Raw genomic sequence first — 143,550 nt, 5'->3', positions numbered from 1 at the left:
GAGAGCTAATTTTGTTTGGGGCGTAAGTGGTCATGCCATTGACAAGTAATATCCACTAGTTCCCCAACACTCACACACATGCACATACACACAGATTCCTTCACAGATGTTCCTCCCCCTTGAAGTTCCAAGGCTGTACAGTAGGACTGGTAGAAGAGACACCAACAATATCCGTAAGGATTCCTGTGGCAGGGAATCAACCTAATGAAGAAGCAATCATCAAAGGTGTGAAAGGCACAAGAAAAGGTGAGATGCTCTGCGCAGGGAGGGAAGATGCACAGGTATTCTTGCAGAAGTTTGTTGCGTATGTGGGATCCTCCACATATTTGCTCACTTTGGCATCACATGGATTCATAACTTATCATCCAGAAGCAGATCTTTTACAATGGACAAAATGTGTGTCTCAGTGTGGAGTATAATCAAAATTCCAATCAAAGGAAGCCAGAAGGGATAAGAAGAAACACCAGTGGGAAATCGCCACACAAACATGCCAGTGACCTAAATTTCTACCTCATCCATCCCTTCCCTCTTTTCAGACTTTATAATTCACTGCTTGCTTGACCAGTTTGCTGAGATGCATTGGCAGTAAGAAATTCTCAAATTATTTACTTCCCCCACCTCTTTACTTCCCCCAGGCCAAATCTTCTCAGCTGAGAGAACCACCATTAGCCATGGTTCGGGACAAATATGGGATATGGGAACACCCGGAATGTTCCTCTTTACTAATACCCATGGTAGCAAGCAATTAGGGATGATTCTGCCTTCACGTAGAAGCAGAAGTCAGCAATCCCTACACTAACCTGCTCCCACCTTTGTCTCACCACCTGTCTCTAAGGACAGTTATTGCCCACCAGTGTCATTCTCCCTCGAGCATCAGTGGCTATGGTACCAGCACAAGGGAAAATGTTCACTAACATGATTCAGATTGTCACTGTCCTGAGTCACCTCCGCCACACTCCCCCATTATATAGAGGATAAAACTCCTTGACAGAAGCTAGAAGACCCCAGGCAGCTACACGTTCCGTCCCTGCACACTTGCCTTTCTGAACTTCCTTCTCTGGGACACAGGTTCAGAGACCTCTGCCTGTGCCCTGCGCACACCTGGCTGATCCCAGCCTCATGGGTCTAACAAAGCTGCCTGACTTTACCTTCCCCAGCCCTTCCCACGCTGCATCCTTCAGGCTTGTCCCTCCTAGAGCAGCATCCTTGTCCCCCAGCCAAATAGCCAGCCCTTCCAACACCCACGACCCTGCCCCACTGGCCTGACTGCATCTCCCATGCTTGCTATTATTCCATTCACGGTTGTGCATGCTTACTCATTCCCCACCTCACAGATTAGGATGATTGATCATACCCTGTCAATTCTTACTCCTTCCAGCACAGACCCTGCACATAATGGACTTTCCATAAATGTTTCCTGATGTCCCCAAAGAAGGTCTTCTCATCCATGACATGAATGTCACTCCAGGCTCACCATTGTGTGTCCAGCTCATCGGGGCAGAAGGTTAGCCCCCCTGAGGATGTGCCTGCCACCTGCCGGTCCCCTGAGCCCATGCTCTATCGGTTAGTACTTTCTTTTCAGCGTCTGACGTAGCTCTTCCATTGTTCCCACCCTCGAATATCTCACTGTCCACTCTCTGCTCCTCCTCATGTTGTTTCCCAAGTTGCTGTATGCTTCTCTTTCTCTCCTATCCGGTTGGTCAAAGGCTCTACTTTTAAAGGAAATAGACCATAAGCATGAAGCATCTCTGTTGATACCTTATGATTTTTAAATATTTACAGCATTCAAAAAATCAATGCCACTTTTCTGTATACTAAGCCCTCCCCAAACCCAAGCTGAGCCCCCGAGGAGATAAGAGAGCAGAGAATATGAGCCCTCAGTGGCACCTTGTGCTGGCTCCGTCGGATCCGCAGCAACTTGTAGGCGTACTCATCCTCGCTGTCCTCATTGTACTGAAATACAGCAAACTCCACCGACATCACAAAATCATTCAAGTTCTTACTGATGTCAATAAACCCGGAAGGAATGGTCCAGACGTGTGTCCGCAGCACCATAAGCCCCAGAAGTAGAGTCACCTTTGGGAACATGGCTCTCCTCCACACCAGCGCGAGGCTCCTGGGAACGCACTGGCAGACAATAAGTGAAAGGAGCTGGGAGCTGGGAGCTGGGAGCTGCTGCTGCTGCTGCTGCTGCTGCTGCTGCTGCTGCTGCTGCTGCTGCTGCTGCTGCTGCTGCTGCTGCTGCTGCTGCTGCTGTGGGGAGAGTCCTTCAGAGCTTCTATCCCAAGGGCCTTGCCCAGTGGAGCCCAGGAACTAGTTACCACCTCCTCCCTCCAATCAGCATTTCTGTTCCGCGCCTCCACACCTCTCCCCCGGCTGTCCCTCCCATTGTCACCAGATAGCAGTGCAGAAGTCCTTGGGCTCACAGACAGGCATTAAACAGCGGGCTCTTTTTACTGCATGTCTCCAGGGCTGCTCGGCCTGACCTGCTCAAGGCTTAAGAGTGAGGGGATTTGCCATCCTCCCTGCCTTCATAGCGGAGCAGCTAAGGATTGATAGAGCCTCAGGAACTCATGGTGGGCTTGGATTTCAAAGGAGCAGGCCTGCCTTGGGATCTTATACCCCGCAGCATCCGCATATTGGAAGGGTACAGGGTGGGGGCTAGAATTTGGCTGTCCATGTGTGATAGATACCCTCTTCTCAACCTTTTGTGTCCCGTTGGTCTGCCGTCTTGCCCTCCTGACCCAAGACTTGACTGTGCTTGACAATTAGGGACGGAGAAGTCCAATGTCCTCAGGTGGGTGGTGAGAATGCCCTAGAGAAGGGATGGAAGGTCACGGAGCTGGGGGAGGGGACCAGCCCTGCCTCACCCCAGAAGATGTGCTTTCTCACCCAGCTTTGGGTCTTGACCACATCCCCTCATCCATATACTTCACAGGGAACCTGCGGGGCTGTTTTGAGCCCCCGAAGAGGACTAAGTGCAGACACATTTTATGATGTTGAATTCACACATTTATGCATCAAAGAGGTAAGAAATTTTGTAACTAATATATTGTAGCTTAATTCAAAACACACACAGTCACACATCATGCAATACATCACAGGTGGCTTACCTTACCAGTGGAGAGCTCAGAGTGATGTGGTGTCCGCTCTGTGTTGAAGGAGCTCTGAAGCTCGACTGCCATCGGCAGGGTTTTTACACATTAAGGTAAACAATGTTGCTTATGTGGCCAGCCTCTTCCGGTAGTTTCGATGTTGTTCCAGTGGGCATCTGGAGCTTCTTTACTTGTACAGACAAGACTAAGCATCTATGTTCGGTTACTTTCGATAAGGAGTTTCTTTGGCTCATGTCAGGGGCCACCACCTGCCCCCAGGTATTGTTCCCTTCCCAGGGAAACTGTTAAAAGAGGAAGGAAGCAATGGAAGTGAGCTTGTCAGGGAGTGTGAAAGCCACGCAAGTGTGTAAAAATGGCTCTGGGTTGATTGTTCACTGGTGCATATGGGAGCTGGAGGCACAGGGAATCCAGGGTAGACGATATCTTCAGGACCAGGGGTGTGAAGGGCGATACTGGGAGAGTAGAGGGTGAGTGGGTTGGAAAGGGAGAACCGATTTCAAGGATCCACATGTGACCTCCTCCCTGGGAGATGAACGGCAGAGAAGGGGGAGAAGGGAAACTCCGGATAGGGCAAGATATGACAAAATAACAATCTGTGGATTATCAAGGGCTCATGAGGGAGTGGGGAGCGGGGAGGGAGGGGAAAAAAAGAGGACCTGATGCAGAGGGCTTAAGTGGGGAGCAAATGCCTTGAGAGTGATTAGGGCAAAGAATGTACGGATGTGCTTTATACAATTGATGTATGTATATGTATGGATTGTGATAAGAGTTGTATGAGCCCCTGATGAAATGTAAAAAAAAAGAAAAATAAAAGAAAATGATTAGGGCAAAGAATGTACCGATGTGCTTTATACAATTGATGTATGTATATGCATGGATTGTGATAAGAGCTTTATGAGCCCCTAATAAAATGTTTAAAAACAAACAAACAAAATAAATAAATAAATAAATAAAAATAAAAGGCAGAATTCATACAGGAAAAAAAATGGCTCTGGGCATTGAATATCTGGACATGCCTGACCTCAGAAAGGGTGTGGGCCTGGGGACAGGAAGTGAAAAGACATGTTTAGAATGGTAGACACCTTCTAGTCTTGTCAGGCATCAATTGATGGCTGACTCCATCGGCAGTCTATGGAACAGTGGGACACCCACCTCATTGTTTTTCCCTCCCAAGAATCTGCAGACACCAATCCTTGCCTGTCTCCGTCATTCCTGACCTCGGTTAATTGTGTGTCATGGCTCCTAAGAGGTCTGCAGAACTGGGCCTGAGGTCTGCTCCTCAGTACTGATGCAGCTTACACCTGCTTACTTCGTTTGTACAGTCCCTTGTCAATGGTTAGACTTCTCCGGAAACAACTTTCGGCAGTCTTGATCCTTTCTGTTGTGTCTTTGTTTTCTATTTTACTCGTTTCTGCAATTTTAGAACAGAATGGCCTTATTTTTCTTAACTCTGAGCTCATTTAGCCATTCTTTGTTTGGCATCTTACTCTGGAGACTGAGGCCACTGATGGCTCTCTCGCCTCCTGCATGCCCCCCTCATACTGACGCTAGCAGCAGCCTCATTTCTGTTACGTCATAGGGCTGTAATCCCTTACTAAAGGATATTCTAAATAGACGTGTCTGTGCATGCAACTGAATAACCATTCAGATTAGTTAGCACCATCCCATGCGTTACTTAGACATGTGTTTCTGAATTTCCAAACATTTGTGGGACTTTCTAGATAACTTTTCCTTCTTAATATCTACCAAAATTTCACTCTGGTCTGAGTACATGCTGTGTGACATCATTTATTCAGCATTTATTGAGATTTGCTTTATAAATCAGCGTGTGGCCAATTTTCATTCGCAGACACCCCGCTCACAAACACATGCTCTTAATTTGGGGGTGAAGGTTCTGCATAAATCAAAGAACTAATTTGTAACATGATTCTTAAAGTTTCATATATATATAGATATGCTGATTTTCACTTTGCAGAATCATCTATCAGGAGCGAAGAGTGATGTAATGTCCTACCACTATTATGGATTAAGATTCTGTGTCCAGTGCATTTTGATATCAATTGTATGATGTTGAGGGAATCATACATCAATTGTATGATGTTGAGGTAAGGAGAAGGGGATTTTAACTAATTTCCCCAATACATTTGACCATCAATCTATTGTATCAACAATACCAGTGTTATACTATATTATACTATGGTAGATGTAGCCTGAAAATTAAGAGCCAAAAGATGTCAGGAGAGTCCAACCACTGATTGACAGTTAATCCAGCCCATCATCCTATCATGACCAAATGTCTCCCAGGCCACTCAAGTTTGCAGACTCCTATTCCATCTTATCATCTGGTACAATTGAGCTAAGAGACAATATCATACCTTACTCTGAGCCTCTCTTGTAGCATCATTGTAACGCATTTTTACCCAAATATCTCACGTGTTTTATGTGTGTGTGTCATATGGTTTTAATCACTATTGTGTGAGTAGTTGTGTGGTTTGAAGTATATATTATATCTAAGTAATTAATATATATAATCCTTGGAGAAATTGGGGTATCATGTTCTAGAACTTCCATGGGAAATGAGGGTCTGTGCTGGCATGTATGGGTAAGCTAGGACAGAAAATTTTCAGCTGAGAGTGTTCAATATCAACTAGCCTCCAGAGACATGGTTTTACCTATTATGGAGGACTGATCAAGAAAAACAGAAGATGAAATTGCACAGACCTTCCTGGTGAGTGAGGGACAGTGACTTGCCCTTTTTTGAGATATGAAAGCTCAGCATTGAGACCATTTCCATACCTCACCCATGCATCTCTTCCTGATTATGCTGATTATAGCATTGGAAATATCTCAGAGCTGGCAGAGGTCTCTGCATCAGGGTGGGTCCATGTGTCTTGTCAGCTGCTATGACTCCCAGTGTGTGAGCAGAGTTTCCCACCTCCAAGGTGGAAAATACTGGATTTCCCAGAATTCTCAGGAGAAGACCATGCCCACACAGAGGCCTCATTGGCTATGACCTGATTGACAGGCTAGACTCCACCCTCACATTCTTAATCCTCAAATTGACATGATTATATAGCTAACACATGCTGTTTCCCAGTTCATCAGCCCTGACAGATACATGAGTCAGGAAAAACTTCCATCTTAATATCTGACCCATGGGCTTGAACTGGATTGGACTTACTTCTACAGCTGTGTGAGGTGCTTTCTTGGCATAAACATCTTCTTTATCTATACATAAAAGTGTCACTGGTTTTGCTTCTCTAGAGAATTCAGCCTAATACACTCAATAATCATAAATATTATCTGTGAGGGCTTTTGTTCATTTGCAATTACTCTTAAACCCAGCAGAAAAGCAGAGGGTGCCTTGGGAGCACAATGGTTGGTGTCAGACTTGGTAAGAAGGTTGGCAGGCAGAGGCATAGTTGACTCATAGGAATTGAGTCTTGGGCTGTTATTGAGTTTCTATTCCTCCTGTGTGAAGTTAGTGAAGGTCACATGCTGCCCCTAAACCATTCTTGCAAGAGGAAATTCTTGATAACTTCAATCATCTCTCCATTTATCATGATGTTACTTATTGGGCTAGTTGTGAGGATTTGGGTTTTATTTACATTGCATTGTAATTTATACTGAAGGATGAATTCCTTAATCATCATCAATGAGTGCTTCAAGTCCTCCTCACTCCCAACAAGCAAGGTTGAATCATTTGCATATGTAAGGTTATTAATAAACCTTCCTCCAAGGTTCATGCCACCATCTTCCCCATATAGACCAGCTTCTTGGATTATTCTTGCTCAGCATTCAGACTGAATAAGTAAGGTAAGAGGATATAACCATGATGCACACCTTTCATGATTTTAAACCATCAGGCTCCGCTCAATGACTGCTTCACAGTGTATGTACAGGTTCTGCATGAACGTCCTTGCAAGTTGGAAAGCAAGCATATGTTCTGCAATGCCCATGCTTCTCAATGCTATCCATAGTTTCCTATGATCCACACAATCAAACACGTTTACAAAATCAAAACAAACACACCAAAAACACATTTTTCTTTTGTTCTCTGCTTTCAACCAAGTCTATCTGATGTCAGCAGCACTGTGTCTTGTTCCACATCCTCTTCTGAATCTAGCAGGAATTTCTGGCAGCTCCCTGTCAATACACTGCTGCAATCATTTTATCTCCAGCAATTTTTTGCATATAATATTGGTATTGCCTGATAATTCCCACATTCTGTTGGGTCACCATTCTTTGGAATGCATACAAATATGGAGCTCTTTAGTCGGTAAGCCAGTAAGCTGTCTTCCAAATTTCTTGAGAAAAGTTCTTCATGAGCTTGTTGAAACATTTCTTTGGTATTCCATTATTCCTGGAGCCTTGTTTTTCTTCTTCCTTTTTTTAAATCATTTTATCGGGGGCTCGTACAACTCTTATCACGATCCATACATTTTTCCATCATGTCAATCACATTTGTACATTTGTTGCCATCATCATTTTCAGAATGTTTTCTTTCTACTTGAGCCCTTGGTATCAGCTCTTCACTTTTCCCCCTCCCCTCCCCCACTTCCCTCATGAATCCTTGATAATTTATCTTTTTTTTTCCATGTCTTAAACTGACCAATGTCTCCCTTCACCCACTTTTCTGTTGTCTGTACCCCCTGAGAGGGGATTATACGTAGATCATTGTAATCAGTTTCCCGTTTCTCACCCCACCTTCCCCTTCCCCTCCTAGTATCACTACTCTCAATATTGGTCCCGAGGGGCTGATCTGTCCTGCATTCCTTGTTTCCAGCTTGGAGCCTTGCTTTTCACTAGTGCCTTCAGTAGAGCTCGGAGTTCTTCTTTCAGTATCATCAGCTCCTGATCATGAAATGGTTGAATATCGACTGGCTCCTTTTGGGTACAGTGACTCTGTGTATTCCTTCCATCTTCTTTTGATGCTTCAATATTTTGCCCACAGAATCTTTCACTATTTAAACTTAAAGCTTGATTTTTCCCCCTCACTTCTTTCCATTTAAGATATGCTTTGTGTGTTCTTCCTTTTGATTTCCTAACTCTAAGACTGCATGTTCATAATAATAGTAATAATGAAATGTTATTATAAAGAAATTTGGTATGTAGTGTTTTTGTTCTCATTTGATTCAAGGAACATTTTTATTTCATTCTTTAATTTCTTCTATCACTAGTAGTTTCAAACAGCTTTGTTATTCAATATCCTTTTTTTTACCCCTTTATCGTCCTATGGGTGATTTCCAATCTTATAGCACTGTAATTTGAGAAAAATATTTGTAATGTTTTTATATTTTTTACTTTATTGCAACTTTACTTGTCTAAGATATGGTGTGTTCTCTATAATATTCTATGTGCACTGGAAAAGAATGTATACTATGCTGTTGTTGGGTAGAGTGCTCTGTATATGACTATGTCTATATGTATACATGTATGTGTATATATAATCAATTTGTGCTATATAAAATGTATTTCAATGTGGTTGATTGTGTTCTTTAGATATTCTGTCTTTGCTGAATTTTTTCTAGTTCTTCTAATTTTCATCGAAGTCATGTAATAAAGTCTCAAACTATTGAGCTATTTCTCACTTCATTTCTGTAAGTTTGATTAATTCATTTTGAGTCTCTTTCCTTGCGTGTGCATTTATTAAGGTTATTTCTTCCTGTTCAATTGAGCCTATAATCATTACACAATACTGTTCTTTGTCTCTTGTGATAGATTTTTCCCTGAAATCTATTTCAGCAGGAAGAAATATTGCCATTCATGCTCTTTTTTAAATTGTAACTCGCTTAATATACTTTTCCCATCCTTTGATTCTAAGTCTATCTTTGTCTTTGTGTCCAAGGCATGTGGTGTCTCTTTTAGAGTGTCCTGTTTTCGTAACCATTCTGCTGCACTGGCACTGGCACTCCTCGGAGCAGGAAAGCTAGAATCAAACTGTACTCCACTGAAAATGTCAAAAGATACTACCATATCCAGTGCAACTCCAGGTTTCCCTTACTTGGATTATCTCTTTCAGACTCGGAAGCCATCATTTATGGGCCAGACGGTCACCAACCTGATTGATGGGTCATCAACTCTTCTCCTCTAACTTTGAGAGGAACAGATCACCCTTTAGGAGTTCTTGTTCATGCTCAGGAACAACCTTTTAGGCTAACTGATAAGTCTCAGTCCTTTCATATTGGACTTAACATTGTTGTTGTGGTGAAGTACCATCGAGTTGCATCTGAATCATAATGGCCTTAGGACCAGTAGAACAAAGTCCTGCCCAGTCCTGGGTCATACTCAGAATAGTTCGTATGTTTGAGCCCCCTGTTGCGACCACCCACCACGTTAATCCATCTTGTCGAGGACCTTCCCCTTTTCACTATCCCTCTGTTTTACGAAGCATAATGTCCATCTCCAGGGACTAGTTTCTCCTGAAAACATGTCCAAAATACATGAGCCAACATCTCACCATCCTTACTTCTAAGCAGCATTCTGGCAGTACTTCTTCAATAACACTTTCAATATTCTTCTCCACCAGATGCATAATTCAAATGCATCAATTTTTCTTTGGTCTTCCTTATTCAATGTCCATCTTTGAAATACATATGAGGCAACTGAAAACACCATGGATTGGGTCAGGTGTACTTTAATTCTCAGAGTGACCTCCTTGCTTTTGTGCACTTTGACAAGGTCACATTTACGCAGGTGTGTGTCCTTTGATCTCTTTCCACAAGCATTGATTGTGGATCCAAGTAAGAAATACTTGACAACTTCAAACTTCTCATTGATCATTTACCATTTACCTAGTGGTCCAGTTGTGAGGATCCTGGTTTTCTTTCTATTAAGTTGGAATCAAAATGAACTGCAATCCTTGATCTTCATAACATGCCACATACATTTTTCATCCCATTTGTTGGTTCTCGTAGAATGATTTTTTCATAGTTAAATAATTTCATATTCACCAGTCCCATTTTCAAGTTAGTGCACACCACCCTGTAAGAAAGACTCTGGACACATCTTATTACAAAGAACTTTTATCTGTTTGCTAGAGAGGGAGTCAACACCAAATCTGACTCGGTTTCCCAAGATTAATCCAAGCAGACTTTACCCGAGCACACACTTCCAATTTGATATTCGCCTTTTTGGCTTGGGCCACCCCACCATTCCCTTGCCCCAGCCTGGTTCAGGGCTTTATGGGATGCAACACTCCTCTAGTATTTTTAATAGGGAATTTATAGCCCCTTGCCAACAGTTTCCTGTTGTGTTTTGGTTTGGGTATGGACCTTCTCTTTCTCCTTCTAAGGCCCATTGCCTTGAGTTGTCTCTGGACTTGATGGTCAATACAGATGGAGAGAATTCCAAAAACAAGAGAAGGGCTTCATGACCTTGTACCTCAGGTCCATCCTAGGTTTTGTCCTTAGGGAGACTGAACCAGAGCTACTATACGGAACCCCACATTGAACACCAATTGTGTTAGTGCTAATATGGATTTGTGTCCCGGAGATGCAGAGTCAATTCACCAACTTCAAGTTAGAGAGTAAGAAGAGCAGTTTATTTTTGGATGATTTCACCTGTGGGAAGACCTACAGCAATATATGCTGTCTTAATGGCACCCCATTTCAAATCAGAATACAAAAAGAATATATACTTTTTAATTTGGAATTCACACCCTCACGGAGTCGTGGTTCACATTAACTCAGGTGTCTGGATAACAATGCGAAACAATTGCAAACAGCATAAGCAAACAATAGAACAATAAGTTTCTTTTCCATCTTAATCCTAGGATGTCTCTGTTGACTAGCTTAGGTAACAGAAATACACTTTTTGGTCACTAACAGGCAAATAAGAGGCAATTCTCAGGGCTTTTCTGGACCTTCCAGGAAACATCTACATCCTATTGGTCTGCTTCTGAACAATATAGCAAGTTATTATTATTATTGTTTTAATTCCAATTGACTTGGGGGGGGTTCAAGGAAGAGATGTGTCAATTAGTCTGACTGCATTTACTAAAGTCAATTAAGCTAATCACATTAAATAAAATAACTTAGGCTACAGAGTTCTTTCCCATATAGGGTGCTGATAGGTTCAAATCCCCAACCAACCTTTTTGTTAACACCTGAGAGTGATTGGACACTGAGCCTCCAGGGCGTGTTGCTTTCCATGAACCCTTCATGAGTGGGAGTGGTAGGCTCCTCGGGTGTAATGTTGTCGTTTTTGTTGCTTTTACTCTGTCAATGGTCTAGTCAGGTCCACGGCACACTAGGCTTGTTCTTACTCTCTAAACTGAACCAGGTTTGGATTTTTTTCATAATACAGAAGATGAGGAAATCAAAACAGAACCTGAACATAAGAAGGGTTTCTCAAGTGAATACCTCAGTCCTTGTGTGGCTTCACACAAGAAATAATTCACACAGACGTCTGGTTTGTGATACAAGCGGGTTTTTATAAAGGATAGAAGCAGTTTCAGGCATTACAGTAAACTGAACACAAGCCAGAGAAAGAGACCGCTGCCCAGCCATGCTGGACCATGGCCAGGACATGGAGGCAGGGAGGAGCAGCTGGAAAAGAGGGTGGTGGCCTCGAAATTCCAGCTTTTTAGGGCCTTCCACTGAGAGGCATGGTCAAGGTACTGGTTGACCCCATTGGCTGAATTATGTCCACCTGGCCTACATTGGGCCAATCCAGGTGTACTGCCCACCTAGGTGTACCACCCCTTCCTGGCTCAGAGACTGAATTTGGAGCATGCCCTTTAGCTTTTATGGCTGGCTGGGCTCACCTAATTCTCTGTAGCAAATTCCTGTAGGAGGTGCCTTGTCATAGAGAGGAGCAATTCTCTATGCGACTACCTAACAATAGTATTCATAGCAGATCCAGTCATAGTGTCCCAAGCTGAAAATAGCCCTCGTGTCTATTAATAGGAGAATGGCCAATCATTCATCTCTGTACAGAAGGCAGCAGAGAACCCCAAGGAGAAGGGTCCACGGCCTGAGGAGAAGACTGTGTTGATGAGCTGGTGCCCCAGCAGGAAGCTAAGACCTGTGATCTCTTCAGAGTGCCACGCCTCCAGTTCTGAACCAAGCGGCAATAGGAATTCCTGCTGTATGTTCAAGGACAGCCCACCTTCACGTGGTTGCATCCACCCCAGATGCCAGGGTGCAACGCTGAACAACACTCTGATAGCTGCCACTGGTGGGGCTCTGAACCTGAAGATGGCATCGGGGGAGCCCTGGACATATTAGGAGGGGGATCTGTACTGTGGCAGAGGGTAGGAGGTGCTTAACTGCTGTCTTTTGAGACTCCAATGGGAAGCTACCATTTACATTTCCAGTTGGGAACAGAGCACTGATTTCATTGGTCCTCGCAGAGTGATAAATGCGTGCGAGGAGTTTCTGGGTATGTGGGGATATCCATTGTGAAGTTCAGTGCCCCGGCTGCCATCCACGGGATAATTAGCAAGTTCCGGACTTCCGTGGTTTCTAATTGTCCAGAAAGTAGCTGTACTCACACACGAACCCAGCAGCAAAGAACTAAGCCGCATTTTAATAAGGCATGGGGTCATTTCATAAGAAATTCCCACAATGGGAGAAGGGCACGTTAACAATAAGATACATTTCACTCCAGAGACAAAGGTCCCTTCTCTAGTTGAGAAGGGTTGCTGTCTAGGGGAACACTCAGTTTTTCGATGGCATTTTCAAAAGGGCAAAAGTTGCAGCTTCTGCAGATGGTCCAGCAACTTTCTAATCCGTTTCTCAGTTCATCCTTGGGTCTTATGCATCTTTTCTTTCAAATTTATCTCAACTGCAACTCTGGGCCAGCATGTTTCAGAGTTATCTTCAAGTACAGTGCTGTGTCAGGAGATTCACCAGGGCCTGGCTTCAAGGTGAAAGTGTTTGTGAAGCCAGTTCTCACAGGGTCCTTTTTTCATAACTTGTTCTTACAGGTTTCTTTGTTCTTTCCCTTGGGAGGCTGGGCAGAAGCCCCTGTTCTGTCCCTAACATCCATAATGTTTGGAGAAATAGGCAATCTCATTCACTGCTGGTGGAGGGGAACTAACAGGTAGCAATGCCATAATCGTTGATTGGCTGTAGAATTTGTCCCTTGCTCATTGGGCAACATGGAGTCACTGAAGACTTTTAAGTGCATGGCAGTCATGGCAGAATTGGCTGTGGTTTGCAAGGTAGGCTGAAAGGATGCCAAAGGAGTGGTGAGCATTGCCTGTATGCAGAGCAGGGATAGGAGTGGCAATGGGAGTACCAACCAAAGAAACCAAACTCACTGCCATTGAACTGATTCCAATTTATATTACTCTTATTGGAGAGAGTCGAACTGCTCCTGGGAGTGGAAAGTCTCCTCTTTCTCTGGCAGAGTGGCTGGTGTGTGTGACCAGCTGATTTGGGGTTAACAATCCAACACACAACTACACCACCAGGACTCCAGTGGGAGTTCATGTAAGGAGCAATCGACTGGATTCATTGATACAGGCATTCATGTTTTCATTGACTCATTCGCCATACCTCTGAGTACTGCAGGTGCCGCACTGGAGATGCAATCGTGAGTAAAACAACCTCCTCTGTGGAGTATTGCTATCCCAGGAGTCTTTGAAAGTTTATGAAGAATAACCCAATATGAGCTGGTGAACAAACTGGATACAAAGCTTGAGCAAAAGAAAAGAACTAAAGTTTGACAATTGTGTAACTGTGTGTGAGTGTGTGTGTGTGTGTGTGTGTGTGTGTGTGTGTGCATGCCAGGGCGTGAATACAGTCAGCTAGTAATTTATATCAAGAATCACAAGAGACTGGTGAGACCCTCAAAACTATGGTCCTTACCTGGCAAGTCTGAAATTGCACCTCAGTGTAAGAATAATCAACCTTTTCAGGTCAAAAAGGCTGTATTTATCCAAAGGCAAATTTCAAAGAGTTAAGAAAGAAGGAACAGAAAGGGTAAACACGGAGAGGAAGAGAATGCATGTTGGTAGATTGAGAGGATTGTAATGATGAGTTGATTTAGAATGTGTACGAATCCTTGACTGTGTAACGATGGTGTGCTCTGTAGCCCTTGCCTAATTCCCCCAATGCCACTCCCAGCTGCTCTGGAAAGGGTCACATTAGAAAGTCCTGAATAAAGTGGGAGAAAAACGTGGAACAAAACTCAAAATCATTAATGAGTCCAGACTTACTGGATGGTAAGAGACAGGTGGGACACTCAAGACTGTGGCACTTAGTTACCTTTAGGTCTAGAAGGGAACCCACGCTTATCTAAAATAATCCATCATTTAAGATCAAAAGGGCAGCATTTACGCAAAAAGAACTTCAGAGGGTTAAGAAAAGAGGAAAGGAAACTAGAAGCAAAGGGGAAAGCAGAATAAGTGGCTGCGGATTGAGGCTACTGCAATGAATAAATGGAAACAAAATGCCCATTGTTCGCATCAGACGGAAGCTGAGCATCCAACCCCCGGCAGGACGTGATCACTCATCCCTGAGCTGCCCACTCCCTTGAACAATAATCAAGAGTCCAGGCAGCTGTCCAAAGGACTAATCATCACACTTGCAACTGGAGACCTCACTGACTAAATCAAACCAAGGTCAAGCTCAATGAAAGAATTTAGTTTGGGCCTAAACTGGCCAATAGGGTCCCACCACTCGATCCCTATAAAAACGAGATGTCATATCAGTTGACTGGTGTCTTCTTCAAATTGAGGATGATCTCACTCTACCCTTGAGAAGTCGGGCTCACTTCACTCTCTTGAAGGGTACTGCTGCGTAAAAGCTACTGTTTGGCCTGCACATGCCTGGCTATGTCTTGTTCTAGTGAGCCGCTCAGGAGGGACTTGCTAGTTCATTCTGGGGACAAAATTTCCAATGACATTGGCATGTCGCATGTATGAGTTGTTGGCTGTAAACCTGATTATAGGCTCTGTAAACCTTCCCCTAGTTTGCAGTGAAACTTTTTTTTTAAATCACACTAGGTATTAGGATTGATGGTGATAATGATAAGAAAAAAGATTAACATTTATTGCACACACTTCTAAGTTCTTTACTTGTGTTGTCTCATTTAATTTTCACCAAAAAAAATCCTAAGATAGAAGCTATTTTATGTCTATTTTCAGATAAGAAAACGAAGGCACATCAAATGTAAGTAACTCACCCATCTGGTACAACAAAGAGCCAGGATGAAAGGCAGACCAGTCTGACTTTGCTGTACCAAGGAAGCTCTGTCAGGTAGCAAAGGAAGACCCAAAGGTCAATAATGGAAGAGCAGCCTGGCAAGCTTTGATAGAAGTATGCTGGAGGCAGTGTGAGAACACAAAGCAATGGCATCCGCATGAGCCTAGGCAAGGGTGAGAGCTCAGCGTTCAGAAGAGAAGGATCAGTGTTGAGCATTCAGAAGAGAAGCATTCATAGAGAAGGCCCTCTTGAATCTAGGACGTGGAGCAAGCCTTGCATCTAAGCTAAGCAAAACTTGTAGGAAGCTTGAACTGGCTAGCCAGCAAACTAGACCCACACCTTTAAATGTCAGCCCCACTTTGAAGCCTCATGCTCCGGCTCAGCAGTTCTGCCCTGCGCTCCCACTCATAAAATCACAAAATAAATCCGGTCAAGGGTTCTAAGACCTTTCTCCTACGGGCAGAGGCTGCATAAACATGATTTTCTTCTCCCTACTAGAGATATGCCAGTGTCCCGCTTCCATTCACACTAATCCCGGGAATAGCAGCATTTAAGGGAGAGCAAAGACATGGGTACCAAATAAACCCGAGTCCCCAGAATGGTGGGAGCAAATGAGGAAGATTAGCAGGGAATGAATAATATTTTACTTTAAAACGATTGATGCTGAAGTTTGTGAGCCATTTGAGAACTGGTCAGTTTGACTTCCTCAGCTTGTCCCTTTATCTGGGGTGACACACTGAATCAGAGCCATCAGTCACGGGCACAATCGACAAGTCCACATCACCTGGAGGCTAAGATTTCCATTCACGGCTGCACAGAAACTGTTCAGGACAGCTGAAAAAATATAATTCTTAACATTCTAAACCTCAGCATCTAAGTCAACTTTCACTGGGATTTGGAAAGCCTACTTGCCAAGGAGAGAGATTTTGGTAAGAAAAATGCACATCCAAATTATCCCCACCAATGCTTGAGGGGTTGAGGCTGAGAACATGAATGGAGGGCTGATTGGGACTCTTTGAAGACTTTGAAAATCTTCAAAGACCATTGGGTAGCTCCAAAGGATATTACAAGGACGTGAAGAAATGAGCTCTGGTTTGAAGTGTTGTAGTTCACACAGAATTTTCAAAGAAATCTGTAGTGACCAATATAGATTACAACATCAAACCTCAAAACAGGGACCTTGTATAAAGGTAAGTATTTAGGAAATACTGGGCTCAGTCACGTGGTAACATCTAGCCTTCCATTCATTTTGTCTATTACACTCCAGGTGTGAGTAAGGCTTTCTGAACTACTCAAGATCATGCTGGTGGCTGTGACTTGGGTTTCTACATTACCGGGAGATATATGCAATGTTCAATGGAAATGTTACACAATGTTAAAATTATTTTTTTTAATTTAGATAAACTCCAACATGAGTGCTGGAGAACAGTGCAAAAGATGTCATGAAAGGTGAAGATGCCTAACTTACACCCCGGTGTTAAAAAAATAATGTGGTAGCTTTGAAGGGGGTGATCTCTTGTCTGAACCTTGCCTAAAACGTGTACACTGAAAGTGAGAGCAAACTCACCAATTTCCCAGGCCAAGCAACCAACGGGGTGTGGGTAGAACTGCCTTGAGCTAGAAGGAGGTGGGTTTGGACAGATACCATGAGTGTCACACCACAGAAAGAAGAAATGAAAGGATGCCCCGAACTGAAGAGGGGGCAACCCACCAGGTGGAAGAAACATTTGTGCTACTGTAGTAGGCAAAATAATGGGCTCCTAAAGAGGTCTCTAAGGTGCTCTGGTGGCTTAGTGATTACCCACTGGGATGCTAACCATAAGGTCAGCAGTTTGAAACCATCAGCTGTTTTGCAAGAAAAAGAAAAGGCTTTCTACTGGCATAAAGAGTTACAGTTTTGTACTGCTATGACTCTATGTGTATCTTGAAATATGACATTATAACCAGAAAATTCAAAAAAAATAAGAGAGTTACAGTTACAAACCCACAGGGGCCAGTTCTACCCCGTTCGTTAGGGTTGCTATGAGTCAACATCGACTAGATGACTGGGAGTTTGGTTTGGAGTTTTGAAAGATGCCCACGAGAACTCCTGCTGTCACCTGACAAATTGCTCAGCTGCTGGTCTACAGGTTAGCAGCTTGAACCCACTAGTTGCTTTGTGGAAGAAAGATGCGGTAGTCTGCTTCTGTAAAGATTTACAGTCTTAGAAGCTCCATGAGGCAGTTCTATTCTGCCTGTAGAACTGCTGTGAATCAGAATTGATTCAGTAGCGATTAGAACAGAAAAAGGTCCCACAACTCCAAAGTCTGTGAATATATAATCTTATATGATGGCAAGAAGGAGCCCTAGTGGTGTGGTGGGTTACAAGTTTGAGTGCTAACCCCAAAGTCAGAAATTAAATCCACCAGCTACAATGGGGGAAGTGGAGGGGGAGGGCATGTATTTTAGACGACAAAAGACTGAATATTAAGGGTCTAGATCAAACTGAATCCAATTAAATCCTGGATTATCTGGGAAGTCCCAAGGGTCCTTATTAGAGGAAACAGGAGGGACAGTTTGAGGAAGAGCTATCGTATTGGAGTTTCGAGGGAGAAACTGAAATGTGCTATTCTGCTGGTTTTCAAGATGTACAGGGAGGGACCATAAGCAAAGAAATGAAAGTGCTTCTAGAAGCTGGAGTGTGGGAGCTATGTAATCATTTGTCAATTTTAAAGGATTAAGAGTGAAGGGGTGGAATCTAGCCTGTTAATCAGGCCATAGCCAATGAGGTCACTGTGTGGGCACGGCCTTCTCCTGAGAATTCTGGAAACTCCTGTATTCCTCCTTAGAGGCAGAAGATTCTGTCTCTCTCTGCTCACTCCCTTCGGGACATCCCTATGGAGAAGACACATGGAGAGAGGCTGACGGAACCAGACCTCTGGAGCTGGAAAAGCCAGGTGGAGACCCCTGCCAGTGCTGAGATGCTTACACCACCACTGGATCCACAAGACTTCCCTCCCACTGGCCTGTGATCTTCCTGAATTCAGCATTATTGCATGTGTTTCATGAGTCTGAAGAGGAATTTATAGATTGGTATTGGACCTATGGACTAACAATGGACTTATGGATTTGATCTAGACTGGGTTGGGATGTTTTCTCAATATCCAAATTCTCTTGTATATAAAGCTCTTTCTTTATATACGTAGAGACATATGAGTGTCTCTGAATATGTTTCTCTAGTCAACCTGGGCTAACACATGGAGAAAGCAAGGTAGGATTCTTCCCTAGATCCACCAGAAGAAATACATCTGTGGACTCCTTCACTTTAGGACTTCAAATCTTCAAATTATAAAATAATGTTTGTTGTTGTTGTGTTAAGCCACTTAGTGGAAATTCATTATGCCAGCCATAAGAAAAGAATACAAATGCCAAGTGAGCAGGAGGGAAAGGGTCAAACAGTTTTAAACTCCTGCCAAGTCCAGAGGCTCAAAAATGGGAACATCGGGGTGTGGAGGGGGAGAGAGCTAGAACCAAAGGCTCAACAGAAAGTAAATGTCTAGAAGAGAATGAGGACGACATATGTACAAACATGCCTGATTCAATCAATACCTGGATTGTGATAAGAGTTGTATGAGCCCCAATAAAATGATTTACAAAGCAAAAACTGAAACATCATGTAAGAACCAGTCCAGCAGTGCTTTTTCATTTCCTCTTCCCCTTCTTCTTCTCTAAGTCTCTGCACCTGAAAGATCTCAACAGCTGTGATTGACAGAGATTAAAAAAAAAAAAACCTATACAAAAAAAGAAGCCCTGGTAGCATAATGGTGTCACGTTGGGCTGTGAATTGAAAAACCACCAGCTTCTCCTGGGGAGAAAGGCCATTCCATTCCCATAAAGAGTTATAGTCATGGCAGTTCACCAGGGCAGTTCTACCCTGTCCCATAGGGTCACTACGAATCAGCATCAACTCAATGACCATGAAATACAAAGGGAACTCTAAAGAACTACCACAGGAAACCAAAAGACACTTACATAAATGGGAATATGTGGGAATAAATGTGAAGATATGCCATGCTCATGAATAGGAAGACTTAACATGATGAAAATGCGAATACAACACAAAGCAATCTATAGATGTGTTACAACCTCCTCCTTGATGTGTACTGTCTTCCTCTCACCCAAGACACAACCTGTCTACAATGTACCCAGTGACTTTTCCTCCATCCCTTCTCCTCCCACCCTTCATAGCATTCAAAATGTTCCTTTTATGTTGAAATTTTTTCTTGGATTTTTAAAATAGGGGTCTCGCACAAATGTGTCCTTTTGTGATTGACTGTGTGCCAACGTGTCTTATTTTTCCACTGATGGGCATTTAGATTGTCCGTCTTTTTGCTGTGATGCATAATGCCATATAGAACATGCGTGCATATCTATTTGTGCCATGACTCATTTCTTTAGGATAGATACCAAGTAGAACAATTGCTAAGTCATATGGCATTTCTAGGCCCTTTTTGACAAGGCACCCTTCCACTTTCCACAGAGTTGTACTGTCTTAAAACTCCCACCAGCCGTGTTTGGGGGTTCCAGACTCTCAACACCCTTGTCAGCATCTGCTGTTTGCGGGGTTGTTTTTAAACTTTTTTATTAATTTAGGGGTAAGATGGCATACTCAAAAGACTTGAGACAGAGGCTCAAATAAATTACATATCAGTGTTTATTACAGCATTAATCTCATTGGCCAATAACGTAGTTATCAGCCTAAATATCCATCAACAGATGAATGAGTAAACAAAAGGAGGTATATACATACAATGGAATACTATTCAGATATAAAGAGCAATTAAGCCCTGGTAAATGCATCCGTGTTGTTGAACCTTGAGAAAGTTATATTGAATATATATAATTCAATGACAATGACAAAAAGCAGGTGATCCCACTTCTGTAAATTTTTGAAGAGAAGAATTATGAGAGTTTGGGATTAACGAGGCTTAGATTTTCATTTTAAAAGGTATTTTTCCCTCAAGCTTTGTAATAACAAAAATGACTTTCTGAGTGCATTCCAAACTAATAAAGGGAAATCTCTTTCATTGAAAAAAAAAGAAAGAAATGCCTAGAACAGGGAAATATGTGTGGAGTAGTGGTTATTGGACACTCAAGGAGAAAATTGGAGTTATTGTTGACAGAGTGCTAGGTTTCTGTATTGGGTGGTGAAAACTTTAGGAAATAGCAAGGGTAGTGGTTGTACAACATATTGAATGTTATTGATGTCACTTACGAGTTACTAAAATGGCAAATGGTGTTGTGTATACTTTACCACAATTGAAAAACATGCAATGGCTTAAACACACAAGAATTCCATTTCTTCTATAATGAAGTGGGAGTAGAACTATCGGACTGGGATCACGACTTCGAGAACTGATGAGGTCGCAAGGTGTCAGACGTCTTCCAGTTCTCTGCTGTCCTGTTTGCAGAGCTGCAGTCCATCCTCCAGGCTCCGCTATGTTCCAAGATAGCAGGCGGAGCACCAGCTACTGTGTCCTCATTCTCAGAGGTCTGCTTTGGGCTGTGTAAGCTCTGTTTTGGATGATTTCTTATAAGTCTCAAACAATAATCCCACATATATCTTGGTGGTCCAGCTACACACAGTCTTCCCTACAGTAATCACAAACCCAAATTAAAATGTGGTTCTGTTCTACAAAAAAAGATAATGAGCTGTTTCCACTGCTCATTCTTACTTGTCAGAGCAACCCAACCAGAGCACTGACATTCCATTTAAAGGTGAGTAGCTGAGATGCTTTGTTGCCCAGATTCACTCAGCTGGGTGGAAAGGCAGCACAAGTCTCCCAGGATGCCCAACTGAATCTCAATTCCTGCTTTGTTCTTTGTCATTATGTTCCCAGATAGCTCAAAAGAGCTCTGGAATTACAGGCATACGGGCTGGACAATGTCACTCACTGCAACAATGTCAAGACCTTCCTTCCCTTCTACTGGACTTCATGAGTGACCATGAAGTCCATGCAGCTCGTGCTGGGGCTGGCTCCCTTCCCTGCACTTCACCCCTGATGCATAAAGTGTTCTTAGCTGAAAAGAAAGGCATAAAGTTCTCTGCTGAAAATAAATCAAAGGGGATTTTGGATTAGATTATCTTGCTTTTAACATAGGAAGAGTCTCATCCCAGTAAGAGGTCTTCTCATATGGCAGCTGCAGTGGGCATCCTAAGGAAGATCTTTTGGTAGTGGATCTGTTCGTATTTCCTTTGGAAGAGTGCCAAGAGGATCTTGTGAAGGCACAGGCAGGACAGCTCGGTGTGTGTGTGTGTGTGTGTGTGTGTGTGTGTGTGTGTGTGTGTGTGTTGGGGAGATTATTCACATGTAAGGGTGGATGTGTGTTGAGGGCTGTCTCTATGTGGTAGGGTGTGATGTGTCTATGTGTTTTTATGTTTGGTATGTGAGTGAGAGTGATTTTTGGTGGGGTCTGTGAGTGATGATGATGAGTTATTTTTTAAACAAGTTTGACTTTAAATTAGGGGGGGTTATATTTCAGATCATCAACTTTGTATTGCACACATCAGTTTAACCCCCCTAATAGTTCACCCTTCACCTACTCCTTGATTTCTCTTCTCCCTGATGTGGGCTACTATATTCCATTCACATAAGTTAACATCCATCAACAATCTAACCCCTTGCTTAAGCTTCCCTCCATTGCTCTTACTCCCAACCCCTACTTTGACAAACTCCAAATGCTGTTCCCTTTATGATAAAGGGTTTTATTTTCCCCATTTTTACAGTGATTTCATATAATATTGGTCCTTTTGTAACTGGGTAATTTGGGCTCAAACATGGGGACGATTGTGAGGAGGGTGCTGGAACCGGCAGTGTTTCGTTCTGTCATGCTGGGTTGCTGTGGGTCAGAACAGACTCAACAACGCCTAACAGCAACCATTTCACTCAGCATACTGTTCTCCGGGTCATGAAATGTTTCCAGGTCGCATCTCTGATTTTTGGAGAATGCACAGTATCCTACTGTATGTAGCAAAATGTCTCTATGCATTCTTTTACTGAAGGGAAATTAGACTGCTTTAAACTTTTGCTCTCATGAACAGTGGTGTGATGAACATGTGCAGATGTTTGTTTGTGTTACGACTCCTACTCCTTTTGGATTTATAGGCAGCACATAAAACTTCTATGCCCAGTTTTTGAAGTAGTGTCATAACATTTTCCACCGTTGTTGCACAAAATTAGTCCCAACAATTGTGCATGAGGGCTCCAATCTCTCCACAGTCTCTTTAGCATTTGTTAATTTCTGGAATTTTTCTTTTGTTTTAACTTTGTTTTCAATGTATGTTTGTCCCACCATTGTTACTATGACTAACCATCATAAGCATTTACTCATGCTTATTGGCCATCTGATGCTACTTTGCTGAACTCTCTTGGTGTCTTTTGCTTGTTATTAAATTAGATGACTCATCGCTTTCTTCTTGAGGCATTGAAGTTTTCTATACGTGTTAAAGATTAACCTCTTGTCCATTGTATTGATGCCAAAGATTCGCGCCCCCCCCCCCCAGCTTGTGGATTCTTTTTATTGTTAATGAAGTCTTTTGATGTTTTGATGCTTTCTTCATCCTTCCTTATTTTACCCAACTCATTAACTGGCCCCAAGAAGGCATGTGGTAAAATCCGGCTAGCCATGACACTTGGAGCAGGCCTCCTGTCCCGCTCAGGTACTCTTACCCATCCTCACCTAAATCCTCCTCTGAATCATAAGTGCGTTGCATTTTCCCAAATGGCATCATAAAAAATCTATGAAGACTGTAATAAGAGCCCACTGAACCAAAAGCCTAGCTCTGAGGGTCATCAGGCAGAATTCTCTGCTCATCTCGATCCCACCACAGTACTTCTGTCTTCCTGTGGAGGCAAATATGGGGCCTTATGACACAAGAGTTAGTGCCTGGAAGACGTTGTGTCCAACAATAGGGACCCATGGCCTCCACTTCAGCTGCTTCTCAGCCTTTTCCTGCTAGAGAACAGAGGGCCGTGAACTGCGACTCATGAGCCCTCTGTGGCTCTGGCGGTACATACATGGGGCTCTGAAGTGAAGTTTAAAAAGTGTGAAAGATATTCAGGTAATGATTTCATTTGTTTGTAAAAATATACTTATGGCTCTTGCATCATTTTTAAATTATGGGGAGGGACAGACTTGACTCTTCCACCTCAAACGCTTGCTGGCTCCTGCTCTGGAACATCTTTGCACCAAGTTTACTGAGAAATTGGCACTTTCAAGTGTCATGGGAATCAGCTGTAAGAATCGCTTCTTCCTTTCCACCTGTTCACCCTGCTACTTTGTCTTTTGGGTCTGTTGGTTGAATTGGTCTTTAGGATCTCAGTAAAAGGAGAGAAGTCTCCCTTGAGAAGAGTCTGCTTTGGGTTCTCCTCCCTCACTGCCACAGCTGAGAAGCAGCCAAGTCCGCCAGTTCATGCTCCACTTCTCTGAGGTCAGGCGTCCCATTTGTCTCTCTTGTTTCCTGCCGCCCCAGGACGCCCACCACCCAGCTAAGGTGAACTGAGACGCCAAATGATACTGCGGCAGCAGGAGGAAGTGTGTGTGGAGGAACCACCCCCAAAAGAGAAGAAACATGGGTGTATTTATGTGCAAGCCGACGTGGGTTTTGCCTGCCACTCATTGACCAGTCTCCCCTCTGCTCCTCCCCCAGGAGGGCCATGCTGATAAAGAAGGGGAGGGAAGCTAGCACAGCCGCAGGTACCCCATACAGGAGACGTCTCCCTGGGAGGGTGAGGTGATCATGGCTTGTGGCTGGCAGGTGCTGTGGTGCCTGCTGGTACTGCTTGTAACCCTGGTGCCTTTCACCAACCAGGCAAGGAAAAGAACTTTTATCGACGTCAAAGAAGTGCCCAAGACAGATCTCCATGTGGAACAAACAATGGAGTTCCTGATCAACAAATTCAATGAGGAAAGCATGGATCCATACAAATTCCGCATTGTCCGAATCCTCGACATTAAGATGCAGGTACGTACAAGGCTGCTTCTCACTACACCAGTCCCACAGGGCCATGGGTGTGGGGACATTCCACTCAAGGGACATTCAACCTCACTAGGCTGAAGTAGACATTTAAAGAGAAATCTAGCAATAGCCAAAACCATCAGTCAGCAAATTAAGACCCAAAGACCAAATGTGCCTGCTGCCTTGGGTGTCATTGAAACCCTGCCACACATGTGTGCATCGTCTCAGAGTGCTTTCACACTAAATGGCAGTGATCTCTTTGTAACTGGCTGTTGTGACAGACGTTGAGCTGTTCAGCCAAATAGCAACGTGGTACCCCATTTGGGACAGAGACGAATACCCACAAAGCCTAAGATATTTACTGAAAGCCCACAATCATTGTACGTGTTCTAAGAGGTGGCTTTGCCCTTGAAGAGCTGGTTTCTCGTGGTTCACTTGAGTTCCTCTTAAAGGACAAAAGGAAGTAAAAGTGTCACATTACAATAGGAGAGAAATGCCCACCATCTCTCCTGGACTGGGTCTATTGCCTTCGCACGGCCCATAAAGGAACCCCATGACTAAGAGCCACGGGAAAGAGAGGGGAAAGGTATGCTTTATCTCCTGGCCCTTGCTTCCCACAGATTACCAACCACATGGAGTTTCACATGAACCTTGAGATGCTAAGGACCACGTGTTCAAAGTCCGAGACCAGGAACTGCACATTTCAGGAAGGAGATCTTTACAAGGTAGTAGAAAAAGCATACCAACTTAGAAATAACTCGGAGGTTTTTTTCCCCAGCAGATGTTTCTGTGGTTCAAACCAATATGGTAGGTTTGTTTGGGACTTTTCAAAACTGTTGGAAATAAATGTGCATATATAGTTGCATGCAATTCTTTTCTTGAAGTTGGGGAAATGGAAGGTTTCTTTTAGTGAATGTGCAACTCACCAAAGGCATTGCTGCTTCGCTGCTAGAAGAATTATTGGGATGCAAGTCAAAAAGGAGGAAATGAAGTGCCTGCCCCGGTGGCCCTAGCTGAATATCTGAGCATCAGCCTAGCGAGGTCAGACAACCCGCCACTCCTCCCCTCTGCTCCTTGTATCTAGTCATGCTTTACAGGATGAAGAAACGTGAAATTGAGTTCAGAAATTATTTCACGGCTGGTGATTACTGCTAAAGAGTGCCTCTTCAATGCAGCTTAGTCCCATATCCCATATCACAAGGGGGAGGAGCTCTCCAGACTCGCCCCCACCAGAAATACTGCAGTGTGCGCAGCCAGAGGGGGTACCACCTGCAGAGGGGGCTTTTGCAATTCTCACATCCTAGAAGCCCGGCAAGACACTTCACTTTGCCAAATGAATTCAAACTAGACGAGGTTGGCATATGGCCATGGAATGGTAGTGAGAGCCCCGGGGGTGGGGGCTACACATTGGGCTGTGATCGGCATGGTCTGCAGCTCCAAACCACCTCCACCTCTGCAGGAGATTCCTACTCTTGTCAACAGTTATTACAGTCTCGGACACCCACAGGGGGTTGCTATGAGTCCACATTGGCTCGATGGCAGTGAGTTGGGTTTGGTTTTACGCTCAATTTGTTGGTGTAATCATTAATCACGTTTTTTTGCTTACACTCTGTCTTGGTTTCATTTATATATGCAGTCATCCTAAAGCTAAGGGCGCTAGGATTTCCCAACACAAAGCCTTGTTCATCCATGAGTCCCTCTGCATAGATGAGTCTTTACAATCTAGCAACGTGGGGGACCTCTTTTGTTCTTTCCTGGACAAGATCATGATGTCTGGGGGAGTGGGGGAGGAGTAATTAAAGGACAGGGTAAAGCAAAATTAAAGTGTTTTGTTGTGTTTGCATAAGAGGTTGAATTGTTTCCTGTCTGTGGAGGAATGTATAAATTTAAATGATACCCACAACCCTACCTAGAGGTTTCAAATGAAAAACAGAGCAAAATCAGAAAGGTATCACACTAAGAAGAACTGAAGGATAATATGCAAAATAGGTTTAAAGTATGAATTTTTATTGTGGGGGAAGACAGTGTTGAGGAAACAAAGGAAAATAGAAGGAATAAATAGGGAAAGGTGCTAATGGATGGAAGGAATGAGTGGATGGAAGAAGGGAAAGGAAGATAGGGGAATGGATGGATCCATCAGAAGCAGCGACAGTAAAAGTGTAAGGAACATGAGAAAAGATTAGGGAAGGGAATATAGATAGATAGATAGATAGATAGAGAGAGAGGGAGAGAGAGAGAGAGAGAGAGAGAGAGAGAGAGAGAGAGAATAATAAGGGTTCCTTGGGGTAGGGAAGAGGAGGAAGGGGATAAAGGGGAGCTGATACCAAAGAGTTTAGGAAGAAAGAAAATGTGTTGAAACTGATGGTGGCAGCAATTGTACAATAAATGTTTAATCTAATTGAATTATGGATTGTTATAATATCTGTAAGAGTTCCCAATAAAATGATTAATAAAAAGCCATTTAGACCTATAAAATAAGGGAAGAAAGATGAGGGAGAAAAGAACCCGTCGTCTCAGTGGTGAATTCAGGCTATGCCGACACTCTATCTCTACTTCCCCAATCTGGCCACAAACAGAAAAGACATTTTCTGGGACGAGCCCCAAACTTTGACTGGTGACTTAAATCAAAACAAAGATCAAGCCAGGTGTGAATTGGAGGCTGGTGAGGTATGCCATTGTGTTGCTCTACGCCGTCTTTTGTCAGTTCTAAATACACCTTGCTTGCTCTCAAATATTATTTGTGTTGTGTTTCATGTTTTTCAGTTAATCAAATGCTACTTTTCGGTGCTCTGCATACCTTGGTTTGAAAGGTACAAAATTCTGAAGAAAAACTGCACTGATGTGCAGGTGTCCCGGAGCGTGCCGTGTGTGAGAGAGTCCTGCACTGAGCTGACCACTTTGCGGACCCAGTAAATGTTTGTCATCTGCTCTCCTAAGACTCTCTATCATTTTCATTCTATCACCTGTTTCCAAATACTTCAGCCCTAGTTTGGGCATTCAAATGAGGTGACCTTCTAGCCTACATCTGCATATTAGCAGAACTTCAGCTCCATCCTCATATCAAGTAAGATTCTTCAGATTTTAAAATAAGAAGGCAAAGAGGAAAAGGGGGAGAAGGAAAGGGAAACAGTTTAAAGTAATTTGGCTGAAGAGTCATGAGGGAGCCCACCACAGAATACCTCCTTCTCAGACTTTATTGAGGAAAAACAAGACAAAGAATTCAGAGAGATGAGAGTCTTTGTTACTGATAAAAACTAGGTCAAGAGACCTATCGTATGTGTGCAGGAAAGTGCATTTTCTAATATAACCCTAAGAAAGAGACTTGCACACCCATGGAACAGCCATCTTGAGCCAAAGAAGGTGCACCAGTGGATTTATTTCTGTCTAGGAGCAGCCAAGGAAAGCATGCACCACTTGCAGGAACACCTGGGAGGAGGAGCAGGCCTACAGTACCTAGTCTATTCGTTCTAACTATCCCAATCAGATCTACATCCTCCAAAATAAAGGTTGGGAGTGGAGAGAAGCCAGGAATGCTCTGTTAAACTGACCCCTTCTCCATGCCTGGCAGCATCAGCGATGGGGAATAAGCATCCTTACCCTTCAACAACTTGATTGGGGCTTTTACGCAAGGTCGCCAGGTCACCCCTGTACCCATTTCTTCCATGGAATCTCAGGGTGCTTATAAGAAGCTGATTGGACCACACCTTTCCTCTTTCGCATCCAAGAGGAGGGTAAAAAACTCATCGCCAGAAGCTCCGGCAAAATTCCTGGGTTTTGATGACACCCTAAGGACAACACATTCACACAGAACAAAAACACATCCACAACCATGCATACACAGATGCACACGCAGCACATACCTGAAAGGGGAGTGCGTTTGGGGTGTTTACTCATCCATTCTAATCAGTCATTGGCTGAAGGTGTCTCCTCAGCTGCACCAATCCCCCAGGGCAAAGCAAGTAACCAGAGCGCGCCCTCAGCAAAGAACATAAATCCTGGCATTAGGGAGTCAGAAGGCGGGTGCAGAAAGGATGAGACCACTAGTTGCAGATGGTTGGGAGCTGCAAAGGAGTCGGTTTATGGCTTCTTCTTCCCCTGGCAGTTTCTGTGCTCTCTGAAGCCTGTTTCTGGATGGATTCAGGTCAATTCCCCCTCCACCAACCCCTGCATTTGCTAACTTGTCGTTTCTTCATCTCTTACTGATTCTTTACACAGTACTGATTCTTGGTGTATTTATAAAGTTTAATGATGATAATGCATCCAAATTGCTTAAACACAGTATTTAGGGCAAAAGAGGTACCCAAATACTAATTCTTATCAGAACATAGGCAGTCCAGATAATCCCCAATTTACAAGAGTGTTCCCTTCAGACCATGCTGTCACAAATGAGTTAGAAATTTTCATTTTGAATAACACTACTTTTATGCATCTAATCTTTGTCTTTGGAGTTGGAAACATTACATATAACTATATACATATAGATTTAATACATCGCATACAGAAAATTTTTTTTTCATTTAAAAGCGACACTGGCACAGATAGGAACCAGAACAGAGGGAATCCAGGACAGATGACCCATTCAGGACCAGTAGTGAGAGTGGTGATATCGGGAGGGTGGAGGGAAGGTGGGGTAGAAAGTGGGAACTGATTATAAGGATCTACATATAACCTCCTCTGGGGGACAGACAACAGAAAAGTGGGTGAAGGGAGACAGACAATGTAAGACATGACAAAATAATAATGTATAAATTACCAGTGGCTTGTGAGGGAGGCGGGAGGGGGGAAAATGAGGAGCTGATCCCAAGGGCTTAAGTGGAGAGCAAATATTTTGAGAATTATGAGAGCAACCAATGTACAAATGTGCTTGACACAATTGATATTTGTATGGCTTGTGATAGAGTTGTATGAGCCCCAATAAAATGATTTATTTTTAAAGACACTGGCGTTGTGTCAGTTTGCAGTAAGAACCCCACTCTTGTGACAGTTTCCAGATCTAGGATATAATCTCTGGGAATGGGTATGGTGTTTCTAGTCAGAGAATGAATGCGAGTGTTCTGCACGATCCTTTGATGGACTGCCGCATTGTGCTCAGTATGTGCATTAAGTGTGCAATGACATTGTGAAGTTTGCAGTACTGCAGGAGTTACCAAAATGTAAAGGACATGAAGTGAGCTCATGCTTTGGGGAAAATGACTCTGAGAGACTTGCTCAACAGAGTTGCCACAAACCTTTAACATGTTTTTGTTTGTTTGTTCTAAGGTGGTAGGGACACAATCTGTGGAGCACAACAAAAAAATGCATGTCTGCACCAATTCAGGGACCACTTCTAGCAGAGATATAATATTAGAATTCAGCACCCTCCTATCATGAGGACTATTTTTTATCTCCGGAAGTGATGGTGTGAGCGAGAAGAAAAGGGAAAGTGGAATATCTGCTCTTATTCACCTATTGGCTCTTTCAGCCCAGTGGGGTTTTCTCTGCTGAAATAATTACAGGTTCACAGGGATTTGAAAAGTTGTACAGAAAAGGCTCCTTAACCTACACCCAGATTCCCCAATGAGTATGTGACAACAGAAAACTATCAAAATTTTTAAAATTACATTGGAGCAACATGTATGTGTAATTCTCAGTCCTTTTTTCCACATAGGATGATTTGTGTAACAAATGGCAATATTCAGCTATTTCCTTATGACGAGATCCCCTTTATGGTCATACCCGACCCAGTCCCCACCCTTCACCCATCTCTAACCCCTGGCAATCACTAATTTCTTCCCCACCTCTTCAAGTGTTCTGGATTACGCATGCTACATGATTGGAGGTGTGCACACCAGGACTGGCTGTGAGGCCCTGTGGCTTCGTGTTATTTTTGGCCGTGCAGTGGTGTCCTACGGCACAGATGCACCACGGTTGCACGTCTCACTGATCGCTGGACATGTTGTTTTTCAGTTGCAGCTGTTACAAATAAAGCTTCTAGAAGGAATGCTGTGTAGGTTCTGTGTGGGCATACATTTTTACTTCTCTAAGATAAACACCCTGAAGTGAGATTGCTAGTTCAGATGATAGAGCATATGTTTAGTCCGTTTTAAGAACGTGACAGATCATTTTCCAAAGTGGTGGTGTCAGCACATAATATCCTTTGCTGTCCATGGCCCTTTTCTTTGCTCCAAGGGCGACTTTATCTGCTACTCATGTCGCCGCCTATTTCTTCTCCCATGTCTGCTCTCGTGTGTACCTTCTCTGCTCAACTATGAGTCATGTAAGGTCGGGAGCCACAGTCTCCCTGATGGCAGGAGCCATCAGCAATCAATCATAGGAGTTCAATAACTCACAGTGCAGAGGAGAAGAACACGGGAGGCTAGTCACTGCTGACCTGGGATAGCTTAAACCTGGGAATTCAAATGGGAAGCTGCTTCTAAACGGGCGTGTTATCTAAATTACAAAAGTGCACGCTGTTGTCCCTGATCTGTTCGTACAAGCTTTGTGATTGAGGCCTGCCTTTCATCTGAGGGTCGGGAATATGGGTATCAGTGAGCAGAGGGTGCCTACGTGCCTCGCCCCCAACAGAAACCTTGAGTGCTGAGTCTCTGGTGAACTTCACGGCTGACAACATTTCACATTGTGTGACTCCACTGAGAGAAGACTCTTGGACGGTTGCTCCTGGCTTCCTCCAAACTTCACTTCAAGCACCTTTCCCTTTGTTGATTCTGATTTGTATCCTTTGCTATAATAAGTCTTAGTTGTAAAGACAAGTGTTAGTCCCCCTAGTGTATTGCTGACCTGGGTTTTGTCTTGAGGACCCCCAGGGACTCACAAAGGGTGTACGTATCACTGTGTTGGGTATACATGGGAGATAAATGGTCTCCCCCAAATTCAGGCCCGAGGAAGAAATATGTCTGGATCCAGAAAAGCCACAGAGATGGGTTACAGTAGAAAAAGTATGAGGTCCTTCCACTCAGATCGTATGCTTCCCCAAAACCATTCAGTGTGTGTACATGCATGTACGTGTGTGGTTTCTATGCAGGAATTTGTGCGTGTATGCGTGTGTGTGTGTGTGTGTGTGCACGCGGCGGTGTGTGGCTAGAGACGCTGCAATGAGGGAGCTCAGTCGTTTCCGAGTGCCATAGCTTGAAGTGCACAGTAAGCTGGTTTAACGGTGTATCCGAGGGTCTTTGCTCACTTAACCTTCCAGACAGGAGTTGTTCCAGAGTTGGTAATAGTGTATCCAGGGTACAGTGTAAACCAAAAACTCGCAAATGAAACTCTGCGCAAGGAGAAAGGGAATAGTTAGGTTGAAGAGGACATTTTTGAGAGCAAACACAACTTCCTGTCCCTGCAAGTCCTCCAGGGAAACGGGGGCCCTTGCTGTGTCTGGGCAGGAGCTGCACATGTCATGCGGGGGCCGGGGGCGGGGGCGCAGAAATGTAACTCTGGGCTTCATGAGCACCACCGTCTGAGGCCATGCAGCAGGCCTATCTGGGCCTGCAGCCTCACTGGACCCAGGTCCAGAGACTCAGCCAGACTGTGAAGGGACAGTGGCATGAACTTCAATCCTCCTACACCCCTGGCACGGGTGGGCCTTCATGGGGCCACTGATGGCCCAAATAAGAGTGCCATCAAGAGGGGCCAGGAAGAGCAGGAAGAGGGACGCAGAAGTTGGAAATAGAGAACTGGACATTCCTCAGAGACCAAACCAGGACCTCGAAGAACAACAACTGTGGTCACCCTAAGAACCAGAGAAGCAGACCAGGAGGATGAGCAGAGTCCTGGTGGTCAGCCAGAGGAGTGCAGGTAACTCCAAGGTCTGTGCGTCTGGCCAGGCAGCCTAGTTAAGGAGCCCCGCCTTCCTTCCCCGCCCTGGGGGGCCATGAGTGATGCCAAAGGACTTCGAGGCTGTGCCTGACCCTGCCCTCAAGCCAAAACCCTTCCCCGTCTTTGGGCATGAGTTCCCTCTCAGTGGGTTCCTGCCACCTACCTTTTGTAGCTTCGTCTTGCTCTGGAGGGGGCAGGCATGAGTGCTCGTGCTTTTCTTCTTGCACTTGGTCCGGCTAATCTTCATGGTGACCATGTACTCCACTCCTGTCGTCAACTACCGGGAAGCAACAGCACGGTTAGCTTGGCATCAAGCAACAGGTTGCTGAGGGTCCCCGGGAGAGGTAGGACTGAGGCAGACGCCGGGGAGCATTTCCTCCCACAGCTCCTTCAGAGACAGGGCTCTCTCCTTACCCCCCAGGTGGAGGATGTCCCAAGATAGCCACAACCCTGCTTCTGGCTGCGTTTGCTGGTGCCGCCAGGGACAGTGTCTCACCTGCTTCCCATTCACCTTCAGGACAAGAGGCAACCTCCCAGGCTGGCCTCTCCCAGGTCTGTCGGCGAGATCCTCATACTATACACAGCCAGAGCTTTATGCTTTGGGCTTTTCCTGCCTCCATTCATTTTTTTTCTCCTCTGTCCAAACCAACTTGACAAAAAGTAATTTAACAGACCATGAGCTGTTGAATCTGTTGAATCTAGATTTGGAGTCTAGATTCCCCATTTACTGTGACCTTAAGCAAGTTATCCTTAGCAACCTCAGTTTCTTCACTCCAAGGGCAATCAACGTGACTATCCATGGAGTTGTTACACAGGTTAAATGAAAGCTTGCATAACATCATTTAATGACGTGTCTGCAGCATGGTCCGCAGCCCAGGAAGATGAGCTCCTAATGGCAGGCCTGTGAGGCATCTGTGGAACCTGAGCAGCAACAGAACGGAAGATAGACGAGGCGAGCTCAAGTCCCACCTTGAACAAGTCCTCCACTCGACAGAGTCTCAGTTTCCTCCCCCTAGAAAATGGGCCGGGGGGGGGGTGCCTGTTCGAACGATCAGAGGATCTGTGTGGAATGAAGGAAGGGGGTGGTGACTGTGTGAGGCCTGGAGAACACATGCCAATGACTGTGTTATTTGGTAGTAATGATTGTTCTTTATTCACGTCCAAGTGTGAGGCTGTGGGGACTCGAGGGGATGGAAAAGGTGCAGCCCTTGGTGGACAGGGAGGTACCACACCCATAAGCAGCAGGCCAACAAATAGTTTCATCATCAGGGCTGCCTATTGGGAACCACATGGAATTCCCTACGTAACATTGCAGATTCGAGAGTTCTGCATGGGTCAAGTTATCCACACGCTTGCCCAAATGGCCTTTGTCCAACCAAAGGAGACAGCCAGGTACTCCGTGGGATGGCAATAGTGGCAGAGTGCGCACACACCATCCTCGGGAAGCAGGCACCCTGCAAAACCTTCAGGAAATGGGCTAGGGGAAGTTGGACTGTGGACAGGACAGAGATTCTCATCCCAGCAAGAGACAAAAGAGCCAAGGATATAATGCCCCTGTGTGAGAACACACTGACAAGGGCTGGCTCATCCAGGCATTGGGATCTTGCACAAGGCTCTTTCACACCGAGTATGTCATTTTATCTTTGAGATACTTTGTGTGTATGAAGAAACTAAAACACTAGTCATAAATTTAACAAGCGTTCCCACGTGCAAGCTCAAACCTCAACTCACTGCCGTCAAGTTGAGCCCAACTCACAGGACAAGGTAGAATTACCCCTGTGGGTTTCCAAGGCTTCAGCTCTTTATGAGTGTGAAAGGCCTCATTGTTCTCCTGAGGAGCGGTTAGTGGTTTCAAGCTGCTGACCTTGGGTTAGTATGTGAAGTACTCTATTAGTCACTACTAGCCTTCATTGTTAAATAGGCATAGAAATGATAACAACAGCAAATATTTTTTTTATAAATTCAACTATTTGTTAGTTCTGTGCTATGGACTTCATTATTAACACACACACACACACACCCTGCTTTGCAGATGGGTGAAATGAAGCTTGGATAGTATATATGGGCACTTAATCAAGATCCAAGAATCAGGAGGAACTGTATCAAGATCAAAGAATGGGGGCCCAGTAACCTAAGGAAAGGTGCAAGCCATGCCCCACTCCTCTACACTTCCATGAGGGTTTGGGACTGACACAGTCATGCTACAGCAGGTATAGGGATACACTAGGTCACCCAGCGATCAAGGTGAGCTCTCTTCTGCCCACGCAACCACACACTGCTCATACATGTACACTGGTACAGATAGGAGCTGGAAATACAGGGAATCCAGGACAGATAACCCCCCCAGGACCAATAATGAGAGTAGCAATACCAGGAGGGTAGGGGAAAGGTCGAGAGAGAGGGAGAACAGATCACAATGATCAACATATAACCCCCTCCTAGGGGAAAAAACAACTGAAAAGAGGATGAAGAGAGCAGTCATTTTAAGACAGGAAAATAATAATTTATAAATTATCAAGGGCTCGTGAGGGAGGGAGGGTGGGGGAAGGGTGAAAATTAGCTGATACCAGGGTCTCAAGTAGTAAGAAAATGTTTTGAAAATGATGATGGCAACATATGTACAAATGTGTTTGACACAATGGATGGATGTAAGAGCTGGAAGGGCCCCAATAAAATGAATTTTGTATTGCTTATAAACAATTACTTTGCACTTGACTGCTGGTGATCATGGATTGATTTCACAAGGCAGGCTTCCTAGGGTTCTCAAGTTTTTCCTTGGGAAGACTCATCAAAGGGAATGTCAACTTTGGTTAATGGCCAACACCTTGTAGTCAAATCACTTTCACGTTCTTGGCCCTAATGATGAACAAGACTACCACCTTGTGGCGAAAATGTGTAACTGCTTGATCCAGGGACATCCTGATATGTGTACAAGCCGTGGTGCTGTGTTACACTTTGTCCCCACGCCCTACTGATTCTACTGTTCCACCTTTTCTCTCTGCCTAGAACCCTTTCTTCCTGTTCAATTATTATTTTTCCCAAACCCAGCTAATTAAACTAAGACGTGGTGTTGCCTCTACCTAACTCAACCAGAATGGTACTAATGGTTTATTCTGGGCTGCCAATTGAAAGGCTAGTGGCCCCCCAGTACCCCAGAGTGACCTGATGATCTGCATCTGTAAGACTCTAGTCCTTGAAGCCTCTACGGAGTGCAGGTTGACTCTGCACACGTGGTGTGGTCATGAGTCGGAAGTGGCTCAAGCTTAATGGGTAAATTGTACAATTTACTACTTGACCTTGAAGGGAGATTGAACCAGTTTACAAAATGCTTTTCAAACAACCCTGATTTCCTCCCTCATCCTTTAATGGATATATTTAAGACAACTATAAAAATATCGAAAGCGATGTAGGCTTAAAGCCAAGAAGAGGGCAAGTGCCTGGTTCCACTCCCCCAGAATAAAGCCCTCTGTGACATTCCATTCACTGTGACCCTGGCTTCATCAAGAGCTGGGAAGACATTCTTTCAGAACAAACAATAGTTCTTCACTCAAGTACAGTGGAGAACCTCAGGGAACACTTTTGCTTTAGACTGATGGATACCAATCCAATTAGGAGTCCACTCGTCTTCAGACTAGTAAAGCATTTCTTAGTAATGACTAAATCAACTCTGGCATCTCCAGAACTCTCCATCATGCCAGTCCAAGGGATGTTTCTTTTCATTTGATATGTCACTTGGTATTCCCTGGGAGCCTTGGATGTCCAAATAATTAGGAATAGCGAAGCTGAGGCACATACCTGCATCTGAGATCGAAGTAGCTTGTCAACGCGAAATAAATACGTGTCGTTGCTGGCATTGTTGAAGCTCTGAATTAAGAAATCCAGTGTTGCGTTCATGTTTTGCTTGCTCATCGGCTTCTCCCGAAAGCCTTCCCACCTTTGGAAATGGCTCGCCTTGGCCATGAGAACCAGGGCAGCCAGCAGCAGCAGGTTCCTCAAGCATCCAGCCTTCATCTTTGCGACTTCAGGAGTCTCCTAACCAGCTGCACCTTTCAAGGTAGGGAGGTGCCAAGCAGCAGCTCCCTTTCTGCACAGCAGCCTTGTCCACACAGACTTTCCCAGGAAATTGACTGCCTCCTTAAAGTTTAAACAGAAATGTAAGCCTGACCCTTGGTTTCCTAGACGAGGCTCACAGTGTGATGGGAGGCCACGCTAGGCCGGTCTCCCTGCCTGCCTTCACAGCCCACTCTTCTATCTGAGCTTGTTTTCTACATGTATCATGCCCATCCGGTTCTTTGGTGATCAGACAAGCAAAATGTCTAGACATTTGCCATGGTGGACAAGACCCTGTTCGTCTTCCCACCTACCAGAGGAGAACGAGAAAGCCCCCAAATAGACCTTTCAGGGCTCTGCACTAAGATCTAGCGTGACAGATAGAGGAGAGCCACTGTGGAACTCCAGAGAGACTTATGGGGAGATAAGAGATGACGTGAGATTTAGGGACTCAATAAATTAAATGGGGTGAGGGTCGGGGAGTATATTCTACCTCACATTCCAACTACCTGACTATGCCACCAACTCTTCCTTGGGCATTCTCTAGAGACAAATGCCCCCTACTCACCTAGTCACCCTTGCCATAGATTTCTGCCCTGCTGAATTGCGCTGTCCCTGATGCCCAGGCTCTTTGTGTGACCCAGTGAAGCTTTGTGAGGTAATCTCAGCCCACCTAAGAGGGAGGAATAATGTGTGATCCTCAGAAATGAATCCTACAGAGCCCGGAAGGTTAGGGAACACCTCCATCCAGAAACCCAAACTTGTTGTTTAAAATACTGGCTACGGCAGCATCCCGGATGGACTCCTACTCCAGAAAAAAAGAAGAACATTTGTGGAACAATTGGAAAGCAGTGAATAGAACCTGTAGCCCAGTGACTAGTATTGTATTGCAGTAGGGCAGAGAGCAAAGGTGGAGATTTGGACACTGCACGGGCAGAATGCATGCAGTAGCCTGTACTACGTTTCCCAGAAAGCTTTCCTACTCCCAGGGGACCATCTCAACAGTCTCCTTTACTTGAATATTTAAACACGCAACTTTCCTCTAGTTCTTCAATGCTTCCCCCCACCCCCACCCCCAACCCAACTATCATGATCCCAATTCTACCTTCTACATCTGGCTAGATCAGAGGATGTACACTGGTACAGATAGGAAGTGGAAACAGGGAATCCAGGACAGAGGATCCCTTCAGACCAGTGGTGAGAGTGGATACCAGGAGGGTGGAGGAAGGGTGGGGTGGAAAGGGGGAGCCGATTATAAGGATCTACATATAACCTCCTACCTAGGAGGATGGACAGCAGAAAAGTGGGTGAAGGGAGACATCAGTCAGTGTAAGATATTAAAAAAAATGTTTATAGATTATCAAGGGTTCATGAGGGAGGGGCGAGCAGGGAGGGAGGGGAAAAAGGAGCTAATACCAAGGGCTCCAGTAGAAAGTAAATGTTTTGAGAATGATGATGGCAACAAATATACAAATGTGCTTGACACAATGGATGTATGTGTGGATTGTGATAAGAGTTGTATGATCCCCCAATAAAATGATTGAAAAATAAATAAAATGAAAATAAAAGCCTGTTATTACATGGGCAGGCACAGAAGCATCCAAGAGCCCGTGAACTGAACTGGCAGGGTGATTTCTCTCTTCTGGGAGATGCTTAATAAAATTTCTCTACACAAAAGCCCCATTCTGTGTCTCGCAAATAAATCTTTACTTTGGGAAGGCACGAACCTGAAGCTCCGGTAACATTTCTGGCTAGCAGTCAGGAAAAGAAAGGGCATGGCGCGTTTCTGCAGTACCATTCCTCACACTGCAGGTATGCTGGAATCTGACCTGGGGAAGGAGATGCAAGCCGCCTTTAAGAAACACCCCAATCTCTGTAGTTAAGAATCCAGCCTGCTCTCAGAGGTGAGCAAACCCGCTTAGAAGGATTAAATCTCGCTCTCGCTCTCTTTGCTCCAGGTGGGAGAGACCACCAGCACCTCAGAGAGAAGCCTTCAAGTTGTTAAGACCCCAGTTACTACTAACAAAAGTAGGATGTGGAACATTGTCATTATAAACTGTTGCCAATGGATGACTGTGGCCCTGTGGTAGTTACATCATCTAGTGTAAATTTGAGAGGATTAAAAGTGAAGGGGTGGAGTCTGGTCTGTCAATCAAGATATAACCAATGAGACCTCTGTGGGCATGGCCTTCTGAGAATTCTGGGAACTCCTGTATTTCCTCCTTGGAGGCGAGAGACACTTCTCTCTCTCTGGTCATTCCCTGAGAGATCCTCTACTGAGAAGACACATTACACTATGCCCTAGGAGCCAGAGAAGCCACAGGGAGACCCCTGCCAGCACTGAGATGCATACACCACCACAGACTTCCAACCCACTGGCCTGTGATCCTCCTGCACTCGGCATCATTGCATGTGTTTCATGAGTCTGAAGAGGACTTTATAGATTGTTATCAGATATATGGGCTAATGTTGGATTTATGGATTTGATCTGGACTGGGCTGGAATATTTTCTCAATCTTCAATTGTTCTTGTGTATAAACTGCTTTCTTATATACATATGTGTGTCTATGAATTTGTTTCTCTAGTCTAACACATGCCCTAAACCTCCGAGCTTCCAAGGTATTTGTTTATGGCTAAGAAGGTTACATATGCCTGCCGTTCGCTCTATTATAAACATGGATGTTTATAGCATATACTGTCACCTGACATGCAGGTATTTACCCTGGAGTGGTGGAGCCAATTTACTCATTCCAAATTAGAAGAAGAAATAGAAGTATTTATTTATTTATTAGAAGACAGCAATACAAGCTGTCTGTGTGGTGTCCTGTGTGGATCAGAATTCACAGAAAATGCGTAACTATTTCTATGGTATTTACACTTGGGAGATTAATTTAAAGATGTTTAAATTAACTCAGGTTTCAGGATAACAATGGGGAAAATTGCTGACCATGCGTAAGCAAACAGAAAAATAAAATTCTTCCAGTTTTAGGCCAGTCTCAGGATGTTTTTGTTGACTGACTAGATAGTAGTAGGGGCTGTCTTCTCATCACTATCAGGTAAACAACAGAAGACTCTCCGAATCATCTGGCCCTTCTAGGTGACCTCTGCAACCAGCTTGTTTGTCTTTGAGCAATGTGTCAAGTGATGAAAATTCCATAGACTTTGCACTTGTACAGGGATTGTTTTCTAACTAGATTAGCTAAAATAACTTGCGTTACATATTCCCTCTATGAAGCTAAAAATCATAACGAATTGATTTTTCTTAACATCAAGAATCAGATTATATACCTTATGTGAAATGAGTCAGCATTTACTGAAGGAAACGGAAAGAGTGCCCTTAGAGGTCTTGTGACCAAGAAAAAGTGAGGGTGTCCCCAGAAACAACCAAATTTAAAAAAACATGCCCTTGCCACCCTTAATGGCAAGCATTCCGCTTGAGGAGTTAGTTCATTCTAGCTTCTTTTGAGCTTCAGATCTAACAATGCTATATGCAAGCAATTATGACTTTCTATTAAAAAGTACACTCCCTAAATCTTAGCCACATCCATTTGACAAGAAAATACAACTGGGCAGAGAAGAAGTGGAATGTGTACTATTTATAGATGACAGGATTTTATTGTAGGAAACCCCAAAGTTTGCACAAAAAGATTGTTGGAAACAATTGACGAATTTGAAATTTGTAGCAGGGTAGAAGATTAATAATAAGATTAATAAGCAGAAATCAATAGAATTCCTGTCATCTCTGAAAAAGACATCAATAAAACAATGCCATTTATAACAGTCACACAAAACTGAAATACCAGATATACTCGTGTATATGCCAAGTTTTTTCAGCACATTTTTAATGCAGTTTTTGTATAAAATTACATGCCTCAGGTTGGCTTATACTCAAGTATATTTGGGTCGGTTTATATTCAAGTATACAGCATATAGGAATAAATCTAATCAAAGGAATAGAAGACCCGTAGAAATAAAATGTGGTAGATAGGTTTATTGTGCCCACCTGGCCAATAGGGATATGTGGGATTAATAAGGTCCCAGTTTGATTGGAGGGCAAAGAGATAAATGGCTTGACAAGCCCCGCCCCTCTCTCGCTTACTCTCTGATGATCTGACCAGTATATGACTGCTTTAACTAGTTCTCTGCCTCAACTTGTGAGCTACACTCCCTGTGGGACAGCCAATACATGGATTGCATTGCTAGAGCTTGAGGTTCCTTCAAGACCTGCTTCACCACACTGCTGGTGTATGCATCACTTGAACTTGAGGCTGTCAGATCCTGTCATCTTGCATTGCTTGAGTTTGATATCCCATCTGGACTGACTTTGATAAGCTCCTGACTGTTAGTGACCCACCCTACTGTTTGCTGCCTGTGGCCCAAGTGCCATCATTCCCCTAGGGAAAACTCAGCTGTCTGCTTTCTTGACCTTAAACCCAGCAGTCCTCATGACTTGAAGGACTTCCAGTACATTAATCGTTCCACAGAAATGAGTTGAACTGATCCTTCAGTACAGCTGTGTAGGCTAATTCACTCTTAGATTCCTTCATGCTGTATATATGTGATTTATGCACATATACAAAATCATAAGTGTCCTGGTTTTGTTTCACTAGAGAAGCCTATCTAACACAATTGGTAGCAGGAATGGGTCTAGAGAAACAAGATAATAAATAAGGGTTTTCCAAGTTGGCTCTCCAGCCTAATTAGGCTTAACAGCACTGAGAATGCTGTCTCTACTCCTGAAGGCATGGGTAAGTCTGCTGCTCTTACTAAAACGGGTAGTGGTAATCCATGGTGGGAAGTCACAAAGCTAATACCCAGTGCCACCACTGTGCTGGTGAGAGGAGAGGCTCTGGGTGATCGTGTGTTTGATATTTTCCAGCCGTTTGGTGGGGATGAGAAGTATAAGGAAGCTGGTTGATGGGTCCTCCTTACAATAGCAAAGGTGATCAAGGAAAGGAGTAATCTCAGAAGTACTTCTCAACTGTCAAATAACAGACCTAAAAGCTTTTGCAAGTGCTACAAAGGAGAGTCTTCTCTCCTCTAGTAATAGAGCTGACATTGCCGAAAACCATATCCAGAGTCTCAGCATCTGAGTAGCTGACTTGTAGCGTCTGCTGAATTGCAGGTCTGGAACAGTGTCTTATATAAATGCAAGGGTATTGATCGGAATAAAATGGGGACCCTGGATCATGAATGGGAGCGTGTGGGCTGATGATCCAGAAGAGGAGGCTATTAAGCCCCGAGAGTCGATTAAGTCACCCCAGTCAATAGGCCCACCCCTTCTACCTGAGGGGATTAATCCACTCTCAGTAAAAACAACCCACACCTGAGCAGATTAACCAAACTGTTTAAACTGACATTCCACATGGGACTGCGTTTGTAGCATTTTGGGGGAAGATGCCTTACAAGAGATTGTTGAGAGCCCCCAGGAAACACCCCCAACACCCATTATTTCCTCTAGACATATAAGGAGAATTAAGTCTCAGCAAGTTCCTAAAAGTGAGGTTCAGATGCTGATTCAGGAAAAAGTACTCTATAGTCATGAAGATCTGCTCAGATTTTCTAATACGTACAAGCAGAAGCCTGGGAAATATCCCTGGGAATGGTTACTAAGGGTGTGGGATACTGGTGCAAAGAATGTAACATTAGACCAGTCTGAGTTTCTTGATATGGGGCCCCTAAGCACATATTCGTCCTTCAATGTCTCAGCAAGAGAGGTTAAGAGAGGATCTAATTGCTTATTTGGTTGGTTCACTGAAGCATGGACTGCCAGATGGCCTAGACTAGACCAACTTGAGGTACCTGACCTACCTTGGTACACTATAGAGGAAGGCAACCAGAGCAATCTGGAGGAGAAAACAACGGGACCTACAGTTCCAGGGGGACACGGGAGAGGGGGGTGGGGGAATAGGTAATGGTGTTAAGAAACCTAGGGACAAGGGAACAACAAGTGATCTAAATTGGTGGTGAGGAGGGTGTGGGAGGCCTGGTAGGGTGTTACCAAGGGTAATGTAACCAAGAGGAATTACTGAAATCCTAATGAAAGCTGAATATGAGAGTGGGATGAGGAAAATAAAAGGAAATAGAGGGAAGAGCTAGGAGGCAAAGGTCATTTATAGAGGTCTAAATACAGGCATGTACATATATATATATTTATATATGAGGATGTGGAAGTAGATCTATGTGCATATATGTATACATTTAGTATTAAGTTAGCAGGTGGACATTGGGCCTCTACTCAAGTACTCCCTCAATGCAAGAACACTTTGTTCTATTAAACTGGCAATCCATGATGCTCACCTTCCCAACACAGTCAGTGAAGACAAATCAGGTGCATGAGCAAATGTGGTGAAGAAAGCTGATGGTGCCTGGCTATCAAAAGATATAGCATCTGGGGTCTTAAAGGCTTGAAGATAAAAAAGTGGCCATCTAGATCAGAAGCAACAAAGCCCACATGGAAGAATCACACCAGCCTGTGTGCTCATGAGGTGCTGTAGGGATCAGCTATCAAACATCAAAGAACAAAAAAATCTTATCATTGTGTGCTCACCTCCCTGATATGATCGGTGAAGACAATGGGTGCATAAGCAAACGTGGTAAAGAAAGCAGACAGTTCCTGGCTATCAAAAGATATAGCATCTGGGGTCTTAAAGGCTTGAAGGTAAACAAGCAGCCATCTAGCTCAGAAGAAACAAAGCCCACATGGAAAAAGCACGCCAGCCTGTGCGACCACGAGGTGTCGAAGGGATGAGGAATCAGGCATCATCAGAACAAAAAAATCATATCATTGTGAATGAGGAGGGGAATGCACAGTGGGGACCCAAAGCCCATCTGTAGGCAATTGGACATCTCCTTACAGAAGGGTCGAAGGGAGGAGACGAGCCAGTCAGGATGCAGTGTAGCAACGATGAAACATGTAACTTTCCTCTAGTTCCTAAATGCTTCCTCCCCCCCCCCACCCCCCTGCCCCGTATCATGATCCCAATTCTACCCTATAGATCTGGCTAGACCAAGGGATGGACACTGATACAGATAGGAACTAGAAATCCAGGGAATCCAGGTCGGATGATCCCTTCAGGACCAGTGGTGAGAGTGGCAATAGGGGGAGGGTGGAGCAAAGATAAGGTGGAAATGGGGAACCGATTACAAGGATCTACATATAACCTCCACCCTGGGGGGCGGACAACAGAAAAAGTGGGTGAGGGGAGATTTCAGAAAGTGCAAGATATGACAAAATAATTTATAAATTATCAAGGGTTCAACAAAGTCCACATGGAAGAAGTACACCAACCTGTGCGATCACAAGGTGTCGAAGGGATCAGGTATAAATTTTTACCATAGTGAATGAGGGGGGAGTGCAGAGTGGAGACCCAATGCCCATTTGTTAGCCACTGGAGATCCCCTTGCAGAGGGGTCTCGGGGAGGAGACGAGTCAGTCAAGGTACGATGTAGCAATGATGAAAAATACAACTTTCCTCTAGTTCCTAAACTTCCTTGCCCCTTCCCAACTTTCCTCTAGTTCCTAAACTTCCCTCCCACCCCTCACAACTTTCATCTAGTTCCTAAACTCCCCCCGCCCCCACCCCCACTATCATGATCCCAATTCTACCTTGCAAGTCTGGCTAGACCAGAGGATGAACACTGGTACAGATAGGAACTGGAAACACAGGGAATCCAGGGTGGATGATCCCTTCAGGACCAGTGGTGTGAGTGGAGATATTGGGAGGGTAGAGGGAGAGTGGGTTGGAAAGAGGGAACCGATTACAAGGATCTACATGTGACCTCCTCCCTGGGGATGGACAATAGAAAAGAGGGTGAAGGGAGACATCGGACAGGGCAAGATATGACAAAATAATCATTTATAAATTACCAAGGGCTCATGAGGGAGGGGGAAGTGGAGAGGGAGGTGAAAAATGAAGAGCTGATGCCAGGGGCTCAGATGGAAAGCAAATGTTTTGAGAATGATGAGGGAAACAAATGTACAACTTGACACAATGAATGTATGTGTGGATTGTGATAAGAGCTGTACCATCCCCCAATAAAATGATTTAATTATTTAAAAAAAATAAGAAGAAAGTGGCTACACAGCCACAGAGAACGAATGAGCCCAACATGACTCCTTTTCATGGGTCACATGTTGGGCTGAAGGTCATTCCAAACTCATGAGGCTACCGTGCTCACGAACCAAAATTGCAGGAATTAGAAGGGCAAGGCATGGTGAAGCATAGCGGAGCCTGGTGATGCTGCATGGGTAGATGCAGAGGAGCTGGTGGTGCAGAGAGGTGACACAAAGCATCATAGGACCTGATGGCACAGTGGGACAGGGAGAGTTGGCAGGACCTGGAGGCAACAAACGCAATCCAGGGAGGAAGGACCAGTTCTGCAAAAGATCTTCTCATATCTTGCCTACACCCCAAGGAGAGCCACCAAGTTGTGACCTTATTGACAGGCAGGACTCCGCCCATACCTTCTTTACAGATGTCAAATTGGCACAAAAACCTAGCCATCACACCGGGTTCTGGATAATTGTGGGAAGCAAGTGTTGACCACGAGCAAGCAAACAGAATAGTCTCAGCCTGTCTCTGTTGACTAACCAGATAGTAACAATTAGATTCTTAGGCTAATTATCAGCGTTTATCTAAAGGCTTTCTCAAGAAACATCATGTTTGCCTCTGGGTTATACTACAAAGGTATAAACACTCGTAAGTGACTGAGGTGGGGTTCAAGGAAAGCATGGTGTAAATTACACGAACTACAGTAAGAGAATTGGAGTAGACCAGGAGTAGACTCATGGGGGTGGAGGGAAGCTGGAGGGGGTTAATGTGACAAACCCTAATGATGCCTTCTTAATCCCCACAGACACTTCTGCTTTTCTAATGCTCCTTTCACTGTTTGTAATTTTTCTCCTACACTTACAGCTGCCTCGTTTCCTGACTCCTTCCCATATAATTCCAAACACAGAGTTCCAAAACCACCATGCACTGTGAAAGAAGCTTGTTCAAATTAGAATAGTGCATTAAATAGTAAATAAGCTTTACATGAACGGCCAATATTTCTGTCCCTTTGTAGAGCATCTTACAATGAATGGACTCCATGACATAATGCTTTCATTGTTTTTCTTTCCAGGAGTTTGGCTCTTCTTATTTTGCTCTCTAACGACAGGTTTCATTTCTTAAAATTCGCATGCCAATTCCACTTGGCAGTGATTGTTATACTTGCCTCATCACTTTGGCTATGGTATTTTCAGTACTAAATGGTCTACATTGCATTGCTGCTGGAACAGACATGCAAGTCTGGCACACTATCCATAGATACTTCCAGGAGTTTACAAGTATTCCTGGCAGGCAAAAGATTTGTCCCAGAAGACTTACTGCTACCTACTCCTCTTGAATTAGTTTTTTTTTTTTTTAAGAAGAGTCCAGCACATTTTCTTAGTTCTTAAGTGTGTTTTGAAGGAACCATCAGTAATTGGGGGGGTGGGGGGGAATTCCGTTTAAAGTGTATTTTCTTATAAATTAGATGGGTATAATTGTGTGGCTTATGTTACATATCCTATCAGCCATAGGTTAAGCCTCTCTTATTCTGTTGCCTCTGGGGCAAGGTCCTTATCTGCTTGGAATATCTGTGGGATTAACTTGCTTTAGACAGCACTGTGTATGTGTATGTATACTTCAACATTACCTTGGATCTAGGAGGTTCACTGTGTAGGGACTGCTGGTTCACAGAAGAACTGGGATCCAGGTCTCCTTTCTTGCTCGAACTAGTATTGCAGAAAGGAAAAGAATGCATAGGTTGCAGTCAATATAGAGTGGATTATGCATATTAAATACTAACTCAATCATAGTCAAGGAAACGAGGACCGACCAAAAGTTGCATTTTTGAGAACTTAAAAATAAGTCTGAATCTCTATTGGAGAGGACACTATATTCTTAGCTGGCAAGCCCTGGTAGTGTAGTGGTTACCCATTGGGCTGCGACCCTCCTGGTTGACAAATTGGACTCAGCAGCAGCTTTGCGGGAGAAAGACTGGATTCTGCTGTCCACAGTAACATTCTTGGAACCCCACAGCGATCACTATACGTCTGCATTGACTGATGGCAGTGGATTTGGTTTTTGGGTTTGGTCTTGCCCTTGGAAATAAAAATGGCTTTTTCTGCCACTGTTTGGATTGGCGGTGGGCATCACATGATAATGAAATTGTTTTCAGTGGCTGTTTAGGAGAACTTGCGTCCCGTCCGTAGTAAGACTTCCAAGTCTGAGCCCCTAATAAAACGATAGAAAAATTAATGAAATTAAATATACTGAGGGGAGAAAAAACAAGACTTCCAAGTCTTATCTCTCTGCCTCTCTTTATCCATCTCATCGCCCATATACCAGTTGTGTTCAGCGGGGATGCCCGAATCATCATGACATTGTGCGCTCGAGGTGATTTTTTTTTTTTTTTTTTTTTGCAGGAAGTCACGGAGCATTTTCCATTTCCCACACCAAACCTTACAGAATTCTAGGCTAGGACCGCTCCGCCAGATCTCATCTCAGCTCTGAAATTCGCAGCGACAGATGGCTCGGCCCGCGGCCACCTGGGAAATGTAGTCCGTGCTCCGGACACCGGCGCCCCGGTGGCAGGGCTGCGGACTACAATTCCCGGCTGGGCATGCGCGCCGCGCTTGCGCGTGCGCTCCCTAGGATGTGAGGAGGGAGGCGAGGGCGTTGTGGGAGCGTCGCGAGCAGGCGGTGGTGCTTGGGGGACTGACAGCGCCATGGACAACGCGGGCAAGGAACGCGAGGCGGTGCAGTTGATGGCGGAGGCCGAGAAGCGAGTCAAAGCCTCCCACTCCTTCCTCCGAGGGCTGTTTGGGTGAGCGGCCGGCCGCGCGCGTTCGAGGGCGTCTCCGTCTAGAGGAGTCTGGACACTGAGGGACCCCTTTCCGGAGCCCAGGCGGTGTCCCCAACACCTCCGTCCGCCCCTCAGTTCTCCCGAGGGCCCTCGGAGCCCCGCACGCGTCCCCGGGAAGCTCCAGAGCCAACCAGGGAGCCGCAGTCACCTCGCCTCTCCAAAGCCCCCGGGGCGCTGCAGTGCCCCCCGGCCCGGGTGTTGCCCCACTCGGGGTGTTCTGGGTGCCCACTGGGGCCCTGGGCGTGGGTGTGCAGTAGGGCCCCGCGCGGCCTTGGCCCTCGGAGGCCCGCGCGGGTTGGGGCCCTTTGCCTCCAGCCCGGCCTTGCCCCAGGAGACGCGCAGTCAGGGCACCGAGACAACGCATTTTCTGAGTCAGTTGTCCTTCGTCCTAGCGGAATGCACTAGCCAGGGCCTTCTGTTTGGTCAGCGATCACGCAGCCAGTGTCTGTGTTTGGAGTCTCGTTAATTTCCTTTTAATTCTGAGAGGTCCGTTTAAATTAGAGATCTCTCAATAATTACAGCCTGCAGTGACAGCTCTTGGAATTCCAGCTGTTGAATTAGGTGCATGATTCAGCTGAAATTAAGTGTTTTGCGTTTTTTTTTTCTTTTGAAAGTAAAAATACTGGCACGATTTTTATTCCTGACAAATACCAATGGTACATACTAAAATATTGAAGTTTCTGGCACAATTTCATTCCTGTACAATTCAGTTTGTGGCCTTAGTTCAGAAAATAAATTTATTGAACTCCTGCCTTGCCACTTCATCCTTTGGCCATGAATTAGAATACCTTACTGTTGTAGAGAGGTCTCCAGCAAAGGCTTAAATGCCAGTTTCTTGCTGTACATTCTTGCCAGCTGCTAAGATGCATAAACATAAGAGCCCCTGTCCCTATCCTTAAGGACCTGTTAGAGGGTATTTATTCCAGCTGATTTCTAAATTTTTCCTGTGGTACATGGTTCAAAAATATAACAATTAATTACACATTTTGTTTCTCCTTTAAGTTAGGACACTCTGTAATACTTGATGCAAATAGAAAACAGTAGCTCCTTCCTCTGATTCACACAGCCTTGAGAATTTATTTAGGGAAGGCGTGGTGCCATTGCACTTCTTGCCAGGAGGTGACCCTAAAGTTGGATATGCTTCCCTGAGAGAGAAGATGTAAGTGGTAGAGAGGTGTTGTGAAACTAGTCCAAATCTTCAGCCAGTAAGCCTTAAGGGATTTTTGGAGAAGCTTGTCTTTTCTTCATAGACTGTTAATCCCCTAATGGGAATTAGGCCCTATAGCAGTGGTTCTCAACCTGTGGGTCACGACCCCTGTGGGAGTTGGTCGACCCTTTCATAGAGGTCCCCTGATTCATAACAGTAGCAAAATTACAGTTATGAAGTAGCCACGAAAATAATTTTATGATTGGGGTTCACCACAACATGAGGAACTGTATTAAAGAGTCACCGCATTAGGAAGGTTGAGAACCACTGTCCTATAGGAAGACTTCAACTCTCCTATTCACAATAATACCCTAAAGTTATTTTATCAGAGGTTTAACTCATATTTGGTAAGCCATTCTGTCTTTGACTTGGGTAAATTACTGAGCCTTTATTTACCACAGTTTCCTCTAATATAAAATGGCTTTAATATTAGTATATCTCATCGTTTCTGAAAACATAATGAGGGTGTGTAAAACATTTAGAACTATGGCACTTGGGACTGATGATTGTGAAAATATGAATTATATCACCAAAACCACTAGCAAATTAATTATCAAGGAAACAATGCCAGAGGTAGTGTCTTTGTTTGTTTATTTTTTTATTTCAGAGCCAAAGAACTTTTGGACTACTGATTGGTCTTTTAATGAATTGAAATATTTGAGAGAACTTTGGTATTATTTATGAGGATTATGTACTTCCAGTAATACTTAGGCCCAGAAAATTAGGAGTGGGGGAGAGTACTCAGAACTCTGTAAATTTTAATAATATTATTTGACGCCAAAACCCAGTCCTAGTTTTGCTGTCCATTGTAATGGCAAGACTAAAATTTTCTCTCCATGTTAGATATTTAGAATCCTAAATTATATCTATCATTACTTAACACTTGTCATTACCCTTTTAGACTTGAATACATGGTCCCCTGCCTCTTCCATTGTAATTTTAGAATCTTTCCATTTTTCTTGGTCTGCAAGTTGCCCTTTTTCAAATTGCCCTGCAGTCCATCTCCATGTTAATCTTCTGAATTGTGTGTCAAAAGCACACATTGGCTCTTTAAATTCCAACATTGAGTATGATCTGCCACATGTCTAAGAACTGACCATTTAGTGTTTCAGAGAGACAGCCATGCTGATTTAAGGATGTGGCCTTTAGAAGTTGCAGAGCATATTGCAGATATTTCACATCATAGAATTATTTTAATATCCATCTGCACATTAAAACCTGTTATGAGTTCACCTACTTCATTAGTGTTTATCTACCACCCACGTTCCTTTTGTTATGAAACTGTATTTCCAATACTCTTCCATAGTTCTGTTAATGCTTAAAATAAAATGAAAACATGTATTTTATATTCATAATAAAGGCTCAGCCAAATACTTATTCCGCATGCACAGCACAAGTGGGTGCTTGGTTTGTTTGATGTCAATGTTTCTGCCCTGCATCCCCATCTGCAGGAGAAGAGCAAAGGAGGGATGCTGACATTGCACTTGGTGGTATTCTATTTGTGTTTGACGGCTGGTTACAAAGTGATGTGGTTTTGTGGTTGTAGATTTAAAGTATAAAGTTTAACTCTTTCTTAAGAGTAAACCACTACATACGGAATGTCACTTGCACAATGTCATTTTGATTATTGCCATGGATGGGCTATAGAATCTCACTTTATTTCCCATTCCAATTTAGAATCTTAATGAATTGCTAGTGTGTCTTAAAATGGATTAGGTCGGGCAGGACACTTGTTTTACATCTCCATATTAGGGGCCCTGGGAGTGTAGTGGCCATTGGTCTGTGCTCCCCATGGTGGGCACTTTGAAACCAGCAGCAGCTCCATGGGAGAAAGGCTGCACTTTCTACTCCCTAACAGGACCGTCTCGGAAACCCACAGGGAGTCCCTGTGCGTCAGCATGGGCTTGATGACTGAGTTTGGTTTGGGTTCTACCTTGCTGCCAGCAGATTACAGGTTACAGATAATCTCTCCAATGCACTTCAGAAACACTAGTTACTTAAGAATAGCAGTGGAAAGATTTTCTTTTTTTTTAATTTTAACTGTACCACCATTTATTTTTTAAATCATTTTATTTGGGGCTCATACAATTCTTATCACACATCCATCCATTGTGTCAGGAACATATGTACATTTGTTGCCATCATCATTCTCAAAACATTTGCCTTCTACTTGAGCCCTTAATATCTGCTGCTCATTTTCCCCCTCCCTCCCCACTCCCCCTACCTCATGAACCCTTCATCATTCATAAATTATTATTTTTTTGTCATATATTACACTGTCTGACGTCTCCTTCCGCCTTCTTCTCTGCTGTCCCTCTCCCAAAGAGGAGGCTATACGTAGATTCTTGTAATCAGTTCCCTCTTTCCACCCCCATTCTCTCCACCCTCCAGGCATTACCACTCTCACCACTGGTCCTGAAGGAGTCATCTGTCCTGGATTCCCTGTGTTTCCAGTGGCTATCTGTACCAATGTACATCCTCTGGTCTAGCCATATTTATAAGGTAGAATTGGGATCATGATGGGGGGAGGAAGTATTAAGAACTAGAGGAAAGTTATATGTTTCATCGTTGCTACCCTGCACCCTGCCTGGTACATCTCCTCCCCACAACCTTTCAGTAAGGGGTGTCTGGTTGGCTACCATTGGGCTTTGAGTCTCCACTCTACACTCACCCACATTTTCAGATATGATTTTTTTGTTCCTTGATGCTTGATATCTGATCCTTTCAACAGCTCATGGTCACACAGGCTGGTGTGTTTCTTCCATGTGGGCTTTGTTGCTTCTGAACTAGATGGCCACTTGTTTATCTTCAAGAGGAAAGATTTTCTTGATGGTTAGTGCAGTCTTCGCTTTTGAGTTTTCTCCAATATTAAAGTCTATAAAAGAGTCATAAATCCAACAGTGGTAATGTAAATCTAATAAAGGCCTATTGGATTACCGTGACATAATCCTGTCTAATTAATTAGTTATTTATGATCATTTAGACTATTCCTTAAGCATTTTATAGTGTTGTTTATCCATATTCTTCACTTATCTTTACTTTGACAAAGATTAGGCGTTTATATTTTGCCAAATTATTGCGGGGCAATGTGATAGGGTAGAGTATTTAAATATTCACTAGTTACAGCTGATTGTGAAATTCAGATTGGATTCTTTTAGATCATCAAGCTCAGATTTAGTTACAGAGACAGATGATACAGTGTAAGAAGTCATGTTTTCTATATAATTATATTGTGAGATTGAGTGTGTGTGGGTGTGTAAAAGCATTGCCACTAGGGTTCTAGTTCCTGCATGCACAGACTTACTCTGAATGAAATGTGATTGATGAATGACTGTAGGCAAGTTTTCTCAGTTACAAACTCGAAGTCACTGCCATTGAGTGCATTCTGACTCATAGCAGCCCTATAAGACGGGGGAGAATTGCCCCTGTGGGTTTCCGGGATTCTAACTCGTGATGAGAGTAGAGAGCTGATGGTTTCTAACTGCCTACCTTGCAGTTAGCAGCCCAATGCGTAACCACTGCTCCCAGAGATCCTCAGTGATACGTTAGCATCAGTAGAGTGCCTTCAAAATAGACATCTGTGCATAGGCTTCCAAAGGGATCTGCTGGGCCGGTTACAGTCACGGCACTGTGACCAGCTCAGAAGGTCATAGTGACTGCTTTTGGAGATCCTAAAGGGTAATCGTGATATCTTGATGGACTTTTCTCCTAGGACACAGGATGACCATAGGGGCTTGTTATAAAGAAGTTTCAAGGAAACGGGAAAACCTGTTGATGAAGGAAAAGGCGCGGAAAGTTTTGCTGAGGAATTTTTCCTATCATGACAGTGCACCTGCTCATTCTTTTATGGTACTAGGGCTATCCCGGGAGAGTTTGTGGGAAACCTTTCATTATCCACCCTACAGTCCTGATCTTGACCCCTTCTGATTTTTTTTTTTGATCCCCAAACTTAAAGAACATTTCAATGGAACACGGTTTGAGCCCTTGGAGGACGCCAAAACTGCCATTTTGATGTAATGTAAACCAGAGCCAAAACTCTTCAGGGGATTAGTGGAGAGATGGAAAACACTTCTTTCAGAAGCTTATAGAAGATATATTGAGAAATAATAGCTTGACGTTTTTATATTTTTGTTTAATAAAGATTTATATTTTTATAGCAATTTTTTTACTTAACCTTGTGTCTAGCACACTGCTATTGAGTCTATACCAATTAATCCTACATATATATTTTATACTATATCATCTGTCTCTCTAAGTAAATCCAATCTTATTGGGCTTTACAATTCCAGGGTAGATCTACTCCTTAAGATTTCCACGACTGAAAATCATGGGAGTAGATAGCCTCATCTTTCTTCCATGGAGCAGCTGGTGGGTTTGAGCTGCCAACCTCTCAGGTAGTAGCCCGGTGCCCAGTCCAGAGTCACTGGGAAGAACAAGATGAAGGAGGCCATAACTGATCTCTTTGGACTCCCTGGTGCAAAGAGACAGAACTCAGACATGACTCCACCCTCCAGCTTTCTTTATCTATTCTGATACCAACTGTGTCTGCCACACACTCTACTCCTTTCCTGGGTTCCATAATCTGCCCCGGAGAACTCACAATCAAAACTCACAATTATGTGGCTTTATTAGAGAAGTTAACCAGTCACCACAAGTCAGGATCAGCAAACATAAAAATGCAGTCATTGTTGCACAACAATGCCTCTTTTCAGTCAGCAGCCAAGTCTCTCTCTCTCTAGTTCCTTAGTGGCTGCTGCTTTGGCCCAGGAAGCCCTCCTGCTGCTTCTTTGTTCTGTCTCATGGTCTCCTTAGGCCCTCTGGTCTTGACCCACCTCGTTTGTGTTGTCTCAGCCTTGTGCCACAGTCTGTGATGCTCTGGTCTCAGTCCCCTCCACTTCAGACAGATCTTGAACATGTTCCACCACTTTAGACATACGTCTCGATTGCGTTCCACTGGTGCTCTCTTTCAGATGGCCCCGAAATTACTCTTTCTGAGTTGGCTCTTAGACACAGGGAAATTGCTCTGATGGATGTGTGTGGTTTTCATCTTTCAGCAGGTCATATCCTCAGGGAAACAAAGGGTGTGATTTGAGTCATCCCCTCTCCTGAGGTGAAGATTACAATACCTCTACCTTAATCCTGTAACAGAGAACTCCTTTCCAAAGGGGGTTAGGGCCACAGGCATAGAGGCCAGACTTGATAGTACATTACATAAAGGATTACAGCTAGAAAGGCTTTATTAATTGACTATAGCTCAATCACTATAAGAAATATATGTCATATACAGGAAGAACTGATAATGGTCTCTGGGGCTCTCAGATTTATTAGTTTGGTGAACCTAGCCTATTAAATCCTACTTTAGCCTACAAATAAATGGAAGGACAGAATCTACTTTTCAGAGGTTATTATAAAGCAGGGATCCTCAAACTTTTTAAACAGGGCCCAGTTCACTGTCTCTCAGACCTATTGGAGGGCTGGACTATAGTTTAAAAAAAACTATGAACAAATTCCTATGCACACTGCACATATCTTATTTTTAAGTGAAAAAACAAACGAGGCAAAAACACCTGGCGGGCTGGATGAATGTCCTCGATGGGCCACATGTGGCCCACAGGCCGTAGTTTGAGGATGCCTGTTACAAAGATTTAATGAGGTGTCAGAACAGATTTTTAAAATGCACAGAACTGTTTATTGTTCTTATTTTAGTGTCAAGTTATAGTTTGGAAATCACATGATAAACTACCAGATTTGCCTTTTTCTGTTAAGAATCTTATTGTGTTAGAATGTGTTCTCTCATTCTTGTAAGCCCCATAAGGTGCAGACTTGGTTTGAAGAAGAACCCAGTGGTAGTGTTTAGCTCTAGAAATTAAGCTCCCAGAGAATCTATTCTATTTGTTGTTTAACACCTCACTCAGCCTATGGCATTTGATGGAGAGAAAATGAATGTATGAATGCTAATACAAATGTTGAATATATATGGATCTGTATATAGCAGATCATCAGGGTTTTTTTAATCATCTGTTTTACATTCAGCAACTCTTCAAACTTCCAATTGTCTTGCCCTGCTTCCATCATTTTCCCTTTTATCTTCCTTTGTTGTTATTGTTTTCCCAAGCCAAATAACACCTGACTGTGTTCTAGATCTGCCTTCCCCCTGGCTCTCTTCCCTCCCACCACTGGTAACCATCAAAGTTCGTTTGTTTTTTTTTCTCCCATAAACTTTTTAAAAATCATTTTATTGGGGGATCGTAGAATGCTCATCACAATCCATCCATCCATCCATTGTGTCAAGCACATTTGCACATTTGTTGCATCATCATTCTCAAAACATCTGCATTCCACTTGAGGCCCTGACATCAGCTCCTCATTTCCCCCCTCCCTCATGAACCCTTGATAATTTGCAAGTCATTATTATTTTGTCATACCTTACACTGTCAGTGTATCCCTTAACCTACTTTTCTGTTGACCGACCTCTAGAGAGGAGGTTATATGTAGATCCTTGTACTTGGTTCCCCTTTCTACCCCACCTTCCCTCCACCCTCCCGGTATTACCCCTCTCACCACTGGACCTGAAGGGTTCATCTGCCCTGTATTCCCTGTGTTTCAAGTTTAGTGTGATAACCTTTCCTTGTATTTTTTTCCCACAATAATTTCATACAATATTTGTCTTTTTGCTTTTGACTAATTTCACTACTGTCCTCCAGGTTCATCCATGTCATTATTTTGTCACAAATTCATTATTTTTAAATTTTTTATTGATCATTTTATTGGAGGCTCTTAGAGATATTATAATAATCCATAAATCAATCATATCAAGCAAACATGTACAGATGCTACCATCATCATTTCCAAAACATTTTCTTTCTACTTGAGCCCTTTGGTTTCAGTTCTTCTTCATCGCCCCCCCTCTCTCCCCACTACCATTGTCATGAACCCTTAATAAATTATATATATAAACATATATATTTGTGTTTTTCATATTTTACACATCCAGTGTATCCCTTCACCCACAGTTTTGTTATTTATCTGTCTTGAGGGGGGTTATGCACCCATAATTGCTTTCAGTTTCTCTTTCCCATTGTTTTTAACATTGTATAGTATTCTATTATGTGTATGTTATCAAAATTTATTTATCCATTCTTTTGCCTGAGAAGCATTTAGGTCGTTTTCATCTTTTGGGTATTATGAATGCTGCTACAATGAATATGAGTGTGCATATATCTGTTTTGTTAGGACTCTTACTTCTATAAGCTGTATACTAGATAGAAGGACTGACTGGTGACTCATTTCTATTCCCAATTTTTGGGGGACTCACCATACCAATCTTCACAGTGGCTGTACCTCTTTACAGCCATACCAGCAATGGATGAGGTCTTTTAGTCTCTCTGCACCCTGTCCAGCGTTTGTAGTTTTGTTTTTGTTTTTTTTAACTTTTCTGTCAAGACTAGGGTGAGGTAGCATCTTACTGTTTTGATGTGATCTTGAGCATTTCTTCTTATGTTTGTTGGTTGCCTGAATGTTGTGTTTGGTCATCTGCCTGTTACTATCCCTGGCCTATTTATTGATTGGGTTATTCACCTTTTTCTTGTTGAGGTGTTGAAGTTTTCTATAGATTTTAGAGATTAGTTCGATACATCAGTGCTACATTTTTTCCCCCAGACTGTAGGTTTTGTTTTTACTCTTTGTGAAGTCTGATCTACGTAGTGTCTAATTTTTAGAAGGTCCCAGTCTTTTATTTTGTCTTCGTGTATGTGTGTGTGCGTGTGTGTGTGTTACATTTGATAGTGTGTTTATGCCATATGTGTTAATTAGGTAATCTGGTGTCAATTTGGGACTTGAGAGGATTAAAAGTGAAGGGGTGGAGTCTAGTCTGTCAATTGGTCATAGCCAATGAGATCTCTGGGCATGGCCTTCCCCTGAGAATTCTAGGAACTCCTGTATTTTTCCTCCTTCTTTCTCTTGGCTCACTTTCGGTGAGACATCCCTGAGGAGAAGCCACATGGACCTACCCTGATGCAGTCTTGGGACCTGAAGGAACCACATGGAGGCAGACTACTGCCAGAGCTGAGATGCTTCTACCGCCACTGACTTTGTACCCACTTGCCTGTGATCTTCCTACATTCAGTGTCACTATGGGTTTCGTGAGTCTGAAGAGGACTTTATACATTGGTATTGAACATATGGGCTAATATCGGACTTGATCTGGACTGGGCTGGGATGTTTGCTCAATATTCAACTGCTCTTGTATATAAACCTCTCTCTTATACACATATGAGTCTCCCTGGATTTGTTTCTCTTGTCTATCCAGACTAGCACACCACATATTAGGGCCTCCAAGTTGGTCCCTATTTTTTCATTGATCTTAATAGTTCTTAATCCATCTTGATCTCATTTTTTAAATGTAGAGTGAGTCTTTTGCCTAATTTTCAAGAGCAAAAGCATATAATGATGTGTGCTTTTGGTATTTGCATGTCATTTGCTTCTGTGCATTAATTTTTTAATTATAAAAGTACTGTGTATGGTAGAAAAGTGAAAGGAATAAAAGAGGCTTTCATCTGAAAAATAAGTTTTGCCCTGAGTCTTCCTCCTGCTAAATCTCACCCCGCAGAACTACTGTAATCTTTTTTTCTATTGCTTTTTAGTTTTTCTGATGGTTTCTATCTAAGTCTGAATTATTTTAGAATACTTCTACTTTATCAATTTTAAATAGTGTCTTCGTTTCTTAGGTCTGTCCTAACAGAATACCACAAAGTAGATGACTTTAAAGACCAAAAGTTTATTTTCTTACAATTCTAGAAGCTAAAAGGTCAAATTATGACCCCGCCCTGTTGATTCCTTCTGGGAGCCTTGCAGCTAGTTTCTGGTTAATTCTGCCAAGTCTCTACCGTGGTTTGTTATGTTTTTTGTTTTTTCTATTAATATATCTATGATGTGTGTGTGTGTGGCTCGTTTTAGATACTTCATTATCATTTTATAATAGAGAACATTATAAATCTACTACTGGGACATAAGATAATTCTATTGGTAATGTCATTATTTTAGCAAATGATTCAGAATTTAAAACACTGTTGAGAAAATGAAATTATACAAGTGTAGGTTGGCTTCAGACTGTAATACATGAATTATTGACTTATCCCCATTAAACATTTAAGTTACTAGACAGACACTATACAAACAAAAGGGGTTTGTCATAAGACAAAACTTTCAGTAACTCTCTACATAAAGGCCGAACCATGCCTACAATATTAACATGTATCATAAGAATGCAAGGAGGGCATTAAAATAGTAAGTAAATGGTAGTCCCAGTCCATTCATTGAGCACCCTGAAGGCAAGTGATCCAAACAAAGGTCCAACAATCACGAATTCTATAACCTTGGGAGAGTAGTCATCTGCTTCTTATACTAAGACCATATAGTCCAAGAGGGTATATCAGTTCCATAAATCTGCTGTAGTTGAGTTGACTTAGAGTGGTTTCCACATCAAATCTTTCAGGTGTGGCCAATGAAGGAGATTGTGTGTATGGAAAGAACAGAGTCTAAAGACTAAAGTATCACATTACCTGGGCCACTAAGGTCTGGTTAGAAACTAGATCAAAAGTGTCCAATTAGGAAAACAGTACCGGTCATATTCTCCCCTTGAGTTCTAAGTAAGTATTGTTAAGAGTTTGCTTCTCCCCACACACACCCCAAGACTTTGCTCCTACTAGTTTACCCACTAGCAGTAATGTAATTCCTTTCTCTGAGATATACATGCCCCCTCACTCCATCTTGACTTGAATTTCCAGTAAGATTCACTCTTGTAGCAGTTTCTGTTGTTAGATTCACCTTAGCACAATGTTGTATGCCAGCAACTGAATGGTCTTCCCCCTCTCCCCACATCTTGAGAAACTGATCCCACCTTAGATGAGGTCTCCTCCGTTGAAGTGGTTTTTAAAATGTATATATAAAGGGGGTGATATGTGGTCCATGGGCACTAGGCAGGCTTTCTACCTTGTTGCTTGGGTAATCAGATTATATTGCTCTTCTTTATAAGTTACTACTCAGAAGACATTGGGTTCAAGACCCACCCCACCCTCCTTTCAAAAAAACCTTAAATCGATAATAAAGCATATTTACTACAGTGTTAGCACTGTTTTTTAAACTAATGTTCTCATCATTTCGTAGTTGGATGTTCATATCGGAGAGTGATTTTCATATCGTTTGTGGTGATAATACATTACTTTTCCTTTCCAGTTTCCCAGGAATGTTTAAAACCCAGTCGTTACATTCCTTAAGCTTTCTTGCTTTAAAAGTGCTTGTCTAGTTCTCACAGGAGGCTGGATGTCTAAATTCAGGGTGCGCCTGTAGAGGGACGTTCTCTCTTGTTAATAGTCCTGGGTGCTCCTCGGTGTTCCTTGGTCTTCCTCCTGTTTGAGTCTCTCTGACTATTCTGTTCTTTGTGTAACTTAGAAGTGATTAGATTTAGAACCCGCTTGACTCTGACATGAACTATTTAACATAGAGCAAACACAAAAAAATAATAACAATCCTACTTTCAAAAGGTCATAATTACAGGTACAGGGCTTAAGATTTTAACACATAATTTTATGGAGACACAAACACCCATACATTTTGTATTTATGTTTTTCAATAGTTTTATTGATAGAAATTCACATATCATACATTTCCATAGTTAAATCACTTTTTTAAAAGTATATACCTTATCCCAATCAGTTCTAGTGTACCCTCACCACCCCTGTATTCGTTATTTGCTCCCCACCTCCCCTCAGCCTCCCCAATCCCGATAGGTATTACATTACATAGTTATTGTCACTGTGCATCCGCTCCTTCCGTACTTCATAAACTGGGAAATGTAACGGAAACAATAAAAACCAAAACTGAAAAAGAAAAGACCACCAGCAGTATTAAAATAAGCCAGAGGAAAAAATTCTGTTGAGGAACAAGCAAGGAATATTTAAACCTAGAGCTAATTCAGGATGGATCAAGAGGGATGTCAATTGACCGGGTACCATATAATAGTGTAATTCCATCCACCATAATCAAATTTGCAATGATCTCTGTCAGATAGTATGGCTGTTTGTGTCCCTCGACTGTGGCCAGAGGGGACTTGCCAGAGACTTGATCTGAGTAGGTACTGTGCAGGTGGATTTTCGGCTCCCATCGTTCTCCAGTGTTCTACGTATTGGGTGTTCACAATTCAAGCTCTGATTCCTTTCCCTTCATCATATTTGAATTTTGTTATTTGTCATCTTTGTATCATATAGGCAGGTGTGCTTCTTCGAGGTGGACTTAACTCCTCACTTAGATGGCTGCTTGTTTGGATGTAAGCAGTTAAGACCCCAGGTGCTGTTCTAATTGATAGCAGGCATCATCTGCTTTCTTTATCGCCTCTTGCTGTAGCACCAGATCTTCAGTGACTTCATGAATGCAAGTATTGAGCAGCGCCATGTCATAAGAACTAACTGTTCTTGGATTGGTGCTAGAATTAAGTGGGACCCCAGAATCCATCTGCTTCTGTATGAGTTATGCCTGCTTCTGGTTTGCTTTAGCAGTCTTATTAACAGGATATGGTAAAACAAAAGATTGTCAATCATCCCTCTGGCTTATAAGGCAATTCCATTGAAACATCAATAATCTATCCAATGCCATAGAATTTAAGATACTGTTGAGAAAGGGTGATTATGTGACTATAGTCCAGCTGCAAACCACAATCCATGAGTTGTGGATTTGTTCAGATTGAATTCTTACCTGATTGAGCTCTGTTTGCATTGACTATGGGGGTTGGTGCTAGAGGCAAATTTCCTGTAATGTTCCTTACAAGGGCAGATCCTTGCTTATGAGATTAACGCATGTCGTATTCAATTAAGTAGGGCATTCAGATAGTAAATATTGGGTGGTTCTGAGGGAGGGCCCAGTTCATTCAGTGGGGTTTCTACATTTAGTCCAGCTTTTGGGGGCATGCTTTGTTACCTGTAAGGCCAGAGTCTGAGGTCAAAGTGGAGCATAGTCCATTGTGTTGGCTCATCAAGGGTTGGACAAAAACTAATTCAAAGGCATCAAACCAGGAACATAATACAGAATTTATTCTCCCATTAGGTTCCCTACAATTACTGGCCTTATGATTGGCATCTCTTCCTGATGAGAGGTTTGCTCTTCCACATTTACCTACGCTGAGAAGTATAAATGCCTCCGCTGTAATCTCGGTGCTTTCCTCCTCTGCCGGTAGCTTTATTTTCCAGTATGTTTTCCTCTCGTGCTTGTGGAGAATCTGTTGATTTGTCACAACCTTGTCTCAATATTGTATGGCATCAAGTGCATGGCCCTTTCCCTTTTCCCCCTTTTTGAAGGAGTGTCCTCAAGCCAATGTTAGGACTCTTCTTTCCAGGTGGTTCTTAATGAAGTGCATAGAAGGCAGGTGATGTATGGTTCTTGGCCAGGAGATAGTCTCTCTACTCCTTTGTTTGGGTGGTGTGGTCTGTAAGAGTTGTTGAATTGGTGTTTCTCCTTATAGTAGTGGGTTCATACAGTATTTGTCCTTTTTTTTTACTGACTTTGCTCAACATCGTGTTTTCTATGTCCTTCCATGTCATGCAGTGTTCCATGCTTTCATTGCTGGTTTTTAGGGACACACAGTATTCTACTGTGCTTAGATTCCGTAGTTTCTTTATCCATCCTTCTACTGTTGGGCATTTGAGCTGTTTCTAGTTTATTGCTAGTGTGAACTGTGCTTCATAAGCATGGGAGAGCATACATCCACTCATGTTTTGTCTTTTATTTGTTTGGGGTCTATGCCCCGGTGGTGGTATTGCTCAGTCATGAGGGATTTCAATTCTCGGTTGTTTTAAGTTACCATATCCCTTTCCATAGTGGTGGTATGTATTGACACGTCCCCCAACAGTGTACGTGAGTTCCATTCCCTCCACAACCTCGCCAGCATTGTTTCCCTTTTTTCAATTGGGCTAGCATTGTGGGTGTAAGGTAGTATCATATTGTGGTTTTAATTTGCATCTCCCCGATGGCTAGTGATCATGAGCATTTTTTCATGTGTGTGGTAGCCATTTGTATGTCATTTTTTTGTGAACTGTCCATTCATGTCTTTTGCCTATTTCTTAATTGGATCATTTGCTACTGCCTTATTGAACAGTTGTAGAGTTTTGTAATTAGACTGTTGTATCTTTGGTTAAATTTTTTCCCCCAATCTGTGGGCTCTTGTTTTACTCTCTTGATGAAGACTTTTCATGTGCATAAGTGATTGATTGTTCACATGTACCAGTCATCTATTTTGTCTACCACTGTGTGGGCTTCTTAGTCTGGCAACTGCTGAAGCCTGTTTACCTTGGGTGACCCTGTTAGTATTTGAAATACCAGTGACATAACATTCAGCATCAAATTATCTACCTTTAGAGATGGCCTTCTCATCTCGAAAATGAAGATACTGCCTTTCATGGTGTTTTTATACTGATAAAAATTACTTATCCTCAAAAATAACAAAATTTATATGTATATGAAGCGCTATTATTTTTAGCAGAATTTGTCTCAGAAAATAATAGGATAAAGTGCATTTTAATTAAGCTAGTTGTATTTGGAAACCTTTATTAAGAATGATTACACTATAATTAAAACACAAGATCCCTGGTATACTTTAGAAAAACAAGACAGAAGAACATAGCAAGTCTTTGTTAGCTCCACTGAACTGTGGCTAAAATTGTACATCCATTGGGGAACTTAATACCTTAATATGGATTTCAAATAGAAAAAAAGATTATGTGAAGGCAGGTGAAATAAGGTTTTGATTTTGTTTGTTATTTTTAGAATTGGCTTTATTATTTTTTCTTGTTAGTCATTTTAGGGGGGCTCTTACAAATCTTGCACCAGCCCATCATTCAGTTGTATTGAGCACACTTGCACATATATTGCCATCAGCATGTCCAAAACACTTTCTTTCTACTTGAGCCCTTGGTGTTAGCTCCTCTTTTCCCCCCACGCTCATGAATCCTTGATCAATTATATATTACTATTATTTATTTCATGTCTTACACTGTGTGTTGTCTTCCATCACCCACACTTGTTATTCGTACCCCTGGGGGTGGGCTATATATCCAACCTTGTGATGGGTTCCTCCTTTCACTCCCTTCCTCACCCCCAACCCACCATCTCCTTACTCTCATGATATCACTACTCCCACTACTGTTCCTGAGGGTTTTATTTGTGTTGAATTCCAAGTATTGAGTGCTCTTATCTGTACCACTGCGTGTACTCTGGTCTAGCGGATTTGTAAGGTAGAACTGGGTCATGGTAGTGGGAGGGAGGAAGCATTCAGGATCTAGAGAAATGATGTGTGTTTCATTGCTGCTATACTACACCCTGTTTGAAACATCCCTTCCTTGTAACCCTTCTGTTGGGGGGGGGATGTCCAGTTGTCTACAGATGGGCTCTGGGTCTCCATCACAACCCCCTTATTTCACATCAATATAATTGTTTGATTTGGATTTTTTGACACCTGACCCCATCGACACTTCATGGTCTCACAGACTGTTGTGCTTCTTCCATGTGGACTTTGTTGCTTTCTTGCTAGATGGCTGCTTGTTTAATTTCAAGCCTTTAAGACCCCAGATGCTATATCTTTTGATAGCCAGGCACCATCCAGTTTCTTTATCACTTTTGCTTATGTACCCATTTTTGTCTTTAGTAATGGTGCCTGGAAGGTGAGTATCAAAGAGTGCCAGGTTAATAGAACAAAGTGTTCTTGTATTTAGGGAGGCCTTGAGTAGAGGCCCGAAGGCCTTCTGCTATCTTAATCCTTAACATATAAATATATGTACATTGGTCTCTATCCCTTTCATTATAAATTAACAAATTTACATATGCACATGGCTATAACTATCCCTCTATAAATAGTTTTTGCTTTCTACTTCTTTCCTCTATTTCCTTTTACCTCCTCGGGTCCCACTATCATGCTCACCCTCCATTCAGCTCTCAGTAATCCCTCCTCGATACATTGTACTTGATCAAACCCCATCAAGCATTTTGCACCCTCCTCACCATTAATTTTAGATCTCCTGTTGTTCCCTTATCCCTGAGTTTGTTGACTCCCTGCTCCCCATCCCTGCCCTCACCTCTCCCATGGCCCCCCAGGACTGCTGGCCTTGAGATGTTTGTCCTGCCTATCTTAGGTAGACATTGGGAGAAAGAAAAAAAAAAGATAGTTCCAGGTCTGTCTGCTGACCCTTATGAGTGTTTTCCAATCAGTTCTGATGAGGTGCCAAGCCCTGTCCCCCAAATCAGAAGCATATTTTCAGGATTTCCCGGGGACTTGTTTACTTTGCTCTTCTTCCTCCCCTGTTGCACTCTGTTTGCCTTTCTCCCTGCTGTGAATGGGGCAGACCAGGCACACTCCCCGCACAGTGTCTTCAGTGCTGTCCACTGGAGCGCTGAGGTCAGTGAGGGCACATTGGGTCTCATGGTGGGCAGGCCCTAAGGTCCTCTTTGAGCACTGGCTGCTCCAAACAGGGCTGTCATCCCCGGAGCTGGGTGGCCATGGTGAGGTCCATTCTCTTACTCTCTTAGTTTGCGCTCGTGTGCTCTGGACACACCTGCCCTTCTCCCCAGGCTATGTCTTCCGTGCTGTCCTCTATTACAAAGTCAGCTTCATTGAACTATAATTTACATACCATATGATTCATGCATCTAAAATTCACAATTTAGGGATTTTGATCTTATTCACAGAGCTATGCAACCATCACCATAATTAAATTTAGAATATTTTCATACTCCATAAAATAAATCTCCTATAGCATTCTCTGTATCCCTGCCCTCTCATTTCACCCAATACCTTAGTATTTTGTTAAGTGCTGTTTCATCAGTTCTAACTCATAGCAACCTTATGTTCAACAGAATGAAACACTATCTGGTCCTATGCCATCCTCACAATTATTCTTATGTTTGAGCTCATTGTTACAGCCACTGTGTCCATCCATCTTGTCAAAGGCAGTCCTCTTTTTTGCTGACCCTCTGTCAAACATGAACGTCCTTTTCCAGGGACATCGTTTCTCCAGACAACATGTACCTAGGTACCTAGTCAAGTTCTAGGTTAATCTAATCCACTTTCTGTCTCTCTGTATCTGCCTCCTTTAGACCTTTTGTATAAATGAAACAATCTAATATGTAATTTTTAAAAACAAAATTATTTTAAATAGCTTAATATGTTCAAGGTTAATCCATTCTAATGCACTCATGTGTCAATTAGTATTTTATTCCTTTTATTATTTATAGTGGAACAATCTTCCATTATTTATTTTTTATTCATCAGTTTAATGGGCCGTTGAGTTGATTCTACCTTTTAGCCCTTATGAATAATGCTGTTATGGATATTTGCATGCAGATTTTTGAATGGGCATATATTTTCGACTCTTTTGGGTAAATACATGGGAGAAATTACTAAGCTTTGTAGTAACTGTTTAATCCAAAACAAAGCCTCCGTTTGCAAAACAAAAACAAAATTAAAGAACTAGCCCAAGATTAAACAATTCATAGTTACTGCCTAAGGTATGTGTCATACCTGGTCCTGAAACCTAATGTTCGTCAAACTCCCACTCTTCAGTAGGACTTGTATTGACAGAGAAGTACAGGTTCTTGTCCTTGAATGTGGACTTTATTTAGTTTCCTGGCATATGTACATGCTCCTGTTAATATTTTACCCTGTCTCCAAAAATCAGCCTTGAACTCTCCTGTGTTTTAATTTTTATCATACTACATTGCAAGTTCTGTATTACATGTACTGCACAAGCTACTGTGTCTTGCTTTTTATTTTTACCTTTCTAATGTAGATAGACAAGGTAGATAAATATCTTTCAGGGAGGGGCCTGGTAGAAGGATGAGAGAACTGTTTTAGCTTTTGTGTAAGAAGAAAATTCTTAAAAGCTAGAGGTATCTCTCTGAAAATATAACCAACTCTGCCTAGACCGGAATATGTTCCCGCTGCAGCAGTCGGGCGTCCTCCACTTAGGAGTTAGTAAACACATTTCCCCACGGCCCCTCTTCTAGAGCCAACAAATAATAATACACCCACATCAGGCTGCTTCTCTAGGCTCGCTAGAAGATTGCGTTCAGGTTAAGCCTGAATAAATGTGGTACGAAATTCTTGGAAAGTAACAAAATTAAAAATATCTTCATTTTTCAGATTTTAATCTTTTTTTAAACCATTCTACCCATTTCTTAGATGCTATAAATGTTCCTGTTTCCATTGCATAAAAAAGGGCACAGATCTCTAATTAAGTGGTCAAATGGATCAGTATTTGCATTTCACTTCTGCAGCGTCTTTGCTTTGTGACCTTAGACTAGTTACTTTACCTATGTATGTCTCTGTCCCTTCATCAAAAAAAGGGACAACAGGACTGTCTCCCTTGATCAGCTTTTGAGATTTCCTAATGCTCTATCTGGTACATAATAAACCACCCAAAACCAAACTCACTACCATTTAGTTGATTCGGACTCAGAGTGACGCCATAGGCGGAGTGGATCTGCCCCTTTGGTTTCTCATGCTGGAGAGCAGGACGTTTCCTCTTTCTCTCAGTGGAGCAGCTGGGTTCTAGCTGTTGACCTTGCAATTAGCAGCCCGATTTGTAAACCACGAATGACACTTGGGCTTAGCACTTAATAAGTGCTCATTAAATGTTTATTTTAGTGGATGGAGGGTGAGCAGTAAATGGTTATAATAAAACTTGATCTGTTTTTTAAATCTTCCTCAGAGGGAACACAAGAATAGAAGAGGCTTGTGAAATGTATACCAGGGCTGCAAATATGTTCAAGATGGCTAAAAATTGGAGTGGTATGTATATAATTTTTGCTTGTGTGCTTTTCAGATATATAACTTTTAAGTCATTTCAAAGAAGGAAATAATTGTTCGTGCCTCTAAGAAGATAAAATTGTGTTGGCCACCTAGGCAGCTATCAGTGCTTCTGACCTTCAAGGACCTACCTGCTCTCCCCATACCTATGCAAATACTGTTCCCTCTGGCACACTCTCCGTCTAAGCAACAGTGTGACTGCTTCCCCTCACTAAAGGTCTTTCCTAAGCTGATGTTTAGTTTCTCTCTCCTGTATCTCCAGGGTCAGGATAGTGCCCGCCACATAAGTGCTCAATATATTTGCTGAATGAATAGATAGATGATTTTTAGATATTTGATGAAACTGTCTGTGTGGTAAGGGTGTCACTTTGCCATGCTGTTTTAAAGGTTATTTTAAAAATATACACTGATTTGATAGTCAGCTTGTGAGAGATGTGACTTAGTAATACACCAATTTGTTCTATGTGAAAATTTAGCCAGCGGGAGTTACGTGACTTCCCACGATTTAGTGTATGCTCTCTTAAAGACACGTTCGAGTTTGCAGAGACCAAACTGGCATTACTGAGCTATGACTGGCATGAGCACTCAGAAAATAAAGTAGCCAGCAGCTTGTTTTAGAAGGTGGAAGTTGCCATTGTAAAACTAAGACTACTTAAATGTAGAGAGAAGGAGAAGTAGCTTGCAGATAGTACTTTGAGGATTAAGGTTCCCCGGACCCAAGCCATGGTATGTTCAGTGGCTGACCACATGTGCATGTGAAAGTTGGATGTTGAATAAGGGAAACCATAGGTAAATGAATGCATTTGAATTATACCAGTGGTGAAGAATATTTAAAATACCATGGACTGACAAAAGAACAAATACATCTGTCTTGGAAGAAGTCTAGCCTAGTGTTCCTCTGAGACAGCGGTTCTCAACCTGTGGATTGTGACCCCTTTGGATTCATAACAGTAGCAAAATTACAGTTATGAAGTAGAAGCAAAAATAATTGTATGGTTGGGGGGTCACCACAACACGAGGAACTGTATGAAAGGGCCGCGGCATGAGGAAGGCTGAGAACCACGGCTCTAAAGCAAGGATGGCAAGACTTCCATGTGCTTTGGACATGTTGTCAGGAGAGACCAGTTCCTGGGGAAGGCCATTAGAGAGGCAGAGAGGAAGGTCCTCAGTAAGATGGATTGACACGGTGACTGCATCAGTGGGCTTAAACAGACCAATTGTGAGGATGGCACAGAACTGGGCAATACTCAGTTCTGTTGTACTTAGGGTCACTATGAATTGGAACCACCTTGACAGCGTCTAACAATAAGGTATAAATTAGTACCCTTACTGTTATAAATATGTTAGAAAGACCATAGAATGTTTGTCCTCCTTTATACTCCCCCTTCTACCTTATGTTATTATTATATAGAGAAATATGCAAATTTTCACACTAAGTACATAGATTGAATCTCATCTAAATTCAAGTTAGAATTTGCTACAAACTGAAGGAAAAACTGGATTTTTTAACTTCAATTTATAGGTGCAATTTTCATTTTTTGAGAAACTTACTTTCTGCATGAAGCCTTCAGTTAAATTTCTTTAACAATTTCCCCATCTGGCTATATAGAGTATTACACTGTACTTGCAATCATTTTCTGCCCTTTAACAATGACAACTAAATTGAGGGAGGCAACAGAACAGAGCAAACAGGCAAGTAAACATTCTTGACCTCTTAGTTCTCACCTTGCTTTAGTCATTTGTCTTGGAGTCCCTCAAACAAACAAATAAAAACCCAGACTCACTGTCACTCACTCCGTTCCAAGCCATAGCACCCCACTATGATCAGAGTAGGACTGCCCCTTTTGGTTTCCTAGAGTAAATCTTTATAGGAGCAGACAGCCTCATCTTTCTCTCTTCAGTGACCGGTGGATTTGATAACTGACCTTGCGCAGTTAGCAGCCTAAAGTGTAACCCACTCTGCCACCAGGGCTCCGTGGAAGCACCCGTGTTTGTTGCTGCCAGGTGCTACTAAGTCAGTTCCCACCCATGGAGACCCGATATGCAACAGAATGAAAGCTGCTAGGTCCTGCACCCTCCGCGTTATTGTTCCGACAGAAGTTTGAGCCCTTTGTTGCACCACTGTGTCATTCCACCTCATTGAAGGTTTCGTTCTTGCTGCCCCTCCCTCTTTACCAAGCATGATGTCCTTGGGCACATGATGCAAAGTCTTGCCGTCCTTGCCTTCCAGGAGCATTCCGGCTGTATTCAAAAATTTTTTGCCAGCACCATGTTCAAATGATTCTTCTTCAGTGTTCCTTATTCAGTGTCCAGCTTTGACAAGCATATGAAGCCATTGAAAATACTCTGGCTTCGATTAGGCATGCGTTGGTCCTCAAAGTAACATCCTTGCTTTTTACCACTTTAAAGAGATCTTGTGTAGCAGACTTAAGCATTGTACTCTAGCATTTGATCTCTTGACTTCTGCTTCCATCAGCATTGATTATGGATCCAAACAAGAAAAAATCCTTGACAACTTCAAGTTTTTCTCCATTTATCATGATGTTACCTATTGGTTCAGTGGTGACGATCTTGGTTTTCTTTACATGCAGCTTACTCTGTATTTTTGTGTGGAGAATAGATTGGAGCAAGCCAAGGGCTTTGCCGTTGGTGTTGACCGGCCACACCAGAAAATGGAGGCTAATTGTTAGGGGTCCTTGAAAGGTCCATTGGGACTGAGATGGGTATGCTTTTAATTATTCAGAATATTTTTATATATATTTCATATGTACTTAGGAGCTGTGTTAGTCCGGGTTAACTAGAAAAACAAATCTATAGATACTCATATGTATATAAGAAAGACCTTTGTATCAAATAGTAATTGTTCATTGAGAAAACATCCCAGCCCAGTCCAGATCAAGTCTATAAGTCCAATATTAGCCCATATGCCCAAAAGCAGTCTATAAATTCCTCTCTGGACTCACACAAGCATGCAACGATGCTGAGTGCAGGAAGATCACAGGCCAGTGGGTGGAAAGTCTTGTGGATCCAGTGCTGGTGAAAGCATCTCAGTGCTGCCAGGGGTCTCCACGTGGCTCCTCCAGCTCCAGGGTTCTGGCTCCATCAAAATAACTTAATCAGTATAGCTCCATGTGGCTTGTAAGCAGGAAGATGAAGCAGTGAATAAAACAGAGTATGTGTCTGGCCTCCAGTGAGCTAATTTTCTCCAAATGAGGTCATCAAGCTACAATCTGATTGATAGGCTAGATTCCACCCCTTTGAAAGTTGACAGGAGATTATGTAGCAGGAGATGAAGCCACAGGAGCCCTGGTGGCTTGGTGGCGATGAAATGAACTGCTAACCAGAATTCAGCAGTTTGCAACCACCAGCCTTACTCTGGGAGATAGCCGAGGTTTTCTACTCCTATAAACAGTGATAGTCTCAGAAATGCACGGGGACAGTTCGACTCACCATGAGAGTCACCGTGAGTCACCATGAGTGATTTGATAGCAATGAGGTTTCTGAGTGAGCTAGCATACTTATATGCTTGTGATTGAGATGTTCCTTTCTCAGTAGAATAGGGCGTTTATAGCAGTGGAACCTAGGGCTGCTTCATAAGGACACTTAGCTCCTCTATGTCTAAGTGTGCAATCTTTTTCAGCATCTGGGAATGCATTTTGTCAAGCAGCCAAGCTCCATATGCAGCTTCAGAGCAAACACGATTCTGCTACCAGTTTTGTGGATGCTGGAAATGCTTATAAAAAGGCAGACCCACAAGGTAAGACGCAGCTGTGTGTGTGGTGAATCATCTCAGAGCCATCTGTCAGTATTGCGATTGTCAGGTGTATGTTAATGTAAGTTCATGCTCGAGTCGTTTCTCATAGGTGACACTTTTTAAATGTCCTGGTAGAAAGGAATTTCTGTGCTTTAGAATACTAGATGTTTTTAACATTAGGAATAGTTTCTTAATCATTTGGGGCTTTAGTGTTAAATTTATTCTGGCTATTTTAATTGTCAGCATTATTTTCTTTGTTCATTTAGGTTATACTTTTGAGAATTTGAGGAAAATTAGTTGTAGTTTACCTAAGACATAATTTTATGACACTTATGTATTTTAATAATAAATATTAATGTTCATTTACTCTTAAATATGTAGCTTCTTACAAATATTTAGTGAGTTTTAAGATCTAGTTAATATGAAACTGTATTACTAGAATGCTTATAAGCACCCTTATTCACATTATTCATCTCTTTGCAAAAAATATTTTTAAAAATATTTGTGGAGAAAAAAATATTTCAAGTGGTAAAATATGTTGTTAATTTCTTTTTCAGTGAGAAAAGTGTCACACTTAGCACGCGTACTGAAAACTATTGAGTTTCTCCCTTTTTAGCAGCTCGTTTTATTGAACACAGGAATCCCACTTTTATAAGTCTGTCATAAAAAAATGAGGTGCCATACAGGACTTTTGTGTAAAGATTAATTATAGTTTATTTCCAAAAATGAAAAACTGGTATCGACCTCAGCGAGCAGTGAGGAAAGATGGTGCCAACAGAAGGTGTCAGTGTTTACGAATATGATTCTGGCATTGGATTCTGTGGAGTCAAAGAATCCTCAACTGGATAGTAAATATTCACAGAATAACTATTGAGGAAACCACGTGAAACTTAATATATAATCCCAATTTCAGAAGAGGTTTACACTCCAGGAAACACATTTTAAAAAACAATAGCAGGAGAATGCATCAGAATTTTAACATTGGATTTCAGGGAATTTATAGATGGCTTAGCTTTTACTATCTATTTTTTGAATATTTAAAAATAAAAACTTGAATCCATATATTTACATAATTTAGGATAAAATTACCTTTCAAATTCATTCTTAGTGTTAATTTATTTAATTTTCTTGTCAAGCCTTTCACTGTATATCTTTTAAACTAAAAGCAGTAAGCTTGGAGCTATGAACCATATGCCAGGATGTTAAGTACCACCATTTTATGTCAGGAAAAAGTTGTCACTTCACTGTCTTACAATTTTAGCTAATGAGCATTATCATTTATTGATTATTTGTCCTTTTGTGCATGTGTTTACACCGAAAGTTGCCATCTTTGTACATTGTAGAAAATGTTGACTTCTCTTAAGAGTTGTCTAGACACGGATTTCAAAGTGCTTTTGCTTTTGGCCGCATGAAGAATAGGACCTGTCGCAATCTTTCCTATGAAGTGATGCTGTCTCCAGAAATAAGTTACATATTGACAGTTACATTTAAGACTGAGCGGACATAATTTATCAGTGTTGCTGACAACCCACCATGGTTTTATTGTCACTGTAGGCTGATCTGCACCTGCATGAGTCCTCACTTTAAATTTAAGAGTAACTAACAGCCAGTAGTGGCTCCAACTGCAATTTTCTAAATTACAGACTAGCCTCTATGAACAAAGTGATGTTGATGAGTCTGGACTTCTGCATGATTTGTATTTGATTTTCATTAATTCCCCTACCCTCCCACCACCCCAAAATTGTACCTCATTGAAGTTCTAATAGCCAAGAAGACAGTTTCACTTGAGCTCTCTGACTGAATGGAATTCTCATTGTTTTCTTAAATGCCCGCGCTGCAGAGGCTATCAACTGCTTACATGCAGCTATCGACATTTACACGGACATGGTAAGACTTGTACTGCTTGAATGCCTGTGGGGTGGAGTCCTGGAGATGACTGATAGTTGTGCTCTTTTCAATTCCTACTCAAACTGATTGGCACGCAAATAGGTTTTTACAAAGAGAAGATGCGACTCTCTATTTTTTCTTTTTCCCTCAGGGAAGATTTACAATTGCAGCCAAGCACCATATTACTATTGCAGAAATCTATGAGACTGAGCTTGTAGACATTGAGAAGGTAAGCAGTCAATAAGATTCTTCATACACTTGCTGCAAAACTGGTAAATCAGTTGATGTTAGAACTCTCTCCTCTTGACGAGGCTTCTGGGAGGACCTGCTAGAGGGCCCCAGGTTAATTGCTCCATAGATGTGCTGTTTTCTTGTAAGAAGTGTCTTAAGACAGGAGAATTGGTTAAATTTGGTTAATTCCCACTAATTTTTACTCCATTTGTCAGATTCATTTAAAAATATTGATATTGCCAAAAGAATATTCAATTCTGTCATTGTTGGCGCTGTCATTAAGGTCACTTATGTCATTAAGAAAAGTGTGGTTAAGTACTTTAAAATGCTGCCGACATTTTTATGCCTGTAACATAAAGGCTGTGACCATGGAGGAGAAGGTAGGCGAATGCCACTACATGTTTCACATAGGTCTGGTTATCTGAGCTATGGTTTATAACGACAGGAGAAAACGGGAATTAGGTAACATTTAATGAGCACGTGTTTATTCTGAGACTTTGTATTTTGCTGCATTCCATGAATTTATGCTCATTTCTCTACTCTCCAAAACTGGCCCAAACACTGTTTGCTGTTCTTGTCAATTGCATCAACTCTTCTATGTGCCTGCAAAGTTCTTTTCAAATGTCTACATGGCAAACTCGGGATTTTCAGCAGAGATGAAGAATTGCTCAGTAGAAGAAAGCACATTTGTCAGACCCCAGAGTCTGTTTTGACTCTGATTTGAGACAAATGTTGGTATAAAGCTGTCCTCTTCAGTGCCATGGTGTGATTCAGAAAGAGAAAGGTGTTACGGAGGAGATAATGAATGATTATTGTCACAATAATGAACACATGCGCGCAGAGATTAGTATTCCATCCTATCCGACTGAATTATGTAATCAGGTCACGCCTGTTTCCTTTCTTACCTTGGTTTCCATGTGCTCACCCAGTTTCCCTGTCACATCAGTGACCACTCTCCCAGACTCCTTTGTTAGTTCCTCCTCTTCCTCACCAGCTTGCATGAGGTGTCCTGGGGCTTAAAACCTTCAGTCCTCGCTCTTGATTCCTTGATGATGTCTTAGACTCACCTAGCATTTACCTTTAAATGTTGTCAGTGTGCCAGTTGCTTGCAAATCTAGCTTTGACCCAGACCTCCCCACGCTCGATTTCCCTGTCCATTTGCTGCAGCTCTGTACATGTCCCAACAGTCATCTAACCCAGCATGTCTGTCTACCTGAACTCTAATCCCACTTCCCACCCAGCGCTCCCCTCCTAACCACACACTCTCTCTGCCTCTCTCCATATCCAGGGCTCCCTAATCAGTATCTCCCAGCTTGTGCTTGGTCTGGTCTTTAATTTCTACTCTCCCTCTGCCCCTACTCCTGCACAAATGTACCGATTGAAGTGATCCTTACAATTGGTAAATCTTAGTCTCTTTCTCTGCTGTTTACAACCTTGCATTGGTCTCTACTTCACACAGGAACTGCTCAAGGCTTCCAGATGGTCCCTAAAGCCCCACTGGTTTTACCACCACCACCTCAGACCTCCTCTGTTACTCCTTTCTTCATCAGACCCTGCTCCTGCCACGCTGGTCTCTTTGTTGCTCCTTATACATTCCAAGTGGCTCCTGCCTCCAGACCTTTACATCAGCTCTTGCATCTGCCTGCAAAGCTCTTCATAAATATCCACCTGGCTGACCTTCCACATTCTTAAAGTTTACATGGCTAACTTTTCTGTATCCTTCAAATTCTTGCTGGTTTTCATTGTTTCTATAAATCTACTATGGCCACCTAGTTAAAATTATAACCATGCTCCTTTCAAGAATACCCAGGAGCCCATTTGCCAGCGTTTTCTTTTTTTCTCCTCAGAACACATGCCCCCTTATATCATGTTCTGTGATGGGCTTCCTCGTAGTCCTGCTTTTGCATGGTTTCTTCCTCTCCATTCGGGTGGCTGTCCGTGGCAGCTAGGAGCTTTCTGGTTTACTGTTTCAGCTCAGGAGCTCAGAGCTACGAAACTGGGTTTCTAAGTCTTTGTTGACTAAAAAACGTATTGGCCACATCTCTTCCATAGCAGTCTACTCCCAAAACGAATGAAGCCTTTCAGTCTTTGGTCAGAGAAGCATCCCTTAGTCAGTGTAAACTCGAGCTGACGTTGTTCCTATTTTCCCTTCAGAGTTCATGCTGACCACTAGGTTTGGGTTCTAGAGGTCAAAATCCATTCACACTTTAGGAGTCATTATTTGTCTTTTTTCATAATATGTCCTGCTTTTCCGATGGTAGCCGCCAATCTTGATTTCCTTAATGACATCCTGTGTGTATGTAAACATTTTCTTTGTACAGATGTTCACTGTAAATCCTTGCAGAAACTGATGGAGCACATAAGGTGCCCTGGTGTAAAATTGATGATGCATTAGTGAAGAGAGAGGCTGGCAGGGCTGGAATATTTATTTGATCAGGGTGTCTGGGATAGACATAATCTATTTAATTTGAATGAGTATTGGGAGGTGGAAAGTTCCTGTGACCAGACTGCTTTTGTCAGCTACTCTCAGTCCACTTCATTTTCCACTATGTCTTTTTAAAAAACTGACTTGATGTAGTTTCTGGAATAGCCTTTACCTCCTGTTGTCCCTACCATTCTGCGAATTGGCCAGTAGGTGGCATCTTCCATTGATATAGATTATGCCTTTGTAAGCAGTATTGCAAAGAATATAACTCAACAGGTAACACAGGATTAACATGTTGTATTACCTGTTGCTTGGGCTCCTGTGTTATTTAGAAATATCATCTTCTCTTCCCTGGTTGTACCGGCTAATTTGTGGTCAGTTATAAATGAAATTTAAATTTGATAAATTAGTTACACAACGGTATCTTATATTTGGTTTGTTAACAATACTTGTTTTTGCTTTTAATGTCCATTTTCTGATTCATTCACAGATTTTAGCCATTAAACAATGAAATGGGAAATTCCACACTCTCAGAGATTGCTTCATGAAGTAAATTACTGTTAATAAATATGTTTTCTTTAAATGGTCTTTATAAATTTTTAAAATCATTTTATTATTTTTATTTTTTAATAATCATTTCATTGGGGCTCTTACAACTCTTGTTACAATGCATAAATCAATTGTATCCGACATATTCATACATATATTCCATTGTTCTTTTCTAGATATTTACTTTCCATTGAGCCCTTGAGATCAGCTCCTCTTTTTTTCCCCTCCCTCCTCCTCATCCCCTCACCCTTTGTGGCCCATTGATAGATTATAGATTGTTAATTTTTAATCATTTTATTGGGCACTCATACAACTCTTGTATCAATCCATACATACATCCATTTTGTCAAACACATTTGTACATTTATTGCCGTCATCATTCTCAAAACATTTTCTTTCTACTTGAGCCCTTGGTATCAGCTCCTCATTTTCCCCTCCCTCCCCATCCCCTCTCCCTCATGAACCCTTGATAATTTAAAAATTATTATTTTCTTATATCTTACTCTGTCTGACATCTCCCTTCACCCACTTTTCTGTTATTGTCCATCCCCCAGGGAGAGAGTTATATGTAGATCCTTGTAATCAGTTCCCCCTCTCTACCTCACCTTCCCTTCTCTACCTCACCTCTCTACCTCACCTTCCCTTCCCCTCCTGGTATTGCTACTCTCATTGGTCCTGAGGGGTCTATCTGTCCTGGATTCCCTGTTTCCAGCTCGTATCTGTACCAGTGTACATGCTCTGGTCCAGCAGATGTGTAAGGTAGAACTGGGATCCTGCTGTGGTGGGGAGGGGGTGAAGGAGAATTAAAGAACTAGAGGAAAGATGTGTGGTTCATCGGTGGGTGTTACCCTGCACCCTGACTGGCTCGTCTCCTCCCCGCGACCCTTCTGGAAGGGTCCAGTTGCCTACAGATGGGCTTTGGATCTCTACTCCGCACTCCCCCTCATTCACAATGATATAATGTTTTGTTCTTTGATGCCTGAGAACTGATCCCTTCAACACCTCGTGACCACACAGCCTGGTGTACTTTTTCCATGTGGACTTTGTTGCTTCTCAGCTAGATGGCGGCTTATCTTCAAGCCTTTAAGACCCCAGATGCTATATCTTTTGATAGCTGGGCACCATCAGCTTTCTTCATCACATTTGCTTATGCACCCATTTTGTCTTCAGTGATCATGTCTGGAAGGTGAGCATCATGGAATGCCAGTTTAATAGAACAAAGTGTTCTTGCATTGAGGGAGTACATGAATAGAGGTTCAATGTCCTAAGCGGTCTTTTAGGCCCAGAAGAACTTTGACTCATGTTTATTTTGTAGCCACTTGAAGAACATGTTTTAATATTGTTTATTATACAATAGAAGAGTTGTATCCGTAAGGTTCGTGTTAGGTTAAGTCTGGGATCACTTCATGTCAGATAATTGATTCCATTGTAGAAGGCCATCTACAGAGTAGCTATAAGGTACTGATGTTGAGTGCAGTACTAGGTGCTTATGCCTTTTTTTCCTTCAGTATTCCATGTATTCTCCAGGATTATGACATCCAAATTTCCCAAGAAGAAATATACTCAACTGATTTTAGTGTCTAGATTCATTATGTATACTGTTATTATTGGCAACTAATTTTTTTGTTTTTAATTTTTTTAAGTTGTTACAGTTAAGGGGGTTTATTAGGGAAGTCAATAGGTTACCAATAAGTAGCATCAACAAACAGTAAGGTATAGTCATTGGTCTCCTTCACCAGGAGCCAAGTCTCCAGTTCTCAAAGACTCTCAGCCACATGATAGCCAACTCTCTCCTCAGTCCTCAGTCTCACCTATGGCCTTTGTCTCCATGGACCAGGAAGGTGGCCCGTCTGTTGCTCTGTCCCATAGTTCCATAGTTTCGGGCCAGATGAGAAGGCAGAGTCTGGGTGCTGCTCCTCTGAGTCTCTGTGCCAGGATGTCTGTTGTATCTGGTCTCTGAGACTTCCTCCACTCAGAGATCTTGAATATGCTCTTCCAAAGTTCTCAGGGTTTCTGTCTTCCATCTCCTGTCTTTTCAAAAATGGCTCATTCTTATCATCAGGAGTGTGGTAACAAAAACTGACTAATCCCTCTAAGAGTGTTATGCATGTGCTGCTTGCATAGGAGTTACAAACTTGGGTGGAAGAGCCATATTAAGAAATAGTGGAGAGTTTGGGCTTATAGTATGCGATAGTTCATTGTGCCAGCCTGGCCGATAAACACAAGTAGGATTAACTGAAGGCAGAGGGATAAATGGCTCGGTGAGCCTCGCCTTGCTTGTCTCTCGTTCTTTAATCAACTGTTAATTTCTTGTATTTTCTATCTGTATATAATTTAATGGTTCATTTCTTGTGTTATATCTGTCTTTATAAATATGTTTATATATAGTTACTAGCAATCTGGTTTGTCTCTCTAGAGAACCCTGTCCAACACATAGTATAAAGGATTGTAAAATAGAGTGGGCTGTAAGGGTCTATTTGTGTCTGTTTCATTGTCTTTCTGTTTTATCAAGCATGATGTCCTTATCCAGGAACTGGTCTCTCCTTACAACATTTCCAAAATATGTGAGACAAAGTCTCACCATCCTTGCCTCTAAGGAGCATTCTAGATGTATTCTTTCAAGAGAGATGTGTCTGTTCATTTGGCAGTTCAGTAGTTTTGCCACAATTCAGATGCTTTGATTCTTCTGTTGTTTCCTTATTCAACAGACAACTTTCACATGCTTATGAGGCAACTAAAATTACTTTGGCATGGGTCAAGCATAGCTTAGTCCTCAAACTAATCGCCTTGCTTTTTAATACTCTAAAGTGGTCTTGTGCAGAGCAAATTATTTTTTAAATGTATTTATTTATTGGGTTTTGTTTGTTTGTTTTTTAAATAATTTTATTTGGGGTTCATACAACTCATCACAATCCATACATACATCAATTGTGTAAAGCACATTTGTACATTAGTTGCCCTCATCATTCTCAAAACATTTGCTCTCCACTTAAGCCCTTGACATCAGCTCCTCATTTCCCCCTCCCTCCCCACTCCCCCCTCCGTCATGAACCCTTGATAATTTATAAATTATTATTTTATCAAATCTTATACTGTCCGATGTCTCCCTTCACCCACTTTTCTATTGTCCATCCCCCAAGGGGGAGGTTATATATAGATCCTTGTAATCGGTTCCCCTTTATACCCCAGCCACCCTCCACCCTCCTCCACTCTCAACACTGGTCCTGAAGGGATCATCTGTCCTGGATTCCCTGTGTTTCCAGTTCCTATCTGTACCAGTGTACATCCTCTGGTCTAACCAGATTTGTAAGGTAGAATTGGGGTCATGATAGTGGAGGGCCGGGAGGGAGGAAGCATTAAAGAACTAGAGGAAAGTTGTATGTTTTATCGGTGCTATACTGCACCCTGACTGGCTCGTCTCCTCCCCGTGACCCTTCTGTCGGGGGATGTCCAGTTGCCTACAGATGGGTCTTGGGTCCCTAATCTGCACTCCCCCTCATTCACAATGATTTGATTTTTTGTTCTTTGATGCGTGATAACTTATCCCTATGACACCTTGTAATCACACAGACTGGTGTGCTTCTTCCATGTGGGCTTTGTTGCTTCTCAGATAGATGGCAGCTTGTTTACCTTCAAGCCATTAAGACCCCAGAAGCTATATCTTTTGCTAGTCGGGCACTATGAGCTTTCTTCACCACATTTGCTTATGTCCCCATTTTGTCTTCAGCAATTGTATTGGGAAGGTGAGCATCATGGAATACAAATTTAATAGAACACAGTGTTCTTGCATTGAGGGAGTACTTGAGTGGAGGCCCAATGCCCTTCTGCTACCTTAATACTAAACCTATAAATATATGTACATAGATCTATTTCCCCATCCTCATATATATATATATATATATTTACATATGTATATGCCTTTATTTAAACCTCTATAAATGCCCTTTGCCTCCTAGTTCTTTCCTCTATTTCCTTTTACTTTCCTCTTGTCCCACTATCATGCTCAGCCTTCATTTGGGTTTCAGTAATTCCTCTTGGCTACAATACCCTAGATCATGCCCTACCAGGCCTCCTATACCCTCCTCACCACGGATTTCGATCACTTGTTGTTCCCTTGTTCCTAGGTTTGTTAACAACACTTCCTTTCCCCCCACCTCCCCTTCTCCCCTGTCCCTCAGGAGCCATCAGTCCAGATTGTTCAGCCAGCCAATCTTATTTAGACAGACCATGCAGAGCAAATTTACTGACTGCAACACATCTTTTGATCTCTTCACTGCTGCTTCTGTGATTGTCATCTGCATGTTGCAGGTTGTTAAGAAGCCTTCCTCCTGTCCTGATGCTGCATGTTTTTTCATATAATTACCAATGTATCTTTATTGCATGTAGATTTTTGCTGCTGTTTTTTCTCAATTTGAATGACCTTGCATCAGCATTTAAAGGTCCCAAAGGCTTACTTCATTCATGTCATTATTGTAGCCTCTACTTTGAGAAGACAGTTTTTTCCCCAGTCATATGGGGGCCTTCTGACCCGAGGGGACGGCTCATCGGTGGCAATGCCTCTGACAGTGTTCTGCTGCTGTTCAGCAGGCCGTCAGTCTCTGATAATATTTCTGTGCTCTCCAGAAGGTTTCCATTGGCTAATGTTGCCGAAGTAGACAGCCTAGTCTTCTTCAGTAGTCTATTCTTAGTTGAGATTCTAGACTTAGAAGCTCTGCTGAAGCCTGTTCACTGTGGGTGGACCTGCTGGTATTTGAAATACGAGTGACAGCTGCCAGCCTCACAGCGACACACAAGCCAGCACAGCGTAAACTGACAGATAAGTGGTAATTTATTTTTGTTCAATTTTTAAAATTTTATGTTAATTTTTTGTAAAATTGGGAGTTTAACAGAATGCCCTGGTATTATAGTGGGTTACACATTGGGTTGCTAACCATAAGCAGGTCAGTAGTTTGAAACCACCATCTGCTCATCAGGAGAAAGATGAATTTTTCCACTCCAATAGAGATTTTACAGTCTCAGAAACCCACAGTAGCAATTCTACTCTGTCAGTGGACTTGGTTGTGGTTCATTCGAAGTATAGTTTGTATTTATTCATTTAATATCTGTTTACTGATCATTGACTAATAAGCATGAAGCTAGATGCTAGTTAAGTGTTCAGCTGCTACCTGAAAGATTGACAGTTTGAATCCACTCAGGAGATTCTCGGAAGAAAAGCCTGGCAATCTATGATCTGAAAATCAGCTACAGAAAATCCTGTGGAGCATAGGTCTACTTTGAAACACGGGTCACCATACAGTTGGAATGAACTCAATGTCAGGTTTTTGGTTATGCTAGCTTCAAGAGTGTAATTGTAAAGAAAATGGACGCAGGATTGTCTTTAGATTTTATGAAAGACACACATTCATCAAATCATTTCCCAGGTTTATGCAATATGGTAGCCCTGGGAAATGTTCAAAGAATATATTCTTCCAGACTTTTTTGTATGTCTACATTTTTGCAATAAGGATACCATTGTGGTAGCAGCGAGGAATTACTAAACCAAATGAAGGCCGAACATGATGATGGGACAAGAGGGAAGTAAAAAGGAAATAGAGGAAAGAACCAGGAGGCAAAGGACATTTATAGAGGCCTAAATACAGACATGAACATAGTAAATATATATAAAATGAGAGGGGACTAGAACTATGTACTCATATCTATATGTTAAGAATTAAGCTTGCAGATGGACATTGGGCCTCAACTCCAGAACTCCCTTAAAACAAAAACACTTTGTTTTAACAATCCGGCATTCTGTGATACTCACCTTCCTGACACAATCGCTAAAGACAAATTGGGTACATAAACAAATGTGAAGAAAGCTGATGGTGCCTGGCATCTGGGGTCTTAAAGGCTTGAAGATAAACAAGCAGCCATCTAGCTCAGAAACAACAAAGTCCACATGGAAGAAGCACATCAGCCTGTGTGATCATGAGGTGTTGATGGGATCAGGTATCTGGCATCTAAGACCCAGAACAAAACCATACACAAGGTGAATAAGGGTCTGGGGCGGGGGAGAGGAAATGGTATGGAGTGGAGACCCAATGTCCATCTCTAGACAGTTGGACATCCCTCACAGAGAGGAAGAGATGAGCCCGTCGGGGCGCAGGATAGCACCGATGAAACACATAACTTTCCTCTAATTCTTATGTGCTTCCTTCACCCGACTATCATGACCTGAATTCTAATTTACAGATCAGATTAGACCAGAGCGTGCACACTGCTACAGACAAGAGCCCTCAACACAGGGAATTCAGGAGAGATAAACCCCTCAGGGCCAACAGTGAGAGTAAGATACCAGGAAGATTAGGGGTGGGTGGAGGGAGAAAGGGGGAATTGATCACCAGTGGGTGAGGGGCCACAGAAGATGATGTAAGATATGGAAATAATCTATAACTTATCAAGAGTTTGTGAGAGAGGGCGGGCAGGAGAAGAAGGGGCAGGAAGAAATGGGGAGCTGATATCAGAGGCTCAAGTGGGAAGAGAATGCTTTGAAAATAAGGCTGGCGGCAAAGGTGCTTGACACACTGGATGAACGTACAGAGTGTGATAAGAGATGTAAGAGACCCAATAAAAGTATGTTTTTAAAAAGAATACCGTTGTGTATCTGTCCTGTGAGAGCTGTGCTTTTACAATGTAATGCTTTATCAATCACGTCTTATTAATGTTGTTGATCCATGTGTCTTAGTGATCACACAGTCACTCCTACCGAACCACTCCAATGATTTCAGTGCTTCCCCAATTATAAATAATACTAAGAAGATATATTTGTTTGGGAACTGTACAAGTTAGGGTACAGTGACACATATAGGCCCAAAATATTCAAACACAGAAGTATTTATTTGTATTAAAGTATCCAAAGTTACAGATTCAGAAGTGCTTTGCAGCCCAGAGACAGAGCTCATGCTGTCTCTGTTGCCTTACACCTGCTCCTTTAGTGGTGACTCCACTAAGTCCCTTGCTGTACCAGTAAGGAGGACGGTTCAGCCTGGGGTCCAGAGTGTTCATCTGCAGTAAAACCTAATTCCGTAGCTTGATGCATTGTATTCCTTGTCCTGGTGCCTGTCTCTTAATGCATTGCAAAGCAGTGGATTTTGTTTGAGGGATGGGGCGATGATTGCTTTCTTTTTTTACTCTTGAATGCAGGTATCTGTCTATTTCTATACCTCTGCAAGCTGCTCCCATAGAAAGTTACAGTCTCGGGAACTCACAGGAACAGTTCTATCCTGTCCCATAGGGTTGTTGTGCCGGAACGAGATCAGTTAACCCACATGCTACTTTAATCAAAGTTAGTAAGTCTTTATTAGCTGGCAGTCTTAGGGCGGCTGGAGCCAAATTCTCCCAAGACCCAGGGAGCTTAAAGTGGGAGCTTTTTATACAAGGGAGAAAACAAGACATGGGGTAGGGTGGCGTTGCGTTGTACGGACAAAGGAGAACTTGGATCCAAAGGCAGAGGGGGCAGATGGTGACTTAATGTGTGGGGCAAAGGGAACTTAGAGCAGGGTTTTAGACACATCTCAGCACATTTTAAAATGGCACCGTTCACCAGTTACAGAAAACTGCAGTTACAAGAAGAATACAGAATTTGATAAGTGGCCTTACATAGGTCAGTACAAATGGCTATACTCAGGCTAATTAATACAATATGTTTGCATTGTTATAATGGCTACATCTACATTGTCTACTACATCGTGGTTACGTTGGGATTGACTGTGGTATGTTACTACAGGATCAATATGAGCCCACATCAGCACAATGGCAATGAGGGGTTTTCTTTGGCAAGCAGAATATTATTTTTATAGTTTTAATCATTGGGATCCTGAGATATATCATTCGGATATTATTCAAAAGAATAATAGTTTTTGACAAACAGTGATTATGTGAAATTGAAGTTTTGTTGCCCAGTTCTCACTCACTGTCATCGTGTCAGTTCTGATTCCTAGAAACCCAGTAGGGCTGAGTCGAACTTCCCCCTTTGGGGTTCCAAGACTATAAATCTTTGTGGGACCAGAAAGTCTCATCTTTCTGCTGCCAAGCACCTGAGGTGTTCAAACTGCCGACTTTGTCATTAGCAACCCACTACACTGTTCATTGTTCATAAGTAAAGCTTTATTGGAACATGGCCACATTCATTCAGTTCATGTATTGTGTATAGCTGCTTTCATGATAGAACTGCAGGCCTAAGAGGTTGTGACTCATGAATTCCAAAATATTTATTTGGCCCATTATAGAACAAAAATCTCTGACCCTTGGTTTAAACTGTTGCCCAGACTTATCTCTTGCTAGTTGGGTTATAGAAGCCATTGGCTTTTCCAATCCTATGAGTCCCTTATTCCTGGATGGTGTCTCCTACTTTCCTCAACTGCTTTTAAACTGGTCAATTCACTTTCTCTAGAGTTTCGCCTCAGATGGGTACATGCTTGATTTCACTTAAATTTACGCCAAAGCATAACAAAAGTTTCTACCTAGCCAACCTACTACTTCTGTTTTCTCATCACTTAACTGTTAATTCAGTGGCACCTATTTTAGGTCAGGGGCTACCTCCCTTCTTATAGATGGCACTTATAGTATCAACAACTAATCCATATTGCTGTAGCAAATCATACACCAAAAATGGAACTGAGGTTCATATCTGTCATATCTCAACAGGCCAATATAGCTGTTCTGGGTTTGGCAGTATTGGGAACACCGAAGTGAAGTCCGAGACTGCTTTTAAAAGTTCCTGAGCCCCTTCCCTACAGAAGAATTCACTTCAGGACAGCACTTAAGCTATAGCTCAGGGAGAGGGACATGTCTGATCAGAGCACACAGGAGCAAATGAAGGGAAAGGAAGAGAGAAGGAAACACATCACACATCCTGGCCCACCAAGACCTGAGGTCAGTATTCATGCTCAGAGCAGCCAAAGCACAGCAAGGACCATAGGGTCAGCCCATTACAAGACACAATGTCCCTTGCTGACCCATAGCACTACGGGGAACAACACTGGAGACACAGTGCGGGAATTGCACCCGATCTGACCCCACACACTGAGGAGAAACACTAAGGGTATTCAACAGAACAGCAAGGGGAAGAGAGCAACGAAGTCCCCAGGGAATACCAAAATTAGACTGTAGGACCAGGGTGTGACACCCCATCAGACTCGACAGGAAAACACTCCAAAAGGTCAACAAACAGACCTTGAACTATTTACAGGCTTTTCTTTTCTTTTTGTAGAGTTGTTGTTTTGGTTTGTGGTTTGTTTTTTAACTTTGGTTTGCTCTCTCTAGTTTTTTGTGCATATTATTATCTCTGCAGTTATAGATAGGCGGGGTAAACAATCTGGTGGAGAAAACTGGACCGATGGTTCTGGGGGAATGTAAGAGAGGGGGTGGTGGAGGAAAGGAAGTGGATGTTAACCCCAGGGACAAGGGAACAACAAGTGATACAAATCAGTGATGAGGAGGGTGTAGGAGGCCTGATAGGGCTTGATCAAAGGCAATGTAACAGGAATTACTGAAACCCAAATGAAGGCTGAGCATGACAGTGGGACAAGAGGAAAGTAGAAGGAAATAGAGAAAGGAACTAGGAGGCAAAGGGCATTTATAGGGATGTATACATGTAAATATACAAATGTGCTTGATGCAATGGATGGATGAATTGTGATAAGAATTGTATGAGCCCCCAATTAAAAAAAATTCCTGGGGAAATAGAATTAAAAAATAAGGGGATTTCTCTGCAAACTTTTGAAGCCCTCTTTGTGCATTTTGTCATTTGTAGTTGTTTAGGAACCAGACTGACAAGTTTGTCATGTTCAAACTTGATAATGGGGAACATGATAATGGGGAAATAGATCTATGTGCATATATTTATAGATTTAGTATTAAGATGGACATTGGGCCTCTACTCAAGTACTCCCTCAATGCAAGAACACTTTGTTCTATTAAACTGGCATTCCATGATGCTCACCTTCCTGACAAGATAGCTGAAGACAAAATGGGCACATAAGCAAATGTGGTGAAGAAAGCTGATGTAGCATCTGGGGTCTTAAAGGCTTGAAGGCAAATAAGTGGCCATCTAGCTCAGAAGCAACAAAGCCCACTTGGAAGAAGCACACTAGTCTGTGTGATCATGAGGTGTTGAAGGGATCAGTTATCAGGCATCAAAGAACAAAAATATATCATTGTGAATGGGGGGGAGTGCGGAGTGGAGACCCAAAGCCCATCTGTAGGCAACTGGACTTCCCCTTACAGAAGGGTCCCGGGGAGAAGAGCCAGTCAGGGTGCAGTATAGCACCGATAAATCATACAATTTTCCTCTAGTTCTTTAATGCTTCCTCCCCCAACTAACATGATCCCAATTCTACCTTACAAATCCAGCTAGAACAGAGGATGTACACTGGTACAGATAAGAGCTGGAAACACAAGGGATCCAGGATAGATAAACCCCTTAGGACCAATAATGAGAGTAGCAATACCAGGAGGGGAAGGGAAGGTGAGGTAGAGAGGGGGAACTGATTACATGGATCTACATATAACTCTCTCCCTGGGGGATGGGATAACAACAGAAAAGTAGGTGAAGGGAGATGTAAGACATTGAAAAATAATAATTTATAAATTATCAAGGGTTTGTGAGGGCAAGAGGTGGAAAATGAGCTGATACCAAGGGCTCAAGTAGAAAGAAAATGCTTTGAGAATGATGATGGCAACAAATGTGCTTGATGCAATGGATGGATGAATTGTGATAAGAATTGTACAAGCCCCCAATTAAAAAAAATTCCTGGGGAAATAGAATTAACTCTATGTCAGGCTTCATGAGATTTCCTCCTTTTGTTAGTTGGGCTTGACCAGATGACATTCATTCATGCCACATCCTTCGCACACAGTCTTTAAAAGGCTTATTCAAAGATACATTCAGAGGCCAAAGTACAGATGTAAGCCCGCCTGGAATAACGGCTAAAGTAACTTTACTAGATTTTGCCAATTTTTTTATGTCATCCAATAGGTGGGCTCTGAACATATTCCAAACAAGTAACGATGGCTTTTTCTTTAAGGCTGCTCCTGGTCATCGGTTCCAAATTTCTTCCAGCCAATTTTTTGTTCCGTCTTCTTCCATCCAGCCTTTAACATGTGCATGCACAGTAATTCTTGGTGCAAAATTGATCTTTTTAGACAAGGTCTTTCTTTTAAAAGTAATGACAGGACGCAGCTTAGTTCCATTAGCCAAACATGATAGAACAACTGTAGTGTTGGTTGTTTTTTTTTTTTCATTTCCTGTGGTTTTGAGAAAAATGGTTTTTGCTCCTAAACTTGCCACAGTTCGGTTGCTTGGAAGATCAAATGTCATGACAGTTTCATCCATATTCCCAATATTTGCCAGGTCATAATTATAAATCCCTCTTTGTTTTATAATAAATGACTGGAATGACATAATTTTTTCCTCAAGGTCTTGTGGCAATTTCTGGGAAATCTTTGTTCTCTGTCTCAAACATAATAGGCCAAACCTATTCATGAAGCAGGTACACCATCCTGCTGACACAGCAAATTTTTCAATGCCTGGTGCTTTTTATTTGTCATCCTTAGCCATTTGTAAAGCACGTATGCAGATTCCCATGCATGTTACGCAGTAACCATTTTGACGACACTCCATAACCCATTTATGCAATTCACTCTCTAGAGCCCCATAAAAAGATGTTAAACCACGACGAGCTTTTTTAGCTGTTGGAATCTGTTCCAAGTCAGCCTTCATTTTCCACCACTTCCTCACTTGCTTTTCGTCAGCACAGAATTCCCTACTTGCAATACTGTTATTGCTCTCTTCTGCTCTTGACAACCTTCATTTTGAAACCAGCCTCATATGACCGGTATTTTTGTTTGGGTTCAAGAGTATCCATTTCTAATAGGATAAAAAAACAAGACTTTGAAAAAGAACTTTCATGGTAATGCCCCCCACCCCCGCAACATGCTAGGCGGGGGAGGGGGGGTAGTGCGGGCGGGGGATGTAGGATGTGAATTAACACAGAGACCAGAGGGGAGAGATGGAGTGCAGCCACAGACACATCCTTACCAGTTCAGCTGCCAGTGTAAGTGAAGCACTATGGGTACTTCTGCAAATTGGAGCCGTCGACGTCATACGATGGCTCTGATTGGTTAGATGTGAGTAAACAAACATTCAAAGCCCTGCAGTGTCAGTGGGGCTTTGAATGAACAGCAGAGAAATGGCAATCACCCACGAGATAATGGGCGCTCGTCCAGTTACCTGTGGGGGGGGCAGCGAGAGGTTACACCTCGCTGGGGTACCTTGGCTCATGTATAAGCCAAACCCCAGTTTTTCAGCACATCTTTTGTGCTGAAAAACTCAGCTTATACACGAGTATATACTGTTAATAAAGTAGCTCAAATTATGGAAGTGTTGCTCTTGGAATACGTTATTTACTAGAAAAGCAACTGTGCAAATATAATTTTTAAATACAACTCTTCAAACAAATAATATGAATAAAATGTGTGTGTTTTCAGGCCATTGCACATTATGAACAATCTGCTGATTATTACAAAGGAGAAGAATCCAATAGGCAAGTATTTTTTCTTAGTATAACTGATCATGTATGATGAGACAAATCTTGATTGTGCTCTCCCTAATGTACATTATGATTTTTACCAAATGAAGGACTATTGGGGTTCATGCTCATTTATTTTTCCATTGAGCATCTTTTTTCTCTCTCGTCTTCATTTCAGTTCTGCAAACAAGTGTCTGCTGAAAGTTGCAGCTTATGCTGCTCAGCTTGAGCAGTATCAGAAAGCTATTGAGATCTATGAGCAGGTAAGAATGCTACTGTGTTAGTCTGGGTTGAATAGAGAAATAAATCCAGAGACACTCATATGTGTATAAGAAAATGCTTTATCCCAAAGCCCATATGTACATAACTGGACATCCCCTTATAGAAGGGTCGTGTGGAGGAGACAAGCCAGTCAGGGTGCAGGGTAGCAATGATGAAACCTACAATTTTCCTCTAGTTCCTAAATGCTTACCCCCACTATCATGATCCCAGGTCTACCTTACAAATCTGGTTAGACCAGAGGATGTACACTGGTACAGATAGGAACTGGAAACACAGGGAATGCAGGACAGATGGTCCCCTTCAGGACCAGTGCTGAGAGTGGCAATACTGGGAGGGTGAAAGGAGGTTTGGGGTGGAAAGGGGAACCGATTACAAGGATCTACATAGAACCTCCTCCCTGGGGGATGGACAACAGAAAAGTGGGTAAAGGGAGATGTCGGACAGTTTAAGATATGACAAAATAATAATTTATAAATTATCAGGGGTTCATGAGGGAGAGGGGAGGAAGGGGGAAAATGAGCTAATGCCAAGGCCTTGAGTGGAGAGCAGGTGTTTTGGGAGTGATGATGGCAACAAATGTACAAATGTGCTTGACACAATGGATGGATGTATAGATTGTGATAAGAGTTGTATGAGCCCCCAATAAAATGATTTTTTTAAAAAGATTAATCTTGCATTGTCCCTTTTGGCAATGAAACCAGCACCGTTCCTCCTGAGTGTGTCACTCATGGCATAGTAATTATATAATTGTCTGATTCAAACAGAAATTGTGGTAAAGGTTATTCTTATCTGGTTCTCATTAGCAAGCAGAATGCTTTTAGTTTATCTTTTGAGGGTAATGTTGGCTTTTATTTTTAAATAAATGAAATTTATTATGTTTAGGAATTTTCCTTATATTTCTATTTTGTTGAATCTTTTTTATTAGGAATGGGTATTAGATTTTATTAAATGGCTTGTCTGCATCAATTGTTAAAAGGAAAAAAAAATCAAATAGCATCGCAATGGGCAAATCTGATTCACAATACCTCTTGATATTAAAGAGCAAAAATGTCATTTTGAGGTCAAAGGTGTCCCTGAATCAAACTATTGCATTTTTCTTTTTTAGTATATAAATTTATTGCATCCTAGCAAAGATCTGAAACTTTCAGCATTCAGATATTAACAATACAAAATATTTTCTGGAAGTCAAACACCTGAAATTCATACACTTTCTCAGATTTGTTAAAAAAAAAAAATACAATGCTCATTTTCCTAAGTAGCTAACCCAGGGACAAGGGAACAACATGGGATCCAAATTGGTGGTGAGGGGGGAGTGGCAGGCCTGGTAGGGAATGATCAAGGATAAGGTAACCTAAAGAAGAGGTATAGCTGTAACCCAGGTGGGGAAGGAGCATGATAGTGGGGCAGGAGGAAAGTCAGGGAAAGAGAGGAAAGAGCTAGGAGGCAAAGGGCATTTATAGAGGTCTAGACAAAGGCATGTACATGCAAATATATATATGAGGATGGGGAAATAGATCTATGTGTCTATATTTATAGGTTTAGTATTAAGATGGCGGAAGGACCTTGGGCCTCTACTCAAACACTCCCTCAATGCATGAATACTTTCTTCTATTAAATTGGCACTCTATGATGCTCACCCTCCCGACACAACTGCTGAAGCCAAAGCGGGTGACCAAGTAAATGCAATGAAGAAAGCTGATGGTGCCCGGCTATCAAAAGAGATAGCGTCTGGGGTCTTAAAGGCTTGAAGATACACAAGTGGCCATCTAGCTCAGAAGCAACAAAGCCCACATGGAAGAACACATCAGCCTGTGCAATCACATGGTTCCGAAGGGATCAGTTATCAGGCATCAAAGAACAAAAATCATATCATGGGGTGCACACCTCTATGATACGATCACTGAGGACAAACGGGTGCATAAGCAAATGTGGCAAAGAAAGCAGATGGTGCCCAGCTATCAAAAGAGATAAGTGTCTGGGGTCTTAAAGGCTTGAAGGTGAACAAGCGGCCATCTAGCTCAGAAGCAACAAAGCCCACATGGAAGAAGCACACCAGCATATGCGATCACGAGGTGTCAAAGGGATCAGGTATAAAGCATCATCAAAAAAATAAAATCTTACCATAGTGAATGAAGGGGGAAATGCAGAGTGGAGACTCAAAGTCCATTTGTCGGCCACTGGAGATCCCCTCACAGAGGGGTCTAAAGGAGGAGATGAGTCAGTCAGGGTGCAACGTAGCACCACTGAAGAATACAGCTTTCCTCCAGTTCCTACATGCTTCCCCCCACCACCACCACTACCATGATCCGAATTCTGCCTTGCAAGTCTGGATAGAGTAGAGGTTGTACACTGGTGCATATGGGAGCTGGAGGCACAGGGAATCCAGGGTGGATGATACCTTCAGGACCAGGGGTGTGAGGGGCGATACTGGGAGGGCAGAGGGTGAGTGGGTTGGAAAGGGGGAACCGATTACAAGGATCTACATGTGACCTCCTCCCTGGGGGATGGACAACAGAAAAGGGGGTGAAGGGAGACGCCGGATAGGGCAAGTTATGACAAAATAATAATTTATAAACTATCAAGGGCTCATGAGAGAGGGGGGAGTAGGGAGGGGGGAGGGGGGAAAAAGAGGACTTGATGCAAAGGGCTTAAGTAGAGAGCAAATGCTTTGAAAATGATTAGGGTAAAGAATGTACAGATGTGCTTTATACAATTGATGTATGTATATGTATGGATTGTGGTAAAAGTTGTATGAATCTCTAATAAAATGTTTAAAATTTTTTTAAATACAATGCTCATTTTCCTAAATAGTTTGTATGAATAGAGTAGAAATAAATCAGCCATAGTAATTTACAACTATTGTCTCCAGCCCTCCCCAAATCATAATCTTTACCTCACATTTCAATCTATAGTTTCTGAACCAGACTGAGAAACATCCAATAAATTGCATATCTGCACAGCTGTGCCAGCTGGGAGGGCCCTGAAGGAAGATGGTGTGGGTTGTTACTGTCTGGGTAAAAGAGAGTCAGTGATGAGCAGATAGTGTGAGTGGTCACTTGGAAGGAGACGTGTTTGCGTGTATTCGCACTCATTACCACTCATATGGGCACCCAGGCACTGAATGGTTTGGTCATTTAAAAAAATGCATTAGTTGTATGAGCCCCTGATAATTAATTAAACAGCCACTTATGGAGAGGAAGAAAATGAATCAGAATCAATTTACTTGTCAGTTCCATTGTTTCTACTGGCTAGTCATTCAGGGAAAGGGGGTTTTCAGTAATGGGTTCCTCACTCAAGGAATGTAAAGCTCCTTGACTTTTTGTGGAAGACAGAGGCCAGCTGCTGCTGGGAGACAAAAGCAGTGTCTGTTTCATGCTGAGGAGAGGAAGGCAAGTGGTAAGAAGAATTTGCTGTCAATCATTCATAGGAATGCTGATGGAACTGGGTTGTGGATACACCAGCAACTTTTCCACCCAAAAGGATCATTCTGTTAACCATCAAAATTGTGTCATCCTCAGCATCACTAGGCTTGTTTACATGTCATCATTTCCTATCAGAGGAAAGTCCGGTCCTTGTTCCTTGAAATGCTCTAGTAAAACACTGCACACTCCTGCCCCTTTCCTTATGCCAAAATGCATGATGACAGACGTAAAAATCAAAGGTTCTGAGTTCTGCCTTCTGTGGAAATCAGGGTTTCATAGTCAAGCCATTGTATTTTCCGTAACCTCATATCCGTGTGGCCATTGAATACGGAGACTGGAGCAGAATCGACGCATTTGACTTACAGCATTGGCAGAGAAGATTCACCATACAGTGGCTGCCAGAAGAACAAACAATATCTCAGAGGCAAACAGACTGCTGCCTGGACGTGAGGATGGTACAGCTTCCTCTCGTGTACTTTGAACAAGTTACCAATAGAGACCTGTCTCTGGAGAAGTACCTCATGATGGTAAAATAGAGGGTCCAGTGGATAAAGAAGAAAACCCTCGGCCGGGCCCTTCACCCGCGGCCCGTCCGACTGGAAAGGTCTGTTCGTCCGTCCTCGTCCATTGGCTGCAATGACTAGTCTCTCAACCACACCTGCCCCCAGAGGGGCAGACCTGCTGACCACCCCGATCCTGCGGGCCACTGACGCCTTGTCCCAAGACGCTGAGGCCAGCACAGCACTCATTGCAGTGGTCATCACTGTGGTCTTCCTCACCCTGCTCTCAGTGGTGGTCCTGATCTTCTTTTACCTGTACAAGAACAAAGGCAGCTATGTCACCTACGAGCCTGCAGGTGGCGAGCCCAGTGCCACGCTCCAGATGGAAAGCGAATCCGTCAAGGGCAAGGAGAAGGAGGAATATTTCATCTAAGCCTGCTGGGGGCCCAGGGAGCTTGTCTCTGGCTCCAGCACCACCACTCGGACTGTTGATTCCATGAGCGGTTCCTCTGATGGCAGTAAGCAGCATTGACGGATGTGGGCAGCTCAAAGTTCCCGCCAGAACACCAGCCCAAATGTCAGCAGCACCGGCACCAGGGCCATGGAGAAAGCAGCTTGTTTTTAGCCAGGCTTCCTAACACAGCTGGTGTCTGACTGGCAGACTAGCTGGGGTGGGGGGTGTGCTTAGACCAGGTAACACTGAGTATGTGCCCCACGATCTTCATTTTGTTCCCAGGTTGGGAAGGGGGGAAGAGTGACTTAGAGTTAGTACTGTGTCCTTTGCCTGGTCCCCTAGAGGTAGCTCCAACTAGATCTGGTGCCCAGTTCTTCCCATCTCCCCAGAGGCTGGAAAACGGGCCAAGGTGAGACTGTCAGGAGGGGCCAACCATGAAGACGACCTGATGAACGGGGGCCATGGGGAGCCCTTCCTTCCCATGTTCCCCAGCCACCCTCTTGTACTGTTCTTATGCAGATTAAATGTTTTTGTTGAGACAGAAAAAAAAAAGAAAGCCCTCAACAATACGGATTGACATGGTGGCTCCAGCAGTGGGCTCAGAAACAATTGTGGGGACATCATAGGATGAACAGTGGTTTGTTCTGTTGTACTTAGGCGGTGATGAGTTGGAGACAACTCAGCCAGCCAAACAAAAACCAACGTGTGGAGTGAGGGCAACTAATTTGGAAGTAGTTTCTGCTAGCTCAGGGCATTGAGGGCCGGGCATCTGGTTATAGAAGGAGTTTTTGCCAAGGCTTGTGCTGCTGATCTGAGACCTACAAGGCTGCATTTCACCCTTGGGCAGACAGTGCCCTGGGAATGCGGGGGTCAGTGGCTGCTAGGTAGATAAAGGAGAGGAGCGAGACACACTCTTGATTAGCAAGGGCGTGTGGGGAACAAGGGAAAGTCCCACCTTTCTTGTGAGCCATTAGTGTCATTTGGTCTCTCCTGTCTTTGTCACAGAGGGTGGTAGAACATTACCCGCCTCATTTGCCATCTTGCGGCAGGCTTATTTTACTTTAAACACTTCTATATTTGGGCTGAACTTTTGGTGATTTTGCTATGTCCCTTAAGCTGAGGTCATTGTCTTCCATTCTTTGTTCTTCATCTGAAGAATTCTCGTTAGTAGTTCTTATAACAGGCTTTAGAAATTCTCTTAATTTATATGTATTTGGAAATATCCTAATTTTACCATTTTACTCGATGCACATTTTTACTCAAGATGTAATTCTTAATTGGCTCCCCCACCACCCTTTGAGAATTTCGTGTATGGTATCCCACAGTCACCTTGTCTGCATTGTTTCTGCTAAGAAATCAAAGTCTAATCTCATGGGTTCTTCTTGCCTTTTTCTCTCTTATTTTTTTCTTTTGGTTCTTTTTTCTGATTGTTCATCTACCAGATTAGTTTTCAAACATTTATCTTCAGACTCTACTTCAGCCTTTCATTGACTTAGTTCTACCCCTTTTCCCTTTCAATGTTTGATCTTTTTCTGAAATCCTAGTATTAATCTTTGAGATTTCTACTTGCTGTTTCATGTATGGACTCTAATTTTTTTCATTATGTCTGTTTGGGGGGGGGGGGGGGTTTCTTCCTTATCCTTTACCAGATCGCTCCAATGCCGTTTCTTACTCAGGAAAGCATTCTGTTTCTAGCTCTGTGTTTTAGCCACTCTGTCTTGTTTCTTCGTGTGAACTGAAGTGATCTGCTTGTGGTGGTATTATATTTTCATTTTCTTTGTGGTTGGTGTGTTTTGCCCATGAATTTGTTGGTTGCTTCGCCCCGCCTCCCCCCCCCCCCCTATTTTGTTTTCATGTAGCAGACAGGTTTCTAGATACCCCTCCTGCACAGTCGTAATGGGAACTGAGGGACAGAACTCTGGTGCTCCTTCACTGTCTCTGAGTTGGTGTGCTTGAGGAGAGAATTGTGAATGTAATTCTCTTTCTTTATCCACACAGATCGTTGGATGGCAGGGTAGCACTATAGAGTATCACTGATCAGGTGGTGAAGGAGTGAGTGGGTGGAGCTGCAGACAGTGCAGGTATCATTGGACATTGTGAACACAGTTGCCATTTCCATCTTTCTGATCACCAGCCACCTGATAGGGGCACTGTGGCTCCCTGGGGGAGCACAGCCAGTTATTATTGCTGTGCCAATCAGATGCTGACTGCAGAAGTTTAAAGTGGTTGTACTGTGTCAGAGGCAGCTGACCACTCCCTGTTCATTTCCTGTTCTTGTCCACTGTTTTCGTCTTAGTTGATCATTGATGCACTTCTGCCCTTTCTTCTGAATCTCAGAGTTCCAGGGTTATCATCCATATTTACTTCATTTGGCTTCTTGTATTTTTGTTGGTTTCTTGTATTTTGGGTCTAATTATCCTGTCCTAGGGTGCCAAGTTATCAGAAATCTTCTATTCATTTTTTGTCAGTTATTTAATTTTTTCAGTTCTAAAAATATCTTCCATTTTATGCAGTTCTTTTCCTTTAATTCTTTTTAAAATTCATTTCAAGCATTTTCTAATTGTTTTTGAAGCATTTTTATGATAGATAGCTCATTAAAAATTTTTGTTAGATATTCTAGCATGTTTTGCCATCTATTATCTATTCATTATGAGATATTCCTAGTTTTTGGTATGGTGAGTAATTCTCTATTAAAAACTGGGCACTTTCACATTATAATATTTGGATCTGATTTAAATCTTATCTTTCAATTAGTTTTCATTATACTGCTCCATCAGGGAAAGATGAGGGATATTGTCTCATTATTTGGGGAAGAAGTAGAAATCCAGGTTGTCTTAGGGCCCACCATTGCCATCTTAAAGGGAAGGGGCTCACTGCTACTAGACTGGGGTGGTCATTCCGTCTTCTGACCTTGTCTTCACCAGTTCCCTGATGGAGTTTACCTTATTACTGCTGTGTGGAGGGAAACCTTGGCACATCATGTGTTTCTGTCGATTATATAGAATAAGGTAGATCAGCAGTGGTAGAGGGCAGAGCTCATTACTAATTGTCAGGACACGGTTGTTTTTGTTTGTTTTTAATATGGTGCTGCTGTATAAAGATTAAGCTATTAATTGCACAGTTGGAATTTCAACCCCCCAGCTGTTCTGTGGGGGACCATTTATATAGGGTTGTTATGAGTCAGAATCAACTTGGTGACACTTGATTTGGTGTGTTTGTTTGCTTTTTGGTCTCTGGCATCACCTGGCAAAGGTTAATGAGGCTCTTCACAGTTTCACAAGGTTGGATAGCTAGGCTCCCTATTTAGCATCTGCTCAGGTATGTAGGCTCATTGTTTTTCTGTAATTTTGGCTGAAGTAGAGCAAATCTTGTCTAAAATTTTTCCCTTGATAGATGATTTCTTTCTTGGTGCTTGGGAAGAGATGGCAAGTTTTGTTCTGCTGTTTTTTGGGTATGTGTGCCCACTGGTATCTCTTGGCGCTAATTTCTTCATTTGCATGTCTAGGATATATGAGGCAAAAAGCAAACCCAGAGAATCCGACTTCTGATGTTGCATAAGCCACAAGTCACTAGCTTAGATACCTTATTCTCTCCATCTTTATGACTCTCTGTTATTTCATGTAAATTTACCCTAGCATTTAGTTGCATTTAGTAAGAAGAATAGAGAAAAATATGCCTGTTCTATCTTCCTGGAAACAAGAATTTTACAAGTCATTTTTAACAGATCAATGCTTCCTGGAAATGTATGTAATTTTTCTTATTTAGTAGAACTTTTTCTTACATGATACTGAGTGTAAAAATATATTTAAAAGCTAAACTAATAAATATATATGTAGTTCTTAAAGAGAAAAATTAATTTGCTAAATGTAAAAAAGGAGACTTTATTTAGAAAAAGCTTTTCTCTGCCTAGGTTGGAACAAACACAATGGACAATCCTTTGCTGAAGTACAGTGCAAAGGATTACTTCTTTAAAGCAGCCCTCTGCCACTTCATAGTAGATGAGTTAAATGCAAAGGTAAGCAGTCCTTCAGGGACAGTTTTCTGATACATTTAACCCAAGATCGGGTGAGGGTACTCTGTCATTCTTGAAATCCCTTAGGTTGGGGTTCAGTAGCAAGAGAAAACTGGGTGCATTAGAAGTAACAATTCTGTGGTACATACCAGCTGTAATCTTACAGGGACTATTGTGGTTGTGCTCGTAATGTTTCCTGATCGCTCAGTTCCCTTGGCAGTTTTGCTTTAAAGAATTTAGGGATCTAAGGAAAGAACAGTAAAAATAGTTCAATATCTCCCCCCCCTTTATTAATCAAATCGTGAAACAGATTTGTTATTTCCATTCAAAATAAACCACATACATTCATTGGAAGAAAATGTTCACTTTGCTCCAAACGCCCTTTCGGTTTTTAATAAATGAAATGACTGTGGGTCTTCCTTGGTTTAAAAATACTCATCTGCACATGGGCTTGCATGAATAGGCCTTGACTAGATAGCAACCCCTAGTTAGAAGTTATGTGGACTATATATCTGTCTTCCAATTTTACCCTCTCTCCAGCAGGTTTAGACGTCCTGTTAGCACACTGGTTTTCAGTGCCTTCTGGAGTGGGCATTTTTCTTTCATTCTGGTATCCTCCCCTCAGCATCCATTTTCCACTGAGCAGCCAGAGTGGTGCTTTAAAATGTCATCGCAGCCTTACCCTTTCCTCACCTTCACGGATTTCCCATTGCACTTGGAATAAAATCATAACTCCTTGGTCTAGCATGGAAGGATCATAACATCCTCTTGCTCACTGTTCTCTAGTTTTCTATTTCCCAGACATGCCAAATTTATTTTCACCTCAGTATTTGCACTGTTTTGACTTGTTCGCTAACTTTAATCATGTTTCTGCTCAGTTGCCCTCATCTGTCAGAGACTTTACTGTCCGTCTATCCTGACCCTGCACACAGACACACACATCACTCATACACTCATGAAGAATACCAGCTTGAGTTCTCACAGCCCAGGTCAACCTGACACTGACCTGTGTGTCTGTGTATATAGTTGTTTGCCACACCTCTGCCTCTTTGTGGCATAATGTCAGTGAGAGCAAACTGTGCTGGGTTTTGTTGTTCTTAAGTGCTACCTCACATCTACCCGATGTACAACGGACTGAAGAGATAAGACCTAGACAGACATGTCATTGCCAATATCTGCGTGTTGTTGGAAGAGCAAAATTGCACTAAGAGAAACTTTACACTTCCCTCTAGGTCAGTGGTTCTCAACCTTCCGAATGCCATGACCCTGTAATACAGTTCCTCATGTTGTGGTGACCCCCCCCCAACCATAAATTATTTTTGTTGCTACTTCATCACTGTCATTTTGCTCCTGTTATTAATCGAGCAACCCCTGTGAAAGGGTCATTTGACCCCCAAAGGAGTCGCGACCCACAGGTTGAAAACCGCTGCTCTAAGCTCTTGCAATGATCTGAATTTTATTTATTTGCATAGTGTTACAGAGGACGTTTTCTCCATTTCATAGATGAAAGAAGAGAGCCACTTTGAGTTTTTAAGAATTACATTAAGTTAAAAAAAAAAAGAATTACAGTAGGTTCACAATGACTTCTCCAAAGAAACTTAGAAAAAATGGCCTAGAAATGTATTCCTACTTGAAATTTAAAATTCAAAATAGTTTTCTTGCATTGATTTTGATGTAAGTTTAGCAGAAAATTTCTTAAAATTAAACAAACATAAGTCTAATTAAAGTTAATATAATATAAAAGGCTTTGTTTCCTAATTCTATAAGTCTAACTTTAATAAATTATTTGTCTCTCCTAGCTTGCTCTTGAGAAATATGAGGAAATGTTTCCAGCATTTACTGATTCAAGAGAATGTAAATTATTGAAAGTAAGTAATTTTGGAATTTTGAGGGAAAAAAATGTTGGGTTTGGGGGACTTAGTGAAATTTTACTTGTGTAAAGCCTGTTAATTTATGTATGGAACCTGGTACCTTTTGTTTTTGCGTTGTGAGTCTACAAATGCCACCACACCTCCTCACTTAGTGACTAGCTCATTGGTCAACATTTATGACAACAGTAAACAATTTATTATACAACTATTTTTCACATTAACGATATCTGGCTGGCATGAAAGAACACCAGAGTGTAAGGCGAGAGTAATGCTCACTCCGGTGGCTGTTCCTGTGTCACCTTGTCTTATGTCGGGCTTTTCAGTGGTCTGACAATTACGCAATGATACCATGATCTTTCATCTTGTGGTTTGATGTCACCTTCCATTTTTAACTATTGCCGATTTTTGTATAATGACCTCATCTTTGGAACCTACCCAAGTTAATAAGTGACAAATGGGTGTATAGTCAGGAGCATAAGATTGTGTTCTGAAACAGGCCATTTGAAAAGCTGAATCCATAACTTGGGGTCATTCTTGACTTTTATTTGAATGTTTTCCCAATTTTGTGATACTTGATGACATCAGTTAATGTGATACTGAAGTTGTTGAAAGCATCTATTCACAGATGGGACTTTTTAGCCTATGAAACTAATTTTTCTCCTTAATTATTTTATAGAAACTTCTAGAAGCTCATGAAGAGCAAAACAGTGAAGCTTACACTGAAGCAGTAAGTTATGCTTGGGGGATATAATACATACTTGTAAAGTTTCAATTCTAAAACTTAACCTTTTTAGTTTTTAAAATTGTGATCATTTACCTGACATTATTCTTGCATAACTTAAATGTGTATTTCTGCACACTATTTTTATACATCCTACAAACCTTTAAAATTAGACTGTTCCAAGAGACTATAGCCATTAAACTATATCATTTGTGAATTATTTCTTGATGTAGGCTTAAAATTATGTAATTGTGAGGCTACTTTAAGAATACCTCATATAACTATAATTGACTTAATTATTTCTTTGGAAAATAATCTGACAGAAATAAGTGTAAATTGAAGGTAGTTAAAGCATAAAACTTAAACACTCAGAGTTTTTGTTATTAGCATAAAATATTTTTTTACACTTATTATTTTTCTGGGTTCCCAATTTTTGCTATCTTATTTTTAGCACTAAGCAAATTTCTTCATATGGCTTCAAGGTAATAGTGCAAAAGAATGTTTTCCTATTTAACTTTTGCCCCCAAACCATTTTTATACTATTGCATTGCTTTTCAACCTGTGGGTCACGACCCCTTTGGAGGGTCAAGTAGCCCTTTCACAGCAGTCTCCCGATTCATAAGAGTAGCAAAATTACTGTTAATGAAGTAGCAACAAAAATAATTTTATGATTGGGGCCTCACCACAACATGAGGAACTGTATTAAAGGGATGTGGCATTCGGAAGATTGTGAACCACTGTACGATTGGAATATTGCATTCCTCAATGAAGAAACTGGCCTGGGAGCTTTGCAGGGATGCGGGCATAGCTGCATTTCTGATCTCTTTGGGCTTCTCTACTGCTAAGAGGTCGGAGTCAGACGTGGCTCCATACGTCATCTTTCTTGACTTGCCCTGACTCCAGCTGTCCCTCCCGCACCACACTAGCTGTGCCGGGCTCAGTAATTCATTGCAATGGCCTCACAGCACTCACTGAAAATACGCCAAGAGGGGGTTTCTTAGGGGAGGTGACAGGTTACCACAAGTCAGGATCAGAAAACAGTAAGGATACAGTCATTTGTCAGTAGCAACGCTTCTCAGCCAGGAGAGCCAAGTCTCTGGTCCCTAGCCGCGTAGTCACACAGTCTCTTGGACTTTGCTGCCATGTTCCAAGAAGCCTTCCTGTTGCCCGCCTCCAGGCAGCAGAAAGTCAGTGCTACTCTTCTGTTGGTGCTCTTGCTTCCCTCGCGTGGGCCTCCACTCTATGACTGGCTCTTTTGCTTTCTTCGGTAATTTCTGCGCTAGTCTCTAGTGCCTCTGTTCTCAGCCACTGCCATTAAAGACAACGATCCTGAATGTCCTGGGTGTTGGCTGTGATGGGGGTTAGGGGGTGTCTTTCAGCAGACCACACCTCCAAGGAAACAGAATGTGACTCGGTTCCCACCCTCTTCTATGGTCAGGATTAGATTCCATTTTAATCCAATCCAGTAGTGTAGCACAGAACCCCTCCACATTGGGATTATAGCTACCGACATTAAGTTTTGAATTATACATAAGGAATTATAGCTAGAAGGATTGTACTAATTGACCACATCTCACTCAGTAGTACCTTGAAGGGCATTCGAATTCTATTCTCACACATCTAATGCTTCACTTTTTCCATGTTAGATGACCACTAGAGGAACACAAGGGGGCATCAGAAGTTTGTGGTGAAATCCATTATCTTTTAATTCCATTTGCCATGAACTCTTTGAAGTCCATTCAAATAAATTTTTTGTGTTCCTATATAATCCTAACTACAGTGTCTAATTTTATGTGTCACATTAAATATATTCTACCAGTTATAAAGGCTATTAGGACTTTTCTTCATGCAAAAGCACCAAATCTTGTCACTAGCACAAACAAAAAATTCACAGAGGAATGAAACATTGTAACATTTTAATGAAGGAATTATAAACTGGGGTGAATAATTTCTCCTGAAGAAACTTGGTGGTATTACTGTTTAATGTTTTGGTTTTATTTCCAGGCAATAATTTTTATTCATCTTTCCTTTAAATTAGGTAAAGGAGTTTGACTCAATATCTCGCTTGGATCAGTGGCTTACTACCATGTTGCTTCGTATCAAAAAATCCATCCAAGGAGATGGAGAAGGAGATGGAGACCTAAAATGAAATGTTTATATTTTTGTGGCATGTCGATAACTCTTATTTTTGTCGTACGACCAAGTATTCTTTATGGGATGCTCATGTAATGGCTTAATTTTTTGTTGCATAAGAACCAAGTTGTGTATTATTTATGCTCGCTCTGTCTGTGCAATGGTGATTTGTGGATGTGACGTGTAATTCATGCTTGCCAGAACCCCTGGGTTTTCTGAAAGCTGCTTCGTCATCTTAAACTCCTATTGTGTTGCTGTTTGCAGAGCCCATGTTTAATTTTGTCACGTTTTTATGTTCTTTTTTCTTGGACTTGCGTACCCAGCCTAATTGTTTTAATATATGCTTTGTATATTCTCTAGATATTAGCACCCTGATGGGTTCACTAAATATATCTACTTGCTTAGGACAGTTATTAGGAATGAGTTTATAACTTTCGTTAGAAATTGTTTATATTTTTGGTATCCTGTGACTATTTTGATGGTGCTAGTGGCAAGTTGCAGTGCTTTTTATATCGTTGTGTATGCTATCGTGTGCATGGCAGAACCTCAGCGGGGCTTCGGTCTGTTGTCAACATTCACACTGTGAGGAAGGGAGCATCCGGACAATACTTGTTCGTGTGTATGTATTAGTGTCGGGGGATCTAACTGACATGTACTTCCATGCCCACACAGAAAAAAAACTATGAGACTAATTTTCCTTGTCCCTTTTTTAGTTGGAAATAAGTGATTTAAGTTGGGAATCACTTTCTTTATATTCTTATAAAGGTATTTTAATTCTCAGACTTTGCTCCTGATTTTCCCATGTCAGGCATTTTCCCATGTTGATACACAATCAACCTTCTGTATCTTTAGGTTCTGCATCTTTAAATTCAACTAACCAATCATCAAAAATACCACCCCCAAAGGCGCCTACAAAGAAGTTAAGTGATCAAAGCAATCCCTAAGAAGCTAAGAGGGAGCATAAATGCTATTCATATTTTATTGGGTAGCATAAGTAATATAGGGACAATTTACAGTATTAGGAGAATATCTGTAGGTTAGTGTATAAAAGTGTATTTTAGATGAGCTGACTTCACAAAGCTTATGGGGAAAGTCCATTATCTTTCAATTCCATTTTCCCATGAACTTTTTGAAGCCTCTTTATGTGGTTTTTGGTATTGGGATTGTGGGGGTGAGGGAGGATCCTCAAACCAAAACCCATATGCATACCAATGGACAACTGAATATCTCACTCTGTGCCAGTCAGGACTGACTAGATTATGTCAAAGCTTGAGAATGTATGTAAATAATGATACCTATTTATTTAACCGGATGTGCTTAGGTGGGGATGAATCTAGTACTGGATTAACTCTATGCTAAGATGGGCAAGAACCCTAAAAGAACTCTGGCCTGCTTATTTTTATTAAAATAGCAAATATTCTCTTGATTAAAGAATGTTATCCTACTCCGTAATGGTATAAGAAGTCCTCATGGCCTTGTGGGCTAAACATCGAGCTGCTAACCTCAAGGTCAAACCCACCAGCTGATCTGCAGGAAAAGGATGAGGCCGTCTGCTCTCATCGAGACTTATACTCTCAGAGACCCTACGTTGGATTGCCGTGCTCCAGAATAGACTCGATGGCAGTGGGTAGTAATGCTCTATGTTGATAGTCTAGTTTAGAAACGACCTTGTTTCCAAAATATCTTGTGCATATTCTTATGCTTAAAAGATTTGCACTCGATGATGCATTTGTTACCAGCATAGCCTATTGTGCTTTCTAATTGTGCTGCTGTCACTAATGACATACAGGGAAATGTCCTGTGCTGTGGACATCACTATTTGAATGCTATTTTTGTTTTGGGATTTCGTTCTGCAGACTTGGGTAGGACTGTATTTTTCATAGAGTGGATGTGCCTGGACTAAGGTCAGATCTGAAAAGGTTTCAATGAGTTGGTCAATCTTACGGTGAAAGAGAAAAGCACAGAACAGTTGAAAAGAGCCAGCTGAAGTGCTGAGGGCAGGTGGTGGCGTGTTCTGCAGCAGGTGATGTCAGCAGGAGTCCCTGACCTTTTTATGGTGGTACTCAGTGCAAGACAGATGGTGGAGCAGAAAGCTCAGTGATGTCATAGTGTCAGGTGGGGGTGGATGGTATGGATCAGAAGCCATGTGAGTGCTGAATATGATGATCAGTAATATTCTTAAAATGAAAGTTGGTCATCAGATTAGGTAAATTTTGTACCTTCCCCATGGAATCCTTTATGAAAAAGATTAGAGAAAAATGTAGGTTCTTATTGCTATTCCTGATTTTCCTGGTTGTTCTTCCAACCAAATTTGGGAATTGGAAATTTGGAAGTGGTTTGTAGCTTATTTCTTCTGGTTCGAAGTCTGTTCCCTGTGGTGAAAACATTTAAACACTAGCCAAGCTGAGTGCTTGTTTCATCCTGCGATAGTAGTTTGTTTCCACTTAATAAAATAATCTTTTAATGTGACGACTAAAATAAAAACCAAATGATCTCTTTCAAGGCAATTTCGTCATCATCCCCCAACAGACCCTGGCTAAAGAGGTATGACTTTGTAACTTAGTATGTGTAAACTTTTATTGTCAATCAGTTACCGTATTGAAATAGATACTAGGATCAGTGCCTGGGTTAAGAATTTTTATTTTTAATATTTCACATGAAAAAAGTAAAAAAAAATGCAATGGCTAAACAAGATTAAAGATGAGAGAAAAGGCCAAGTAGCAGTATGCAAATATACTTGATTGCTCATTGACTACTATGTTTTTTTCACAATGCCTACAAGTTAAGTTTTCAAGATTTATAGAATGCAATTTATGGACAAAGCAATGATGTTATGTGCTTGTATTTTCATAAACCTGGGGTTAGTTCATTGTTAAAATTTCTTACAGGAAAGCTCGGCTTTTTGTGGCAACATTTTTAATAGCTTGTATTCTTTGTGTTCTTTTAATGATTTTTAAAAAACCAGTATTTTTGCACAACTGTGGCCATAGGTGTTGGTGTCTCTGTAACCAAAGTATATGCACTAGCCCTTACGCAGTTACTGTTTCTTCTGACACTGTGTATTTAAACTGTCCAAATGCAAGCCATTGTGACTTTCTCTTGAGGACTGGGTAGCACAGCATGTCACCTGTAACTTCCCCACCTGTGTTGTGCACTGTAAGTTTCCACCTTGTGAATTACCAACCAGTCACTGCTGGTGTTCTCCTTCCTTAGGACCCCAGAGGATTATCTTATGAAAACTAACATGTAATGACAAATCTACCTATGTTCTCTGTGAACCTGTACGGTAAATAAAGTGGAAATTAGAATAATGTTTTGACTAGCTTTTCCTAGCTAAATTTACACAAACCAAGAATGGCTTCTTTTTCTTGACTTTGTGCTAATTAAGCTTAAGGCCATGGGAATTGTTCTTTTCTAGGCTTTGTGACCACCATTTGGATATTGGTTTGAGTATACTAATACCCCAATCAATACCTTTCTAGGCTCATCTTGCTGCTTCCATGAAGGAACCTTCCTCGAATCTTTTAGGATTTTCTGTGAGGAAGTGGAGTAGGTGAAGAAAGAACTCCTAAGTATCTCATTCTGCCCACAAACATGCCACTTGACTATAATGTATTTTTTATAGTTAGGTGCATGGGACAAGGCAGATGCCCCTAGAAAAGGTCATGTTCACTAACCACTCAGGCATGAAGTTCTAGGAGAGGAAGAGGTAATAAGGATTGTGTAGGTTGGGTTAACCTAAGATATTGGGTCAATCAGTGGTTTAGCAAGAGTACTGTAGTAGATTGAGGAAAACTTAAGGATAATTAAAGCAGATTTTAAGACATACTATAGAAGAGGCCATTCTCACTTGGGAATTCTCAGATACATTATTGACCAATGAAAGTGTATCATTCTATTTTCAGAATCATTGTTCTCTGAAAGAAAAGCCTGGTTTCCAGTCTTGATGAGGTAGTCCCTTGATAGGATGGCAGAACTGTGTGGGTGATTTCAGTGGCTCGGTTGCAGTGATCTTCATTCATACTCGTAGGCTGCTCTGCCACTTCAGAACCAGCCGACAGTTCTTAATTCCTGGCTACCCTTGTCTAGTGACATGGACAAATGGCTCTTTGCACAAGTGTCTCCCCTTCCAGTTTAATCGTGAGTAACGTCATCTTTAGTGAAGTAGCCAGACTTGTTTAGGATTTTTCAAAAGTAAACTTGCTAATGTGACAAAGTGTTGCATTTAACAGTTTCAGATTAAATTACAATTTACACTCAAATTTGTTTGGATAGTAACCTACAGCAAAATCACATTTCTAGTAATATCACCTTTAATAAAGGTCCTCCCCCACTACACAGCCTATTTTATTAAATCCTACACAGTAATAAAATTAGGTGAAACACTACTTGGGCTCTTTGGAGTTTGGGCTAAGAATATTTCACACAAATGGTGGGAAGCCACCAAGTTAGTTTGTAGGTATCCTTTCTTGACGCTTGGGGACACTGGCCTGCTGGCACACAGCACACCACTTTCCTTAGCAGAGATTTGGGACTAATGGGTTCTTTGTTCTCATTCAATATGGCTTCCTTGGGAAAAGAATCTGGAAATGCCCCAATATTTTTCTAATCATCTACAAGATTTCTGGATGCCGTCATGGCATGGTGGTTACAAGTCAGGATGTGATCTGTAAGGTCAACAATTCAAAACCACCAGCCTGCTCCGGGGAGAAAGATGGAGCTTTCTACTCTCTACAGAGTTACAGTCTCGGAATCCTGCAGGGGCAATTCTGCCCTTGTGGACAGCCTTATCGTCCTGGGAAAGGGACAGAGAGATGCATATAATTAAAGAAGTCTGCTTGACACACAATTTAGTATTATATTAAATACTGGCAGAAGCGTGGCATAACCGCTTATATACTTGGTACTATCAAGTTATAAAAATTCTTTCTCTGTAAACAGATGATCAGTTTTACTCTTCCTTTAGTCCTTCACATCTAAATGGAAATCCAGATAATTGTGAGAAATACATTTAAAATTATAATTGTCTCAAAGAATTTTATTCTACAGATAACTAAATTCTAATAAATAAAATTAGAATTATGAAACTATTTTATACAACAAATATTTATTAAGACAATTTTTTGTAGAATATCTAAGAAATCATTTTAAGACAAAATTTATTTGAGTAGGTAACAAAATAATCTATTTATTTAAATTCCTTCTCATCAAGATGACTTTACCCCATCAAACAATACCTCAGCTGGGCAAATTCTTTCTCCTCGAAGAATAAAATGGTTTGCCATAGTGTGATATATTTTGTTCTGTACAGTCCTCAGAACTTAATCTGAAGTACTGAATTCAAGAGCAGGTATAAAAAATATTACCAGTGCCTGAAACAGCTTGTAGTTGGTTTACTTTGAAAGATCACAGGTTTTTAAAAAAATGCACTTAGGAAAAAATTTTCCCCACTAGCTTCCATCCTAAAAAGTAAGGATACAATGAAATCATTTTCACAGCAAGTTTAATAAGTTAAAATGGAGGAGGGAAGAAGCAATTAGCAAAATCTATTCCTTCAAGGTTTTCTTCTTAATGTTTTGGGTTACCTGTGAATTAAAGCACATACAAGCACATGGCCAAATCCAAGTCACCAGAACCAAAAACCATACGTAGAAAATATAGCAGAATTATATTTTCATTGTGAGTTTATTTTAAGCAATATGTTCAGCAGGAAACAGCCAAAGGAGCATTTAAAACAAATATCACTGGTTCTTCACAATCAACCACTCTTAAGGTATAATAGAAGATGAATGTGCCAAGGCTTGCTTTTTTTTTTTTTGGTTCCTTTTACTGTATTCTTGCATGCTCCCATAAATACATGGTAATTACTTTCATGTTGCAATCTTTTGTTATGGAAATGAGGTCTGAGTCTCTGGAAATTACAGAAACTAATTCAGGAAAAACCTTACAAAAATACTACTACATGCTCTAAGATTTGCATCTCATTTTTTCAATTTTGATTAAAATGACTACATATCATTTAAGTGTTCCTACACTAGCCTCTCCATTAATTTTCCACAACTACAAAAGTTATAGTGTTTTGTTCGTAGCCTCTTTGGTAGCATAGCTTTTACCTAATCAGATTTTTAGGAATGAAACCAAACAGCCACATCCCATTACAAAGCTCCACTATGACAAATTTCCTTGCACAGATGTGATATGAATTAAAAGGGTAGACTGAGCTGTTGTACGCTCAACTAACTTGTCATTCTTTTTCTAGTGCCTACAAACAGGAAGGAAATGAATACAGTAATTCCAAAGCAGATCAGATTTGCCTCTGTTTGACATGAAACACCTGAGGATCCATAGCCCCAGTTGGATTTTAGCATGGACTCAGATTTAGTAGAAAAAGTCTATAGAACTATCAGAAACCCAAACCGAAGTTTACAAGTTTGAGACTTGGGAAATTGTTAGTAGCAATTTCATGAGTTGTATGCTTGCTATATAATACCCAAACTTCATCAATATTAAGACAGCCAAACATTAAAATGATCAATGCATACAGCCTATTGCAGAATCAAATGACGTTATGTTAACTGCCTTTTTTGTTGATAACGTGTAGCAGAGATCATACAGATCAGGATTCTTAAGGGAAAAGTTCAAGGATGTTTTGACAAAGATGTGAAAGTTAACGGAAAAACCTGCATCATTCTTACATCATTCTCTGCCTGTAGACTCTCTTTCTAAGCTCACCCTGACATCACCTTGAGTATACTTCCACGCTCAAAGATGTATGAGACCTGCCTGACATGGAACTTAAAGCTCTTATTCCATGTTGGTCAGAGGGTGAAGCTGGGGGGACATCGCAGTAGTCTGTGGCGCCAGTTCACCGAGACCACTGATGGTGGTGCCAAGGAGAGAGTCCTGAGGCGCCGCGGGGTCATCTGGCTTGCTGGCCATATCTGCTGATCTGGTCTCCTGCACAACAGACACACTGCTTTGGCCTGGGGCCAGCTGATGAAAATGGCCGTTTTCTGTAAAAGACAGCAATTTATCTGAGGTTTTGGATGACCCATATTCTTCATCAGGCTGTTCAGTCTTGTGCCCATCGTCATTCTTGGGTGAGCCATCTACAATAATAAGGAAAGACTTCCATGGAGTATTCTTATCATGTATCTACAAATCAAACACAAAATTCACAGATTCTTATTAACAAGTATATCTTTAAAAAAAATTTAACAAGTGCATTTGAAAAGAGTAACAGTCTTTTTCAACTTAAATTTGATTTCTATTACAGCAGCATCTTCCACTGTCAAGTATCTTTCCTACACCATCATTAGGAGGTAGTACTTGTAGACTTTTTTCCCTTGAGCCCTGTGGCTCCGTTCTGTACTGCATTGCCCCTAGGAATGCACTCACTAGAGGAAATCTGAGGAGAAAGAGCTGGGGGGTCATCTGTAACCTTTCTGGACTGCTGACAAAAGCCTTTATAATTGTTCTATGGATCTCATGTCCGAGGTTTTCATGTTTAAGTAGGTCATGCTATTGCTTACTGAGGTGTGCCGCCGGAGAGTGGACTTGTCCGTGAAAGTCCGCCCGCACGCATTACACATGAATGGCTTCTCTCCAGTGTGAATTCGATGGTGACGTTGGAGAGCGTTGAGCTGGGTGAACTGCTTTCCACACTGATCGCAACAGTAGGGACGTTCCCCTGAGACAGGAAGAGAAGAAAACTAACTACCATCGTTGGTGGATTCTTTAGCCTACTGTAGTTCATTCGGAATACATTCTGGAATAATGCTATTTGCAAACCACCGCAAAGCTTCAGCATTCTTTTCTGTAGGCGATTCTGAACAACAACAGCTCAAGGGTCAAATCTGCAATTCCTGTGTCAACTGTTCTGGCCTATACCAAACAAGGGGCAGAAGCCCTACTTCTGCTGGTATTTATAGAAGCTATCATCTAGTATCTACAGTAACGGAGGAATTTTTTTAATGCCAGTCCTCTATCACGGGACTGAATTTGAGTACATATATATGTACTTATATATGTATAGCATATATAGATTATTATCCCTGTTTCCAACCTGAAAATTGTTAAAAATGCTCACAGATCCACCTGTATACTGTGCTTCTCAGTAAAAACTCCAAGTAGTCAAGACATTTTTGTCTTCTCCCATTGGCGCATGTAAGTGGTTTTGTGTCTCAGTTTCTCAGAGCCAAAAATGAGCCTCCAAAGTTAAAAAATTTAAAAACTCTTAAAACATATCCATATTGGCCAAAGTTCTTACCTAAAGCTTTATTTCAAGTAACATTCTACTGCTAAAACTTAGAGGAGTATTTTTTCCTGCCAAACATAGCTTTCCTCCGTGACTGCATTCCCGCTGTACCTGTGTGAACTTTAATATGCTGATACAGTGAGTTCCGCTGGGCAAAGGTCCTGAAACACACTTCACATTTGAAGGGTTTGGATCCAGTATGGATTCTATTGTGGTGTTTTAAATACTCCTTAGAAGCAAAACTCTTGCCACATGTTTCACACATAAAAGGTCTTTCACCTATGTTTTAAAAAAAGAAAGCAGTTAGAAACAGTACCAGTGATGGAAACCCAAGGGAAGAGTAATTAGGTCCCCACACTTAACACAACTTACAAGCATTCCTCAAAGGGCCCTAGCAATGGCTCCTTGTAAGTTTTAGTTAAACCTATCATAAAAACTCCATTCACTACCTTAGTACTTGGTAAAATTTGTTGTGAAGTGTATTTTCTTTTTTTTAAATCATTTTATTGGGGGCTCGTGCAATTCTTATCACAATCCATACATACATCCATTGTGTCAAAAACATGTACATTTGTTGCCATCATTCTCAAAACATTTGCCTTCTACTTGAGCCCTTAATATCTGCTGCTCATTTTCCTCTGAAGTATATTTTAAAGTCCCTTGAAAGATTTCACTAGGTTAAAATTTAGTCAGCTCACCATTTTGAAAATGTAGTCATTCCAAACAACAAAGTCATTTTGTACCTTCATTTTGGTGGAATTGTTGCATTTATTTTTAAAAACACTTCCACAAATCTTTGTCAAAATGAAAGCCCTCTTGAAGGAGAGAAGTTTATAGTGGTTATATTTACATAACTTTTCTATAGAGTAGTAACTTTGGATTACAGGCAAGGAAGTTATGTCAGTTTTTCTCATTTCATAAAAATACAAATATTTGTTTTAATAAAATATCTCAATCTATTAAAATTCTCATCAAATGGCAAATTCTGACTTAATCCTTCCACCTGGTCTTATATACGAACCCCCAACTTCCACTAGACAACTCTGTTCACTTTCATCTTTGTTCCAACTGCATTTGAACTTGCACATATGAGTGCTTAGAGATAAATAATGGAATTTCAGGAGAACTGCATTAGTACAATAATCATAGTATACAAGAGTTAGGCTTCATCTATTCCTATAATATGCAACAAGGTTCTGAATCTCAGGATGACTGTGCTGAATCAGCAATAAAGCCAACTTAACTTTTCTGCCTCCCATAAAATCATAACATAAGACTTTTAGAAAACAAGTGAGAATCTCACTACCTTAATGCTTCAATAACACATTATTTTCTTCGAGTTTTTTATGTGCAGATTTTCAAGCTCTTCGGGAACGACTGCGTAAGTGCATTTGAAAGTCAACATCCCAGCACAGGCATTCAGAAAGAACCATTACTCCAAACAGCAGGGCCATATGCTGGCGGTGGTTAACCAGAATTTACTGACCTACACTTACGGGTGCACAGTTTCATTATTTCCAGTTCTCTGTTGTTAAAAATAGCAAGTAGCCAATAAATATCGCTTTTCCCATATCTTAGACAACTGCTTTTGGACAGATTCCTGGAATGGTGATTTCTGGCCACAACAGTATGAACTCTTTCATTCCTCGTAATACATAAGCTCACAGAATAACTTCCCAAAGAGTCATAGGCTGACTCATACTGTCCCATGATATAAAGGTCATCATCACAAGCTCACCAGCACTGAATACAATGGCATATTTTAGTTATGTTTGCTTTGTTTAATAGATGAAAAGGCTAGCTCATGACTTTAGCCAGTACTTTAGCCTGTTGATAGATGCCAACTTCTAAATAAATTGCAATTTCCTTCTACTAAAAAATGACATTCAATCGCAACAGCAGGAGTATTTACCTGTGTGACACCTTTTATGATAAATCAGCATGTGGTTCTGAGTGAATCTTGCACCACATTCATCACAGACAAAAGGTTTTTCCCCTGTATGAATTCTGAAATTACAACATTCAGATGATAACTTAGGATGTATTTCAAACCTCACTTTGCAATACAAATTCTGTGCTAGCCTGAAAAAAGAGTTTATTCCAAGAGGCCTAATGAGAATGACAGAAGTGAAAGGAAAAGAGCCCCATTACATCCATCCCAAAAAGAATCTGGAAAACAAGGCCAACAGATTGGTTCTTTCTCTGTAAGCCATACAGCGTGCCTCTCCATCTACTCAGATGCCTATTACTCATAAGGCACAGGCAGAGCACATGTCTTTACATGGATCGTAGAATACTGCGTAGCACTGTCTACTTTCCTCATTCAGAAAAACCAACCAGACACCTTAGCAAGTATGGCTGACAAAGGACTTGATCAAAATTTTACTGTCGTTTCCTAATTAGTTAATTGGTCTAGAGATTGCTTTCAAAACACTGAAGAAACCTGGTTTCCAGGGATTCAATATTAAGAATTTTAATTTCCTAATGATTATAAAGTAGTATCTATCCAATCAGGATTTACTGAGAATTTCCTAAGCAAGTATTTTAAACAATAGTATATAGAGTAAGGCAATGAACATCAAAGACTGGTTCAGGCGTGAGGACGGATCTAGAATAGAGTAGAAACAACTGCTTGCCTGTGGTCAGTGATAAATACTGAGAATTACACAGAAACCTACTTAAAAACTGAACACTAGTCACCTAAGTTCAGAAACAAACTGACAAAACACACACTTTCTAAGCACAAAGAATATAAAACTATAGATGTTTCCTAAGACCTGGATATGCCCTAAATCTCAGATATCTTCAATGGGTGCTCTGAACCAAGAACCTAATTTCTAGTCATAGAACCTAAATTCTACGTGAGGAGCCAGGGGAAGAGAAATAAAGGTAATTGACTCCAACTCTTCCTCCAGTTTGGAGATAGACCTGGAAGCAACACAGGCTAGTGGGGAAATGTGGAGTCCCTGCCAGCACAGAACTGTCCAGATGGGCTTGGAATTCTCCGCAGCCCCCCACGGAGTAGGAAAGCTCAGTTCTTTATCCAGGATTTCTGTGCTGTATTACCATGGAAAGGAGAAGGGGAAAGGAGGGCCTCCTGAGGCCTGTGGAAGGACTACAAAATTTTCAAAAGTTGAAGAACCATCTCTCATCGCTTCTCTACCCAGAAAGAGAATTGGACGTTCTCTCAAAATCGTCACCTACCTCTTTCAAAAGGAGCAAGTGAAGACGTGAACACTTGGGCGATATAGGGACAGCGGTTAGCGGTCCACTAAACCTCAACAATGCCTTGTAAGAAAAGCAAACCCCAGGAAACAAGCCGCATTCTGCAAAATAACTGCAGCGGGTCTGCTATTTCCCCCAACACCCCGGTGTAGGAGTGAGCCCACCCGGGCGTACCTCATGTGGGTCTTCAGTGCCGAAAGCTGCGAGAACTTGGCCTCGCACTCGGTGCAGCCATAGGGCTTGTCGCCGGTGTGGGTGCGCTCGTGGACCCGCAGGGCCGTCTTGGAGCTCAAGCCCTTGCCGCACTGCTGGCACAGGTGCCGCTCCCTGCCACCCTCGTGGACCTGCAGCACGTGCCTCTTGACGTCCTTCTTCCGCTTGAACTTCTTCGCACAGAGCTCACACGGGAAGTGGCGCTCGCTGCTGTGCACGTGGCGCTGGTGGCTCCTCAGGTTGCAGCGGTTGGCGAAGGTCTGGCTGCAGGTGTCACAGCGGTAAACCACCTCGGCCGCGACTCCGTGGTGGTGCTGGATGTGCTTCAGGAAGCTCTTCTCATAGAAAAATGCCTTTTCACAGGTGCTACACTTAAAGTTACTCTTCTTGTCCCCCTCATTGCCATCCTCCTCCTCCTCCTCCTCCTCCTCCTCCTCCTCGTCCTCCCCTGCTTTTGGCATCATTTCCTCCAACTCAACAGCCGAAATACAGTTCTCTGTTTTGGGACTCACACCTGTTACAACTGGTCCCATCTCGACTCCCGCGTTGTCTGGGCTTTGGTCATGGGCACATTTGTAGTCCCCCACGTCATCCTGGGCACTGCTTTGCTGCTCTAGGAGCCGTCGTGTATATTTCTTTTTAGGGATTTCCACAAATACTTTTCTTCCCGCCAGTCTTCCACTGGCTCTTCTGATTTTGGGGTAGGAGGGTTTAACTACATCTTTTTTCTTATCTAGCTTCTCCTTGAATTTCCTTGGCGGCATGTCCGGCAGCACGCCGTTGCTGATTCTCTCTGTGCTGCCATCTGAAGCATCCACAAAGCCATTGGAAAGAGAACCATCCACGGCGCCATCTGCCCTGCAGGCGGGAACAACATTCACTTGGGAGCCACTGCTCATTTCCTCTTCCTGGGACTCTGAGAAATTCTGCAACTCCAAAAGTACAGATTCTAACATCTGTTTCTTTAATTGGAAACAAGTTTCTGATAGGTCCAAGCATTTTAACTTTTCGGCCATTTCCAACATTCGCTGCACCCGATCTTCTTCTACTTGTACCTTTGCAGTATAGACAAACTCGAGAAATGAAGCGAAGTCAACCACTTGTACCTCACTCAAGTACACATTAGTTCTTGTGCCGTCCACAGTATTTTCATTAAGAAACCTTTCCTTAAAAAACTTGCTGGTGGCTGCGAGCACTGCTTTATGAGCCATAAATTCTTTGCGGACACCTTGGTACTCCACACTGACTGTCACATCGCACAAGTGGCCCAGGAGACGTAACTGATGCATTTCATTCAAAAGGTTAAATGGGGAGGACTTGGATTCCAGCAGAACTGCCCCACTTTCCATTTTTCTTCTTTCTAAAATCAGCTTTGAAACGAAACAAAAATAATTTCATGTGTGAACAACCACTGAAGTAAAAACTAAAATTTATGAAGATTTTTGTGTTCTTCAGGAAAATACTGACTTTCCCTAGCATTAATCAACCAGATTTTTCTCAGGTAGAAATTCAAATCACATTTTACTTTTTACAGTTTTCTGCAGAGAAATCCTGTATATACTTTTATAAGATATTTACCTAAAAATTAAAGTATTACCAAGATATCTCCTAATGATAAGTACACAGGAATATCAATGAAATACATTAAAATAGTAACTTTCTTATCAAGATCATTTTCTAATTTGCTTCCATAAGCCCAAAAATGCAACGGAATTACAGCAACAATAATATCTTGATCAGAAAACCCTATAATTTAAAAAAAACCCATTGGCTGCCATTGCCTGAGAGGATCACTGCTACCTTTAAAAACAACCAACTATTTCTGGCATCTCTAAAACACATTATAATTTGAATTACCATTGACACTACTGTATAATGCAGATTCCACAGCTTTTACAAGTCAATTGGAAACAAGTTTTACCTGGAGCAAGTCACTTAACTTCTCAGTACCTCAGTTTCCTCCTCTGAAGAATGTCACAGGCTGCTGAGTGCAAACATGGAAAACCCTTGCAGTAGTGCCTGAGACTTGGTGGCTAGTTGTTACCAGCTTCCCAGGCACACGGCATGGGTGCTGTTCTTACCCACACTGCACAGATGAGCAAATAACAAGGTTATGCTGCAGTTTGAACCTGGGTCTGGTTCAAACTGGGTGTCAGCTCACAAAGTGAAACTGCTCAATGCAGCCCCCTTGCAACCTTGTCAAATGCCAAAAACCACCGTTATTTCCGTGACTTTCCCTGGCATGAAGCACCATGGCCCTTCAGAAGTCTCTTCTCATTGGCTTCTGTGGTAGGAACTATCTTGGGTCATTTCTTCTGCTTTGACGATTCCACTCTTTGGGCAGCTTCCCAGAATATGTGCTTTCTCTAAACGATTCAGTCCTAACATTCTGCTCTTGGCTCTATCTTCCTCCTCTATGGGCATTTTCTGTTAATTCCTCGACCATCGATGTACCCACCGTCCCTTTAAACACCTGCAGCCACATCTTCTTAGATGCCACCTTAAATTGACCATGCCTAGAGCTGAACTAACCATCACTGAATGAAAGTCCCACCCATGGCCCTGTGCTTGGGTGTAGTTGAATGAATTACTTCATACAGCTCCTCTAACCACTCTTCTAGCCTGCTTAACTCCCTCCCACCCAACAACATTTTCCTGTTGGGACTGAGTAAGAGAAGGTGGAGGACGATGCTGATGGATTATATGATTCAGTTTCGAGTGACTGTTAACAAGATTAATTGTGATTTTAAAATCTGGGGACTCTAATGTTCAATTTTGCCAGCCACCTGGATATAAAGTGAACCATCTCATAAGCAGGAAGGGGGGGATCTTACTGACATCAAGAAAGAAGAGCCAGCGTGGAGTGTCCCTTAGACTCCAAGATCCCTGCACACTAGAGCGTGTCCATCCAGGGGCAGAAAGGTGTGACACCAGAAGCTGCAGAGAAGTGGGAACAACAGAACCGACAGACTGAGCATGGACCAGAACCCTGGGTCTGGAAGCCTCAGAGCAAGTAGAGTGGAGTGTCTTCAGGCAGAGCGGCCATGTTAGAAATGAGCTGCCTCCAGGTACTGAATTGGGAAACCAGGTGTGCCAACCAAAGGAACAAGAGCTGAGGGCCTTCAGGCTGAACCTTATGGTGGAGTGGTGTGTCCTTTGGCCACTTAGTGCCAGCACTAGAAGAGCTCTCTGGCATTGCCCAAGGATCAGAGAGATGCCTGTAGGAAGAGCTATTGAGAACTTCTGGTCCTGAATTGTACCCTATTAACTTCCTTAGCAAAGCCCACAATTTTGACTGTGGTCTGAGTGGGGTTTGGCCCTTGCACTGAATTATGGAACCCGGCTGAGCAGCAGAGAGGGTTATGGGGGGCATTACCAGTGTCAGAAGTGGTAAAGGTCGAAGGGTTGGAGCATGTCTGACCTCAACCTCACAGAAATCAGTCTTGGGCAGCTGATGAAGTCACAGAAGGTCCGCATACTGTTCTTCGCATCCTTTTTGACACTGGGCTTCACTGCCAACGAGTCGATGCCAGTTCATAGCGACCCTCTATGATAGGCTCGAACCGCCCTTGTTTGTGACTTCCCAAAGTTAATTCTTTACGGAGTAGAAAGCCCCGCCTGCCTCCCTCTGGGCGGCATGTGGTTCGAACTGCTGCCTTTGCGGCTCACAGCCCAACCACTGCGTAGCCACTATGCCAAAAGCTGGAACACTGAAACCATCTGTCCCCAAAACACGAAAAACAAAGGGCGTCAGGCTTCCTCTGCGAGCTCAACTGTCAAAATAATACATAAGAGGTTTGCGCAATTCACCTGACGCAGACAACAGTTAACTGTGTGCAAATTCTACGAACTATATATTGGGGAATGGAAGTTAGCCAAGGAGCTGTCACTGAATGCAGGTCCACCCTCGGGAGACGCGATGCCTACCCTAACCGCCATCCTCGCCATCCTCGGCTTTCCCCTGCGGCTGCACGCAGGCTGCAAGGATTCCGCGGGGTCAATCAACAGAGCGCTTTCCAAGTCCTATTCCCCCTTTGCCTGGCCCGAGGGAAAGAAGGAACCGACCACGGCGACAAAGGTTATTTCCGGCCGGATGGAAGTCCTCTGTCACGCAGTAATTAAGTGGCATTCTGGCCGCCACCTCCGTGAGTCGAGTTTTTCGATTCAGCGCTGGCCAAGTCCCTCGGACCCCGGTCTTCCTCCCCAAGGGCCCCAGTCAGTGCCCGGGGCCTCCGCAGGACCTGTCCCGCTGCCGCCGCCTCCGGGACGCTCTCCCCGGGAGAAGACTTTCATTTCCAAAGGAACGCGTTTGCAACGACATCTCCGGGGCCCGCACAGCCCCGCCGCCCACACACCAGCTCCAACCGGGCACTCGGGAGCCACACACCGCACCCGGCCCCGCGCGGCCGGCAGCTAACCGACCGCCCCAGCCCTGCGCCCCGCACTGGCGCCCGCGGCGGCCCGCAGACTTGCCCGGCCCCGGCCCGCCGCACACCGAGAGCGGCGCCCCGCCGCCCGGCGCGCAGGTGGCTGCCTCTCCGGGCCCAGCAGGCCGCCCGAGGACCGCGGGAGCCCGATACTCACCGCGCAACCGGCGCCGCCTAGACCAGGCCCAGGGCCGGAGGGAGGGAGGGCGGGGCATCCGGGGGCCCGGCCCCTTGAAGGCGCAGCCCATTGGTCTCTGCGGCCACTGCCCCGCCCCTGTTCTCTCCACCAATGGGGGTGCGAGGAGGCTGAGCGTACATCCTGCTGCGGAGGCCACTAGGGGGCGTGTTGGGATCTGTCCTACGCTGGGTCCCTGCCACAAACCCAGGTGTCAGTGGTCTTTTGAGCTGCGGGTCCGGCATGCGCCTGCGCAGGAGACGGTAAAAGGGACTGGCTTTCGCGGCCGCGGAGCGGAGTCTGATAGGTTGGGCGCTGGAGGTCACGTGAGCCGTCCCTTTCACTTCTGGTCTCCCGACTTCTGCTGCATCACCGCAACTTCCTGGGTCTGTAACTGCTAAGACTCCGACCCCGTTGGAGGGTCGCCGTGCCGGGTGACCAGAGGCTTGGCGGGGATGTGCTGCGCAGACCTTGTGCCAACCGCACGGCGCTAGACCTGACGGCCCTCCCCGGGTCTCGTTCACCCCGCAGCCCAGGCGGGGTCTCTGCTCTTCACTGCACAGCTTCCACGTCTCCAGTGTCGGGCCGGCCCCCGGGGCGATGAAGTTATCTTTTAGGAATCTCCTGTCCAGGCAAACAAGGGATTGTTCACTACGAACATTTCTGGAATGTTCAGCAGCTTTTCCATGGAAAACTACATCCAAGATCATTTAAACCCCTTGCCTCCAAACCTTCCCCTCTCTCCATCGACCCTTAACAACCCTCACCAAGCCCCTCTGTCAACAATCAGGAAGAAACCAGACATCCAATTCTCCATAAAGGCTGGCATTGCCTTCTCCCTCGGAGCCTTTACAGAAGCAGTGTACTCATTAACTAGGACCAAATTACCAGGGCTTTATCTTATTGGCAGGTTGTGATGGTAATGTTTGGGAAGACAGTCTTCCACACAATAGGCTCTATAGGTGAAGACGGTGACCATGCTTGTTTAGGCAACTTCGTTATAGAAAGGTATAAAAGGTATTGCTCAAAAATCATAGAAACCTTTATGAAACACAAATATCAAAATGTGAGGCCAATTTTTCCTTGACATACCCACTATCTAGGCCTAAACACTTTTGAAGGCCACGTTTCCATCTCTCTAACCCTCCACTGAAGAAGTCTGCGCCCTTTCATTTACACCCAGTCAAAATCGCCTTTGGGGCACCCTTGAGGAATTCAAATTGAGTTCCTTATCTTTGAGTTGGAGAACAAAAAAGAAGCCTAAAGGAGCCTGCTGAAATAATGAACAAAGGACCCTGTGAGACCAAGTTATGAAAAAAGGACTTAGAACTGGCTTTGTAAACACCTGACCCTTGAAGCCAGGCCCTACTGAATATGCTGCCACAGGACTGTACTGAGAGATAATACGGAAACATTCTGAGACATGCTGACCCAGAGCAGCAGCCCAGATGAACTTGAAAGATTAGACCCAAGGGTGAACTAAGCAACTAATTTAGAAAGTTGCTTGACCAGCTGCAGAGCGGCAACCCCTCCCGCTTTGAAATTGCCATTTAAAAAGCGGAAGTGTTCCCCTAGAAAACATCCCCTCTCCACTGGAAAGGGGGAGCCCCTTCACCTCGAGAGCAAAGCGTTCTCTCTTAACTTTGAGAGGGACTCACTTCGTTTCTTTGGTGCTTTTGTAAAACTGTGGCTTCACTCTTTGAGGCTGTGTGCCTGTGTCTGAGAGTGCAGCTTTTATCTCTGAATTCTTTTTTTAATTAAATAAATAAATCATTTTATTGGGTGTTTTTACGTCTATGATAACAAACCATACATCCATTATCTTATATCTCTGATCTCAACAAACCAGGTTTGTTGCCAAACACAAGTCTGGAACTTTGGAAGACATGTTGGCCGACAGCCCAGACCAAACTTCACAGTAGGGTGGATGGGGTAAGATTCCCGGGCAAAATTCCTCATAGAACAATCCGTGCTGTCCTCCAGAATGGACAGAGAGTACCTTCCCAGTGGAGGGGAACACTTGCTTGGAGCAACTTTTCCACTGCAGTTTTCTTAAAGAGGAAGCGTCTGGTGGCTCACATGGGAAGCGCACTCAGCTACTAGCCCAAATCCTCAGGGTTCAAGTCATCCTGAAGCTCCTTGGAAGAAAAGCTTAGAAATCTGCTTCTGAAAAATCGCACTGAAAGCCTTGTGGAGCCCACTTCCACTCGGACACACCTAGCATATGGCTGTGACTTAGACTAACAACAACGGAGGTTTATTATTTTGAAGTTAAAAATGATAATAAAAAACATGCTGGTAGTGAGGTAAATAAGAGAGGGTAGAGAAATACTGAAATTCTAATATTGTCTCATCAATTCAGAGTCCGAAAGAGTCTTCAACAAGAAAAGATATACTTAGTGAGGCAACTGGACTTTTCCTAGATGGTTAGATTACCCTTGCCACTGAGTTCAATCCAACTCAGAGTGACCCCAGAGGACAGTGTAGAACTACCATAGCTTATGAATTATAGTCAATTGATATGGCCCTTCTAGCCAGAATTCCTTTTGTGATGTATTAAAATTCTGGACTCTACACCTGGAGCTATGGTCCCAAGCTGCAGGGCATTGTCTACTAACAAACAGGAAGAGGATGGGATGAACCTGACCTTAGTGGAGGGAGGGAATTGGGCCACACCCTCTGTTTCTTTGATGGCACCTTTAAGATTCTCTTAGAACCTGGTAGGAGCCAGGCCACATTCTTTGTTTTCCTTGAATATATACTGGTGCTCTATACAATTCTACAGTCCATCACCTTGACCAGAAGGCGAGGCCTCTATTTCCTGACTGTGCCTTGATGGAAGCAAGAGGAACTGCTGTGACTTTTGGACTTGTTTGGCTTCTGGCTCTGGACTCTGCATTTGCCTCATCCCAGCCTGACCCTCGGATTTGGGACTGAATAGCCCCCACCACCACATGAGACAATTCCTCAGAATTGTGTGAGATTCTGTGGGATGTGGCAGCAATTCGCAGAAGCCAGGAACAAAGGGGAAACCTACTCAAAGAAGGAGTTGGTGGGGAGGGCGTGAAATAGAGCCAAATAGCATCATGAAAGAGGTGGACATTTGGGACACCATTAATCTCCAACTCCTTAGGACTGTCTGGTATGAATTCTTCTTAAGGACATTATTACCATATCTTCCTCCCATAGAGAGGCTGGTGGAATCAAATGGCCAACTTTTTAGGTATCAGCTTAGCACTTCACCACAGTGCCCCAGGGTTCCTTGATGTCCGGATTAGTGGTCTAACTTATCACCATGACCACAACCAAAACACAATTTACATGGTGAGCACCTTGCAAACCAGTGCTTGCTTACTGGTGCCATTTGCATATTTCTCTTCAATTTTATTCTGTTTAAAAAGTGCATTAGAAAGCAAAAGAATGGGTAAGTAAATGGTGATGTACCTGTAGTCTTATTTAGATCCACAATCAACATCCTTGGCAGCAACAATAAAAGAAATCAAGCACTGTTCTGAGTTGACCAAACCTGCACAAGATGCTTTAAAATGTTTTTAAAAAGCAAAAATTAAGGTGCTCCTGACCTGAGCCATGGTATTTTTGATCACTTCACACACATAGGAAAGCTAGACAATGAATAATAAGGAAAACTGAAAGAGAAGTGGGGCCTGTGAATTATGGTGTCGGCAAAGATTATGAACTACATCCTACACTGCCTAGTGGTTATGACTTGAGATGCTAACAGTTAGCAGCTAATTACAAGGTCAACATGCCAAAATCATCAGCCATTCCTCAGGAGAGAGATGGGGCTTTCTACTCCCATTAAGAATTACAGTCTCTGAGGCCGGCCCCAATCCCTACTACGTGAACAGCCGTCCCTCCCCCCACCCCACCCCCCGAAAAATTTAATTCATAGGACAGCACTGAAACTACAGCTCAGGGAGAGGGACATGTTTGATCAGAGCACACAGGAGCAAATGAAGGGAGAGGAAAAGAGAGTGGAGCACATCCTGGTCCACCAAGCCTTGAGGACGATATCCCTGCTCAGAAAAGCCAATGCACAGAGAGGACCATGTAGTCAGCTGCAATATGCGACAGGACATCCCTCACTGACCCATATCCTTACAGGGGAAAACACTGGAGACACAGTGTGAAATTGCACCCAAAGATCCCTCCACGCTGAGGCGAAACACTAAGGGTGTGCAAAAGGACCAGAAGGGGAATAGAGCAACGCAGTCCGGAGAGAGTAGCAAAAATGACTTTAGGGCCAGGGTGCCAATCGCCAGACTCGAATGGAAAACTCTCCTAAAGGTCGACAGACCTTGAACTATTTACAAGCTTTTCTTTTTTTTTTTCCCATTGGTTTTTTTGTTGTTTTGTTGCTTTGTTTTGCTATGTCTTGTTTTTGTGCATATTATTATCTCTGCAAGTCTATCTAGATAAGATAGGCTGGATAAATAATCTGGAGGGGAAAACAACAGGACAGTTTCAGAGGGACATGGGATAGGGGGAGGTTGGGGAAAGGAAATGGTGTTAGCAAGCACAGGGACAAGGGAACAATAAGTGATCCACAATCAGTGGTGAGGAGGGTGTAAGAGGCCTGGTATGGCTTGATCAAGGGCAATTTAACCAAAAGGAATTGCTGAAACCCAAATGAAGGCTGAGCATGATAGTGGGACAATAGGAAAGTAAAATTAAATAGGGGAAAAACTAGGAGGTAAAGGGCATTTATAGAGGTCTAAATGCAGGCATGTACATATGTAAATATATTTATATATGATGATGGGAAATACATCTATGTGCATATATTTTAGATTTAGTATTCAGGTCACAGATGGACATTGGGCCTCCACTCAAGTACTCCCTCAATGCAGGCACACTTTGTTCTATTAAACTGGCATTCCATGATGCTCACCTTTCCAACATGATCACTGAAGACAAAGCGTGTGCAGAAGCAAATGTGGTGAAGAAAGCAGATGGTGTGCGGCTATCTAAAGATACAGTGTCTGGGGTCTTAAAGGCTTGAAGGTAAACAAGCAGCCATCTAGCTCAGAAGAAACAAAGCCCACATGGAAGAAGCACATCAGTCTGTGTGATCACAAGGTGCCAAAGGGATTAGGTATCAGGCATCAAAGAACAAAAAATCATATCATTGAGAATGAGTGACAGTGCGGAATTGGAGACTCAAAGCCCATGTGTAGACAACTGGACATCCCCTTATAGAAGGGTCCCAGGGAGGAGACGAGCCAGTCAGGGTGCAGTGTAGCAATTATGAAACATACAACTTTCATCTAGTTCCTAAATGCTTCCTCCCCACCCACTATCATGATCCCAATTCTACCTTACAAATCTGGCTAGACCAGAGGATGTGCACTGGTACAGATAGGAACTGCAGGGAATCCAGGACAGATGAACCTTTTAGGTCCAGTGGTGAGAGAGGCAATACCGGGTGGGTGGAGGAAAGTTGGGGTATAAAGGGGGAACCGATTACAAGGATCTACATATAACCTCCTCCCTGGAGGACAGACAACAGAAAAGTGGGTGAAGGGAGACATCAGTTGGTGTAAGACATGAAAAAATAATTATTTATAAATTATTGAGGGTTCATGAGGAAGGGGAGAGCAGAGAGGGAGGGGGAAAAATGAGGAGCTGATACCAAGGTCTCAAGTAGAAAGCAAATGTTTTGAGAATGATGATGGCAATAAATGTACAAATGTGCTTGATGCAATGGATGGATGGATGGATTGTGATAAGAGTTGTTTGAGCCCCCAATAAAATGATTTTAAAAAATAGAATTACAGTGGCAATTCTACCCTACCCTACAGGTGTTATGATAAGGCGATTCCTTTTCCAGGCCTATCCTGGGGCTGGAAGGCATGGTGCTGGCGTGGTGACAATGCAGAGTCTGGACGAACAGGTAGGAGGAGGTAGCACAGCAAGTTCATTGAGCAGTAAACTTAACATATACTGGGGACAGGACCCTGGTGGGAGCAGAGCTAGCAGGCTCTTCTTCCATGTCTGGCAGGGTCCTTGAGCTCAGAGCTGGGTTTAAAAAAAAAAAAAAAGACAGTTGTCTCTGGTTGGCTGTGACCAACTATGTCCTTCTTTGGCAGGGTCCTGGGTGGTCAGACTCGCCGTTCTTTTTTGTGTGTGGTGAGTCATCAGTTAGGCTGGTCACGTGACTTTCCCTGTCCGGATCACAGGGTCACTATGAGTTGGCATCACCATGGTAGTGTGGTTTAGTTCCCAGCTGCTACCTGAAAGTTAGTGGTTTGAATCCACCAGTCTCTCTATGGAAGAAAGATATGGTAATAATGTCCTTAAGAAGAATTAATACCAGACTAGTCGCAAGGAGTTGGAGATTAATGGTATCCCAAATGTCCACCTCTTTCATGATGCTATCCGGCTCTATTTCTCTCTCTCTCTCTCTCTTTCTCCCCCCGCCCCTTCTCTCTCTCTCACACATACACACACACACCAACTCCTTCTTTGTGTATGTTCCCCTAGGAAGCTCCCATGGATTGCCTAAAGAACAAACAAACCTGTCTTGGAAGAAAGTACAACCTGAATGCTTCTTAAAAGCAAGGAAGTTTAGACATTGAATCACATACTTTGGACAAATTATCAAATGGGATCAGTCCCTGGGGATGAATAGTAAAATAGAAAGTAGATGAAAAAGAGGGTGAATTACTTAGTTTATTGTGCCAACCTGGCCAGCAAACACATGTGAGGTTAACTGAAGGGCAAAGGGATAAATGGTTCGGTGAGCCTCGCCTTTCTAGTTCTCAGATCTCTTGCTTTCTGATTGTCGGACCAGGGTGCAGCTGCCTTAGCCAGTTCCCTGATTCAGCAGGCAAGGCTCACTTCCTGCAAGACATCCCCAAGGAGAAGTCACATGGACCTACCCCGATGCAGCCTTGGGTGCTGGAGCAGCCACGCAGAGACTCCTGCCAGAGCTGAGATGCTTACACTTTCACTGACTTGGCTTTCCTCCTGAAGTCGGCATCATTGTATCCGTTTTGTGAGATGGAGGAGGACTTTGTGGATTGGTGTTGAACATATGGGTTAATGGGTTAACGTTGGACTTGGCTTGGGCAGCACTGGGTTGGGATGTTTTCTTGATGTGCACTTAACCTTTATATAAAACTCTCTCTTATACATGAGTCTCTGTGGATTTGTTTCTCTAAAGTACCCAGACTGACACAAGGGGAACCCTCAAAGATATACATTTACATAGAGTTGGTAACAATGGGCTCAACACAAAAACTATTGTGAGGTTGGTATAGGATTGGGCAATGTTTTGTTCTGTTGTTGTATATGAGGTTGCAATGCATCAGAACCTAAAATAACAATAGTCTATTCTTATAATTGAATGCCACTCAGCAACAATATAGATTAATCACACAAGTTTTCATTGTAAATTAGGTAGGTATATATCAGATCATCATTTTTGTATTTAACAGTCTAAACCACCAATGAATGCCCACCCCCCAATAGTTCACCCTGTCCTTGGTGATCTCTTCATGAAGGCAAGTATAGAGCAGGGCCATGTTATAAGAATCCATTGCCTTGTCCACGGGTTATTAAGGACTCTGGTTTACTTTAGCAGTCACATTATAATTTTGTGACACAAAACATATAAAAACAACAATAACAAAAACAAACAAAAAAGAAAAATATTGTCTGTCATCCACTTGACGTATAAGGTGATTACATTGATAACTTCAATAATATCAAGAGGTACCCAAAGAAAATCAGAATTGCACTGGGCTCGGTGGCACTGGGCCGAGTGGCACTTTTGTAGAGAAGCTCCATTTTTTCCTACTCGGGAAGCATCAAGCACCTTACCTTGAGTTAGTGCACCCAGTGGCATCACCTGGAAAGGCACTCTCTGGTCACAGTGAATTTTCTCATAAAATTTTCGCTCAAACCTCGTTTTTTGTGATGGCCAATTTAAGAAAACAGTGTGTGGCTGTAGAATTTTGTTTCCTACGCAGGAAAAATACTGCAGAAATTGTTGTGATGTTGAACACAGCTTACAAGGACAGTGCTATGAGAAAAAAATTAAGTGGACAAATCATTTTCTCATTTCAAAAGAGATGAAATGTTGATTGATGACAAACCTTGTCCTGAAAACAAACAAACAAACAAACAAATAAATAAAACCTTGTTCTAGATATCCATCAATTTCCAGAACACACAAAATTGTTGACTTATTGTGAATTTGGAGTTGGTTCCACCAGGTCAGACTGTTAATCAAACTTTCTATTTTTAGGTTCTGAAAAGATTGCATAGCAGTGTACCACAAAAAAGCTTGATTTGTGGCAGACAGGGGACTGGTTTTGCCACCCCAACAATGCACCTGTTCAGGCAGGCATCTCAGTGTGCCAGTTTTTGGCAAAAACAGTGTGCCTTGCTTGCTCCACACACCTTACTCACCTAACCTTGCTCTGTGTGACTTCTTTTTGTTTCTGTTAATGTAGAGGGACATGAAAGGACAGCAATTTGAAGACTAGAAGAGGTGCAGAAAACAACGAGGGAGGTGCTGTGAGACATCCAAACAGATGTGGTTGATAAATGTTTCCAAGAACATAATCGCAGATTTGACAAATGTATTAAGTGTAATGGAATGTACTTTGAAGATTATATGGATGTTTTATAAAATAATATAAATTCATAGCTTTGAAAAGAATTCTGTGTTTTTTGGGGGGTACCTCCTCATATATCCAATGGCCTAGAATTTAAGGTATTGTGGAGAAGAAGATTTTATGCAAATATAGAAGCCAGTATTGTTGCAGTTTTGGAACACTGCAGTCGAAATACAAATCATGTGAAACTGATATCCTGTATCATCAACCAAACCCTGAAGGTGATACGGGATTAGTTTAGTATTCAATCTAATGAGATACAGAAATCACACAGTTCAGCTAGGAAGTTTACTTCAGAGACAAAGTCTAGCGTTGGATCTACAGAAAATGTAACTTATGGAAAGTAAGATGACTGAAGAACATCATTCTTTAAAAAGAAAAATTAACTAAATGACAACTTATCTGGTGACATATGATGATTTGCCAGCTTTAAAATTGGCAATTGAAGAAAAGAAACAGAAAGTACATCATGAGTGAACAGTATTGGAGAAATCAGTTTAGAAACATTCATAGGTTAGTGTAGTTATATCATTCAGAGCTTATTTTATTCCCCAAGGTCACCCCAATCAAAATTATTAGTTCATGTAATTTATTTTTGAACCTACAGGGGGAATTACTGATTATTGAACTAGTTAATTATAAAGTTCCATAGGGTTTTCTCTTATGAGTTTTCCCTGCCTCTTCATGGGGAGGTCAATTTCACTGATAAAAAGCAGAAGACCATTCAATTGTGTGGCCATTCAAACCTGTCATTGTTTTGAGAACAAATGATGATGCACCTTTGCAGGTGAGAGTCCCACAGCCACTACACATCCATCGTCAGTGGGCAGGCAAGTGCTGGTAATGCTAGAGGAGATGTTTTTGGTAAATAGGCAGAATTACTGTTTGCCAAGTTCCTTTTGCTTTTTAAAATCTTTCCTTTAGATGCATGCCTGTGTTGGGTTAAGAAAGATATAATACAGAATTGAAATGTGGGGCAGTTTTGAACTGTTAACTATAAATGCATATTCATTCAGACATAAGCTAGTGCAAGGAGAAAACTGTTGTTCAAGTATTTCTTCTGTATAATCATATATCAGTGCAATGACTAGAAGTTAGGGAGAATTTTTGGTATTCATTGTAATAGAATTGTTGAGCTTGAGTGCTTTCTTCAGTGGTAGCTTCTTTTAGTCCAAAGATGAATATATTAGGGCTTACTCTCTAATTAAGGTTCTGCCTGTATTGAAAGGCCTGTGCCTCTTTTAATTAAATCTAATGTTTACATCTGGTTTTCATAGGTGTGGAGGCAAGATTTAGGTTGAACTTATATTGTTACTGGACAACCTGTCCTCACCAGGCTCAGTTGACCTTTCAACTCTATCTGTAAATCCTCTGTTTTCTAACGTAGATGCGTTCGTTCTTTCTACTTGCTCACAAGTAGCTTTTCTGGCTTCAGGAAATTTGACTAAAGTTCACTGGGTCAAATATGTTTTAGTTGCTTCATTGTGGGAAAGATTAAATCTTTGCTATGCCATGCTTTGCGTTAAGGTTTTCCTCTTTCCCTTATAGTGCTCTCTATCACTTGGCTATCTCCTATACCTTGAAGATATGTAAATGTTTTGACTTAAGATATTAAATTGATTTGAATTCTTGAATTACGGACTATGATCTAGTTCAAAGTGGTCATAATTGTTGAAACCTTTAGTAAAGCTACACTTTGAGTTTTCCGAGCATTCTTTCCAATATGCTTCCCATAGGATGACTTGTCTCCTCTTCTATGGTATGAAGTATCAATAGATTCATTAAGTTAGAGACTTTGGGACAATCAAAGCACAACTAGAAGAAAACGAGGCACACTTTCAGCTTACACATTTGGAGAGGAAGAAGCAACATCAGGAGCAAAATAACTTTTTATGAAAAAATCCATAGCAACCAAGAGTTTGAAAGTAATTACCAACCAATTATGAGAAATGTGAACAAGCCAACTGAAGAGTACAATAAATACATTATGGATGCTCTACACAACACAGGTAGAAACTGAGGCTAAACCAACTGCTAGTCTCTGCAGAATGATCCTCTTGCTGCTAAACTTTATAGTAGCAGACTGATAAAAAACTTTCCCTGGAAAAATTTTACTAAAAATTTCTGAATGCTGTTAACATTTATACCCTCTCTGAAGAGTGATGTTTTAAATAACATAGGAGTTATAGTTGTGTAAAACATAGTTATAGCAAATAGGTTATTATAGCTTTATATTATATTAATAAATAGGTTTACATTATGATATATAATAAATAAGTTCTAATAAAACACAATTATAATAGATTATATATAAAAAGAAACCCAAATACCCACAGGATTTGGTTTGATCTACCCTTATCATGAAAGCCAGATTTTGCAGAGAAATAATTAAATCTTCAAACCAGTAATCAAAGAAAATATTGTGCCAAACACAATATTGAGAAAAACACCACCACCCTTTCCCTTATACTTCTGTAACCAGATTTCTAGCTGTTGGTCAACAAATCACCAACAGCCCCTTATGAGCAATCCCTTCCCTATAAAAGTCCTCAAGACCCCAGCTGTGGCGCTCCCTCTCTGGATAGGAACCCACTGAGCCACCCATCAGCACAATAAAGTTCTTCCGTTTGCTACAACCCAATTGGTGTCAGCAACTCCTTCAGAGGGACTCTGGCAACAGTAAGAAGCCCAAATATTTGCTATCCCAATGCAATAGCAGTAAATCACCTAAAGATCTGACAACTTTCCATATACTACTAAACATAACTACAGCTGAAACAAACAGCATCCACAGTACTTAAGAGACAACCAAGCAGCCTCACACAGAGCATCTAAACCAGCGGTTCTCAACCTTCCTGATGCTGCGACACTTCAGTACAGTTCCTCATGTTGTGGTAACTCCATCCCCAGTCAAAAAATTATTTTCATTGCTACTTCATAGCTGTCATCTTGCTACTGTTATGAATCAGGCAACCTCTGTGAAAGGTCGTTCGACGCCCCCAAAGGGATCTTGACCCACAGGTTGAGAACTGTAGATCTAAACAGTCTCCATCCCAAATATCTGCACTTCAGAGAAGCAGAAGCAGATGAGTGTCTTACGGAAGCGTTGTGGCAGCAGAGCCCTTAGAGCAGCTCAAAGACAGCCAGGAAAGGGACACAGCATCACCCCCAAAGGGCTGACTGCTCCCAGTGGAAGAAACCCGACCATTTTCAGTGAGCTCTGATGGGAGGCAGGGTTTACTGTAAGAAAATTCAGACAGGAATGTTCTCAAGGGAGGCTCATTCACATGGATGGCAGACTAAAGCGCATATTCCCGATATGAAGATAAGGTATCGTTAGACACATGGGCAGTTTTTCACTAGCCGAGACCTGTGGAACCAGCAAGGTACCCATCTTAAGGTGACTGACAATCACTGGTACAAGGGTCTGCCAGACTGAATGCCAGGATCTTTGGGGGCAAGAAAAATAACTGTACTCTCCAGACTCCCTCAAGGTTCAGTCACGGGCCCCTGCTCTGCCGCGGCTGGTTTGGGGAGCAGTGACACCCCCTTCCCCAAACCTCCTCTTCTGAGTTTCATGTCCAGCAGGGCAGACTTCAGAGCTGGCCCACTGCATGATTTGAGGCCTAATTGGATTTACTAGGGCAGTGAGATTATGCTGATTTCATTAAACTAGCTGAATACTCTTCAAGTTTGGAATGACATGAATTCTACCCAAGTGTAAATGGCTGCTCCAAACTAAGATTAGTGGTGTATATTTTGGGGGACATGTCTATTTGTCTATTGTAATGCCTGCATGATAATAATTTATTGGTCAATTATTAGATATAATTTTAGATATTTTTCCACTTTCACTTTTTAAATGATTTCATTTTTTCTCCTTTATGATGTGTATTCTTTTTTGCTTACTGATTTGTATGAGTTCCTTAAATGATAAGGAATTAAGGACCATGTAGTCTACGACAGTTCCTAAGCAGTAGCTAGATAGGTTCACCACACTTCCATGGATTTGGCCAATAGACGGCAGTGAGCTTGAACGGCTTCAGTTCATTACGTATGCAGTCAGCAAATCAGGCCATTGTGGTTTCTGCTCTCCTTAACGTGAAGTGGAAAGTCCATGCTCAGCTAAAACTAGAACACACACACACACACACACACACACACACACACACACAACCCCAAGCCAGAAATGGGAAATTGCTTCCAGGTGATTCTTCCCTAGATAGTTGATCTCCCTTGCTTCAGCAAGAAATCACCTGGCATTCCCCAAAAACTCAGGCCAGAGAGACATCATGTCTTATGTTCACATAAGGTTACCAGGATGCCACAGTAATGTACTTACAATAGCACAGCCCTTGTTGCAAATATTCCCATCTAACGTAAGACTGGAGCCCTGGTGGCACTGTGGATCAGGTATTGGAGTGCTAAGTGCAAAGTTGGTGGTTCAAACTCAACTGCTGTTCTACGGGAGAAGAGGCTATTCATATCTGTAAAGGATTCATCTAGTGGTTGTCATCCTTCCTAATGCCGCAACCCTGTAATACAGTTCCTCGTGTTGTGGTGACTCCCCCAACCATAAATTTATTTTCATTGCTACTTCATAATGGTTATTTTGCTGTTATGAATCGGGTGACACCATTGAAAGGGTTGTTCCATCCCCAAAGGGTTGAGGATCGCTGGTTTAATCTCTGAAACCCTATATAAATCCAGTATGAATCAAATGGTGTAGTGGTTATGCATTGGGTAGCTAACCACAAGGTCAGTAGTTCATAACTACCAGCTATTCCATGGGAGAAAATGGAGACTTTCTACTCCTGTATAAAGTTAGTCTCAGAAACTCTAAGGCAGTTTTACCCTCCTGTAGGGTCACTGTGAGTTGGCATGTTTGATGGCAGTGTATTTTGTGATGAATCAGAGTGGACTGGAGGGCAGTAGGGTAAGATTAGGTACTACTACCCCCCAACAGCAGTAGCTTAAAGAAGGTTTGTTTTTTTCTCATTAAAAACAAGTCTAGGAGTAGGCTGATGGAGCTTTATTTTCCTGGTTCTATCAAGGTTCTGTTCAGCTTACGTCTTAGGCTCTAGACAAGCTGGCCTCATGGCCATGACTGAATTTGAACCAGTGGTCTAGCCATCACAACCACATTCCTGGCACAGGAGGGAAGGTTCACAGAAGGGAAATCCTCACACTGACACTACCCTTGTTTTTCATGGGCTAGGATTCAAACCTAGCTTCTCAGTTAAGCTGGGACATGAAATCTTTTGAGTGGTTCAGTTTTGTGCCAACTTGGCTGGACTCAAATTCTTAGTAGAATGGCAGTTGAGGCCTCCCATGTTGTGATCTAATAAAATCAACAACTCTGTGATGGGATTGTTTTGCGGATATCCAAGCATTTGTGGAAAGATTAGGGTGGAGTGCTACTGCCCCACTCAGACGACAGCCCTAAGACAATTATTCTTTCTTTTCCCTCCGGAGACTGGCCTGTCTTAAGACTCCTGAACTCCATCCACACTTGTGTAGTTAACATAAGCACTGATTCTTTGAGGCCCTGCCTGGTGGCTGATAAAAATCTTAGAATACCAGACTCAGAGTGGCTTCTTGATCTGTCAGTGATGGCAATGAAACAAGTTCTTTGGACACTGGGGGCCCTGTGTTAATGAACCTCCCTGATTCAGATGATGGCAGCAGTATAAGCCTGGATCCCAGATGAGAGGAGCCCATAGATTGATCTCATGAACAGTTCCAGTAATGTTCAGACACACCATAGCTGACTTTGCTCCTCTACAGAATCCAGCCTAACCCAAGTACTGTGTCCTATTAAATGTTGGCCTTCATTAATTACCAACGGGGAGGGATATTAGGATGTGTGGTTATGAGCCTGGTAGGGAAGTGGTAGTGTTGGACTGTGTGTGATCCACGAGGTCTGCAGTTTGAAACCACCAGCTACTCTGAACGAGACAGACAGGACTTTTTACTTCTATAAATAGTTACAGACTTGGGAACTCCATGGGGAAGTTCCACTCTGTCCTATAGGGTCGCAGTCAGTGAGCATTGACTCGATGGCAATGCGCTTGTTTTTTGCTGTAATTGGTTGTCCATGTCGGAGTACACATCAAGATCCTTGTGCTTCTCAACCTCCAACCTTTTGGTTAGCACTTGAGTGCATTAACAGTTACCACCAGGGCAAAACATACCAAACTAACCATCAAGTCAATTCTGACTCATATAGACCCATAGGACAGAGATCTACCCCTTGGGGTTTCTGAGGCTGTAAATCTCATTTTTCTCCCATGAAATGATTGGTAGATTTGGAATGACCTTGCAGTTAACAGCCCAACACATGCCCCATTACACATGACCCAACACATGACCCATTACAGTCTTTCAGTGTTGCAGTTTGTGGACTCACCTTACAAAAAATAAACTTGGTCCTGGTTTCTAAGCCCCTTTGATCTGAAAATTATCTGGATTGACTGGGGAGCTCTACCCTAAGAACTGACCGACCTTTACCTGTATTGGCTAAGGCCCCACACACCATAGTTGACCTTTACACAGATTGGCTGGACTCCACACCCCTTCCCTTGGTAGTTGACATTTGCTCTGATTGGGGTTCGGCATGATAGCTAAGAAAAACCCTATAATGCAGAGTGGGTGGGTTGGGGGTTCTTGATCTGCAAGTGCTTGAAGGGGAGCAAGTCCTCTGGACACTGGGGTCCTATGGTAATGACCCAGATGGTGGCAGCAGCGTACAGCCTGGGACAGACAAGAAAGCCTGGAGCCAGTTGAGAAGCAGCCTGCAGCCCACAGACTGACATCATGAACAGCTCCCAGTGGAACTGCTGGAAAGGCTCTCCCCCAACATGCTTATTGATAGCCTTCTATTGAACTTACTAGAGATGTGAGATTTCCTTAAGTTCTCTGTGACTTCTGCAATCAAATTATTAGCCCTAATAATGGGGGAATCGGTGGTGAGAAATGAAGGTGAGAATGAAAGCATATTTGACCTCCATCTCAGAGGCCAGCTTTGTGGTATGGGTTATTTTCAGGTGTCCACTCACCCCAACCTCAGTGCTTCTTTAGCTTAAAAGCAGCTTTTTCTTTCAAGAGTAATAAAACTGCTTTTATAAAGCTTTTAAAAAAAAATTAGCTCTAGATTTTAACTGACCTCATCATTTCAATCTCAGTCATGCCGGGTGATCCTAATGCGCCCTAATATAGATTAAGCAGTGCCTGCAGGACACAAATGATTAAGTGCTCAACCGCCAACGGAAAGTTTTGCAGTTCAAACGTTTCCAGAGGTATCTTGGAAAGTCTACTGAGCTGCTGTTCCTTAATACGTTATCAAGTACCCTACCTGCCACATGAATTGGAATGACCTTGAAAGCAACTTAAAGAAAAAGTTACGTATTCAGACACCTAGGAAGCTTCTGAAGCATGTTAATGCCTTCCTTACCCTCAGGCCACCTGAGGATAAGGATCGTCTGGGGGTGGCCTGAGTACAGGTATTTCCCAAAGTGCTTCTAGGTTTTAAATGCACAGAACACTGTGATACACTGCTCTGGGTCATCTGTGCGCACCTGTGATAGAGAGGTGCTCAGCCCCAGACATAATGCCTCTGCAGGTACTTTCTGATTCTTTAACACTTCATTTCCTCAAAGCCTAGTCAAACACATCAGCAAAGGAAAAGCAGCAGTGTTACTTGTCTTGTTTTTTTAATTTCCAGAACCAAATTTCTACATGGCAAGTAAAAAAGATAGAAAAGTTTGATACTATTAAAGGCAACTATTGCAAACAAGTGCAGACTTAGAAAAGGGGCTTCTAGGCTTGGCGCAAATGTGGAAGTGTTCTCTTGGCACAAAGTCCAAGACTGTTTGTGGAACAACAGAAACGACTATGTGTCCTGCTATCTCAAAATTTGTGCCCCCTCCCCAGTCTAGGGGTAAGTGAAGAGGCCTTCCCATGCCATTAACTGGCCCAGTCTTGGAACCGGAAGCAGTCACTTGCAATCTTCCACACAGTGTTGCTGGGGGAGGCCTGGGCTGTCAAGATGAAGTTCTGATTGAAGTCCCGTTGTTTGTTGCCTTCAAACTTCACCGTCCCACAGATAACAACCAGGACTGTGGTCTGGCTTGGAGTGGCTTCATCGTGAACAGGTTGACAGTCTATCACGTTGATTTGGAACTCACTGGAAGGCAACATTTCAAAAAACTCACTTAAGGATTCTTGTCCTGAAACAGCATTTCCATTCCACACCAGGGTAGCTGTTCCCATGTACAGGCGGGACAGCAGACGCCTCCGCTTATCCATGGTGGTGTAGTAGATATTAACAAACTCCTCTGCGGCTCGGCATGCCTGATCCACGTAGGTTTTGAAATCTACTGATGACATCTCTGGTTCTGCTGGAGAAGGCCTCTGCCAGGGCGTTTCCTCCACCTCAGGGAGCCAGGAACTGTAGTGGAAGTGAAGAGAATTCAAGTTATCTGTTAGTCCCTGATATAGAAATAACCACACTCCCACCCCACTGCTGTGTGCCAGGGAAACATCAAGGTCTGATAAGATGGCCCTAGGGTCCAAACTCCAGCACCGCCTAGTCTTACAAACCTTACTAATTTCTAAGTGGGAATCTCACCACAGTGCCATACTGTAGTGTGAAATCCTTTAGTCTGGAGAAAAACGGAGAACCAAGTGGAACTAGGGCCACGGGCAATCAAGTTCAGCGAATCAGTCCAGCCATGTGCTTGTCAGCTGGTGGGAGTCTAGGTTGGGGAACAGAAGGCAGGTTCCTTAAAAGGGTGAGACCAAATGCCACAAGGATAGAGCAGAATCACAACAGTGGCCATACACCTATGCTAACCTGTGAGAAGCAGACCCTGAAGCTAAGTGGGAATTAAGTTAGGACATATAACTTATGTGATCACTAATACCCTATAGAGCCAGAACTAAAAGATAAGTTAGATGTTCTTCGAAAGAAATCTTGCATAAAATGATTTCAATTATATGTGAAACACATTCCCTTAAAAAAAAAACATTTCTAAGGGTAGAGATATAGCTGTTACAGTCCTGTTCTTATATACATAATTAAAATATCTCACTAAAGTGAGCATGAACATAGGGAAAAAAATCCAAAATACTCAAAAGTGGGAAAAATTGCTAAATATTAGATTAGTCAGATTTTAAAATGTACGCCAAATAATTTTTTGCATTTTAAGATCTTCTGGTGAGAGCTCATTATTATTAATTTTAAAATATCAGCTTTCCGTTGAATGACTCTGACTCATAGTAAACCAACAGGGCAGGGTAGAACTGCCCCACTGAGTTCCCAAAATTGTAAATCTTTATGGGAGCAGATCTCCACCTTTCCCCCGAAGTAGCTGGTGGGTTTGAGTTTGAACAACCTGTTGACCAGTCCGGCACTTGACTGCTGCACTGACAGGGTTTACTGTAAGTTATCAGCTTATGAAATAAACAATCATTGGGCTGGGAAAGAGGCCCTGACTGGTTTGGAGAATAAAGGGCTGAGAAAGTTGGTGGCAGGCATGCATGGAAAGGTGGTGCCCTAGACATATTGTCTTGGGTCAGTCACAGACGCTAGTCTTTCCACTCCCTCCGTAGACCAGTAAGTTAAATGTGGCAATGTTCATAAACCCAGCCTTAGCAATATCCAACTCAAAGAACATAGTGAGTGAAAGGAGCCCTGGGGGAAGTGACAGACTGTGCTGCTTTTATTTGCTTAAAGTTTCCTGCATGTTTGAACTCAAGTTGAATGTGTCTAATGGAGCAGAACTCTAGGACTGTTGGTTTGAGAATTCCCTTCTGGAAACTCACCTTTCTTTTTCCCAATCATTCTGACACCCACATTCTTCCTCATCCTGCTGCCTCAACACTCTTTCCTAGGCTTAATTCCCTCTCCAAAGCTCTTCAATTAGTCCTTCTTCACCCCTCCTATTCACAATCAGGTCTCCTCCCCTAATAAAGGACTATAAGTGGTTATGTTACCAATGCCAATGGTCATGTACTCATAAGAATAAAATGCCTGTAAAGAGTGAAGATTGCCTCTTTTTCTCAATGATCCACAGCATTTCATCGGTCTGGACTTTTCTGTCCTCATCGCAATGCAAATTTACTGAGAATTTGTTTTAAAATACACGCAAAATCCTGATGTTGCCATTCGTGAAAAATGGACAAAACCCGTGGTTACTCCTGGCAATGGAGCCAGGGGGCAGGAAGGCCTCCCAGTGGAGCGGCGTTGGTACGCTGTCAGTGGGGAGGGAGCGGGGGAAGGTGCCGCCCTCGCCGGGGAGCGCTGAGAAGGTGGGACCGGGGTCGGCGATCCGGGGGAGCTTAGGTGGGGGTGCGGGGTGAGAAGTGGAAGCGGAGAAGATCGTGGGTCCAACGAGCAGCCCGGTCCCTGAAGGTCACAGGTGGGCCTGCTCAAGCTGCGGACCTCCTCCAAACGCACCTGAGGGAGCCAAGGGCGGGAAGTGGTCGTTTTCTCCGCGTTCTCCCGGGCGGGGGGGCATCGGGCGGCTCGCCGGCGCCCCAGGCAACCGCACGCGGCGGACGAAGCAGCGGGGAGGCGGGGACGGCGGCGGCGCCTAGAGGCCCGGGGCGCGTCCGCGGTCCCCCGTGTAGATTCCCGCGCGAGGTCCTCCAATCTCCGAGCCGTCGCGTAGGACCCTCCTGTAACCGCGCTGGCCTCCCGTAACCGGAAGCGTAGCTAGCCAATGGCAGGGCGAGTCCGAGGGTAGCTCCGCCCAGGGAGCGCAGGAAGCAGCCGAGGGTAGCTCCGCCCAGGGGCGATGATTTCCGGGAGGGGGCGTGGCCAGCATGCGCCAGCACATCTGCGCTCTAGTCTTATTGGTCCGACCAGGTCACGGGATGCAGCCTACTTAGGTGAGGCTCGGATCCGAAGCCCGCCGGGGAAGTTACGTACGGTCCTGAACGGTCGCTACGCGTGGGAATGGCCTCACGGGCAGTGAACTTGGTTTGGGAGTTTGGTGGTGCCGTGGGTCGTCGGTTTGAAACCACCAGCCCCTCTGGAGAAAGATGAGGCTTTCTGTTCCTGTAAAGATAAGATTGACAGCCTCGAGGACTCGCGAGGCGGTTCTACTTTGTCCCACAGGGTCGGAGTATGAGCCGGAATGACTCCGTGGCTGTAGTGAGGAGTTGAGATTTGCTTGATTGATTGAAGCCTTCTGGGTCCCCACCCGGCAGCCGGGGGCGCTGATCTGTCTCGCCCCTGGGCCACACGGGACCGGGAGGGTTGAGCCGGAGTGCGCGTCCTTGCTGGAAAGCCTTCCCCAGCTCAGCTCACTTTCAGCTGGATTGTGACACTTCCCATCTGGAGCAGTCACCAGGTTCTCAAACAGCCTTAGCATGCGGGCGCCAACCTGGCTGAAGGGCACCGGGAATATATACGAGTGAACAACAAAAAAGTTCATGGAAAATGGAATTTAAATAAATAAATGAAACTTTCCATTAACCCTTTGAAGCTCTCTCTCCTACATGCTCTTTGAAGGTCAAGCCAGCAGCAACTTTATTGAGTTCACTTGCCCAAGTAACTAGCCGAGCTGGTTAAGCCTCTAGATCTGGTTAAGCCTCTAGTCTAGTATCGTTTAAGGCCCTTTGAATTGACATACTTGATCGGGAAAGGCACTATTAGCAAACTCCAGTAAAGTGGGAAACAACCTAAACGTGAAAGGAGGGTGTGGGTAAGGCTGGCAATTGACCCAAGTATACCAGAGGACTGTTTACTCTCCCCTGAACTTTCTCCGTGGAGGGAATTCCCCGCTCAGCACCTTAGTTCTGGCTCTAAGCTTGATTGGTGGTGTAGGTCTGAGCTCAAGCTTCCAAGTAAGCCGACCGGAGCCCAAGCTGATCAGTAGTAACCATTTGGTGTAAAAGACACTGGTTTCTTTTTTTTTTTTTATGCTTCAAGACAAATTTTCATTTATTTGTAATTAGAAATATTTCACAGTATATAACTACATATTGTTTTTTAACACTTAAAAATTATTATTTTAATCATTTTTAAGTAATTAATTAATTTTATTATTTTTATTAAAAGATCATTTTATTGGGGCCTCTTACAGCTTTTTTTTCAGCCAAGATACTTTATTACAAACATATAAGGCTGAATTATTATTATTATTTTTTTAAACAATTTATTGGGGCTCATACAATTCTTATCACAGTTCATACATATACATACATCAATTGTATAAAGCACATCTGTACAGTCTTTGCCCCAATCATTTTTTCTCCTCTTTTCTTTTTTTACATCTTATTAGGGACTCATACAACTCTTATCACCATCCATACATATACATACATCAATTGTATAAAGCACATCCATACATTCCCGGCCCCAATCATTCTCAAGGCATTTGCTCTCCACTTAAGCCCCTTGCATCAGGTCCTCTTTTTTTTTCCCCTCTCTCCCCTTTCCCCCCTCCCTCATGTGCCCTTGGTAATTTATACATCGTTATTTTGTCATATCTTGCCCTATCTGGAGTCTCCCTTCCCCCCACACTGGTTTCTTAAGATGCAAGATTCGTGGCCCCATCTACCAGTGCTTGGGTGAAATAACTCCTTGCAAAGATGAGGGAGCTGTTGAGGCAAATTTTGCTTGCATTCCCAAAAGATCACTTTTTCCCAGGTTTCAAGGCAAATTTAGAAGCCTGTTTGTTGTTAGGTGCCATTGAGTCAGTTCCAACCCATAGCAAACCTATCTACAACTGAACGAAACACTGCCTGGTCCTGCGCCATCATTATCATTGTACCTATGCTTGAGCCTATTGTTGCAGCCACTGTGTCAATGCATCTCCGTGAAGGCTGTCCTCTTTTTCACTGTCCTTCCAATCCTGCGAGGATTGGTCTTTCTTGATAATGTGTCCAAAGTATGTAAGACAGTCTTGCCATCCTTGCCTCTAAGGAGTATTCTGACTATACTTGTTCCACGACAGATCAGCCTGTCCTTTGACGGTACTTCCAATGTTTTTCGCCAGCACCACAATTCAGATGCATCATTTCTTCTTCATTTTTCCTTATTTAATGTCTAACTTTTCCATGAATACGAAGTAATTGAGAATATCACGAGGGGTCAGGCACACCTCAAAGTCCTTGTGTTAGTCCTGGTAGACTTCAGAAACAAATCCAGAAAGACTCGTGTATAAGAAAGAGTTTTGGATGCGCCGTGGCGCGACCCGGGGGCGCGGGGGGGGGGGGGGAAGCCGCGCGAGGTGCCCCCCAGAGCCCCGAGAGGCGAGGGCGAGGACGGCGAGAACGCGGCGCCACCCTCCCCGACCCGGCCCCGCCCACCGCCGTACACGGCCGGCGGCGGCGGCGAACACCGCGCGGAGGAAGGCTGTGCGTCTCCCGAGGCCATCGGCCCGCGAGGCGGGCGCGGGAACGGCCGCGGATCCGCGGCCACAGACGACGGGGCCGGCGCCGCCTCCACAGCGACCCGAGAACGCTGTCGCCTCGGCCCTCCCCGCGCTCACGCGGGAGAGAGGGGCGGATGTCACGACATCGCCCCCACCCGGGAACGCGGGGGGACCGGCGGCGGCGAAGGGCGGTGGGGCGGAGCGGACCGACCTGGGCCGGGACGCGATGAGCGTTCGCTCGCACGCACCAAGCGGACGGTAGCGGACCGGGAGAGGCCCACCCCGGCGGCATGCCGCCTCCGACCTGATGCAAAGGGCTTAAGTGGAGAGCAAATGCTTTGAGAATGATTGGGGCAGGGAATGTATGGGTGTGCTTTATACAATTGATGTATGTATATGTATGGATTGTGATAAGAGTTGTATGAGTCCCTAATAAAATGTAAAAAAAAAAAAGAGTTTTATATGCAAGAGCAATTGAATATTGAGAAAACATTCCAGCCCAGGCAGATCAAATCCATAAGTCTGTTATTAGCCCATCTGTCTGCTAGCAATCTATAAAGTCCTCTTCAGACTCACAAAACACATGCAATGATGCTGAATGTAGGATGATCACAGGCCAGTGGGTGGAAAGTCTTGGAGATCCAGTGGTGGTGTAAGCATATCAGTGCTGGCAGGGGCCTCTATATGGCTTGTCAGCTGCAGTGTCTCCCAAAGAGTGAGGAGAAAGAGAGTCTCCCATCTCCAAGGAGGAATACAGGAGTTCCCAGAATCCTCAGGAGAAGGCCATGCCCACACAGAAGCCTTCTTGCCTATGACCTGATTGACTAGACTCCACTCCTTCGCTCTTAATCCTCTCAAATTGACAATTATTTAACTACCACAGTGCTCAAAGCGACATCCGTGCTTTTCAATACTCTAAAGTGCTCTTTTGCAGAGATTTACCTAATGTGTCTTTTGATCTCTTGACTGCTGCTCGATTGTAGATCAAAACAAGACAAAATCCTTAACCACTTCAACCATTTCTCCATTTCTCCCTCTCCCTTCCTGGTGGGCCCACTTTTCTATTTTCTTAATCAACTGTTCTGACCCCAAGTCAATGTCAGGGGAAGCCAGCCCCTAACACATCATTACGGGTCCGGTAGGTGCAATTATACAGCGATAATAAATAAACATCATAGTGAAGTTATAGACAGCATGTGAGATAGAAAAGAAGTATTGAAATAAATGGAGTCAGACACAATTCATAGTAGCATGCTCACCTCAGCCCCACTTGGTGGTTCATGTGGAGGGAGAGAGAGAATCTTTAATGCTAGCCCAGGCTTTTTATATTCTCAGGGGACATGCAAGCCCCCTAATTACAGGTGAGGACAAACATCACCGGAAGGGGTTGTGCTATAGGTAATACAGTAATGAGGGGGTGGTCTAGGGACACACACGCATAGGAAGAGGAGGGATTGGGGGGTATACATGTGGCAAGATGGGCTGATCCTAGATTCAAGATGACGGCCTAGCCTTAGTCATCCTTGGGCGGGTTTGACCTCTCTGGGGTCTCCTACAAGGAAACAGACTACTATCCTTATCAAAGGGAGTGGACCCTACTTGTGGGATAAACAGTGGTGACTGCTTGCTCTAGATGGCTGATAGCTCTTAGGGAGAATGACCCCTGACCTACTTCTGATGACCTCCAAGTGTATAGTCATTTGCAAGCAGCTGTTTGGCATATATTTGGGGAAGACAGCTTGGGAGAAATCCTTCTGTATCCCACAAAGTCAACATAGAGAAGATGTCCTCCTAGATGGGAGAGAAACCAAAGCCTTTAGATGAGCACTAGACATCTGAACTAAGACGTCGTCTTAGCCTGTCCCTGCCTATAAGATAGAGCATGGAGAACACAGCGTCTGTCAGGGTCAGCAGAAGTGTTGTCCATGGGAGGATGGCCCTGGCAATAGGTTGGTGTGAATTCTCTAAACTAGGTTCTGGCCTTGCACAGGTGTTGGCCATTCCACTACGGTAGGTTGGACGTGCCGTGTGTCTTGGCCCTATTTCCTATGCGCTGACTGGAGCCCATTGTGGTTTTCAAGTAATTATGCTTCTGCTCTTGCTTGACAGCATTGGAGTGGGAGATGGAACCAGGGACATTGGGCATCATGTCTGCTACAAATGGCAGAATCTGCCCTGCTCATCTCCTGGAAACATGATCCTGCTGATGAGCACCATGCCTGGTCCGTGCCTGGTCAAGCGCTGCTTCAGTGCCACCTGAATGTTCTCAGGATGACAAAGGATTCATTGTAACAGATGTCAAATTATGGGAGCAGGTGGTGGCAATGCAGATCCACCCAGAGCTGCCAGTACTGGATCTCAGCCCTGAGGTATCACAGTTCCTGGTACTCGCTGCAGAACTGCTTCTTAAGGTCTTTGAGCTCCAGAATCATTCCTCCTCATCGATGTGCGTCCACCCCTTGCTCTCATAGCTTGCTTCTCTCGCAGTGACTTCTGGGAATGTCATGCTTCCTTGGTCACAGCAATCTCATTTGATGGCATTGATATATGCTGGCCCTTTTCCTCTGCTCGTTCAGGGTGGATTGGTTCTCTTTGAAGATGCATGGATCTCACAACCGTGCTGTTTAGGTTATTTAATAAAGATGACCCCATGCAAATCAAGTTGGTGAAGGTTTGCATTGTAAGAAAATATACCTGCGTAGAAAGGTCAAACGAATCTCTGCAGCAGAGCTCCTGCCATTCCTCTACAAAGCCACCGACAGATCAGTGTGCACTGTACGGAAATCCAGATCACGGCACCAATAGATGAAGTGAAAGCTGACGAGCTATGTGCCCGCTGTATGCGGATTTAAGTGTCCTGTGTCCCTGCGTTTTCCTTTTCATTTTATTCCCAGAGGCATTGCCATGTCTGAGTTTTGTAGATGAGAAGGCTGAGACAGAGAAACTAAATTTCCAGCCTGTCATATTTTACTGACTGCCTTCCGTCGATGGCATAGAGACCCTATAGGACAGAGTAGAACTGCCCCTGTGCGTTTCTGACACCGTAAATCATTAGGGGAGTAGAAAGCAACATCTCTCACAGAGCAGTTGGTGGCTTTGAACTGCTGACCTGGCAACTCATTGCCTTAAAAGCTGGTCAGGACACATTTGCCCACCTCTAAAACCACATAAATATGGACTGCATTGGCCTCAAGAGGCAGCAGAGCCAGAAGCAGGTGGGAAGGCAGGACCTTATTTCTGGCATCTACAGTTGTTCCTGCCTCACAACAAGAGCTTAATAAAACAGTTTGAATCAACAGACTTTGGAACTACACAAGCTCCAAAATTCAAATCACTAGTCAACAACATTTTAATTGTGATGGCCCCTGCCCCAACACTGCCGTCTCTTTCTCTTAGAAGCAGTCCTGGTTGTTATGTCCCAGCAGTCCTTGCATTTGGGAGGTTAGAGATACCTCTGTCTGTAAGGTGTCTGGAACGACACTGAATGCTCTGAGTATTTGAGTTCAACGATAGTGGGACCACCAAGCTTGGGTAATCAGGACCACCAAGCTTGGGTAATTTGACTACTTAAGGATTCTGGGAAAGAACTATTTTCTTTCTGGACTTGTGTGTAGATGGCACCATGACAGCCATCTTTTAAGCATAGGATAAGTGTATTGACAAATGGGTCTTATTTATTGCAATACCACATTAGAATCTTCTAGAAGATGATGCCTTACTTAGAGGCCTCATTGGCAGACTGGTGCCTTTCCAGGGAGGAAGGACATACCTGGTTCTATATAATATTTTTGGCAAGCCTGAAAACAACTGATTTGGGTATTTATGTTTGTAAACAAAAGGTTGAGCTCTCCCATTGTCAGTGTTGTTCTTGGATGCAGGACCTAACAGCATGCATTTGCCACTAAAGGCTGTGTGATAGACTTTATGTCAAATTTGCTATCAGAAGATATGGATGGAGTGCAACCTCTCAGGTGAATGAGCCACAATCTGATAACATCTTAGGGTTATAACCTATTTGATATCCATAAAATGAGATATTGAGAACAACTCTCTCTTCATGCTGTTGCATATGCCTTTGGTTCATTGAACTTGGACCAAGGCCTGTCATGTGAGCTGCTGATTCAGGGAGCTACCTACCAGAGGTCGGCTATCACACCTGATCTGCTGATGTGGCTCTGCCTCCACTAGCCTCCAGCTTCCTGCCTTCCCAGTTCCAGGCAGCCACACAAGTCAGCAAAAGCCTCCAGCTTAATATGTAGCACACAGACTGGACTTCATTGCTTCTAAAATTGTGTGAACCATTTTTTAAAAGTCTATATAAATTTCTCTCTTTCTACACA

The 143,550-nt window shown here is 42.8% G+C and overlaps 7 protein-coding genes across 11 annotated transcripts in view; 3 read left to right on the top strand and 4 right to left on the bottom strand.

The window, feature by feature from the left end:
• The window catches only part of LOC142422671 (putative cystatin-16), an 8,116-nt gene extending 6,028 nt beyond the window's left edge, over positions 1 to 2,088 (bottom strand). The window contains exon 1 of the mRNA XM_075527982.1: positions 1,888 to 2,088. Coding sequence (XP_075384097.1) covers positions 1,888 to 2,088 — 201 coding nt within the window. The remainder of the gene's footprint in view (positions 1 to 1,887) is intronic.
• Positions 2,089 to 24,050: 21,962 nt separating this feature from the next.
• CST11 (cystatin 11) lies at positions 24,051 to 27,182 on the top strand. The gene is made up of 3 exons (XM_075527981.1): positions 24,051 to 24,275; positions 24,890 to 24,994; positions 27,033 to 27,182. Exons 1-3 carry the CDS (start codon positions 24,051 to 24,053, stop codon positions 27,180 to 27,182), a joined length of 480 nt encoding a protein of 159 aa, XP_075384096.1.
• Positions 27,183 to 30,026: 2,844 nt separating this feature from the next.
• On the bottom strand, positions 30,027 to 36,178 carry LOC142422487 (cystatin-like 1). Its single transcript, XM_075527858.1, has 3 exons — positions 35,874 to 36,178; positions 32,242 to 32,355; positions 30,027 to 31,530 (listed from the first exon to the last, which is right to left on the bottom strand). Exons 1-3 carry the CDS (start codon positions 36,087 to 36,089, stop codon positions 31,447 to 31,449), a joined length of 414 nt encoding a protein of 137 aa, XP_075383973.1. The 5' UTR covers positions 36,090 to 36,178; the 3' UTR covers positions 30,027 to 31,446.
• Positions 36,179 to 46,812: 10,634 nt separating this feature from the next.
• On the top strand, positions 46,813 to 104,216 carry NAPB (NSF attachment protein beta). 2 transcript variants are annotated; one of them, XM_075564058.1, is made up of 11 exons: positions 46,813 to 46,982; positions 65,976 to 66,055; positions 69,714 to 69,830; positions 71,668 to 71,714; positions 71,866 to 71,943; positions 87,448 to 87,503; positions 87,667 to 87,751; positions 96,057 to 96,161; positions 97,958 to 98,026; positions 98,706 to 98,756; positions 100,789 to 104,216. In XM_075564058.1, exons 1-11 carry the CDS (start codon positions 46,885 to 46,887, stop codon positions 100,897 to 100,899), a joined length of 897 nt encoding a protein of 298 aa, XP_075420173.1. In that variant the 5' UTR covers positions 46,813 to 46,884; the 3' UTR covers positions 100,900 to 104,216. The 2 variants fall into 2 exon arrangements, with proteins under 2 accessions (XP_075420173.1, XP_075420174.1); XM_075564059.1 differs by lacking the exon at positions 71,668 to 71,714 and having other exon boundaries at positions 46,925 to 46,982; positions 100,789 to 104,215.
• LOC142422486 (small cell adhesion glycoprotein-like) lies at positions 91,651 to 92,924 on the top strand. The gene has a single exon (XM_075527856.1). The coding sequence runs from the start codon at positions 91,829 to 91,831 to the stop codon at positions 92,123 to 92,125; it is 297 nt and encodes a 98-aa protein (XP_075383971.1). The 5' UTR covers positions 91,651 to 91,828; the 3' UTR covers positions 92,126 to 92,924.
• A 1,790-nt stretch (positions 104,217 to 106,006) lies between the features above and the next one.
• GZF1 (GDNF inducible zinc finger protein 1) lies at positions 106,007 to 117,258 on the bottom strand. 4 transcript variants are annotated; one of them, XM_075564057.1, is made up of 6 exons: positions 116,506 to 117,156; positions 112,540 to 113,948; positions 111,053 to 111,147; positions 109,252 to 109,419; positions 108,416 to 108,573; positions 106,007 to 107,992 (listed from the first exon to the last, which is right to left on the bottom strand). In XM_075564057.1, exons 1-6 carry the CDS (start codon positions 116,524 to 116,526, stop codon positions 107,702 to 107,704), a joined length of 2,142 nt encoding a protein of 713 aa, XP_075420172.1. In that variant the 5' UTR covers positions 116,527 to 117,156; the 3' UTR covers positions 106,007 to 107,701. The 4 variants fall into 4 exon arrangements, with proteins under 4 accessions (XP_075420172.1, XP_075420170.1, XP_075420171.1 ...); XM_075564055.1 differs by lacking the exon at positions 116,506 to 117,156 and adding an exon at positions 117,163 to 117,258 and having other exon boundaries at positions 106,008 to 108,038; XM_075564056.1 differs by having other exon boundaries at positions 106,008 to 108,038; positions 115,955 to 117,156.
• A 16,237-nt stretch (positions 117,259 to 133,495) lies between these two features.
• On the bottom strand, positions 133,496 to 136,543 carry NXT1 (nuclear transport factor 2 like export factor 1). Its single transcript, XM_075564053.1, has 2 exons — positions 136,285 to 136,543; positions 133,496 to 134,274 (listed from the first exon to the last, which is right to left on the bottom strand). Exon 2 carries the CDS (start codon positions 134,211 to 134,213, stop codon positions 133,791 to 133,793), a length of 423 nt encoding a protein of 140 aa, XP_075420168.1. The 5' UTR covers positions 134,214 to 134,274; positions 136,285 to 136,543; the 3' UTR covers positions 133,496 to 133,790.
• Between the last annotated feature and the right edge of the window lie 7,007 nt (positions 136,544 to 143,550).

This window comes from Tenrec ecaudatus, chromosome 12 (assembly GCF_050624435.1).
Source record: "Tenrec ecaudatus isolate mTenEca1 chromosome 12, mTenEca1.hap1, whole genome shotgun sequence".
In the NCBI taxonomy this organism is placed as follows: domain Eukaryota; kingdom Metazoa; phylum Chordata; class Mammalia; order Afrosoricida; family Tenrecidae; genus Tenrec; species Tenrec ecaudatus.
This window is presented reverse-complemented; position numbering and strand designations above follow the sequence as displayed.

Excerpts from the sequence above, each read along its gene's own strand:
- CST11 (XM_075527981.1), top strand. The coding sequence starts at position 24,051 with ATGGCTTGTGGCTGGCAGGTGCTGTGGTGCCTGCTGGTACTGCTTGTA. Across the intron at positions 24,276-24,889 it reads TCCTCGACATTAAGATGCAG|ATTACCAACCACATGGAGTT; the intron begins GTACGTACAAGG and ends TGCTTCCCACAG. Across the intron at positions 24,995-27,032 it reads AGGAAGGAGATCTTTACAAG|TTAATCAAATGCTACTTTTC; the intron begins GTAGTAGAAAAA and ends CATGTTTTTCAG.
- LOC142422487 (XM_075527858.1), bottom strand. The coding sequence starts at position 36,089 with ATGAAGGCTGGATGCTTGAGGAACCTGCTGCTGCTGGCTGCCCTGGTT. Across the intron at positions 32,356-35,873 it reads TACTTCGATCTCAGATGCAG|TTGACGACAGGAGTGGAGTA; the intron begins GTATGTGCCTCA and ends GCTTCCCGGTAG. Across the intron at positions 31,531-32,241 it reads GCAAGACGAAGCTACAAAAG|AGTTTCATTTGCGAGTTTTT; the intron begins GTAGGTGGCAGG and ends CTCCTTGCGCAG.
- NAPB (XM_075564058.1), top strand. The coding sequence starts at position 46,885 with ATGGACAACGCGGGCAAGGAACGCGAGGCGGTGCAGTTGATGGCGGAG. Across the intron at positions 96,162-97,957 it reads TAGATGAGTTAAATGCAAAG|CTTGCTCTTGAGAAATATGA; the intron begins GTAAGCAGTCCT and ends TGTCTCTCCTAG. Across the intron at positions 98,757-100,788 it reads GTGAAGCTTACACTGAAGCA|GTAAAGGAGTTTGACTCAAT; the intron begins GTAAGTTATGCT and ends CCTTTAAATTAG.
- LOC142422486 (XM_075527856.1), top strand. The coding sequence starts at position 91,829 with ATGACTAGTCTCTCAACCACACCTGCCCCCAGAGGGGCAGACCTGCTG.
- GZF1 (XM_075564054.1), bottom strand. The coding sequence starts at position 116,526 with ATGGCGAGGATGGCGGTTAGG. Across the intron at positions 111,148-112,539 it reads GCACTGAAGACCCACATGAG|AATTCATACAGGGGAAAAAC; the intron begins GTACGCCCGGGT and ends TTGTAATTTCAG. Across the intron at positions 108,039-108,415 it reads CTCTCCGGCGGCACACCTCA|ATACATGATAAGAATACTCC; the intron begins GTAAGCAATAGC and ends TTTGATTTGTAG.
- NXT1 (XM_075564053.1), bottom strand. The coding sequence starts at position 134,213 with ATGTCATCAGTAGATTTCAAAACCTACGTGGATCAGGCATGCCGAGCC.